General features: G+C 49.0%; 4 protein-coding genes, 1 long non-coding RNA gene, 1 other non-coding gene and 1 pseudogene across 8 annotated transcripts in view; 4 read left to right on the top strand and 3 right to left on the bottom strand.

Annotated features, from left to right (window-relative positions):
- Positions 1–15,001, top strand: part of LOC105480694 (kelch like family member 22) — a 54,699-nt gene extending 39,698 nt beyond the window's left edge. The window contains exons 6-7 of the mRNA XM_011739801.2: positions 9,571–9,804; positions 14,078–15,001. Of these exons, the coding sequence (XP_011738103.1) occupies positions 9,571–9,804; positions 14,078–14,443 (600 nt within the window). The 3' untranslated portion in view covers positions 14,444–15,001. The remainder of the gene's footprint in view (positions 1–9,570; positions 9,805–14,077) is intronic.
- On the bottom strand, positions 4,264–6,178 carry LOC105480691 (kelch-like protein 12 pseudogene; annotated as a pseudogene).
- An 874-nt stretch (positions 15,002–15,875) lies between the features above and the next one.
- LOC105480695 (scavenger receptor class F member 2) lies at positions 15,876–32,524 on the top strand. Of its 2 annotated transcripts, XM_011739802.3 has the most exons (11): positions 18,708–18,962; positions 24,912–24,970; positions 25,053–25,154; positions 25,361–25,880; positions 25,990–26,208; positions 26,340–26,468; positions 27,078–27,181; positions 27,258–27,375; positions 27,551–27,666; positions 29,221–29,373; positions 30,821–32,524. In XM_011739802.3, the coding sequence occupies exons 1-11, from the start codon at positions 18,790–18,792 to the stop codon at positions 31,726–31,728; spliced, it is 2,601 nt and encodes an 866-aa protein (XP_011738104.1). In that variant the 5' UTR covers positions 18,708–18,789; the 3' UTR covers positions 31,729–32,524. The 2 variants fall into 2 exon arrangements, with proteins under 2 accessions (XP_070936130.1, XP_011738104.1); XM_071080029.1 differs by lacking the exon at positions 25,361–25,880 and having other exon boundaries at positions 15,876–18,962.
- A 7,570-nt stretch (positions 32,525–40,094) lies between these two features.
- On the top strand, positions 40,095–40,197 carry LOC139358999 (U6 spliceosomal RNA). The gene has a single exon (XR_011614502.1). It is a non-coding gene; the product is annotated as a U6 spliceosomal RNA (small nuclear RNA).
- A 15,468-nt stretch (positions 40,198–55,665) lies between these two features.
- LOC105480696 (zinc finger protein 74) lies at positions 55,666–70,257 on the bottom strand. Of its 2 annotated transcripts, none has more exons than XM_011739806.3 (5): positions 69,745–70,257; positions 68,986–69,071; positions 63,054–63,180; positions 62,440–62,535; positions 55,666–57,972 (listed from the first exon to the last, which is right to left on the bottom strand). In XM_011739806.3, exons 1-5 carry the CDS (start codon positions 69,776–69,778, stop codon positions 56,381–56,383), a joined length of 1,935 nt encoding a protein of 644 aa, XP_011738108.2. In that variant the 5' UTR covers positions 69,779–70,257; the 3' UTR covers positions 55,666–56,380. The 2 variants fall into 2 exon arrangements, with proteins under 2 accessions (XP_011738108.2, XP_011738107.2); XM_011739805.3 differs by having other exon boundaries at positions 62,440–62,538; positions 69,745–70,232.
- On the top strand, positions 69,777–99,931 carry LOC105480780 (breakpoint cluster region protein-like). The gene is made up of 9 exons (XM_071078925.1): positions 69,777–69,818; positions 70,148–70,380; positions 76,294–76,433; positions 77,489–77,623; positions 78,549–78,654; positions 79,135–79,303; positions 88,343–88,367; positions 89,364–99,390; positions 99,854–99,931. Exons 1-6 carry the CDS (start codon positions 69,777–69,779, stop codon positions 79,271–79,273), a joined length of 795 nt encoding a protein of 264 aa, XP_070935026.1. The 3' UTR covers positions 79,274–79,303; positions 88,343–88,367; positions 89,364–99,390; positions 99,854–99,931.
- Positions 99,932–101,179: 1,248 nt separating this feature from the next.
- Positions 101,180–135,159, bottom strand: LOC105480698 (uncharacterized). Its single transcript, XR_011613892.1, has 4 exons — positions 135,019–135,159; positions 131,780–131,883; positions 104,036–104,308; positions 101,180–101,318 (listed from the first exon to the last, which is right to left on the bottom strand). It is a non-coding gene; the product is annotated as an uncharacterized lncRNA (long non-coding RNA).
- Between the last annotated feature and the right edge of the window lie 6,085 nt (positions 135,160–141,244).

Raw genomic sequence — 141,244 nt, 5'->3', positions numbered from 1 at the left:
ACAAGAAATGAGAAAGACTCCCCACTCCATGGTGTTTACAGCCTTGTAGGAGAAACCACTCTTAACCAGCAAACAAATCAATAAAGTGGTTACAATTATGGTAAGTGAAATGAAGAGGGGGCTGAACTGAAGCATTTCCAGGGAGGGGGCTCTGGTAGGATAAATCTAGAGGGACTTTTTGGGGAATGTCCACCTGAGGAGATGTCAATTAGACCTACCATTTACAGGGGAGGAAATGTTACTGGGAATGTGTCCTCAGTCCTTATCTTTTTGGTTGAAAGACTTTAAGCAAGAGACATGCATTAACAAAGATAAGTGTAAGGCAGTTTATTGCAAAAGCAAGAGTACATTCTGAAGGCTGAGGCAGAGCACGCTGCTTCAGAATAAGATCGCCCCAACTGGCACTGGGAAACCTCCCTTACGGGAGGTTTAATGATTATGCATAAATGGGCGGGAAGAGGTGTTACTCATAAGCATGTTTTGTTTGGGTGGTCTAGCAGCGCATGCACTGTGGCTCTACATGCTAGTGTATTTATCGCATGTCTCATTAGCATCTTAAATCTTCACTGAGGAGGTGTGTTTTTTACCGTTACAATGAGCAAAAGTTACTTTCGAAGCAAGCAAAACTGGGGCAAAATATACAACACAGGCTCCTTGGGGTGGAAAGTCCCTTGTGGGGTTAGTTCCTATTTGAGCTGGATAAGCTCAACTGAAAGAGGGGTTGGGGCTTTTGAAACCCCAGGTGTGGTTAACATGTCTCAGAGGTCATAGTCCCTTCCGGGCATGCTAGGGGCTGAGGCCGACCTGGAATCCACTTCCCTGCTCATATCTAACCATCTGCCTAGTCTAACAGAAGGACCTTCCAGGGCAGGAGACGGGCTCACAGCTTTTCCTGAGCAGAGGAAGAAACATGGGGCATGCTTGTAGGAAAAGAAAGCCCAAGGATCAAGAGCAGAGCAAGTGAGGCTGGCCCTGGGTCATCGCGTGGTCTGGGTTGAAGGCAGCAGTAACCTGTGCTGACACATAGCTGTGGAGCTGGAGGGAGATGGGAGGGTTCAGAGTGTAGTGTGGAGGTAAACTGATCAGGCTTGCTGATGGATCAGATGTTGGGGAATGAAAAAGGATAGGTCATGTTGGCAGGGCACGGTGGCTCACGCCTGTAATCTCAGCACTTTGGGAGGCCCAGGCGGGCAGATCACCTGAGGTCAGGAGTTAAAGACCAGCCTGGCCAACATGGTGAAACCCCATCTCTATTAAAAATATAAAAATTAGCTGGGCGTGGTGGCGGGCGCCTGTAGTCCCAGCTACTCTGGAGGTTGAAGCAGGAGAATGGCGTGAACCCGGGAGGCAAAGGTTGCAGTGAGCCGAGATCACACCACTGCATTCCAGCCTGGGCAACAGAGCAAGACTCTGTCTGAAAACAAACAAAAAACCTCACAGGATTGGTACACTGAATATTACAAAAAACCGATGAAAGAAATAAAAGAAGATGTGAATAGATGGAGAGACATACCAAGTCCATGGATTGGAAGAGTCAAATAGTAAGAATGTCAGTTCTTTCCCAACCCAATTAATAATACATATATTAATACAGTATTCCTTATATTGGTATAGTATTAATACAGGAATACTAGTATTTCTATCAAAACTTCAGGAATGTTTTTTGTACTATTAAGGGAAAATGAAAATGGAAGCTGAGGTTTGGATATGCCCCTAGGCCAACTGTCTCTAGCCATGTAACTGAAAGTTAAGCTGTCCTCCCTCAGTGTGATAGCATTACAAAGAAAGCTTATGCACAGTAGGGAACAATATACTTCCTCATTCATGCTTTATAAACTGTGCTGTAACTGCTGTGAATTGGGGCTTCATACCACTTCCAGTTTGGGGTTTCTTGGTTCATGAAATCTTTTACAGGCACAATAAGCTTTTTAAAATATTTTTATTTGTTTATTTTTTGAGACAGAGTCTCACTCTGTCACCCAGGCTGGAGTGAAGTGGCATGACCCTGGCTCACTGCAACCTCTGCCTCACTGGTTCAAGTGAGTCTCCTGCCTCAGCCTCCTGAGTAGCTGGGATTACAGGTGAGCACCACCATGCCCAGCTAGTATTTATATTTTTAGTATCATGAGGGTTTCACCATATTTATAGCCCAGGCTGTTCTTGAACCCCTGGTCTCAAGTGATCTGCCTGCCTCGGCCGAAGTGCAGGGATTAGAGAACTGAGCCATTACACCCAGCCTAAAATTTTTTTTTATTGCCGGGTGCAGTGGCTCATGTCTGTAATCCTGGCACTTTGGAAGGCCGAGGATGGTGTATCACTTGAGGTCAGGAGTTAAAGACCAGCCTCACCAACATGGTGAAACCCCGTCTCTACTAAAAATACAAATATTAGCTGGGTGTGGTGCCACACACCTGTAATCCCAGCTACTCGGGAGGCTGAGGCACAAGAATCGCTTGAAGCCAGGAGGCAGAGGTTGCAATGAGCCAAGTTTGTGCCACTGCACTCCAGCTTGGGTGACAGAGTGAGACTCTGTCTCAAAAAATAATAATAAAATAAATTTTAAAATAAGTAATTTTTAAATTTTGATTTGATTTTACTTGTGACAGTAGATGTAAATGAGATTATTCTGAAATTTATATATAAAGGCAAAGGAACTAGAATAGCTCAAATAATTTTGAAAAAGAACAATAAAATGGGAGGAATCTGCCCAATTTCAAGATTACTACATAGCTACAGTAATCAAAGCTGTGGTGTGGATAGAGTGTTAGACACATAGATCAGTGAAACAGAATGGAAAACCCACAGAGCCGGGTAAACATGCCCAGTTGTGTTACACATGATTTTGGACAAAGGTGCAGAAGCAATAGAGTGGAGGAAAGATATCTTTCAGCAAATAGTGTTGGAGCAATTAGATATCCATCGGCAAAAAAATGGACATCAACCCAAGTCCCATACCATACACCAAAATTAATTCAAAATGGCTTATGGAGTTAAATGTAAAACCATAAAACTTCTAGGAAAAAAAAGAAAATCTTTTTTTTTTTGAGACTGTTGATTTTTAATATTTTCTTTAAAAAATACAAAGGAAATTAACTCTGTGGGTTAATACAATTCAGGGAAAGAGGGAAAAATTGAATTTCAGAGCAAAGGTTGTTTAGGTTATCACATTCCCACACTCCCAATACCTATAAAACAAGAATTTCACTCCATGACACAGAGGAATATTGAATGATAGCCCAGAAATGTTGATAGTTGAGGTACTGAAACTAACAAAAGGATTTTGGTTGTCCTTGGTTATTCTGTCCTGTGATGAATAAAATATACACTAAAGGACAGGTAAGGAAAACTTATAGCAGAAAAAAGACTAAATGTACCAAACACAGCAGTACAAACCACTCCTTGGCAGAAGTGTGCTTCTGAAAGAATGGGGCAGTAATCAGGTAGCTGAAATAGTAGGCTACTGTCACTCCCAGCCCATCCCCAAATAAATAGTGTGGAAGTGTAATAGTGTAGTAGTAGTTGATTCAACAAAGAAAGTCTTTCACCCCCATTCAAGGCAAACATTGCCATGGCTAGATGAGCCCTGGCAGGTAATAAGACAACTGTAAAATCACAGGTACTTCTAGTTTATCCCCAGTTATACCGAACTCCCACATTGATGTCATCTTCTCTCATCCCAATATTTGTTCACTCTTTTATTTCCCCAAGGTGTGAAAGACCTTGGGGAAATAAAAAGATCTTTCAAATAATATGCCCTTCTCCATCTTCCAAGCTATGTAATACTTCAGTGCTGTTCTAAGTTCACTGACATTCCATCCAGTTCAGTTTACTTCACTTATTCTAACTTCAATTGTGATATATAAATCTTGACCTCCAAAAGAAGTGTCAGATGAGTCTCTCCCCCTTGGCCCCAAAGTTTTGTGGGGTTTTCCCTTTTGTTTCTCTCTAGAATGGAACTGTGTTGCCCCTAGCTACCTGGAGATTAGAAAATGTATTTGTTCTTGGAAAAAAAAAAAAAAGACTTGAATTTTACCAAGTTTACCTAAATTGGTATCCTTCCAATCATCTAGGCTGGATATTACCCACATCTAGTAGGCAATACTCACCTTAGTTCTTTGCAACGTATGAGGCACAACATACATATAGTATACCAAGCACGTGGTAAGTTAGAAATGACAGGAAAGTGCTCCCCAAAGCAGTGGGAGAGGTCATGTGGTCTCTTACATCCATTCAATGTACATTCTTTTCCCTGGAGTATGTTACCCACCCTTCTCAGGAACAACAACCAGGACGAGGGGGAGTATGTGTCAAATAAGTACAATCATCACTGCACTGGTGCCTGTAATCACCCTGTGCACACAGTGAGAAACAGACATTCTGGAAAGGATTCTTGATTCTCCCACTAACTGTCCGCTGGACTGGTCACTAGCTCTGGATGGTGCTCCAACAATGGTCACTTCTTGTGGAGAACACACACCAGCATCACAGCACTGGGTTCCCATGGATGTCACGACTTCCCAGCTGTCGATGATAGGGTCATAACATTCAATGCTACTTAGCAGGGAATTACCATCATATCCTGAAGTTGCATAGTCTCCCCCAAAGCACTGTGGCCCCTACATTGCATCGTAGAGTGGTCATATTGGTGACAGTTGTCCAGGAATCAGTGAGAATGTTGTATGCTTCATTGGAAGAAAGGTGGGCTGTACCATCAAATCCCCCCACCACATAAATATGGTCATTCATCAGGGCTACTCCCACACCAGAACACTCGATGGCCATTGATGTAACATTAGTCCGATGTCCTGTATGAGGGTATATTTCTCAACTGAATTTAAGATATTCAAGCCGTCATACCCTCCTAGACAGTGGATCACTCCACTGGCCACTACGGGTCCAGCACCTTCCTGGGCTGCCTGCATATCTCCCAGCATGCTCCACTGGTCAATGTTTGGATCATACCACTCCATACTGGTGTGACACCTGCTTCCATCAAAGTCTCCAGAGACACAGATCATATCTCCCCGGGTGGTGGCTCCAGCAAGACCTTGTCAGACATTAATCGGGGTCACAGAATACCAGACCCCATCCTCATCTGCTATGTAGTCTAGACATTCCACTGAACTAAGGCAGGAACAGCTATCATAGCCACCAATAATGTAGATTCGGTCATGTAGGGACACTGAGGCCACATAATGTCTGTTACGAGTGATGTTTGGCAAAAATCTCCACTCCTGAGTCTTAGGGTCATATTTCTCTACCACGTCAGTGGGAGACTGCTGGCTTCCGAAGCCCCCAGCCACCAAAAGCACTTCATTGGCTCCTAGGTGAGCCCTTGTCCTGGGTCCCTGCATCTGACACTGAAGTTCAGGCCTCAGATGAAACTTCTTTGCTTCATCCACCAGATCCCTGCATTGTAAACTACAGCGGAAGAAAGGCTCAGCATCTGTTACATCTGTGATATACCTGGGGGTTAGCAGGGGCATCCGCACATACTGTAGCAGGTTAGGCAAGGGTTTTTCCCGCTGTTTCTTGACGTGCTTCAGGCAGTTGATGACAGCCTCAAAGACTGGCTCTTCAGAATCCACCTGAATTTCATCGCACTTGATTAGCTTTTCCACCCCTCCTTGACTCAGAAGAATGAACTCTTCATGCTACACCACTTCAGGAAAATGCTTCTGGCTGCTTGCATCAGGTCAACACAATTGGGGTTTTAGCAAAATCCCTAATAACCCAGGCAATTAGAAGGGTCCAACTGACTAAGAACTCACAACAGGCTTGTTTCACACCTTTCAACTGAAGCAGACAGGTTGCAGGAAGCAGTTCTTGTGCATTCTCCACTGTCACATGTACTGTTTCTGTGTGCACAAAGTCCGATAAAATGTCCATGGTAGAGGCAGTCAAACTTTGGATGTCAACATAAGGTTTCCCCTTCTGTGAAAGCTCACTAGTGAACATGGCACAGAAGTAATCACTACAGGCAACCAGCACAATCCAATGGGCAGGGAAGTCTTTCTGCTCTACTCTCAATGTCACATCATAGGGTATTGCTTTTCCTGAGGGAGTTCATTGAATTGAGGATGGATTTAGCATGAGTATTTGTCATTATGTCTTTGGGGGCCATAATGCCTCCCATAAAGCAGTGTAGAGAAAGAACAAAATGGGTCCTTGGATTCTGCAACTCTGCTCCTGAAACCACACAGCCGCGCCAGGGCCCATCCCCAGCCTGTGAGGATGGAGTGGGGCATGGGGCCAGCAGGCAGCTCAGGAGGAGCCGAAGCATTGCCACCGTCGCCCACCCTCCCACCCCCTGGGCGCAGTGGCTCTGGAGCCGTCTGGGTCTGGTCCCTGCGGCGGCCGTGTGATGTGATGACCAGAAGAAAATCTTGAGGATCTAGCTAGAGCAAGGAATTCTTAGACTTGACCCCAAAAGTATGAGCCATAAAAAGAAAAATTGATAAGCTGGACTCCATCAAAATTAAAAAATATTTGCAAACCACCTATCTGACAAAGGACTAGTATTAAATAAATACATATATAAACAACTCTTAAAACTCAATGAAAGGCCAGACGCGGTGACTCACACCTGTGATCCCAACATTTTGAAAGGCCAAAGTGGGCGGATCACGAGGTCAGGAGTTCGAGACCAGCCTGGCCAACATGGTGAAACCCCGTGTCTACTAAATATACAAAAATTAGTCGGGCACAGTGGCACACGCCTGTAATCCCAGCTACTTGGGAGGCCGAGGCAGGAGAATCGCTTGAACCTGGGAGGTGGAGGTTGCAGTGAGCGGAGACAGTGCACTCCAACCTGGGCGACAGAGTGAGTGTCCATCTCAAAACAAAACAAAACCTTGGCAAAATACTGCAAATAACCCCATTAGAAAGAGGGCAAAAGAAGTTGGGCACGGTGACTCACACCTGTAATCCCAGCGCTTTGAGAGGCCGAGGCGGGTAGATCACGAGGTCAGGAGATTGAGACCATCCTGGCTAACAGTGAAACCCCGTCTCTACTAAAAATAGAAAACATTAGCTGGGTGTGGTGGTAGATGCCTTGTAGTCCCAGCCACTCGGGAGGCTGAGGCAGGAGAATGGTGTGAACCTGGGAGACAGAGCTTGCAGTGAGCCGAGATCATGCCGCTGCATTCCAGCCTGGGCGACAGAGCGAGACTCTGTCTCAAAAAAAAAAAAAAAAAGAAGGCAAAAGAGTTGAAGAAGCATTTCACTGAAGAGGATATACAGATGGCAAATAAGCATATAAGGAGATGTGTAACATTATTAGCTATTAGGGAGATGCAGATTAAAGCCACAGTGAGAGAACTACCTCAGGATGACTAAAATAAAAAGTAGTGACAGTACAAAATACTGGTGACTGTGCAGGGAAACTATGCTCATGCATTGCTGATAGGAATGTGAAATGGTACAGCCACTCTGGAAAACAGATCTGGCAGTTCTTCCAACTATCATGTGACCCAGCAGTTACCATCCTGGGTGTTTATCCTAGAGAAATGAAAACTACTCTGTATACGTTAGCCAGGCATGGTGATGCGTGCCTGTAATCCCAGCTACTCGGGAGGCTGAGGCATGAGAATTGCTTGAACCCAGGAGGCAGAAGTTGCAGTGAGCCAAGATTTTGCCACTATACTCCAGCATGGGCAATAGACCAAGATCCTGTCTCAAAAAATAAAAAATTTTTAAAAACTTACCTGTACATGAAGATTAATAGTAGCTTTATTGGTAATAGCCAGAAACTGGAAACAAATCAGATGTTTTCAACAGTGAATGGTTAAACAAGCTGTGGTGGATACACATGGAATACTACTCAGCAATAGAAAAGGAACTAACTATTGGTACATGTTGAATACCCCTTATCTGAAATGGTGGGGACCAGAAGTGTTTTGGATTTCAGATTTTTTCAGATTTTGGAATCTTTGCATTATAGTTACTGCTTTAGCATTTCTTGTCCAAAAGTCTGAAATGCATTTCGTTTGAGTGCCATGTATGTACTCAAAAAGTCTCAGATTTTGAATGTACTCAACGTGTACATGCAATAACTTGGTAGAACCTGGGTTGGGGTAGAAAGCCAATGTCAGAAGGTTGTATACTGATTTAATTCAGACAACACTCTTGAAGTTACAAAATGGTAGAAATAGAGAAGAGATTGGTGGTTTCCAGGGCTTAAGGAAGGGATTAGAGTAAGGGAGGTGAGTGGGTGTCACCCTAAAGGGCAGCCCCTTGGGATCCTGGTGGCTGTGTCCGCGTCAGCATCCTGGTGACACTGTGATATAGTGACACAGGCTCTTACCATTGCGGAAGGAAGGCACGTGGGACCTCTGTATTGTTACTTCCAACTATACGTTACTCTACACTTATCTCAAAATTAAAAGTTTAATTCAAAAGAAAAACCTCAGCTGGGTGTGGTGGCTGATGCCTATAATCCTAGCACTTTGGGAGGCTGAGGCAGGCAGGTCACAAGGTCAGGAAATCGAGACCATCCCGGCCAACATGGTGAAACCCTGTCTCTACTAAAAATACAAAAATTCGCTGGGCTTAGTGGTGCATGCCTGTAATCCCAGCTACTTGGGAGGCTGAGGCAGGAGAATCATTTGAACCAGGGAGTCGGAGGTTGCAGTGAGCCGAGATCACGCCATAGCACTCCAGCCTGGTGACAGAGCGAGACTCCGTCTAAAAAAAAAAAGAAAACCCCCCCCCAGACCCTTACTGGTGATAGGAGAAGACCTAAACCAAACCCTTGGTGTGTTTTCGTCCTCCCCACTGCTTTGTCCACCTCTCTAGACTCTTGTTTTGTCGCCCGCATGGCCTCAGTGTTAGTGACTTGCCCGGTGACATAGCTCTGGAGGCTTCACACCCTGAGGGGCTCCTCTACCCTCAAAACACCCAGGGCCTTGCCTTGGGGCCTTCTGTTGGCCTGCTCGGTGTGAGGGGTGGGTTCTCTTACCTTGGGGCCAAGGTAAGAGGTTCCCGTGATGGGGGCAGGCTGGGCCTGTAGAGATAGCCCACCAGAGGGAAGGTAAAAAGCCCACAAAAGATTCAGGACCAGGATCCAGAGCCATGTGTATTTTTCTCCCCACATAATAAGTTTGATGTCAGATATTATTTACAAACAGATTTTGAAAGCAGGGTCAGCAGGCCCGGAGGATTGCATGTCCAGTGGGAGTGGGAGAGGGGTGCAGGCCACTGAGGGCAGGTCAGCAGTCCCCAGGGTTCTGTGGCTTCTCCCAGACTGGCTTGAAAAAAATGTTTTTATTTTCTTGGAGTTCCCCCATGCAGATGTTAACTTTAGGGGCAAAGGAAAGACAAAGGTTACATTTCATCTCTGAGTCTATAGATGTATCCCCTATTGGGAAGAGGTTAGAAGTCAGTGACAAAGACAGTATGTCCCATGAGAATCGAGGGAGGATTCTTGTCTGTATGTGAGGAGTAAGTGGGAAGTGGTGCAGCCTCACAGTGTTGTCAGGCAGATGTGGGGTGGTGATTGGCCTTGACAGAGTACCCAGCCACCCTTCCTTACTGCCCTCTCACGCCATTTCTCCTGGTGGCTCCACACAGGTGTATGCCCACGCAGGCGCGACGCTGGAGGGGAAGATGTATATCACCTGCGGCCGCAGAGGGGAGGATTACCTGAAAGAGACACACTGCTACGACCCAGGCAGCAACACTTGGCACACACTGGCTGATGGGCCTGTGCGGCGCGCCTGGCACGGCATGGCGACCCTCCTCAACAAGCTGTATGTGATCGGGGGCAGCAACAACGATGCCGGATACAGGAGGGATGTGCACCAGGTGAGTGGGGCCAGGGGCTGTCCACACCCGTCATCATTCCCAACCCTCTCAGTTGTTGTTGATGGAAAATGTAATTGAAACATGTGCCTTTTAAAAATAGACTATTTTTCAAAGCAGTTTTAGGTTCACAGCAAAATTAAGTGGAAGGTACAGTTTCCATACACCCCTTTTTCCCTGCATACACATACAGCCTCCCCACTGCAGACCTCTCGCTCCACAGGGGTGGATATGTCACAGTTGTAGAAACTGCATTGATGCGTCACCATCAACCAGAGTCCACAGTGTTCACTCTTGGTACATTCTGTAGGTTTGGACAAATGTCACCATGACAGTATCATACACATACACATCTACCTTTGCTTATTATTCTTAAAAACTTTTAGGCCGGATGTGGTGGCACATGCCTGTAATCCAAGCAGTTTGGGAAGCCAAGGTGAGAGGATCGCTTGAGCTCAGGAGATTGAGACCAGCCTGGGCAACATGTTGAAACCCCATCTGTACAAAAATACAAAAATTAGCCAGGTGTGGTGGTGCATGCCTGTAATCTCAGCTACTTGGGAGGCTGAGGTGGGGGGATGGTTTGAGCCCAGGAGGCAGAGGTGGGGGTAAGCTGAGACCACGCCACTGCACTCCAGCCTGGGTGACAGAGCCAGGCCTTGTCTCAAAAAAAAAACTTTTAGAGTCAGGCTGGCGGCACATACCTGTAGTCCTAGCTACTCAGGAGGCTGAGGTGGGAGGATCGTTTCAGCCCAGCAGTTGGAGGCTTCATTGAGCTATGATCACACTGCTGTTCCCCAGCCTCGGTGACAGAATGAGACCCTGTCTCTATTAAAAACAAAACAAAACAAACAAAAGAACAAAACTTTTATTATAAAGTTAATATAACCACATTGCAGGAACTTTAAAAAATAGAGATGGGTGGCCAGGCATGGTGGCTCACGCCTGTAATTGCAGCACTTTGGGAGGCCGAGGTGGGTGGATCTCTAGGTCAGGCGTTCAAGACCAGCTTGGCCAAGATGATGAAACCCCATCTCTATTAAAAATACAAAAATTAGCCAGGTGCGCTGGTGGGCGCCTATAATCCCAGTTACTTGGGAAGGCTGAGGCAGGAGAATCGCTGGAACCCGGGGGGCGGAGGTTGCAGTGAGCCGAGATCGCACGACTGCACTCCAGCCTGGGCAACAGAGCAAGACTCCGTCTCAAAAAAAGAAAAAAAAATAGAGATGGGTGAGGAAAAGCATTTATAATCAGGCCCCTGCAGCACTGTTTTTCCATATGACCATCTTCAGTATTGACTGTGTATGTTTTCTGCCTGAAAGCATCCCGTTCTGAGCTGGGCACAGTGGCTCACGCCTGTAATCCCTGCACTTCGGGAAGCCAAGGCAGGTGGATGGCTTGAGTCCAGGAATTCATACCAGCCTGGGCAACAGGGTGAAACCCCATCTCTGCTAAAAATACAAAAAAAAATTAGTCGGGCATGGTGGCTTGCACCTGTAGTCCCAGCTACTTGGGAGGCTGAGAGAGAATCACCTGAGCCCAGGAGGTTGAGGCTGCAGTGAACCTCAGTGATGGTGCCACCGCACTCCAGCCTGAGTTTGTTTGTCTCAAACAAACAAACAAACAAAAAAGAGCATCCTATATCCCATTCTGCTTCTCTCAGTGACTTTTGTCCTGGGCATTTTCCAGTTTAACACTCAATCTTCATAATCCCCTCTTGTGTCTGAGTTTTAACTATTCCAAATAACATGACAAGTAACAGTTGCTTTGTTGGACTTTTCAAGTATTTTGGATTATTTCCTTAGGTTCATGCCACAGTTCTCAAAGTGTGATTCTCAGACTAACAGAGTCTGCATCACCTGGGAACGCTGTGTGATGAAGCACCTCAGACCCACTGATTCAGAAGCCCTGAGGGTGGGGCTTGGCAATCTGGGTTTTAACAGGCCCTCTGCTTGTGAGATCCTCCGGACCAGCACATTCATTTTCTATTGCTGCAGTAACCTATCTCCACAAACTTAGCAACTTAAGATAAATGTATTCTGCATTCACAAGTCCTCTGACAGGGCCTTGCCAGGCTAAAACCAGGGTGTGGTCAGGGCATCTTTCCTTTGTGGAGACCCTAGTGGGGATCTGCCTCCTTGCTCACCCAGGTGGTTAGAAGAATTCAGTCCCTGGCAGTTGCAGTCCCATTTCCTTGCTAGCTGTCAGCTGAGGGCCTTCTTGGCTTCTAAAGGTCCCCACTTTTCCTGGCTTCGGGGTGCTTCATCTTCAAAGCCAGCAATGGCAGGTTGAGTCCTCCTCACTTCTCAGCTCTCTCGTCTGGCTTTACCCTTCCTTTCTTTTGAGATGGAGTCTTGGTCTGTCACCCAGGCTGGGGGGTAGTGGTGCAATCTCAGCTAACTGCAACCTCTGCCTCCTGGGTTTAGGCGATTCTCCTGCCTTAGCCTCCTGAGTAGCCGGGAGGACTGCAGGTATTCGCCACCACACCTAGCTAATCTTTGTGTTTTTAGTAGATGGAGTTTTGCCATGTTGGCCAGGCTGGTCTCAAACTCCTGACCTCAGGTGATCCATGCACCTCAGCCTCCCAAAGTGCTGGGATTACAGGTGTGAGCCACCACCCCCAGCCTCCCCTTCCACTTTTTTTTTTTTTTTGAGATGGAGTCTCGCTCTGTCACCAGGCTGGAGTGCAGTGGTGCTCTTGGCTTAGTGCACCCTTCGCCTCCCGGGTTCAAGCGATTCTCCTGCCTCAGTCTCCCGAGTAGCTGAGGTTACAGGGATGTGCCACCATGCCCAGCTGATTTTTGTATTTTTAGTAGAGACGGGGCTTCATCGTGTTGGCCAGGATGATCTCGATCTCTTGACCTTGTGATCCGCCCGCTTTGGCCTCCCAAAGTGCTGGGATTACAGGTGTGAGCCACTGCGCCCAGCCTCTCCCCTTCCACTTTTAAGGGCTCATGCAATTGGATGGGTCACCTGGAAAATCCAGGAAAACTGCCTCATCTCAGGGTTTGCACCCTTAATTCTTTTTTTTTTTTTTTCTGTATTCTCGCACCCTCGATCCTATCTGCAAAGCCCCTTTGGCCACTTAAGGTAGCATATTCTGGAGATTAGGAACTAGACATCTTTGGGGGCCACTATTCTGCCACCATAGCTAGAGAACCAAAAACGGCTTATCAGTTAAGAAGATAAGATTTTCATGGCCGGGCGCGGTGGCTCAAGCCTGTAATCCCAGCACTTTGGGAGGCCGAGACGGGCGGATCACGAGGTCAGGAGATCGAGACCATCCTGGCTAACACAATGAAACCCCATCTCCACTAAAAATACAAAAAAAATTAGCCGGGCGTGGTGGCGGCGCCTGTAGTCCCAGCTACTCGGGAGGCTGAGGCAGGAGAATGGCGGGAACCCGGGAGGCGGAGCTTGCAGTGAGCCGAGATCGCACCACTGCACTCCAGCCTGGGCGACAGAGCGAGACTCTGCCTCAAAAAAAAAAAAAAAAAAAAAAAGATTTTCATGGCTCTTAATACTTATTGCCAAATTCCTTTTCTGGCATGTCAGACAGATACATAGTAGTATGGCTTTACCACACCCTCACCAGCATTGGGTTTTGTGATTTTTCTTCTCTGCAGTTGTTGCTAGTTAATAGTTGGAAAATTTGTCTCTGATGTTTTGATTTTGTATTTCTTGAATTACTAGTAGGTTGAACATTTTTCCATGTCTTTGTTTACTGTTTTGGACAATTTTGAAGACAAGAGAATGTTGATGTTGATTACTCCGCAAGGAATTACTTCCACTTTCTGTCTCCTCCCCCTGTCCTGCTGCCTGTGTTGAGTGCTGCCGGTGAGGTTGAAGACATTTCAGTGGAGTCCCTGTTTCTCAGGCAGCTTCCGTTTCCTGGAGGGGAGAGAAGCAGTGCCCTCAGACATGGGGAACAACCACATGCTGATGGGGGCATAGCCACACACTTGAGGGCAGAGACTGGCTTAGGGCCAGGTGGCCTGAAGGAAGGGCTAGGCTCGAGCAAAGCCAGAGGGAATCGGATCATTCTAGGGGAGGGCCCAAAAGACAGGCTCCTGCAGACTCAGCCATCCCTGAGTGAGAGAGCAGCAGCCTAGCCCATGGGCAGGATGTTTCAACACTGGCCCTGTGCCATCCTTCCAGGGGGTCTGACCTGTCGGAATGGTGGGTAGCTGTGGCCACCTTGGTCAGTGGGCTTGTAGGGGAGCTGGTAGCCTTGTCCCAGCAGGTGCTGGGCTTTATTCTGGCCTTGGCTTTGCAGGTGGCCTGCTACAGCTGCACGTCTGGACAGTGGTCTTCCGTCTGCCCACTCCCTGCTGGGCACGGTGAGCCTGGCATTGCCGTGCTGGACAACAGGATCTATGTGCTAGGTGGCCGCTCACACAACCGTGGCAGCCGCACGGGCTATGTGCACATTTACGATGTGGAGAAGGACTGCTGGGAGGAGGGGCCCCAGCTGGACAACTCCATCTCAGGCCTGGCGGCCTGTGTGCTCACCTTGCCTCGCTCCCTGCTCCTCGAGCCGCCCCGCGGTACCCCTGACCGCAGCCAGGCCGACCCGGACTTTGCCTCTGAGGTGATGAGTGTGTCTGACTGGGAGGAGTTTGACAACTCCAGTGAGGACTAGGCTTCCCGTGCCTGGTGTCAGAGGGAAGGGCGGCTGGGGCTGCAGGGCAGTGAAACCCACGCAGCCTAGGCCACAGCACTTTACTCCAGGGCAGGGCCCCCTGCCCCTGCTGGCCACAGCTTGGGGGCCCTGCCCTCTTTCTTCACACCAGCCCCTTGGCCAGCCTGCCGCAGGCATCTCAGGGCCGTGCAGATCCCGGCCTGTGGATTACATCACAGCAGGAAATGCTTCTGAAAGGCTTTGGTCTTCCTCAGTGAGCCCTGGAGGGGTTGGCCTTCTCTTTCCTCCCTGCCTAGATCAGTCCTTATCCAAAGGGACCTGGGAGCTGACAGCCTGGGCAGGGGGGCTGAGGTACGTGGCAGCCCTCTTTCTGTGAATGGGGTGGGCCTGTGGGAGTAGCTGGGGTTGGAGGATGAGAGCTCCTGAGGGGCAGAGGAGCAGAGATGCATCAGCTCTCCTGGGACTGGCTCTGTGATAAAAAGACCCCTCCCGCTGGGTTTTCAGACCCCATGTTGTTGATCAATGAAATAAAGCATCTTACAGAAGGTGTTAACTGTTTTTCTGTAGCCACAGCCTCAGTTCCTTTCCACAGTGCATCCAAGCTGCATCCCTGGGAAGTGTGGCTTCTGGGGTCAGAGCTGCCATCTGGGAGGCTGTGGAAGCCCAGGCCAGAAGCCAAGTTGCACTAGGAAGACCCTGCCTGAGAGGGAAGCACAGTCAACTCCACAGGCTAACAGGGCAGTCAGTGGGAAAGCTGGAACTTGCCCTGGTCTGGTGACAGGTGGTTGTGTAGCCCACTTGAGTGTCTTTTCTGGTGTGGAACTTGTCTCCCAACCAGGGCAGCACGCAGAATTTCAGTTCAGCTCCAGTTAGGAGTCTCTCAGCCTGAGAAGGTCAGGGAGCCAGAGCCTCAGCACCTGGGAGCGGGGCAGCATCACAGGGGCATGGAGGGTGGCCCCTCTGGCCTGTGCCCGGCTCTTCCCAACCTCCTAAAGCTGAGTGTGCTGGGGAGGGGATCTGCATGTGCTACAGGTTTTCCAGGTAACCCTTAGACACCCAGTCTCAAGGACCACACTGGCACAGCATCTGGGACCCTCCCCTTTTCACCTGTCCCGGTGCTTTTCTTGCCCTCTTGAGACCACCAGGCTTAGCCTGCACCCTGCATGGATGGGCTGTGAGTCCACACCAGCGTGACCACAGGGCTGCACCACCTGAAGCTTTCTTCCATCTAGATGCCCTCACAGGGTCTGCACCTGCAGACTCCTACTATGGGCCTTGTGCCCAGAGCCATCCTGCAGACAGGGCTGTAACTGGCCAAGGCCCCATCCTCTCCCAGTTGACTGGGCAGAGCATGGGGACAGCCATGTGTTTTTGCTGGCATCCTGTCCCAGAAGAGAAGGGGGCAGTGTGCTGCTTGATGGGAGGAGAGGGGATGGGGAGGGGGGATCATCAGTCACTCTGGGCTCTCCTAAATGGATACCCCAAGGATTCTTGAGAGTAGAGGCAAATCCCTCGGAGTTGGCCTGTGCCTCCAGGGCTGTGGTATGTGGGTGTGTGTGAGACCTGAAGACCTTCCTCACTGTCCTGGGCCCTGAGTACCCCTGAGGAAACATGACATCGCCTTAGGGCAGCAGACCCGGTGTTGAGCCCCGGTGGGGCAGGATGGCTACACACTCCAGTGTCATCTCCCTTCTCCCGAGGGTGGGGTTCAGAGTAGGAACCCCACTCTGTGGGTCTCAGATCCAGCACTTCCTGTATCTCTGCTACCACCTGGCAGGCCAGGGCAGTAGCTCCTGCAGACCTCAGAGGTTTCTGGAAAGGAGCACCAGACATGCCCCACCACTCTCCAGTGTGTTCTGACACCATGCTGGCTGGCACCATCTCACCTGAGCCACCAGCCACAGCCACAGGTTTGCAGGAGGCCTCTGGTCTGCAGGAGCAGGAAGGGCTCACTGAGGTCCTGCACAGCCTGGGGAGGAGTGGAGAGTGCCTTGGAATTGGGCGCAGCCTGGCCCTGCCAATGTCGGCCTTGGGGCGCAGCTGGGTTTCTAAGGGCTACATCTCATACCCCTGAGCTGAGGCAACCCAACTTGTGCTCTCCAGTGTGGCTAGGCTCCTGGTCCCCGCTTTCACGCAAAACCCTCCTCAGCCTTCAAGGTCCACTTCCTTCTGGCAGCCATCCTGGCCAAAGCCAGCAGGCCAGGGCTCCAGGCTCCAGCAGTTTGCCTGTGTGGTGGTCAATTGTCTGTGGGTTCCTTCTACATCCTGGTGCCACGTGGATGATCCTTCATTCCTCCCATACTTCTCAGTCTTCCCCCAGGGGTGCAGTGGTGGCTGGGACAAATGAGGGCTCTGCCCATGACACCCAAAGTTGCCATCCACTGCAAGGGATGTATGCACCAGGTCATGAGGTGAGGCTGGGGACGATGCTTGTCCTGAGAGCATTGGTGGATAGCCACATGCGAGATTAAGAAGACTACTCTGGGTGACAAACAGGGGTGGGCAGAGATCTGAGACATTTAGGAGGTCCTGAGGGATTGGGGGGCACCATCCAGGTGGTGCCCTTCCTGTACAGAGGTGGCACATGGGGGTGGGAACAGGTCTGGGGGAAGGAGAAAGGTGATGGAATTTGATATGCCTGTTCATGACCTCCATCCAGCTGAGGTGAGTGTCCCCTCCAGCCCAGGGGGTCAGTGCCTCTAAAGCCGGGAGCTGGGCTGGGATAGACCCTGCAGCCACTGGGACCTCTGCTGGCCTTTATTGGGAGCAGTAATCTGGATCCTCCGTGGGAGGGGCCCCAGCACTGGGAGGGCACTGCTGAGGTCAGGGCTGTGCCCAGGCTGAGCTGCCCAGAAGTGGTTGGCCTGTTTATTTGTCCCCAAGTTGTTGCATTTGTGTCCACACTGGTTCCACTTCTCTTTCAGCCCACCCCACCTCCCTCGTGCACCAACATGGCTGAGTGAGGAGCCTGCTCTTCCCCATCCCACTCTGCCTGTACCAGCCTGGTGATGCCTGTGGCCTTGGGCCTTTCAGTGGCTCCTCCTCCAAGCCCCCTTCTCCAGCCCCACCTTTCATGGCTATCTGGCCACACCTGGAGAGAGTCTGCCTGCCCTCCTTCAGTGAGCCTGTGGGCCGCATGTGGCCTGCTCCCCAAAGAACACAGGTGCCCTCTCCCTGCTCAGGCCTTCTGCCAGCTCCCAAGTCCCCAAAAGACATCCTCACTAGGACCTGGCTACACACGGGACATTTGTGCTCCCTGCCCAAGCTCTCAACTCCTTGGACCTGAGAGTGGGTCTGCCCCAGTTGCCCCCGCCCGGGGACCTGCACCCTGCTGCTTCCCAGTCCAAGTCCAGCTTCCCTGCTGGCTCCCTAGGGCCTGTCCCTCTGTCTTGCTCCCTTCCCACACCTTCCCTCTGCTTTGTGTTGTTACCCACCTTGCCTGATGCAGGAGTTCCCACTCCAGCCCCAACCTCTCCTGGAAATCCGACAGCCAGCAGAACCCACTGCCCAGACTCCCCGAGCCCCCTTCACTCCTCAACTAGGATTGCAGGGTTTCCATCCCGGGGGTCTCCTTCTGTCTACTTCTTCCTACCGCAGTCCACAGCCGGGCCATTCTACCTCCTCTGCATCTCTCCCATCCGTCCCTACGGAGACCCCTTCCCCCAGGCCTCGGGTCCGGACCCAGTCTACCACAGGCCTCAAGCATCCTGCTCGGTCCGCCCCTTGCGAGTTTTGAGTGCGCAGGAGTGCGCAGGGGGAGCTGACCGCACATCTCAGCACTACAAGGACTTCGCGGTGGGGTGCTGTGGAGTTGGCTTTCGGCCTCGACCTGGGCTGTCTGAGGGCCTCACTCCCTTAGCCGGTTCCGAGGCGCTGGGGGCGGGGGTGGGCTTGCGGAGTCGCGGCCGTGTCCCCCATCCGCCTTCCTGTCCCGGGCCTGGCTACGCAGTGGGCGCGCGGGGGCGGCTGCTTGGGTAGATGTTTCGGGAGCGGACGGAAAGGCGCGGGAACCGGGGATTCCTCGGGCGGCCCCTCCTTCCCGCAGCGCTCGGCGGGCCTCCTCCAAGTTCGCCCCCAAGTTTGCGAGCGGCCGAATGGGGGCGGGGGCTGCGCGGAGGGGCGGTGGCTAGGCCGGAGGGTGGGGTCTGGCGCGCGGGGCGGGCGCTGCCGCCTGGCCGGCCGCGGCTGGCCCGGGATCAGGGAGCCGATGTGGAATTTCCTGCCCGGCCCGGCGCCCCTCCTGCCGCCCCCCGCCCGGCCTCGCACTCCGCTTCCGGCCGCTCTCGCTGCGGCCGCACCCGCGCCCGTGCCCGCCCCGCGCCTGCCCCGCGCCTGCCCCGCGCCTCATGGAGGGCGCAGGGCCCCGGGGGGCCGGGCCGGCGCGGCGCCGGGGAGCCGGGGGGCCGCCGTCACCGCTGCTGCCGTCGCTGCTGCTGCTACTGCTGCTCTGGATACTGCCGGACCCCGTGGCGCCCCAGGAACTGAACCCTCGCGGCCGCAACGTGTGCCGTGCTCCCGGGTAGGAGCCGGCCTGGCTGGGGGAGGGGGCCGAGAGGGACGCCCGGGGCAGTGGGGTGGCGGCACCCGGCATTGGAAGGGGGCTCCCGGAACTTCCCTACGCCAAATGTGGGCCCCTTCGTTTCCCTCGCCAACACGACTCCGTTCCAGGCCCAGCCTCGGCCATGGGCCACGACCGTGCATCCGAGGGTACCCTGGACGAGAAGTCACCTGAGGGGAGGACGGAGTGCCGTGGGCACCTAGGGGATGACACGCATTATCCGGGATGTCAGGAAAGACCTGAAAAAAGGGATCCTTGGCCGAGTTGTGAAGTCCACGGGGAAATGCCGGGGAAGGGCATTCAAGCAAAAGGAACTGCATGTGCTAAAGCCCCGCACTGGTCCGACTGGAGCCGGGAGTGGGAGTGAGGAGGAAGGTCAGGGGAGGAGGAGCGGTGCTAGCCCAGGAGGTCCTGGAGCAAGCCAGACTTGGAAAGGCAGACTCGTGTCTTAGAGCGGGCGCGGGTGGGAGGGTTGTGACCCAGGCGAGCGTCGGGGAACCGGCGCTCGAAGTGTACCAGAAGCGGGAGGTGGAAGGGCTGTGACAGGCACAGGGGACGGGAGGATGTGGAAACCCTGGCGACAACCAGGGTGCAAGAAGTGGCCACGCAAAGGTGGGGCACCGGCTGGGGAAGCCAATGTGGGACAGGCAGGGGACAGGCCCGGCCGGTGGCGAGTGGGGGGTGAGCCAGGGAGCTTGCACGGAGGACAGACAGCCGAGCCCCGGACGCCAGGAGTTGGGAGCTGGGGTCGGGGGAGCCGGTGGGCTGGCCAAAGGCCACAGCAAGGTCAAGGGCATCTCCACGCAGGGGTGAGGATCGGGCGTGTGGGGGCGCCTTGGCGCGGACTGTGGACGCCGCACAGGCTGGCAGCCGCAGAGGCGGCCGCCGGGCTCCGAGCTGGGTCGCGTCGGGGCGCCTGGGCCACGGAGCCCGGGCAAGCCGAGTCCAGGGACTCGGCGCCGCAGACAAGGGGCTGTGAGGGGGCCGCGCGGGGTTTCCGAACTCTGGTCCCGAGGCGCGCAGACCCCTCCCCGCTGCGAGCCCCGCCTCCGGGGCGGGGGCCGGCCTGGCCCGCCATCTGCTTCGCATCGATGCCGCCGCCGCCGACTCCCGGGCCTCCCCGGCCCCAGGAATGCAGCGGCGGCGGCAGGCGGGGCTGTGCCTGGAGAGGGGGAGGGCGCGATCGCCGTGGGCTCTGTCTACTCACTCCAGTCCTCTTTCCCCCGCAGGCCCGGGACCAGGGATGGGGGTCCAGTGCCAGGCTCTAACTGTCCGGAGCCTGAGAGCCCTTTGCTCCCGCTCCCCTTGTCTGCAGACCTCCCAGGAAGCTCCTGCTCCAGGAACCGAGAGCCCGGGTTTGGGTTCCGATCCTGGTGCCACCCCTACCCAGCTGTGTGGACCTGGGCAAGTCGTTTGACCTCTCTGGGCCTGTCTCCACCTCTGTAAAATGGGATTAGGGATCACAACCCCCTCATGGGGCTAAGTGGGGATCGCTATGGTCAATGAGTGGCAAGCGTCGATGGGAAGGGCAGCCACTCTGGGCCCTGCCCACCTGGGGTCTGGGACATGCCTTTGTTGTCCTCCCACGTCTTGCAAGGCTTCCATCAGCCCTTCCCTTTCCTGGGAGGCAGGAGAATGGGGAGAGGAGAGTGCAGAGCCAGTAAAATCCTAAGCACCTACAGTGTGCCAAGCCTGTATTGGTGTAAGGAAGCTGTGGTGGAGATCCTGACCCTGTAGCAGAGGAGACCTACAGTCCAGAAAAGCAAGTGTGTCTAGACATCTAGCAAGAGCTGGAGGTGTTGAGTTGGGGAGTGCTGTTTCCTTTAGGGTGGTCTGGGGAGACCCGCTGAGAAGGTGGTGAGTGAGCACAGGCCTGCAGGAGAGCATAGAGGCCCTGTGGGTGTCTGGGGCAAGGTTCCCAAGGCAGAGGGCCTGTGGAAGTACAGGAAAGATCCAGGGGGCTGGGCAGAGTCCAGGAGGGACTGGCGGAGGAGCTGTCAGAGAGTGAGGGTGGGCAGGCCACTGTGGGCTGCCACTGCTCAGAAGACTTGGACTTTTCCTCTGAGGGCCATGGGACCCCCTGGGGCTTTGCACAGAGAAAGGGTGGGATCTGACCAGGATTGGCTGCCAGGTGGCAAACACTTCACACCCTGAGGGGCAGGGGGTGGAAGCTGGGGCCAGTTACAAAAAGCCAGGGAGATGGAGGGTGGCTCTCACAAGGCTGGGACAGGGAAGGGGAAGTGATCCCATTTTAGATGTCCTTTAGAAGCTAGAGCTCAGCATCTTTTTTCTCAATGGATCTTGTGTAGACAAGAAAGAGAAGCCAGAGATGCTTCTCCAGGTCTCAGCCTCCCAGCCTGAAAGGACAGGCAGGGGTTATCTGAGACAAGGAAGACTCAGGGTGCAAGGAGGTCAAGAATTCAGGTTTGGGCTGGTTGAGCATGAGGCCCATGAGGCCTCCCTCTGGTGACGTCATCTATTGGGCAGTTGGATTTGCAAGTCTAGCATTGACGGGCGAGCCCTGCTGGAGGGTCCAAGGTGTTGTCAGGGTTCAGTGAGCTTCCCGAGGGAGCTAGTGTGGGCAAAAGAGAGATCTGAGGATGGGGACAGAAACCAGAGGAGAAGTGTCCAGGCAGGGCAGGAGGAGGGCCAGGCAGGTGTGGGGTCTCAAGGGTGTGGCAGGCAGAGAAACCTTTCTGCCTGGATTTGGGGGAGAACATGGATAGGTATGGATACCATGAGCCAACTTGAAGGTGTGAGAACTCACAGTGGGTTTGAATCACAGAAGAAATAATGCTCTATGAGGGAGAAACCTACAGCATGTCTTTTTTTTTTTTTTTTTTTTTGAGAACGAGTCTCACTCTCTCGCCCAGGCTGGAGTGCAGTGGCCGGATCTCAGCTTACTGCAAGCTCCGCCTCCCGGGTTTACACCATTCTCCTGCCTCAGCCTCCTGAGCAGCTGGGACTACAGGCACCCGCCACCTCACCCAGCTAGCTTTTTTGTATTTTTTAGTAGAGACGGGGTTTCACCATGTTAGCCAGGATGGTCTCGATCTCCTGACCTCGTGATCCGCCCATCTCGGCCTCCCAAAGTGCTGGGATTACAGGCTTGAGCCATGGCACTGGGCCTCCCTACACAGCATGTCTTGCTTGCTGAGGGGCCTGGGCCCAGCCTATGGCTTGGCTCCTCAGGGTCTTACCGACTTACAGAGCAAGCATGGGAGTGGCCCTGCAGCAGGCCATCTTTCCCCACCCATCTTTGTAAGATCTTCAGAGAGTCGGCTTGCCACCACCACCTGGCCTTTTCTGCCAGCCCTTCCAAGAAGGAAAGCATCTTGTCCTCAGTGAACCCAAATGGACTCTGTCCTGCTGGTGGGTATTAGCTCTGCTGGGGTTAGGCCTGGGTGCCCACTAAGCCAGGGATGACCAAGTGCACTCAGAGGCACTGCAGCCTGCCCTCAGGATCCTTTGTGCTTAGTATGTGCCAAACCACTTCATAGGTCTGGGTTCCCTCTCTCTCTCTCTCTTTCTCTCCCCTATCTCTATCTCTCTTTTTGAGACAGGGTTTCACTCTTGCCCAGGCTGGAGAGCAGTGGTGCTATCATAGCTCACTACAGCCTCAAACTCTTTGGGCTCAAGTGATCCTCTTGCCTCAGCTTCCTGAGTAGCTGGGACTACAGGTACATGCCACCATGCCTGGCTAAAAACATCTTGGCTCTCTTAATCTTCCTACAGTAGGACCAAACCCATGAGCCCTACTATATAGCTAAGGAGCCTGAAGCTCAAAGAGCTTAAGCTCCATGCCTGAGGTCACACCGCAAGTGGCAAACCCAGACATCAAACCCAGCTGAGTGTGGCCCTAAAACTGGGCTCCTAGCCACAGAACCGCATGTCCAGGGCAGAAGGGGGTTAGTGCTTCCGGGGCAATTCCAGCAGGCCACCTGGCAAAGCTCCTCACAGGAGGGACACCTGCAGAGGCTCTCCATCCAGTGGCCACGGTTCAGAAGCAGACACAAGTGGGTGGGTGATGGCCAGCAGACCTGGGTCTCCCTGCATTTGGGCACCTTGGTGCTCCCTGGGTCAGGGCTGGGTGGGTGGAGACGTGGGGGCAGGGGCCAGGAAAAGCCAGGCCTTCGTATTCCTGTCTCTGGTTTTCAGTTTTAGTCGTGGAAAATACACTGAACCGATTCCCCAAAGTTTGGGATTTTATGGTCCTGTTCGCCAGGTCCCATCTTTGACCTGAAGGAGAGCCAAGCCTTGTTCGGGAGGAGGGGCCTCGAGGCCCAGGTGCTCTGTGCAGGGGGTGGAATTCTGTCTAGCTGGGGAATGGTTGGGGCATCTTCTGCAGCCTGGGCAGGAGCGTGCCAGGCACGTACTATCCTTAAATGCATGGTGTGGAGGAGCCAGTCTGTCCCATCCCACTGGGGTCTTCAGGCTTCCTTCCAAACTCCCCCCACCACCACATCCTGGTTCTGAATTCAGATACTGAATCCGAGCCTGCTTGTGAAGAAGCACGCTTCTTTTCTCTAAAGTGCGAATGGCTGTTAGTGCCTTTAGGATTGAGGCGAAGTTCTGGGTTGGCTGGGACCCTAGGATCCTGCAGCTTTGGTGGTGGTTCCTTCTCAGCCTCCTCTGCCCCCGAATGTGGGCTAACCCCAGCTCATCTCCTATGAATCCTCTCTAGCCATCATGGCTTCACTCAGGCAGGGCCTCCAAACCTTTGTGCTCACATACCCCATCTACCCGGGGTTTTAGAGGTTGTGATCTCCTGAAGTGCTGCGGTTAGAAAGGACCTACTGAGGTAGCATTGTGTACTCTATAAAGCATTGTGTACTCTATAAAGCCAAATCAAATGGAACAAGAGGAAGACCATCAGCATAAACAAGCCTGGCATGCTGGCTCATGCCTGCAATACCAGCACTTTGGGAGGCCGAGGCAGATGGATCACCTGAGGTCAGAAGTTCAAGACCAGCCTGGCCAACATGGCGAAACCCCGTCTCTAGTAAAAAATACAAAAATTAGCCATGTGTGGTGGCATGCGCCTGTAATCCCAGCTACTAGGGAGGTTGAGGCAGGAGAATTGCTTGAACCTGGGAGGCAGAAGTTGCAGTTAGCTGAGATCGTGCCACTGCACTCCAGCCTGGGCAACAGAGCGAGACTCTGTTTCAAAAACAACAACAAAGGCATAAACAGATGCTCTAGTAGCTCCTTCCTCCACCCTGGTCCCTGAGCCCTTTTGCCACAGTTTGACCTTCCTCCTGCACATGGAGGACTCCCCATGTGCCTGCTCTTTCCCTAGTGGCTGGGTGGGCCTCACCCCACCTCCCTCCAGAAGCCCCTCTGCCAAGTGGTCACCTCACTGTGTCTACATGCCACCCCCCACCCAGAGACTGCCCCTCCCCAGTGGAGCTCAGCCCCAGGGTTGGGGCATCTAGGTGTGTCCCTGTGGCCCAGCCAGTCCTAGTTCTGTCCTTGTCATGCCATATCATATCACATCTGGATCCATGACACCCATTAGGCCGGGCCCTCCACTTGGAGGGATGCCCTAGACCCTCACGTTTGAGCAGGTCCTGAGGCCCATGGTCCTCTTCCTGGCTGCTACCTCACTGCGGTCCTTCCTGGGACTCCAAGGCCACTTTTCTCAGGCCTAGTGGCTGTGGGAGGAAGACACAAAGGAGTTAGGTGAGATGGGGTGGCGGTTCTGGGCTGGAAAGTTCTTGGCGGTCAGGTCTGTTTGTAGCAATCCTCCACTGCCAGACACATTGCCTGGCAGGACCTCAGTAACCACCCCCCTAGGACAGGAGCACAAATGCAGAGGCAGGGAGTCTGTGAGGAGGCTGCAGAGGAGCCCTGAGCAGATGGGGGCTGGGGGAGGGGCATTGCGCTCAGATGTCCTCCCTCTGCTCGCAGCTCCCAGGTGCCCACGTGCTGCGCTGGCTGGAGGCAGCAAGGGGACGAGTGTGGGATTGGTGAGTGGTCATCCCGGGTACCTGGGGCGGGGTCGGGGGCGGGGCTAGGACGCGCAGCAGCTCTGGCCTGTCTGGTCCACAGCGGTGTGCGAAGGCAACTCGACGTGCTCGGAGAACGAGGTGTGCGTGAGGCCTGGCGAGTGCCGCTGCCGCCACGGCTACTTCGGTGCCAACTGCGACACCAGTGAGCGTGGGGTCGGGCCGGTATTGGTCGGTGGGGCGGAATCCTGGAGAGATGGGGCGGGGTCCAGGGTGGGGCGGGGTCGGATCGTCTTCGGGGTGGGTCCCCAAAGGTGGCGGCTGGAGTGCGGGACGCGGGCAGGTTCTGGCTGGCTGGGGGCACCTACTCAAGCACCGGGGCCTTCCACCCCCTCCGCTCCTCCCCCGCAGAGTGCCCGCGCCAGTTCTGGGGCCCCGACTGCAAGGAGCTGTGTAGCTGCCACCCACACGGGCAGTGCGAGGACGTGACAGGCCAGTGTACTTGTCACGCGCGGCGCTGGGGCGCGCGCTGCGAGCATGCGTGCCAGTGCCAGCATGGCACGTGCCACCCGCGGAGCGGCGCGTGCCGCTGTGAGCCCGGCTGGTGGGGCGCGCAGTGCGCCAGCGCGTGCTACTGCAGCGCCACGTCGCGCTGCGACCCACAGACCGGCGCCTGCCTGTGCCACGCAGGCTGGTGGGGCCGCAGCTGCAACAACCAGTGCGCCTGCAACTCGTCTCCCTGCGAGCAGCAGAGCGGCCGCTGTCAGTGCCGCGAGCGTACGTTCGGCGCGCGCTGCGATCGCTACTGCCAGTGCTTCCGCGGCCGCTGCCACCCTGTGGACGGCACGTGTGCCTGCGAGCCGGGCTACCGCGGCAAGTACTGTCGCGAGCCGTGCCCCGCCGGCTTCTACGGCTTGGGCTGTCGCCGCCGGTAAGCGCGGTCTCTCGGCCAGGGAGGGAGGAGGTGGAAGGGCGGGCCGCCGATGGGGGCAGGGGTGAGGCGGGTCCCAGCCTTCCCTAGCCTCCGACCCCTCCCCCAGGTGTGGCCAGTGTAAGGGCCAGCAGCCGTGCACGGTAGCCGAGGGCCGCTGCTTGACGTGCGAGCCCGGCTGGAACGGAACCAAGTGCGACCAGCCTTGCGCCACCGGTTTCTATGGCGAGGGCTGCAGCCACCGCTGTCCGCCGTGCCGCGACGGGCATGCCTGTAACCATGTCACCGGCAAGTGTACGCGCTGCAACGCGGGCTGGATCGGCGACCGGTGAGCAGCCCTGCTTCCGTCGGCCCAGACACGCAGCCCCCTGCCCTGCCTCCCCCATGAAGGCCCTCTGTCGAGGGCACTGTGGTCCGTTTGCTTCCATTTCTGCTGACGCCTCCTCCCATCTTTCCAAGGTGCGAGACCAAGTGTAGCAATGGCACCTACGGCGAGGACTGCGCCTTCGTATGCGCCGACTGCGGCAGCGGCCACTGCGACTTTCAGTCGGGGCGCTGCCTGTGCAGTCCTGGCGTCCACGGGCCCCAGTGAGTGCCCTGGGACCGGGAGGGGGTGGAGGGCTTGTATTTGCCACAAAGGAGGGTCCAGCCAGACCCCAGGGGCCGACGAGGTGGCCTTTCCACCCTGGGCTGGGTTATCACCTCAGCCTTGGTCCCTTACCCCAGATAGGGGGTGACAGTAGGCTCTTTGAGGGCAGTTTCCTGCCCTTATGTCGGGAAGCCCACGTTCAGCGCCGGATCTGGTGACCAGTCCAGCTTGCGTCAGTGGGCTCTTGAGGTGACCCCGAGTTGGTATAGAAGGAGCAGGGACCTCCACTTACAGCCAAGGGTCTGGTTCAGCAGCCCCTCTTCCCACCCACCCAAGTCAGCCCCAGCAGTGGGCGCTGCTGCGCGGCCACCACGGGTCCTATCCCCCAGGTCCCCCCAACTGGTTGTGCAACATTCCTTTCCAAAACATCCACCACCCCAATATGTGCCACGGGCAGGGCTGGGCTTCAAACCCTAGACGATGAATGGAGCGCGAGAGAGCCGGGTTCTGGGACCCTGGACCCTGGGCCCTGGCCGCGGGTGAGGGGTGAGGGTAGGGGGTATCCTAGGGGGGCGGCTGTGGCCTGCCTTGACCCTATGTCCCGGCAGCTGTAACGTGACATGCCCGCCCGGACTCCACGGCGCGGACTGTGCTCAGGCCTGCAGCTGCCACGAGGATTCGTGCGACCCGGTCACTGGTGCCTGCCACCTAGGTAAGTGGATGAGGGGCGTCCCGTTAAGGAATGCAGGGGGGGCCAGAAACCGTGCTGACCCCATAATCCCCTACAGAGACCAACCAGCGCAAGGGTGTGATGGGCGCGGGCGCGCTGCTCGTCCTTCTCGTCTGCCTGCTGCTCTCGCTGCTCGGCTGCTGCTGCGCTTGCCGGGGCAAGGACCCTGCGCGCCGGTAAGCCCAGATACTGCCCCGCTTTCGCCTGGGTTCAGGCCGCACCCTCTCGGTGCCACCGGACCCAGATCCAGCTCTTCCCCGCCCCCGCCCCCGCCCCGGACGTGGCCCCGCCCCTTCTGTGCTCCGCACTAGCCGAGATCTATCACCCCTGGGTCCCGCCCCGCCCCCGCAGGGAGCTGTCGCTTGGGAGGAAGAAGGCTCCGCACCGACTATGCGGACGCTTCAGTCGCATCAGCATGAAGCTGCCCCGGATCCCGCTCCGCAGGCAGAAACTACCCAAAGTCGTAGGTAAGGATGACAGCGCGGGATCTCTGGAAGAAACACCTCTGGACGCAGGACGCTGCTGGGAAATGGGTGTGGGGGCCCCAGATCTCAGTGAGGAAATGGGGGACCTTGAGTGTTGATGTGCGTGGGCGCGAGGAGGTGCGACCAGAGGGAAGGTAAGAGGTGTGGCAGCTGAGGGCGAGGCCGGGTAGGAAGGCAGGAGTCGAGGTGCGCGGGCTGATGTGGGTGTGCGTCAGAAGCGTTGGCCCCGAGAGTGATCGCATCAGGGGTGTGTGGACAGCGGGGTGCTGCAGGCTCCCCCAGTCTGTAGGAGAATGCTGTATATCCCGGCCAGAGCTGCTGGGGGAATGCGTGGGCACGGGAGTGCCCTGCCCCAAGGAGAGGACCCGCCCTCCTGCCTACATCCCCAGCAGTACCCAGAGATCCTCCTGGAAAGTGGGCAGGCTGGTCCCCACCCACCAACAGGGTGGGGGTGGGGTGGGGTGTGCCGCTTCTCTCCGTGCTGACTCCCACCTGGGTGGACCCTCTTTTCCTCTCTTTCCCACTTATTTCTAAAGATGGAGGGGAAGGGGGCTCAGACCCTTGGGAGATGAAGGAAACAGCTGAGAAAACCCCTTGGCCAAGCCGGGCGCAGTGGTTCACGCCTGTAATCCCAGCACTTTGGGAGGCCGAGGATGGTGGATCACCTGAGGTCGGGAGTTCAAGACCAGCCTGACCAACATGGAGAAACCCCGTCTCTACTAAAAATAGAAAATTAGGCGGGTGTGGTGGTGCATGCCTATAATCCCAGCTGCTCCGGACGCTGAGGCAAGAGAATTGCTTGAACCTGAGAGGCAGAGGTTGCAGTGAGCTGAGATCGTGCCATTGCACTCCAGCCTGGGCAACAAGAGCAAAACTCTGTTTAAAAAAAAAAAGAAAGAAAGAAAAAGAAAAGAAAAAAGAAAAAGAAAACGGAGGGAGAAAAAAAAGAAAAGCCCTTGGCCCACCTAGCACCATGGCATCTGGGGACATAGGTGTGGGAGTGGACCCCACATCCCTCTGTGGAATGGAGGCCAGGCTAGCCAGCTTCTGGGGCTCCCTGTTGTGGGGTCTGCATCTCTGAAGGCCAGGCCTAGGGTGCAGCTTGCTGAGATGGGCTGAACCAAAAATGCAGCCCTGTCACTGCGCATTTGGGCTCAGAAGTGCTCCAAGGCTCCCCTGAGTCCCACAAGGCAGGGCCTAAAACAGAGCTTGGAGGCCTTGGTGGCCTGTCTCAGCCCTGTCTCCCACCTTTCTGGCCTTTTCCCAACATGTCAGCCCAACCTTTTCCAGCTCCCTGGCTGCACACACTTGCCTTGCACCTTAACACGTTTTGCTCGTTTCTTTTCTGGGTTCACCTCTACCCATTCTCCAGTCCTGGTCCAGTGTCACCCTACCTGTTGAGTTGCCTGTGCCCCCTGCAGTCTGAGAGTAGGGCTGGTCTTGGTCACTCCATCAACATTTGTGACAGCAGGGGCTAATGAGGGCACTGGCTGGGGCAGAGTGGACCCTTAGCAGCTCTGCCTCATCCTTCCCCAGTGGCCCACCACGACCTGGATAACACACTCAACTGCAGCTTCCTGGAGCCACCCTCAGGGCTGGAGCAGCCCTCACCATCCTGGTCCTCTCGGGCCTCCTTCTCCTCGTTTGACACCACTGACGAAGGCCCTGTGTACTGTGTACCCCATGAGGGTGAGTAAGGCGCTGCTTGGGCATCACTCCAGCCCAGCAAAATGGTCCCATGGAAAAGCTGTGTTCTGGGCGGGCCACAGGAGAGGGGCAGGCAGCATGGAGAGGAAGGGCTTGGTCATGCTGGTACCTGAGGGTTGGCCACAGAGCTGAGGCCATAGAGCTGGACTCTGCTGTTCAGTGCTGGAGACAGGTGTGGGGAGATGGGTAGGCCACAGCCCAGGTTGCTTCTGGGGGAAAGTAGGCAGAGAGAAGTTTCCGGGCTTAGGTAGGGGGTGGCAGAGGAGACAGGAGGAAGGGATCCACAGAGTATGTGGGTGCACCTTCAACCTTCACCTGCAGCCTTGGGTCCACAGATAGCAGAAAGGAGCCTGCCGGGCTGGGATTCTGCCCTGTCTCCTCCCTTGCCCGTGCCCCCAGATGCCCTGGGCAGGTGACCAACTCAGAACCTCAGAAGCCTTATCACTTGGTCTTTTTTTTTTTTTTTTTTTTTGAGACGGAGTCTCGCTGTGTCGCCCAGGCTGGAGTGCAGTGGCACGATCTTGGCTCACTGCAAGCTCTGCCTCCCTGGTTCACGCCATTCTCCTGCTTCAGCCTCCCAAGTAGCTGGGACTACAGGTGCCCGCCACCACGCCCGGCTAATTTTTTTTTTGTATTTTAGTAGAGACAGGGTTTCACCGTGTTAGCCAGGATGGTCTCGATCTCCTGACCTCGTGATCCGCCCGTCTTGGCCTCCCAAAGTGTTGGGATTACAGGCTTGAGCCACCGTGCCCGGCCTTTTTTTTTTTTTTTTTTTTTTTGAGACGGAGTCTGGCTCTGTCACCCAGACTGGAGTGTAGAGGCGAGATCTCCACTCACTGCAACCTCCGCCTGCTGGGTTCAAGCAATTCTCTTGCCTCAGCCTCCCGAGCAGCTGGGATTACAGGAGCCCACCACCACGCCCAGCTAATTGTCGTATTTTTAGTAGAGACGGGGTTTCACCATGTTGGCCAGTCTGGTCTCGAACTCCTGACCTCAGGTGATCCACCCGCCTCAGCCTCCCAGAGTGCTGGGATTACAGGCGTGAGCCACTGCGCCCGACTAGAAGACTTATCTCTAAAAGAAGGATAATGGAACCCCCGTGGGGACGTTCCAGCATCAAATTCGATGATGCAGGCTCCCAAGGCTGGAGAGGTGTCGGGGCAGGGCTGCCAGGCCAGGCCAAGGTTGGGCTTCAGTCGAATGAATGCACCCATCACTCCCGGCACAGCCTGAGTTCAGAGTCAGCCGCACAGACTGAGGCTCTGAACTACGTGTGTGGTTGGTGCTCTGTGCCAGGCACGTCTGGATGCCAGGGTGACACAGCGCCAAGGGCATGGGTAGAGGAGGGAAGGTGAAGGTTTGTGCCTGGAGGTTGGAACCCCTAAAGCTATTCCTGAAGGCTGTGAGCACCCTGCTCTTCCCTTGCCAGAGGCACCAGAGGAGAGCCGGGACCCCGAAGTCCCCACTGTTCCTGTCGAGGCGCCGGCGCCGTCCCCCGTGCCCTTGACCACGCCAGCGTCCGCCGAGGAGGCGATGCCCCTCCCCGCGTCCTCCGACAGCGAGCGGTCAGCGTCCAGCGTGGAGGGGCCCGGCGGGGCTCTGTACGCGCGCGTGGCCCGACGCGAGGCCCGGCCGGCCCGGGCCCGGGGCGAGATTGGGGGCCTGTCGCTGTCGCCATCGCCCGAGCGCAGGAAACCGCCGCCACCTGACCCCGCCACCAAGCCTAAGGTGTCCTGGATCCACGGCAGGCACAGCGCCGTTGCAGCTGGCCGTGCGCCGTCACCACCGCCGCCAGGCCCCGAGGCCGCGCCCAGCCCCAGCAAGAGAAAACGGACGCCCAGCGACAACTCGGCGCAGCCGGTCGAGCACGGCAGCCCCGGGACCCGCGACCCAACGCCGCGGCCCCCCAGGCTGCCCGAGGAGGCGACGGCCCTCGCTGCGCCCTCGCCGCCCAGGGCCCGAGCGCGGGGCCGCGGCCCGAGCCTCTTGGAGCCCACGGACGCCGGCGGTCCCCCGCGAAGCGCGCCCGAGGCTGCCTCCATGTTGGCCGCGGAGCTGCGCGGCAAGACTCGCAGCCTGGGCCGCGCCGAGGGGGCCTTGGGCGCGCAGGGCCCCAGGGAGAAGCCGGCGCCCCCACAGAAAGCCAAGCGCTCGGTGCCGCCAGCCTCGCCCGCCCGCGCGCCCCCAGCAACCGAAACCCCGGGGCTTGAGAAGGCGGCGACCGACGTGCCCGCGCCTGAGACGCCCCGGAAGAAGACCCCTATCCAGAAGCCTCCGCGCAAGAAGAGCAGGGAGGCGGCGGGCGAGGGGGGCAGGGCGAGCGCGCCCACCCTGTAGCAGGCTGTGGCTCCTCCGCGCGCAGCTCCCTCAGCTTCGCAGCGCCGCCTGCCACCCTACGCCTCCCACGCGCTTGGGCACGGGCGGCCTCCTATTGGCCGAGCGCCGCGTGGCTAGCGGAGGCGTCTCATTGGCTCAGGTCCTGCAGCGGCTCCTGGATTGGAGCAGTGTGCTCTGTCGGGAAGGGCCCATCCTGTTGGTCGAGGCCTGACGGGCGCTTAGCGGGCGACTCCCTCCCCATTGGCCAAGTTATGGAGCGCTCCGACCAGGCTGCGTCTCATTGGCCAAAGATGGGAGGGTTCCGCCTAAAGACCGCCTCTTACTGGCCACGAGTGGACTTGGTTGCGGCTACCTTCTCATTGGTTGAGGCCAGAAGCACTTCTGCCTAGGCTGCCTCTCCCCGGCTAGGGCCTGGTGCTTCTGGCTGGAGGGTCCCTCCTTTGGCCTTACCAACAGAACCCGGGGCTACCTCCACTGGCTGGGCTCCCGGGCATCTGGTTGACCCCAGCCTGGGGAGGAGGGCTGGTCTCCGCTCCTCAGGGGCTTAGTCCGTCCCACCCCTTCCCTTCCCTGGCAACCGGAGCCCCGGCCCCTCAGCTGTCAGCTGGTTTTGATGGCCTCCCACTGCCCCACACACCGCGGGACCTCCAGGGGCGACTCTAGTGGCCTGAGGAGATGTATTTATAGGCCCCCAGCAGGGCTGCTCCCACCCTGGCCGGTGCCCCAGGATGGGCTCCTCCCGGCGGGGGCTTGGCCAAAGCTTTCTTAATAAAGTGCCTTTCCCCTCGTGCTCTGATCACTTCCTGTTTGCAGGCTTCGGCCAATGATGCCCCCCCAGAAGTAACTTTATGTGACGACCTGTCCTGCACTCTCCCCCACCCCTTATCTCAGCGGGGAGCCCTGGAGCCCTGGCGTGGGTCTCCCGGGACCATGGTGGAAGTGGGCTGCGTCAACCCACATGCCTCGTTTGTTTATCAAGTTTATGCGGCCCCATCCGGCCTGCCCCATCCTGGACTGGTCACGGGGAGGAAAGCTGGGTGGGGGCAGATCAGGCGGAGTCCCTGACTGAAAGGGACAGGCGATGGGTCTGCCTCGGATCTGGGCATTTCCTCTGGCCGCTGCTGTTAAACTTGGGCCTCAGAGCTGTTGGTAGCAGCTTGCGGGGGGTGCAGAGGCTGAGGCCAGGGGGCCGCGGGCGCTGACTCCAGCCGGGCCTCCTCCAGCACAAACAAGCCGGTCTCCTGCTGCACAGAGCCCTGCTGTCTGCCTCAACGGGTTCCTTGTCCTCAGCCGGAAACTCTCCTGACTGCCAGCCCCGCCTGCTCCTGCGGGAGGTTGAGGGAGACGGAGGGAGCGCCCCGCGCAGATCCCCCGCCCCCAAGCCAGACCCTGCTGCCTGGCCCTCGATGTGTGACCATCTGTGCCCCAAGGCCTCCCTGCTCTTGACCCGCCTACCCTGAGCGGGTTCATCCTCCCGGGCAGGCCTCCTAAGTGACCCTCCTAAGCCACAGACCCTCACCTTCCATGGCCCCTGCTGTCCCCACACTAAGTTCCCCCAGCTCCTGCCTGTCCGGTCTCCTCCGGCCTCCTGCCTCTGCCCCACGGGCCTCTTCCTGTTCTCCTGCATCTCATCATTTGATGCCCAGCTCAAAGTCTTGCCCTGCTGCCAGGATCTTCCGATCACCCTGCAGCCGCCGCATAGTGCTCATCGGTCTCACGCTGGCAACTTGGGGCTCTCGTCCTGGCCACACTCTAATCCTCTGGCCAGATGCCCCACTGAGGTCAACTTTGGTCACCCATTTCAGAGGGCTCAGCCATCTGAGCGGAGGCTGTGTCCTGCCCTGGGTCGACCGTCCAGAGCAGCTGGCAGGACACAGTCAGGCAGCACGTGGAATGTGGGATCCCTGCCTCTGGGCCACACTGCCTCCCTGGAGCCAGCTGGGCACCCTCCCAGCCATGGCCCTGTGGCTGGAAAGCCTCTGCTCTGTTCCGGCACAGCGCCATGCGGGCTGCTGGGGTTGAGGCCAAGAAGGCAGATGCCCAGCCGGGCTCGGCGAGGGCAGGGCAGTGCCTGCGTGTGGATGAGGGGTGGGCAGTGCGGGGGCTCAGACCACATTCTTGCCTAGGCGGTGCCCACGCCCCAGAACCATCAAGATGCCACACCGCTGTTTCCTGAAACCCCCCAAGCCCTCAGCTCTTGCTATTCCTCCTCCCCCAGCCTGGACCAGCATGATTTGGAGAGAACAGGGATGTCCCAGTGACCAGGCCTTTCTGGGGACCTCTCCTTGCCCTTCCCTGGGAACCCCCCTAGGTGTCGAAGACTCTACCTGTGGGTGCCTCACAAAACAGGGGACCCCTCTCCACCCACCACCAGCCATCCCCTGCCCCCAGGAGGGTCCCAGTGGCTGCTGGGAAGGGAGATGCTGGGACCCCTCCAGCCTCCTGCCTCCCACTACCGGCTTCTCCCCACCCCCTCGGGGCTCACAGCAGTGCCAGCTCCCAGGGCAGGCGCCACAAAAGGGAACCGCGGCTGCTGGAACCTCCGTTGCCATGGGGATGGGGACCACAGGACCCACATCTGGTAGCGATTGAGGAGGAAAAATTATGAGTCGTGGAAAACGCAAATATTTTTTGTAGCACAGAGCACAAAGGAGTGGGAGGAATGTGGGGACCAGGCCCAGCCTGGTTTCAAGCAGACGCGGCCCACGGCACACAGAGGCCTGCAGACACTAACCTTGCGCCACACGCGCTCTCCTCTAGACTCAGAAACGCCAACACAGACACACAGCCCGAAATGCAGACATGCACACACAAAGCCAGCAGAACCCCAGAAACACAGAGACAGCACACACACTGCAACACACACCCACACAGCACTGGGCCCAGAGGAACACAGCCACTCACCTGCCAACACACGCACACGACACTCCACTAGACCGAAACACTCACCCTCCAACACACACATACAATCCACTGCTCACAGAGATAGACGCGCTGCAACACACACACAGCCAGCCCACACTACTATGGAGGACACTTACCCCACAACACGCACATAACAATGGAAAAAAAGACTGACTCTGCAACATACAACATGTATCACCAGACACAGAAACACTGAGACAGAGACTCGTTGCAGCACACACACCATAGGCCACAAAGAAACCACGAGAGAGACAACCCTGCAACATACACACTTCACCAAAGTCAGAAGCGTATATATCTCATACAAAATACACACTCATCCTGCACACATACATCTTCCACCAGATACACAGAAACATGACAGAAATACATTAAACACACTCGCCAAACACACCACCTGCAGCACATAGCTCACCACCAGACAGAAATGCAGATAGGCCGGGGGCAGTGGCTCACGCCTGTCGTCCCAGCACTTTGGGAGGCCGAGGCAGGCAGATCACTTGAGGTCAGGAGTTTGAGACCAGCCTGGCCAACATGGTGAGACCCTGTCTCTACTAAAAATACAAAAAATTAGCCAGGCGTGGTGGCGCACACCTGTAATCTCAGCTACTTGGGAGGCTGAGGTGGGAGAATTGCTTGAATCCAGGAGGCAGAGTTTTCAGTGAGTGGAGATCACATCACTGCGCTCTAGCCTGGGCGACAGACTGAGACTCCGTCTCAAAAAAAAAAAAAAAAAAAAAGAAAATGTAGACACAGACATGCACCCTGCACCCACCACACCACACTCACAGAACACACCTCATCCTGCAAAACACACACACACACACACACACACACCCTTTGACACACAGAAACTCCAAGAGACCCTCACTCTGCAACCATAGACACCTTCTGCCAGACACATAGAAACAGCAACTTACACAACCTGCAACACGCACATGTGCTGCCAGAGCCGACTAAATACTAAGACACACATGTCAGCCGACACACAGAAGTGTACCCATCCTACGGACAGACGGCATACACAGCATCCACGCCCTACTAGGCATGGAGGCGGGCACCCACCCTAAAATGCACTCACTGCGCTAGAAACAGATCATGAGGCCTGGCGTGGTGGCTCACGCCTGTCATCCCCACACTCTGGAAAGCCAAGGCAGGAGGCGCACTTGAGTACAGGAGTTCGGCTCGTATCTGTGGTCTTTCACCCTGCAAATACACACACAAACATGCCACCAGGCACACAGAAACACCAAGACACAATGGGAACACACACTGGGAACATGCAAACTCCTCCACACACCAGAACACGGAGGCTGCTTGCAGTACTGAAATTCATCTCAGCCCTGGGCTCCGGGGAAATGGTGCTGCTGAGAAATTGCCCCTTCCTTTGTGTTCTGAGAAATAGTGAGCCCAGAAGAAGCACTTTGCTCTTGTCCATTCCAAGACCCCGCCTCCAGCCTTCAGCATGAGTCTCTTATTTATCAGGTTGCTCCTTCCTCATCAGTGAATTTTCTTCCCATAGCAGTAGCCTGAATAAAGTCATCTCCTTATGTGTCTGGTACATTCCCCCAACAGTCGTTGTGCCTTGATGTGGCACGGGTTGGACTTACCTTTCCGTCCCCAATGACTGCAACCAGGTGGTGAGCCCTCTCTGAGACCCACAAGCCGCCCCTGACTGGCAATCAGGGTGGGGGACCTTCAGTGAGTGTGACCCCTGGTCGTGTGCTCCCGGCTTTTGTCCGTTGGTAGCATAGTGACAATTTTATTTTGATTCTTTCAGTTTCATGGTCTGACCATTTGGTGATCTTTTTAAACAGATTGGTGGTTTATAGACATCTTGTCTCTGTTGGGTGAGAGAGGACAGTGTGTGGTTTGAGAGTCTTTTCTGTTTGTTCATTTGTTTAGTTTAGTTAAAAATTTTGGGTGAGATTGGTGGCTCACACCTATAATCCCAGTGCTTTGGGAGGTGGAAGTGGGAGGATCACTTGAGGATAGGAGTTCAAAACCAGCGACCCCCATCTCTAATAAATAAATAAATAAATAAATAATTTAGCCACGCATGGTGGTGGTGTGCACCTGCAGTCCCAGCTACTCCGGAGGTTGAGGTGGGAGGATCCCTCAATCCCAGGAGTTTGAGGCGCACCACTGTACTCCAGCCTGGGCAACAGAGTGAGAACCTGTCTCTAAAAACTCCAAGAATTTGTCCCCAGTGGGAAGATGGTTTGGAGATGTGGTCAGCCACATACATGGATGGAGTTGTGTTGTCATGAATGCTTCATTTAGGTGGATTGGCTGTCATACGCACAGGTAAGCGACACACCCAACAGTTAGTATGCTTGAAAATAGGCCTGTAGCTGGGCGCGGTGGCTCCCACCTGTAATCCCAGCACTTTGGGAGGCCGAGACGGGTGGATCACAAGGTCAGGAGATCGAGACCATCCTGGCTAACACGGTGAAACTCCATCTCTACTAAACATACAAACAAAAAAATAGCCGGGTGAGGTGGCGGGCGCCTGTAGTCCCAGTTACTCAGGAGGCTGAGGCAGGAGAATGGCATGAACCCAGGAGGCGGAGCTTGCAGTGAGCCGAGATTGAGCCACTGCATTCCAGCCTGGGTGGCGAGACTCCACCTAAAAAAAAAAAAAAAAAAAGAAAATAGGCCTGTTCCTTGGGTGGAGCTAACATGCAGATGATTGGCAAAGCCTCCTGAGAAGCAGTGGGGTCAGGGCTGGGGTTAGGAGGGCAGAGGTCAGGGCTAGGGTTAGGAGGGCAGCCTACAAGAGTTGAAAACCACCTAGTGAATCTATGGTGGTTGGGCTGCTAGGGAGGAAAAGGAGGAGTGGGAAGGTGGGAGAAAGGCCTTTGACAGGGTTACAGTTGGAAGCAGGGTGTGGAGGAGTCGACCTGGGGCCAGCTCAGTTGTGTGGACGGTGGTCAGGTGTCATCCATCTTCGGGTGAGGTCATGGTCTGGATGAGTCCAGCTGCAGGGCTGAGGTCACTCACCTGGTAAAGAAGCTGGTTGGGGTGAGCTCCTGGGCCTCCCTGAGTTTGCAGTGACCTTCGCCCAATAATGGACCTCGAGACATCTATGAGGGAGTCCTAGAACCACAGGACTGTGGTTGGACAGAGCTAGTGAAGAAGCCATTGTCCTGGCATCACACTGGGGATACAGTGATTCCAAAGCTGCCTGCTGCATACACCCCACAGGAGGTATTCCAGCGGGGCTTCCTATTAATAGTCTGACATGCATTGTGAGGGGCAAAATGTGCACACGTGACACTCATTGGAGAGCCTCAGCAGTGGGCATTCCATTTACACTGCTGCTTCCCGTGTGTGTGTCGGGGGGCCTCCCTTATGAGTTTATTTTTTTCTGAAATAAAAAACAAATTGTTTAAATTACTTATTTGGCCGGGCGCAGTGGCTCACGCCTGTAATCCCAGCACTTTGGGAGGCCGAGGAGGGGGGATCACTTGAGGCTGTGAGTTCAAGACCAGCCTGGCCAACATGGTGAAACCCCGTCTCTACCAATAATACAAAAATAATACAAAAAGGCGTGGTGGCGCCTGCCTGTAATCCCAGCTACTCACTGCAACCTCCGCCTCCCGGGGTCCAGCGATCCTCGTCCCTCAGCCTCCTGGTATTTGCTGGTTTTAGAGGCGAAGTCTCGGCAGGTCAACCTGGCTGGAGCGCAGAGGCTATTCCTAGGCGCGGTGCCACTACCGACGCGCTCCGTTTTCCACCGGGGCTGCCTCCCTATTCCCTAGGCGGCCTGGTGGCAGAGGCCACCATACCGATGCCGGCCTCAGTGCGGACCTGGATCGGCACAGCGCACTACAGCACAGAACTCCCCGTCACGCGATTATCCTGCCTCATCCTCCTGAGCAGCTGGAACCTCAGGCACGCGCGGCGCCGGCCCCTGGAGCTCAGAACCGCCGTTAGGACTGCATCCGGCACCAGGCAGCCAGCGGCGAGGGGGACATGGGATCGTGCTGCCATCTGGTGGCTGGATGGGTAGCTGCTGCTTTTTTTTTTTTTTCTTTTTGAGGCACGGCCTCGCTCTGTGGCCCAGGCTGGACGCAGTCACTCAACAACCGCTCACTGCAGCCTCCATCCCCCACTCCCCCCCGCCCCGGCCCAATACATCCTCCCATCTCAGCCTCCCAAAGTGCTGAGATTACAGGTGTGAGCCACCGCACCGGGCCGGTACCACTTTTTTTTTTTTTTCTTTTGAGACGGAGTATCACCCTATCGCCCAGGCTGGAGTTTAGTGGCTCTATCTCGGTTTACCGCAACCTCTGCCTCCCGGAATCAAGCGAGTCTCCCGCCTTAGCCTCCTGAGTAGCTGGGATTACTGGCGCACGCCATCACGCCCGATTAATTTTTGTATTTTTAGTAGAGATGGAGTTTCACCATGTTGGCCAGGCTGGTCTCGAACTCCTGACTTCAAGTGATCTGACCACCTCCGCCCACCAAAGTGCTGGGATTACAGGCACGAGCCACCGCGCCCGGCGGTAGCATCTCTGAAGAGCTTAAACAAGTGTGGGTAACAGTCTGGGGGAACTTCCGCGCAGTTCTGATTGTGCAGCCCAGTCGGGCCTGCTACAGGGATTTGGTGTCCCAGGCCCAGATTATCCCCCAAAGTAGGCATAGCCAGGTGAGGAAAGCCAGAAGTCAGCGACAAATACTGTGCAGTTCCACGTATGTGGAGTATCTAGAGGAGTCAAATTTGTAGAGAGAGGCAGGGCCTGGTGACTAACGTCTGTTATCCCAGGACTTTGGGAGGCTAAGGTGAGTGGATCACTCCTGAGGTCAGGAGTTCGAGACCAGCTTGGCCAACATGCTACTAAAAATACAAAAATACAAAAAATACAAAATTTACTAAAGATACAAAAATTAGCCAGACGTGGTCGTGCGTGCCTGTAATCCCAGCTACTTGTGAGGCTGAGGAAGGAGAATCACTTGGACCCAGGAGACAGAGGTTGCAGTGAACCGAGACTGCACCACTGCCTTGGCACTGCACTCCAGCCTGGGTGGCTAGCAAAACTTTATCTCAAAGAAAACAAATGAACAACAACAACAACAACAACAACAAATTAGCAGGGCATGGTGGTATGCGCCTGTAGTCCCAGCTTCTCGGGAGGCTGAGGCAGGAGAATCACTTGAACCCGGGAGGCAGAGGTTGCAGTGAGCTGAGATTGCACCACTGCACTCCAGCTTGGGCGACAGAGCTGGACTCCATCTCAAAAAAAGAAAAAAGAAAAAAGACAAAAAAATTCGTAGAAACAGAAGGTGGAACCGTGGTTACCAGGGGCTGGGAGGGGTGGGAATTAGTGTTTAATGGGTGCAGAGTTTCAGTTTCAGATGATGAAAAGATTCTAGAAATAGATGGCTGTGAATGTACTTAGTGTCACTAAACTGTACACTGAAAAATGATTAAATTAGTGCTCGCTTTGGCAACACATATACTAAAATCAGAATGATAGAAGATTCGCATTGCCCCTGCCCGAGGACGACACGCGAATTTGTGAAGCGTTCCATGATTTTATTTTATTTTATTTTATTTTATTTTATTTTTTGAGACGGAGTCTCGCTCTGTCGCCCAGGTTGGAGTGCAGTGGCGCCATCTCGGCTCACTGCAAGCTCTGTCTCCTGGGTTCACACCATTCTCCTGCCTCAGCCTCCCGAGTAGCTGGGACTACAGGCGCCCGCCACCAAACCCGGCTAATTTTTTGTATTTTTAGTAGAGATGGGGTTTCACGGTGGTCTCGATCTCCTGACCTTGCGATCCGCCCACCTCGACCTCCCAAAGTGATGAGATTACAGGTGTGAGCCACCATGCCCGACCAAAGCATTCCATATTTTTAAACAGAGATATAGACCAATGGAACAGAACAGGAGCCTCAGAAATAACACCACACATCTACAACCATCTGATCTTTGACACACCTGACAAAAACAAGAAATGGAAAAAGGATTCCTTATTTAATAATGCTGCTGGGAAAACTGGCTAGCCACATGCAGAAAACAGAAACTGGACCCCTTTCTTATACCTTATACAAAAATTAACTCAAAATAGATTAAAGACTTAAATGTAAAACCCAAAAACCATAAAAACCCTAGAAGAAAACTTAGTTAATACCATTCAGGATATCGGCATGGGCAAAGACTTCATGACAAAACGCCAAAAGCAATGGCAACAAAAGCCAGAATTGACACATAGAATGTAATCAAACTAAAGAGCTTCTGCACAGCAAACAAAACTATCCTCAGAGTGAACAGGCAACCTACAGAATGGGAGAAAACTTTTGCAAGCTACCCATCTGACAAAGGGCTCATATCCAGAATCTAGAAGGAACTTAAATAAATTTACAGGAAAAAAACAACCCCATCAAAAAGTGGGTAAAGGATATGAACAGACACTTCTCAAAAGAAGACATTTATGTGGCCAACAAACATATGAAAAAAAGCTCATCATCACTGGTCATTAGAGAAATGCAAATCAAAACCACAATGAGATACCATCTCATGCCAGTTAGAATGGCGATTATTAGGGTCCGGGTGCGGTGGCTCATGACTGTAATCCCAGCACTTTGGGAGGCCGAGGCGAGTGGATCATGAGGTCAGAAGACCGAGACCATCCTGGTTAACACGGTGAAACCCCATCTCTACTAAAAATACAAAAAATTAGCTGGGCATGTGGCAGGCGCCTGTAGTCCCAGCTACTCGGGAGGCTGAGGCAGGAGAATGGCGTGAACCTGGGAGGCAGAGCTTGCAGTGAGCCGAGATCGCGCCACTGCACTCCAGCCTGGGTGACAGAGCAAGACTCCGTCTCAAAAAACAAAAAAAACAAAAAAAAAACAAAAAACAAAACAAAACAAAAACAGAATGGCGATTATTAAAAAGTCAGAAAACAACATGCTGGCGAGGCTGTGGAGAAATAGGAACACTTTGACACTGTTGGTGGGAGTATAAATTAGTTCAGCCATTGTGGAAGACATTGTGGCGATTCCTTAAGGATCTAGAACCAGAAATACCATTTGACCCAGCAGTCCCATTACTGGGTATATACCCAAAGCATTATAAATCCTTCTACTATAAAGACACATGCACACGTATGTTGATTGCAGCACTATTTACAATAGCAAAGACTTGGAACCAACCAACCCAAATGTCCATCAATGATAGACTGGATAAAGAAAATGTGGCATATATACAACATGGAATACTAAGCAGCCATAAAAAAGAATGAGCTCATGTCTTTTGCAGAGACGTGGATGAAGCTGGAAGCCATCATTTTCAGCAAACTAACACAGGAACAGAAAACCAAACACTGCATGTTCTCACTCATAAGTGGGAGGTGAACAAGAGAACACATGGACACAGGGAGGGGAAGATCACACACTGGGGCCTGGCTAGGGGTGGGGGGCAAGGGGAGGGACAGCATTAGGAGAAATGCCTAAGGCATGCAGGGCCTAAAACCTAGATGACGGGTTGATAGGTGCAGCAAACCATTATGGCATGTGTATACCTGTGTAAGAAACCTGCACGTTCTGCACATGAATCTCAGAACTTAAAGTAAAATTTTAAAAAATAAATAAAATTAAAATTTAAAAAATTATTAAAATAGGCTGGGCATGGTGGCTTAAGCCTGTAATCCTAATTACTCAGGAGGCCGAGGTGGGAGGATCCCTTGAGCCCAGGAGGTTGAGGCTGCGGTGATCTGCGAGGGCACCACTGTACTCCAGCCTGGGTGACAGAGTGAGATCATGTCCCAAAAAAAAAAAAAAGAAAAAAGAAAAAACAAAAAGGTTAAATTGGTAAATTTTGTTATATATTTTACCACAATAAATAGAATGGAAGTAGAGGCTGAGAGGCTGTTGAATTAGGTACTGTGGAACACTTCAAGGAAGCAAAAATAGCAAATATTGGACAGCAAAAGACTGAATGGGCTCCATCCTTTCAGCCTGCTGGGGCTGGGGCCTCCACGGTCCCCTGGGTTAAGGTTTCAGCATCCACCGTGAGATGCCATTTGTTCTTTTCCATTGGAAGAACATGTCAAATCGGGCTGTTAAACGGAGAAACAGAGGGGATAGTCACCCCTTCTCTCAATCCTTGAAGTCCCTGTTTTAATGTATTTTGGGTCATATTAACAATTTTAATGGCTTGGGCAGGTCTTCAGGGTCTCGTCTGCCAAGACCAACAGTAAGGGACAAAGTGTGGGTTTTATTCCAATTGGAGCATCCATCCCAGTGATGGAAATTCAAGAGCAGAAAGAACTGAGACCACTGGAATATTCTGCAAAGCTATTACACCAGTGATCAGAGTGAGGCGGACTTGTTTGACTTCAATCTTATGCCCCAGGGAACAGAGGGAGTTCATCCCTTACATTTAGTGGGGTCTTTGCGGAAACAGTGTCAATTAAGGCCATAAAAGTTTGCTTAGTGCGTGGGAACCAGTGGACATTTGTGAATGCAATTGTCCTCTGTAGTGGCGAGGGTCAAGGAGTGTGCTGTGTCCTTAGCAAGGCTGGAGTGGTCACGGATGCTCCATTTTGGGGGATGTGATGTGGGCTCACATCTTGAGGATTTGGGTTTGGATTCTCCGTATAACTTATTTTAGAAGCGCCTGGACCTCTTTGGGGGTCTTACCGTAAATCTGATTATCGGGGAAGCCCAGGTTGCAAAGTTACCAATCCCAGGGCTGTGTGTGGGGTGGCCGTGGAAGTTCTGAAACGGGGGCCCTTTCCTTATCAGTAGGGTTTGGTGCTTTGGGATGAGAAGACAGAGTCCTGGAATCAATCATTCCAGGCCATCGAGGGCCTCTGTAGGAGTAGTCACACGGGGCCGGGCATGGTGGTTCACACCTGTAATCCCAGCACTTTGGGAGGCCAAGGTGGCAGGATTACTTAAGGCGAGGAGTTCAAGACCAGTCTGGGCAACACAAGGAGACCCCATCTCTACAAAAACTAAAAGCAATTACCCAGGCATGGTGGAGTGTGTCTGTAGTCCCACTACTCAGGAAACCGAGGCAGGATCACTTGAGCCCACAAGTTCGAGGCTACAGTGAGCTGTGACTGCAGCACCACACTCCAGCCTGGGTGAGAGAGGGAGATCCTGTCTCTAAAAAAAAATAAAACAAAAGTGTAGTCACTTGACTAGTAAGGGGAGCTGTACAGCCTTCTAATTTGTAGGTCCTCCCCTGAAAAATAACTGCCAGATGCCTGTGTCAAAAGCCTTTCTCCTAGAACACCACGGGGTTGGGCCTCACTCCAGTTCTTCTGCCATACTTCTCCAACTCTTCCTTAAACTCTAATCCATGAATCCAGAGTAGGAGTTGGCAAGCTACAGCCTCCAGGCCAAATCTAGCTCACTGTGCATTTTCTTTTCTTTTCTTTTTTCTTTCTTTTATTTTCTTCCTTTCTTTTCCTCCCTCCTCCCTTTCCCCTTCCCTTCCCCTTTCCTATCCTTTCCTTTCCTTTTTGACAGGGTCTCACCCTGTTGCCCAGGCTGGAGTGCAGTGGTGCACTAAACCTCGACAGATCGCTTTAATGATTGGCATCAGTAGTAAAGGGTCTGTCTGCGGCAGGAGGGGGCTTTTGGGTTTTTGCTTTTGGGTCGCTTGGTTTTTAATTTTTTTTCTTCTCCTTTTTCTGTGAAGCTTAAGGGCCACCGTAGCTGAAAGCCTTGCCGCTGAATGCCGAAACGTAACCTTCCCTGGCTGCTGTATAGATAACATGCGTAAGCCACCATGGTCACAGCTTCTTCGGTCGTTTTTCAGGAACTTAGACCAGCTCCTGTCCAGTTCAAACTGGTTGAGACCACTAACCCTTCAACTGGGCCTGCGCAAGTGCCCAAAACGTGGCCTTTTGACATTGGAGGGCCAAAAACTCTGCCTTCAGCTCATGCTAATGCTACCCTTTTCTGTACACGTGTCCTGTGAAATGCCATGAACTCCAGCCATGCTCACACAGAACGAAGCTGTCACTTATCTTCGGGGGACGTGGATTTGAGACATGTTGTCCCACCTCCCCGCTCAGTGCCCTTGCGAATAAATCTTTTCTCTTTTGCAAAACCGTGTCATAGTGGTTGATTTACTGCGCCAGCAGAAATGCACACGAACCTGGATGGCAACAAAAGGCTGGAGGTCATGCCCAAGTATGCTGTGGGGGTGGGCAGAGGACTACCATGCCCAGCCAATTTTTTTTTTTTTTTTTTTGGTAGAGACAGGGTTTCACCATGTGGGCCAGATGGTCTCTATCTCTTGACCTCGTGATCCGCCTGCCTCAGCCTCCCAAAGTGCTGGGATTACAGGCGTGAGCCACCACGCCCAGCCAGTATGTAGGCTTTTCATATTTGATTCTTCCACTTAGTATTATAATATGCACTAAAGGCTTTCCCGTGTCTTTTCATGGGTTGATAGCTTATTTCTTTTCAGCATTGAATAATACTCCATTGTCTGGATATACCAGAGTTCAGTTCAACAACTTGGTTTGTGAACTTCCAAGTTTCTTGGTTCCTTCCAAGCTTTGGCAGTTATGAATAAAGGTGCTATAAGCATCCATGTGCAGGTTTTTGTGTGGACATAAGTTTCCAACTCATTTGACTAAATACCAGGGAGTGTGATTGCTGGGTCACATGGTAAGAGTATGCTTAGTTTTATAATAAACTGCCAAACTGTCTTCCAAAGTGGCTGCACCACTTTATAATCCCATTGGCAATGAGTGCTGTTGTCAACGTTTTGAATTTTGGCCGTCCTAATATGCGTGTTGTGGAATCTCATTGTTTTAATTTGTAATTCCCTAAATGACATAAAACGTGAAGCATTTTTTCCATATGTTTATATCTGTTTATCTTTTTTGGTGAGGTATCTGTTCAGATATTTTGCCCACTTCTAAGTCAGGTTGTTCATTTCCTCCCTCCCTCCCTCCGTCCCTCCCTCTTTTTTCTTTTCTTTTTCTTCTTTTCTTTCTTTTCTTTTCTTTTCTTTTTTGAGACAGAGTCTCACTCTGTCACCCAGGCTGGAGTGCAGTGGCTCGATCTCAGCTCACTGCAACCTCTGCCTCCCCGGTTCAAGCGATTCTCCTGCCTCAGCCTGCTGAGTAGCTGGAATTACAGGCATGTGCCACCATGCCTGGCTAACTTTTTGTATTTTTAGTAGAGACGGGGTTTCACCGTGTTAGCCAGGATGGTCTCGATCTCCTGACCTCGTGATCGACCTGCCTCAGCCTCCCAAAGTACTGGGATTACAGGTGTGAGCCACTGCACCAGGCCTTTTTTTTTTTTTTTTTTTTTGAGATAAAGTTTCATTCTTGTCACCCAGGTTGGAGTGCAATGGCACGATCTTGGCTCGATGGAACCTCTGCCTCCTGGGTGCAGGCGATTCTCCTGCCTAAGCCTCCCAAGTAGCTGGGAATACAGGCGCGTGCCACCACACCTGATTAATTTTTGTATTTTTAGTAGAGACGGGGTTTCACCATGTTGGCCAGGATGGTCTTGAACTCCTAACCTCAGGTGATCCGTCCACCTTGGCCTCCCAAAATGTTGGGATTACAGGTATGAGCCACCGTGCCCAGTCATTCATGTTCTTATTGTTGAGTTTTAAGAGTCCTTTTTGGCCAGGCACGGTGGCTCACACCTGTAATCCCAGCACTTTGGGAGGCCGAGGCAGGCGGATCACAAGGTCAAGAGATCAAGACCATCGTGGCTAACAGGGCGAAACTCTGTCTCTACTAAAAACACAAAAAAATTATTCGGGCGTGGTGGCAGGTACCTGTAGTCCCAGCTACTTGGGAGGCTGAGGCAGGAGAATGGCATGAACCTGGGAGGTAGAGGTTGCAGTGAGCCGAGATCACGCCTCTGCATTCCAGCCTGGGTGACAGAGCGAGACTCCGTCTCAAAAAAAAAAAAAAAAAGTTCTTTTTAAGATAACAGTCCTGTATCAGACTGTCAGATACGTCTTTTTTCCACTTCATGAGAAGTACAAGTATCTTATAATAAAACAGTTCTAATTTCTCTCTCCTATCCCTTGAATCATTGCTGCATTTCACTTATACATAGCTGTAATGATTGAAAACATTGTTGCTGGCCGGGCGCGGTGGCTCAAGCCTGTAATCCCAGCACTTTGGGAGGCCGAGGCGGGTGGATCACGAGGTCAGGAGATCGAGACTATCCTGGCTAACATGGTGAAACCCCGTCTCTACTAAAAATACAAAAAACTAGCCGGGCGTGGTGGCGGGCGCCTGTAGTCTCAGCTACTTGGGAGGCTGAGGCGGGAGAAAGCGTGAACCCGGGAGGCGGAGCTTGCAGTGAGCCGAGATCACGCCACTGCACTCCAGCCTGGGAGACACAGCGAGACTCCGTCTCAAAAAAAAAAAAAAAAAAAAAAAAAAAAGAAAACATTGTTGCTATTATTATTTTGAACAATATGGTTCAAAATAAAGTTGTATATTAAGCCTTATTGTATAGATCAATTAAGAATAAGAAAAATATAAATTTTAAATTTTAGTTACACTTATTTTTTCTCTCCTGCGCTTCCATTCTTCATGTAGATTTGAATTTCTGATCTATATTTTCTTTTTATAGTATATCTTATATTAAATATAGATAACATATAAAAATATATATAACATTATATGTATTTTATTAAACATGTATATATACATATATAAATATATATAACATATGTATTTTATTAAACACGTATATATACATATATAAATATATATAACATACATGTATTTTATTAAATATTATATTATTTCTCTGAAGAACTTCTTTTAACATTTCTTGCAGGGCTGGTCTACTGACAACAAATTTCTTCAATTTTTTTTTTTTTTTTTTTTTGAGGCGGAGTCTCGCTCTGTCGCCCAGGCTGGAGTGCAGTGGCACGATCTCGGCTCACTGCAAGCTCCGCCTCCCGGGTTCCCGCCATTCTCCTGCCTCAGCCTCCCGAGTAGCTGGGACTACAGGCGCTGCCACCACGCCCGGCTAATTTTTTTGTATTTTTAGTGGAGACGGGGTTTCATTGTGTTAGCCAGGATGGTCTCGATCTCCTGACCTCGTGATCCGCCCGTCTCGGCCTCCCAAAGTGCTGGGATTACAGGCTTCAGCCACCGCGCCCGGCCAATTTCTTCAATTTTTATTTGTCTGAGAACATATTTATTGCGACTTCCTTTTTGAAGGATAATCTCATAGGGTTCAGAATTCTAGGTCGGTGGGTTTTTTCTCTCAAGACTGTAAATATTTCACTCCACTCTTTTTGTTTTGATGGTTTCTGTGAAGAAGTCTAATGCAAGTCTTATCTTTGCCTTTTCCTCCTTGGCTTCTTTCAAGATTTTTTTCTTCATCTTGATTTTTTTTTTTTTTAGTTTGAAAATATGCCTAGGTATAGGCTTTTTGGCATTTATCCTTCTTGGCGTTCTCTGAGCTTCCTGGATTTGTGGTTTCATGTCTTTCATACCTGAAATTAATTTTGGAAAATTCTCACTCATTGTTGCTTCAAATGGCATTTTATACTTTGCCTTTAAGTACAGCTTGTAATTTTTTTTTTTTTTTTTTTTTTTTTTTTTAGACGGAGTCTCGCTCTGTCGCCCAGGCTGGAGTGCAGTGGCCGGATCTCAGCTCACTGCAAGCTCCGCCTCCCGGGTTCACGCCATTCTCCTGCCTCAGCCTCCCAAGTAGCTGGGACTACAGGCGCCCGCCACCTCGCCCGGCTAGTTTTTTGTATTTTTTAGTAGAGACGGGGTTTCACCGTGTCAGCCAGGATGGTCTCGATCTCCTGACCTCGTGATCCGCCCGTCTCGGCCTCCCAAAGTGCTGGGATTACAGGCTTGAGCCACCGCGCCCGGCCCAGCTTGTAATTTTTAATTGAATGCCGAATATGTGGTGTCTTGTGGTGTGGTGATAAGGTGTGTGGGAGGACAAGGATACTACAGTCCTATGACGAGGTCTCTGTCTTTTAGGCACCCTGGGCTGTGACCTTCACAAGGATTTCCCAGTTTTTTTTCCACCTTAAGTGTGACAGGACAGTTAGAGAGGGCTGGAGTTGGGCATTTTCCTTTCCCCGGGTTGCTAGGCTCTGATAAAATTCCAGTAGGTCAAGGTTTGACAAAAGAGTTTATACTGAGGGGCGGCCATGTCAAGAGCAGAATGCTCTGGGTATGCTTCCTTTTTTTTTTCTTTTTGTCGTTTGCCATACCTTCAGATGGCGTGGGTATATTTCAAAATGGCTTCTCTTCTCCTTTTGCTAGAAGCACGAAGGGATTTTTCTCCAATCTTCATTGTGAAAACCTGGTAGAGCTCATGGAGGTAAGATCACAAAAGTGTGGGCTTGCCTAACAGGCGTGCACTACCACACCCAGCTAATTTTTACATTTTTAGTAGAGACAGGGTTTCACCATGTTGGCCAGGCTGGTCTCGAACTCCTGACCTCAAGTGATCCCCCAGCCTCGGCCTCCCAAAGTGCTGGGATTACAGGCATAAGCCACCATACCCGGCCTCCTTGGGGTTATTTTCCTATTTATTTATTTATTTATTTATTTTTTGAGATGGAGTCTTGCTCTGTGGCCCGGGCTGGAGTGCAGTGGCCGGATCTCAGCTCACTGCAAGCTCCGCCTCCCGGGTTCACACCATTCTCCTGCCTCAGCCTCCCGAGTAGCTGGGACTACAGGCGCCCGCCACCTCGCCCGGCTAGTTTTTTGTATTTTTAGTAGAGACGGGATTTCACCGTGTTAGCCAGGATGGTCTCGATCTCCTGACCTCGTGATCCACCCGTCTCGGCCTCCCAAAGTGCTAGGATTACAGGCTTGAGCCACCGCGCCTGGCCCCTATTTATTTATTTATTGAGATGGAGTTTTGCTCTTGTTGCCCAGGCTGGAGTGCAATGGCACCATCTAGGCTCACTGCAACTTCCGCCTCCTGGGTTCAAGCGATTCTCCTGCCTCAGCCTCCTGAGTAGCTGGGATTACCATCATGCGCAGCTAATTTTGTATTTTTAGTAGAGATGGAGTTTCTCCATGTTGGTCTAGCTGGTCTCAAACTCCCGACCTCAGGTGATCCTTCCGCCTTCACCTCCCAAAGTGCTGGGATTACAGGCATGTGTCACTGCACCCAGCTCCTTGGGGTTTTTAATCTCAAACCTGGCCACGCTGAGTCTCCAGCAAGTATAATGACAGGGTAGGTTTCTTGCCCCAGCACTGGTTCCTCTGCAGGTTCCTGCTCATGGGTCTGTACTCCAGGAATTTGTGGTTCTGTCCGTATCCTCTTCTCTGTATCTTCAACTTCAGATGTGACACTGTTCCCTGTGGCCTCAATTCTCTGAGAGATCTAAGAGGAGTTGTTGATTTTCAATTTGTTCAGATTTTTGCCTGTTGTTAGGATGGAGTAATGACTTTCAAGCTCCTTCAATGCCAGCCCAGGGCCACTTTTCACATGTGCCATGCCACTGAACACCAGGGGTGTTTTTCTCCAACCCTGAGGAGCAGGATATTTGTTCTGACAGAGGCATGGGAGGCAGCAGCTATAGAAGCATTTAAGCCTCATGGGGTGAGCCATCTACTTTTAGGAGTATAGATCTAGGCATGTCACATGGCTTTCCTTTTAAAACACTAATCCCAGCTGTTCAGAATGGTCTCCTGTTATGTCCTGACCAAAATGCTTGCTGGAAACATTACGTTTTGCTTCCCCGGCAAAATACTAAGTCTAGGGTGATAGCCCCCAAGAGTCTTTTGGTTTACGTCCCTAAGCTCCCACTCTGCATGCCTGTGCAACCCACCCTCCATCGAAACCCTGGACACTACAGCTTGGGTGAGCTTCTCTAGTTAGCAGCACTTTGCTTGTGTTGTCACACATTGTTGCTGAAAGAATTAACTGTGTCCCCACGCAGCTCCATGGGGAGGGGACACTTGGAAGCTTGTGCCTGGTTTCCTCTGGAAAAGACTCTGCTGATTTTAGTCTGTATCCTTTCGTTGTAACAAACCATAACTGTTCTGAGCCCTATGAGTCCCTCTAGCAAATTGTCAAGCTTGAAGGTGATCTTGCGGACCCTGACACAACATCATAACTCCATGGGGATAAGCGTGAGCCGCAGCAGCCGATGGGGATAAGCGTGAGCCGCAGCAGCCAATGGGGATAAGCGTGAGCCGCAGCAGCCGATGGGGATAAGCGTGAGCTGCAGCAGTCGTTCTCATGAATCCTCTTAAACGCTGCCGCAGAGCAACACGTGAAAGGGTACCTCTGCTCCCAGCGGTGGTGTGGGACTGCCAAAGTCACAAACGTAGGAATCACCATGAGGCTGTGCCCTCATACTATTAAGAAACAGACAGGATCTCTGAGTAGGTCCCATAACCACCCCAAAAGCAATTCTTGGCTGGGCACAGTGGCTCACACCTGTAATCCCAGCAATTTGGGAGGCCAAGGTGGGTGGGGTGGATCACGAGGTCAGGAGATCGAGACCATTCTGGCTAACATGGTGAAACCCCGTCTCTACTAAAAACACAAAAATTAGCAGGGCGTGGTGGTGCACGACTGTAGTCCCAGCTACTTGGGAGGCTGAGGCGGGAGAATCGCTTGAACCCAGGAGGTGGAGCTTGCAGTGAGCTGAGATGGCACCACTGCACTCTGGGCGAGAGAGAGAGACTCCATCTCAAAAAAAAAAAAAAAAAAAAGTAATTCTTTTCAAAAAATTAATTAGTTTTTGTTTTGTTTTGTTTTTTGTTTTTTGGAGATGAAGTCTAGCTCTGTCGCCCAGGATGGAGTGCAGTGGTTTGCTCTTGGCTCACTGCAACCTCCACCTCCTGTTCAAGCGATTCTCCTGCCTCAGCCTCCTGAGAAGCTGGGACTACAGGCGTGTACCACCATGCCCTGCTAATTTTTGTATTTTTAGTAGAGACGGGGTTTCACCACGTTGAGCAGGCTAGTCTTGAACTCCCGACCGCTTTATCTGCCCGCCTTAGTCTCCCAAAGTGCTGGGATTACAGGCAGGTGTGAGCCACTGCGCCTGGCCAAAAAAAAAAAAAAAAAATTAATTAGTTTTTAAAGACAGGTCTTGCTCTGTTACCTAGGCTGGAGTGCAGCAGCGTAATAAAAGCTCACTGCAGCCTTGAACTCCTGGGCTTAGAGTCAATTAAGAAGCTACAGGGGGCCGGGTGCGGTGGCTCAAGCCTGTAATCCCAGCACTTTGGGAGGCCGAGACGGGCGGATCACGAGGTCAGGAGATCGAGACCATCCTGGCGAACACGGTGAAACCCCGTCTCTACTAAAAACTACAAAAAACTAGCCGGGCGAGGTGGCGGGCGCCTGTAGTCCCAGCTACTTGGGAGGCTGAGGCAGGAGAATGGTGTGAACCCGGGAGGCGGAGCTTGCAGTGAGCCGAGATTGCGCCACTGCACTCCAGCCTGGGCGACAGAGCGAGACTCCGTCTCAAAAAAAAAAAAAAAAAAAAAAAAAAAAGAAGCTACAGGGCTGGGTGCAGTGGCTCAGGCCTGTAATCCCAGAACTCTGGGAGGCCGAGGTGGGTGGATCTTGTGATCAAGACCACCTGGCCAACATGGTGAAATCCCCTCTCTACTAAAAACACAAAAATTAGCTGGATGTGGTGGTGCGCACCTGTAGTCTCAGTTACCCGGGAGGCAGAGGTTGCAGTGGGCCAAGACTGCAACCCTGCACTCCAGCCTGGTGACAGAGGGAGAGTCCATCTCAAAAAATAAAAAAAAAGAAGCTACAATAATATAATAGACAATTCTAAAGGAATAGTGAGGAATACAATTCAAGAGTAATTTAAAAGTTAAATGTAATATATAGAACCAAAAAAGGAGTTAAGGGGCTAAGTGCCAATGAAAAGTATAAAGAAACAAAATCTAATAGACCTTATTATACAGAATTAGAAAATCTCTGTGCATTGGCTGGGCGCGGTGGCTCACACCTGTAATCCCAGCACTTTGGGAGGCTGAGGAGGGCAGATCACGAGGTCAGGAGATCGAGACAATCCTGGCTAACATGGTGAAACTCCATCTCTACTAAAAAAAATACAAACAAAATTAGCCAGGCATGGTGGCGGGTGCCTGTAGTCCCAGCTACTTGGGAGGCTGAGGCAGGAGAATGGCGTGAACCCAAGAGGCAGAGCCTGAAGTGAGCCGAGATCGCACCACTGCACTCCAGCCTGGGCAACTGAGCAAGACTCCATCTCATAAAAAGAAAAAAAAAAAAAAAAGAAAAAGAAAACCTCTGTGCTTAAAAATGTTATAACAAAGACAGAAAAATGTAGATGCCAAGGGTATATGTGTGTGTGTGTGTCTGTGCTTATGTGTCTATTTATGTGTGTATGTGTGTGTTTATGTGTCTGTGTGTCTGTGTGTGTGTGTATGTGTGTGGGTGTGAAATAAACCAAAGAGAACAGTGGACAAAAGACAGGAACAGACCACACATATGAAGAGAAAAACAAACGGCCAACAAGCAGGGACAAATAATAGTCTTAAAGCCTCAAAATGGCAAATATAAAAATCAAGGCAGGAACGACCCCATGCTGGCCAGGGAGTGGTGACAGTGGCATGTCAGAGCCGCTGGGAACAGCTCACAGCAGGCCCACCAGATCAGATTCCACCCAGGAACAGCGATGAGCTTGTGTTCATAACCTTCACCAGGTAACCGCATTTCTCAGAACGTACTCAGAGGAAATGATCAAAGATAGGCACAGAGGCCTATGTTAAATAATTATTTATAGGCAACATCTTGATGTTCAATAGTAAGGGAATAGATAAATTAAGATACAACTGTAACATAGAAAATGATGTGGCCAATTATGCCTGAAAATATTTTATAACATGGAAAATACTTATCATAAAATGTTAAATGGAAAAGGATAAAAATAATACGTAGAATATGAATCTAATTTTCCTTTTTTTTTTCTTTCTGAGATGGAGTTTTGCTCTTGTTTGTCGCCCAGGTTGGAGTGCAGTGGCACAATCTGGGCTCACTGCAACCTCCACTTCCCGCGTTCAAGTGATTCTCCTGCCTGAGGCTCCCGAGTAGCTGGGATTACAGGCGCCTGCCACCACGCCCAGCTAATTTTGTATTTTTAGTAGAGACAGGGTTTCACCATGTTGGCCAGACTGGTCTCGAACTCCTGACCTCAGGTGATCCGCCCACCTCAGCTTCCCAAAGTGCTGGGATTACAGGCATGAGCCACCGCACCCAGCCTAATTTTCTTTTAAATGAAAAACGATATGTATACATGCATAGAAAACAACTGGAAGACAATGTATCTAAATGTTACTAGTACTTATCTCCAGGTAATGATCCATGAACTGATTCTGAAGGTCTTTGTTTTGAGAGTTTTGCTCTATCACCCAGGCTGGAGTGCAGTGGTGCCATTATGATTCACTACAGCCTTGACCTCCTGGCTTCAAGCGATCCTCCCACCATAGCCTCCAGAGTAGCTGCGACTATAGGCACGCACCACCATGCTCAGCTAATTTTTTTTGTATTTTTTGTAGAGATGGGATCTCCCTATGTTGCCCAGGCTGGTCTTGAACTCCTGGGCTCAAGTGATCTTGCCTTGCCCTCTCAAAGTACAGGCATGGGCCACTGAGCTGAAACCTGAGGGTCATTTTTATTATGATTTTGTGATTTTTAAAAATTTTTTCCAATATACATATAAAATTCATAATCAGGGAAAAGTTTTTACATACATAAAAGAAAAACATCAAGACTCCAATATAAAGAGGGACAAAGGGCATATTCAAATATTTTTCAAAAAGAAAGCTCAATAGGCTGGGTGCAGTGGCTCATGCCTGTAACCCCAACACTTTGAGAGGCTGAGGTGGGAGGATCGCTTGAGACCAGGAGTTTAATACCAGCCTGAGCAACACAGTGAGATCCCTCTGTTCCCCAAAAAATTTAGCTGGGCATGGTGGTGCACACCTGTAGGCTCAAAGTCCCAACCATTCAGGAGGCTGAGGTGGGAGGATCACCTGAGCCAGGGAGGTTGGGGTTTCAGTGAGCTGTGATCACACCACTGCACCATGGAAATAACTTCAACATCCAACAAAAGAGTATCTAAGAGACCAGAGAGAACACTGTGCCTCTGTTTAGAAGTATAACAAGGAGAGTTTAGATGCTTGAAAAAAAAAAAAAAATTTGCTACAAAGCTAAATGGGGAAACAAGATAAAAACTATAGATATGCTATGTTTAAAATAATGCAAAGTTCTATATGAGCAAAGCACAGGGTAATGTATCAAAGTGCAAAATGCAGTTTTATTAAGAATTATGGGGATTTTATTTTTCATAAGTCCACATTTTCTGAACTGTGGTTATTTTGCCAGCATAACTTAAAAAGCATACCGAAAGAATTTCATAAATGATAGCACTCCATACAAACGTAAAGTATTATCACCAAGAGGGCAGCTTATTCTTGCTTAGGACTGAGTAGAAATAACATTCATTCAAGATTAACTCTGTCTTCCTATCTCTGAAGAGTGTCGGGACAGGGGACAGGGAGAGCCACCTTTTCCAGGGTTTGTACAACACCTCCATGTGGGACCACCATGGAGCCCGTCTCCCTGGGCTTCAGCTCCCTGCCTCCAGTGGATGCTGGGAGGGGCTTCTTCTGTGACCTGGGCTGGTGACTGGTGCTACATAGTGAGAAGCCCTGCAGGGCAGCCTCACCAGCCCAGGGTGGCCTTGCCCAGCCCCAATCAGTGAAGGGGAGCCTCCAGACACATCTATCTTGATGTCGTGCCCATCTTCCCTGGATGCACTGGGCACTGCCTGGGAGTTCCCAATTTCTCACCAGGGGCTAAATGGCAAGAGGTGATGTTGGCATGTTAGGATCTGGCTACAACGCTGCTGGGCCATGCTGTGACAGCTGTGGGAACACCCCTGACTGCACTGTCACTAATACACAGCTCTGCAGTAGAGCTATTTACATGAGGTAAGTCCAGGAAATTCACTTTTTCCAAATGCCCACCGCCCAAGATTATTCTCCTCTCTAGCAATATAATAATGTTCACTGGAAAGTAATGCTATTCATAATTCTCGTTTTATTATTATTCTGAAAATAATAGTTTATGGAGGAAACTCCTGATGGAAGCCATGTCAGGAGTCCGTCCGAGGATACAACAGTTGATATACCTCCTTTTTATTTCACACAGGGTCTTGCTTTGCCACCCAGGCTGCAGTGCAGTGCTGTGAATCATGACTCACTGCAGCCTTGACCTCCCAGGCTCAAATAATCCTCCCACCTCAGCCTCCTGAGTAGCTGGGACCACAGGGACACGCCACCACATCTGGCTAATTTTTGCATTTTTTGTAGAGATGAGGTCTCACCATGTTGTCCAGGCTGGTCCTAGACTTCTGGGCTCAAGCGATCCCCTTGCCTTGGCCTCCCAAAGTGTTGAGATTACAGGTGTGAGCCATGGCACCCAACAAGATCCCTTCTTTTTATTGGCAAGAAAGATCTTTCCCCTTGTCAACAACTTCCAGGTCCATCAAGGAAAACAGGTGACAGGACTACCTCAAATGGCTCTCAACTTTCCTCCCGGCGTGTGGCCCTTCTGGGGAGGTGACTGACTTTAACTAAGAGAGGCACCCTGGCATGCAGACCTGATTGGGGTGATAAGGCAAGGCTCCCACACCTGGAGAAAGGTGGTCTGGATTTAGGAGCCAGGGAGGATCAGGTGCTTTCCTCGTTGAGTAGCTCAGAAGGCGGCTACTGACACCAAAGCACATCATGTTAGTTTCGAGGTTTGCTTCCCAGGGAGAAATTTCTGCCAGCCCGGGGCGGAACGACGCACAAGAGCTTTGCCACATCCAGCGCGTCGATGGGGTCCACGTCCCTCAGCCCAGCATCCCCTGCACCCAGCAGGCTGCCAGGCACGTAGTATGTGCTGAGCAAGTGTTTGTTGAACTGGATGGCCAACGGCTTCCCCTGGCTGTGCAGCCTCTGGTGCTCAGTGAGGTGCGAGCTCCAGTTGAACATCTCCCCACATTGCTCACACTTAAACGACTTCTCCCCGGAGTGGATTTTCTGATGTTTAATGAGACAGTGGTTCTGACTGAAGGCTCTGCCACACTCGCCGCACTTGTAGGGCTTCTCACCAGTGTGGATGCGCTGGTGCACGATGAGGGACGAGTGGCAGCTGAAGGCCTTCCAACACTGGCTGCAGTCGAAGGGCTTCTCGCCTGTGTGGATGCGCCGGTGCACGATGAGGTAGGCGTGGGAGCTGAAGGCTTTGCCGCACTCGTTGCACTTGAAGGGCTTCTCGCCGCTGTGGATGCGCCTGTGCACGAGCAGGTACGCGTGGCAGCTGAAGCCCTTTCCGCAGTCGGCGCACTTGAAGGGCTTCTCGCCCGTGTGCGTCCTCTGGTGGAGGGTGAGGCGCGAGCGGCTGTTGAAGGCCTTCTCGCAGTCGCTGCACTTGAAAGGCTTGTCCCCACTGTGGATCTTCTCGTGCACGGTGAGGGACGAGTGGCAGGTGAAGGCCTTGCCGCAGGAGCCGCACTGGTAGGGCTTCTCGCCCGTGTGTATGCGGTGGTGGCGTGTGAGGTGCGTACGCTGGTTGAAGGCCTTGCCGCACTCGCCGCACCGGTAGGGCTTCTCGCCGGTGTGCACCCGCAGGTGCATGCTGAGCAGCGAGCTGCAGCTGAAGGCCTTCTCGCAGGCGCTGCACTTGTAGGGCCGCTCGCCCGTGTGGATGCGCTGATGCACGTTGAGGGACGAGTGGCAGCTGAAGGCCTTCCCGCACTCGCCGCAGAAGAAAGGCTTCTCGCCCGTGTGGATGCGCCGGTGCTCCAGGAGGTTGGTGCTCCAGGTGAAGGCCTTGCCGCACTCATCGCACTTGTAAGCCTTCTCCCGGCTGTGCCAGCGCCGGTGCAGCGTGAGGGAGGAGCTCTGGCGGAACGCCTTCCCGCATTCGCCGCACACGAACTCGCCCTCCCCGGCGCCCGCCCCGCGCTGCCGGCGCGCCTGGGGGAACTTGTGCGGCTCACTTGGCGTAGGGGCGTTTTCTCCCGCACACAGTCTAGCAGGAGCCTTGGTTCTGCCCTCAGTAGCCTGGACGTTCTTGCGTGTGTCCAGCAAGCGTCCCCCCTCGGGAACGCGTTGCTGGGCGAAGAGGGGACACCTAAGGGGGAATTTCTCTACAGGGACGTCCCAGACGATAGCATGTGCAGGCGCCCAGGGCGCAGCCTGACTCCTCTGCAGAGCACCGGCCTGGCGCCCCCACGCCTGCGCCCCGCCCAGGGGCCGCTCCGTGATGGGCTCCTGGGCGGGTTCTTCTTTGCAAATACCCTGCTGTTGAGAGGGTACCGCCTTCAGCTGCCATTCTGTAAGATATTGAAAGTGATTTTCTGTGAGCAAGCGGAAACCTGGCCTAGAATTCAGATTTGAGAACTGACCTGGAGATGCAGATAAGCCCAGAAAAGAGAGGAGAGGACACCAGAGCCAAGGCTGGAAGGCGCAGGCAGAGAGAAGGGAGAGCCCAGGATGAGATGTGCAAGCAAGAGCAGGAAGAAGGGAGAGGAAGAAAACGCAAGGAGCTACCAGAGAGCAAAGACTGGGAGAGGTGGAGAGGCCAAGGGAATCCCCGGAGGAGCAGCTACAAGCACCAAGGGGGCTGAGAAAGGGGCAAGCTGGGGAGCTGGTGATCAGGATTACACTCATTCACAGACACATCGGCTGACCGACTGCTGTGTCAATACCATGGCAGGTGATCGTAATACACAGGGCAAATACAAGTTTTTTGTGTGTTTGTGTTTTTTGAGACGGAGTCTCGCTGTCGCCCAGGCTGGAGTGCAGTGGCGTGATCTCGGCTCACTGCAAGCTCCGCCTCCCTGGTTCACGCCATTCTCCGGCCTCAGCCTCCCGAGTAGCTGGGACTAATAAATGAATTAAAAATTGTCTGTGGTGCCAAAAGGAAAAAAGGTCCTCCCACACCCCAGCGCTTCCCTTTAGAACACTGGGAACTGCAAACGCTTTCTCTGAGACGCATGCAAACCTCTTCAGAAGCGAAATGACCCTAGTCCAAGAGTCCAGTCCAAGATGTAACTTCCTGCTTGTCAAAAAGGTACAAGAGGCTGGGCGCGGTGGTTCATGCCTGTAATCCCAGCACTTTGGGAGGTCAAAGTGGGCGGGTCACTTGAGCCCAGATCAAGACCAGCCTGGGCAACACAGACCCCACTACAAAAAATACAAAATTAACCAGGAATGGTGGCACATGTCTGTAGTCCCAGCTACTCAGGAGGCTGGGGTGGGAGGATCACCTGAGCCTGGGGAGATTGAGGATGCGAGCTATGATCACGCAACTGCACCCCAGCCTGGGCAATAGAGACCCTATCTCAAAATAAATAAAATAAATAAATAAATAATAAAAACCCAAAAAGCTGTACTCTTCCTTTAGGTGAAGACAGTTGCCCTGTGTGCTGGGTTGGATCTGTCTCCTCTGTCAAAGGGGGATGTGTTTTTCTATCCTGCACACCACATCTGGTTAAACACTTATTCGATAAGAAGGCTTGCTTTCTTTTCTATCTCTACAGCAAGGTTTTCTGAGCTGGCAGGAGATTTTATTTCTAATTCTGTCCTTCCCAGGCTTAAAAAGGGGCATCTAGTGCAGTGGGCAGAGCTGCACGGTGGTGCTGCCCGTGGCCCCAACCCATCCAGAAGGGCAGGGCAAGTGGAACTGGCCATGGCACACATGGCAGGTAGCCAGGTGGAAAGCGAACAGCATGTGCAGAGGCTCAGAGGTGAGACAGTAAGATGAAGACAAGATACGCAGAGGCAGGAAGGCTGAGAGGTGACCCTGGCAAGGTGGATGGGTTTGAGGTGACCAGATGCCTGACTCAGAGGGCAGTGGGGGAGGAAAGGCCTTTTGCACAGAGGGTGACCCTTGATCATGTGGTATCTTGGTTGGGGGGCGGGGAGCAGGGGAAGCAGGGGGCGGGGACAGAGTCTCGCTCTGTTGTCCAGGCTGCAGTGCAGGGGTGCAATCATGGCTCAAGGCAGCCTCCAACTCCTGGGCTCAAGCGATCCTCCCGCCTTGGCCTCCCAAAGCGCTGGGATTAGATGTGTGAGCCCCTGTGCCTGGTATAATGGTTTGTCTTGAAGGTGGCTTTGGTGGTGTGTAAGGAGGTGGGAGCGAGCAGTTAGGGAGGCCAGTTAGGGAGGCCATCTGAATAATTCAGGTGAAAAATGGCAACTTCAGACTGGTACCAAGGCTGTGAAAATGAACAGGAAGCAGCCGATCTGAGAGCCATCGAGGAGCTAAAACTGATGGCTCTAGCTGTTGACTGAAGGTGGCAAGAGAGGAAATGGGGGAGAGGATGAGACCTCAGCAAACACCCAAGCCAAGGATGGACGATGGAAGCTTTTGCAAAGACAGGGACGGGAGGAGGAAGGTCCAGTTCCAAGTCTGGTTTTAGACATGCAGGCAGAGGCCCACGAGGTGGTCAGTGACAAAGGGCTGCAGCTCAGCTGGTGTTGCTATAGTGTAGACCACGCCCACACCAAGTGAGAGGTGAGTCTAGGGAAGGTGCACAGAGCAGAGAGAAGAGGCCCAGGCCAGAAAAAAAGTCGTTTTGGCAGCAATAGGGCCAGCAACACAGCAGGGCACATACATTTAAGGGATAATGTGCAATCAGTAAACATCACGTGAGGATGCTCACTATGTCACGGCCAGTGTGGTAGCCAGACTCCGGTGTGCGTGCTGTGCTTCCAAGGGTGCGTAAGGCTTTATTTATTTATGTTTTTGAGACGGGGTTTAGCTCTGTCTCCCAGGCTGGAGTGCAATGGTGCGGTCATGGCTCACTGCAACCTCTGCCTCCCAGGTTCAAGCGATTCTCCTGCCTAAGCCTCCAGAGTAGCTGGGATTACAGGCGCCTACCACCACGCCTGGCTAATTTTTTTTTTTTTTTTTTTGAGATGGAGTTTCACTCTTGTTATCTGGAGTTACCTCCCGGGTTCAAGCAATTCTCCTGCCTCAGCCTCCCGAGTAGCTGGGATGACAGGCATGCGCTACCATGCCTGGCTAATTTTGTAATTTTAGTAGAGATGGGGTTTCTCTATGTTGGTCAGGCTCGTCTCGAACTCCTGACCTCAGGTTATTTGCCTGCCTTGGCCTCCCAGAGTGTTGAGATTACAGGCGTGAGCCATTGCACCCGGCCACGTGTCGCTTTAGAAAAGTCTATCCGCACACAGAGGAACGGCCTAGAGGAATCAGTGACGTGGTTAGTTATTAGAGAACAGTTATCTCTGGGTGGAAAGATTATGCAGGATTTTAATAACCTTTCAGCCTCATTTTCAGTGTATTCATATATGAATCAAACAAAAATATGAATTTTTTAAAACCTGTAATTTTGTCAAAGAGGACAAAGCAAGCATCAGAGGCTGGGGTGAGAAATAAAGACCAGAAAGCGGGGGCTGCAGCTGCTGCTGCAGGTTGGGGCTGGGTGGTGTGTGGCAGCAGAGCGGGTATGGAGAAGGGACTGCCTTCCCCGACCCCTGTGCTCTGTGCTCCACAGCTTATTGGCTGCCTTTCCCACAGAAAGGTGTTTCTTAAGCTTTCTAGACACCTAACATGCTCAGCAGTCACTGTCCAATAAATTAAGCTGAAATTATTTAATTCACTTATTCATCAACCAACTCAGTAGAGAAGTCTACAAAAAGAATGTTGGAGAAGAAAAACAGACCACCTTCTGCTCAAGACCCACCCTGGTCCCCTTTCCCTCATGGAGGGCTGCCATCTTGGCCACAACCTAGAAGTCCTCACTGATGTTGACCCTGACCCTAATGCTGGCCCTGACCCTGATGCTGATGCTGACCCTGATGCTGATGCTGACCCTGACCCTGATGCTGGCCCTGACCCTGATGCTGATGCTGATGCTGACACTGATGCTGACCCTGACACTGATGCTGACTCTGATGCTGATGCTGGCCCTGACCCTGATGCTGATGCTGACCCTGATGCTGACTCTGACACTGATGCTGGCCCTGACCCTGACACTGATGCTGACCCTGATGCTGATGCTGACTCTGATGCTGATGTTGTCCTTGACCCTGATGCTGATGCTGACCCTGATGCTGATGCTGACTCTGACAATGATGCTGGCCCTGACCCTGATGCTGATGCTGACTCTGACGCTAATGCTGGCCCTGACCCTGACGCTGATGCTGACCCTGATGCTGATGCTGACTCTGATGCTGATGCTGGCCCTGACCCTGACACTGATGCTGATGCTGACTCTGACGCTGATGCTGGCCCTGACCTGACACTGATGCTGACCCTGATGCTGATGCTGACTCTGACACTGATGCTGGCCCTGACCCTGACGCTGATGCTCATGCTGGCTCTGACACTGATGCTGGCCCTGGCCCTGACACTGGCCCTGAACCTGACGCTGATGCTGGCTCTGATGCTGATGCTGATGCTGACCCTGACGCTGACACTGACCAATGCCAGTTGCCCCTCCCCTGGTGGCCCCCTGACCCCAATCCCACACCCCCGGCTGCCCAGCCAACACCACTGGCTCAATATTTCTATTCCTGCCTCCCCACCCCCATCAGCAGGTGGCCATTTGGTCCCAATGGCCCGGTTTGCTCCCTGTTGTATCCCAGAACAGGTTTCAGCACACAGGCAGTGCTCAATATGTGCTGAAGGGAGACAGGCGGGAGGGTCTGGTGGAGGACCTGAGAAGGTGACATGGAACCAGAGCAAATGGAGGGAGGAAAATAGGGGCCATAGGAGGAGGTGCCGCTGGAGGTGCTGGGGCCGGCACCCTTCCACCTGTGCCTCTGCTCACCTGGACGGGGCCCTCCAGGGACTTCCCTCTGCATGCTCCATGGCTCCTCGCCTCGTTCCAGATGGGAGATCACGTCTGGCTTGTGCAGTGGAGGTCCTGCTTGTGGGGAGAAAGTGGGGCTGGGCATGCTGTGGCTCTCCAGGCCCAGCTGACCTCAGGCGCCGCCCCTAACAAGGACAATGCCTATGAAGTGGACACCCTCTCTGGGAACAGGAGGTCCTCTGGGCCAAAAGCGGTGAGGGTCTCAGACTGGAACCCAAATCCCAGTGCACACTCTGAAGACCCCACGTGTGCTGACGTCCTTACTTTATTGCTCGAGGACCGTTTCAGAGCCAGCTGGGCTCCAGGGTCCCACCTTCCTCTCTTCTCTCCCTGCCCCCACCCCAGGACCAGGGGAAATGCCAAGCAAGGATGCTACCAGCTCCTACGCTGTCCCCTGGGGACTTCTGGCGTGGCCAAGGCCCCTGGCCATGAGTGCCCCAAGGCACAGGTCTTGCTTCCCACCCCATGACATATCTGGCACCAGGGCTGGCACTGAAGGGATCGTCCTTAATATCTACCATGCAGAAGAAGGCTGACAGCAGATGCCCAGCCTGGGGCTGGGGGGATCTTACCTAGGGCAAGAAGGTTCTGGTAGTTCTCCAACATCACATCCCGGTACAAGGCCCTCTGAGGGGAGTCTAGCTGACCCCACTCCTCCTGGGTGAAGTCCACAGCCACATCCTTGAAACTCACCGATTCCTGAAATGACATATAGGTTTCTCACTCACCCAGGAATGATTCTGTGTCCATGGTTCCAAAGGAGCCAGAGATTGATTAACGACCCTACAAGTAAAGGGTTAACCTCAGGTGACCTTCTCCCATGCACAGAAGGTTGTGCTGTAGACACTGACCATGACTGAATTTGGGGACCAGGGGCAGGGAGAGGGGCTGGGAATTGGCATGCATTCCCACACCACCTTCTAGACTGGGAAAGCAGGTCTGAATAGACACTGCGGGGTCTTGGCAACTTGAGGTGGGACCCACATGGCTGTTGTATCACGCTCTAAGTCCTGGGTGAGATGCTATGCTTCATGGGGTCAAGAATTTCAAACTTAAAAATTTGAGAGAATATTAATAGTACAAAAACCCCAGCAACTCTATTCAAAGCTCACTAATGCAAAAGGATCCGAACCCAGACTAGATACCGTTATTACACTCTAAAGAAGGAAACCTTGTATATATATCAGCAAGTTCTGTGCCCCAAGGGATCAAGAGAGGCTACCTGCAGTCCTCACCTGACTGCCTGCCAATCCTTCCCGCCTGCTCCCCCTGGGCCTGGGCATCCTGGCCACCACCCAACTCCAGACTTGCTGTGATCCTTGAAAGGATCAAACAGATGCCAAGGAATTTCACTGCATCCCAGAACAAATCCCAGAAACACTTAAGAAATTCCAAAAACCTACTCAACAAAGTAAAATTCACAATGTCCAGCATCCAATCAAATAACTAAAAGGTGAAAAACATTAACGAAATCAGAGGAATTAAGAGTACATTAGAACAGTATGTGTTTACCTCAAAAGAAGTCATTAAGGGAGGAAAAGAGAAACAAAAAAGACATAAGACATAGAAAACTAATAGCAAGGCTGGGTGGGTGGCTTATGCATGTAATCCCAGCACGTTGGGAGGCCAAGGTGGCAGATCACCTGAGGTCAGGAGAATTTCTTGAACCCAGGAGGTGGAGGTTGCAGTGAGCCAAGATTGCGCCACTGCACTCCAGCCTGGGTGACAAGAGCGAAACTCTGTCAAAAAAAAAAAAAAAAAAAAGGGGGAAAAAAGAGACATGTAAATCCAACTATATTAATAATTACACTAAATGCGAATAGTTTAAACACTCCAATTAAAAGGTGGAGACTGTCAAACTGAATTAAAAAAGCAAGCTACAGAAACCTACTTTACATACAAAGATAGGTTAAAACTGAAAGGATAGAAAAAGATAAACCCTGCAAATACTAATTAAAAAAAAAAGCTGAACTGCCTATAGTAATAGCAAAGTAGATTTCAGAGAGACGACTATCAGAGATAAAGAGAATATTACATAATGATAAAAGGCTTAATTCGTTAAGAACTCATGGCAATCCTAAATATAAATGTATCTACTAAAAGAGCTTCAAAATACATAATGCAAAAACTGACAGAACAATTGAAAACACCATCATTCAACTTGACTTAACAGATATTTACATAACACTCTAGCCAACAAAGGCAGAATACATATTTTTCAAGGGCATGTGGAACATTTACCAAGATAAATCACACTCTGGGAAATAAAATAAATCTTGGCAGATTTGAAAGGCTTTAAATCATACAAAGTTCATTCTCTGACGACAATAGAATTAAATCAGAAATCCATAATAGAAAGTTATCTGGAAAATGCCCTAAATATTAGGAAATGAAACAACACATTCTGAAATAACATACGGTTGAAGAAGAAATCACTAGGGAAATTAGAAACTATTTTCAGCTGAATAAAAATGTAACATAACAAAAGTTGTAGGATATAGATGAGGCAGTGCTTAGAAATTTACAGCGCTGAATGCTATGCAAGGAAAAAAAAGTGTCAAATCAATATCTATGTTTCAATCTTAAGACACTAAAGTAGGCCGGGCGCGGTGGCTCAAGCCTGTAATCCCAGCACTTTGGGAGGCCGAGGCGGGTGGATCACGAGGTCAGGAGATCGAGACCATCCTGGCTAACATGGTGAAACCCCGTCTCTACTAAAAATACAAAAAACTAGCTGGGCGTGGTGGCGGGCGCCTGTAGTCCCAGCTACTCGGAGGCTGAGGCGGGAGAATGGCGTGAACCCGGGAGGTAGAGCTTGCAGTGAGCCGAGATCGCGCCACTGCACTCCAGCCTGGGCGACAGAGCGAGACTCCGTCTCAAAAAAAAAAAAAAAAAAAAGACACTAAAGTAAGTAAAATAAGTTTCAATCTTAAGACACCAAGGAGATAATAAGGATCAGAAATCTATGAAATGGAAAACAGAAAATAGAGAAAATCAATAAAACAAAAAAATGGGTTTTTGAAAAGATCAATAAAATTGATAAACTACATGGCTCAGCAATTTCACACCTAGGTATTTATGCAAGAGAAATTAAAATGCACAGCCATACGTGTACTCAAATATTTATAGCGGATTTATTTGTAATAGCAAAAGCCTATGAGCGACTAAATATCCATCAGCTGGTGAATGGATAAGCAGACTATGGAATATCCATCCAATGGAGTAATGGGCTGAATTGTATATCCTTCACCTCAAATTCCTATGTCTCAACCCTCAGTAACTCCGAGAGAGGTTTTTTTTTTTTTTGAGACATAGTCTCACTCTGTCACCCAGGCTGGAGTGCAGTGGTGCAATATCAGCTCACTGCAACCTCTGCCTCCTGGGTTCAAGAGATTCTCCTGCCTCAGCCTCCTGAGTAGCTAGGACTATAGGCACATGCCACTACACCCAGCTAAATGTTTGTATTTCTAGTAGAGACAGGGTTTCACCATGTTGACCAGGCTGGTCTTGAATTCCTGACCTCAAGTGATCCACCCAACTTAGCCTCCCAAAATGCTGGGATTACAGTCATGAGCCACTGCATCTGGCCTGGAGAGAGGTTCTTTGAAGAAGTAATTAAGTTGAAATGAATTCAATACAGTGGGCCCTAATCCAATATAACTGGTGTCCTCATAAGAAGAGGAAATTTGGACACAGACATAGAGGAGGTAAGACCATGTGAAGATGTAGGGAAAAGGTGGCCATCTACAAGCCAAGAAAAGAGGCCTCGGAAGAAACCAACCCTGCTGACACCTTGATCTCAGACTTCTTCTTTTTTTCTTCTTTGAGACAGAGTCTCACTCTATCACCCAGGCTGGAGTGCAGTGGCGCGATCTAGGCTCACCGCAAGTTCTACCTCCTGGGTTCACGCCATTCTCCTGCCTCAGCAGCCCATGTAGCTGGGACTACAGGCGCCCGCCACCATGCCTGGCTAATTTTTTTGTATTTTTAGTAGAGATGGGGTTTCACCATGTTAGGTAGGATGGTCTTGATCTCCGGACCTCGTAGTCTGCCCGCCTCAGCCTCCCAAAGTGCTGGGATTACGGGCGTGAGCCATCATGCCTGTCCTTGATCTCAGACTTCTTGCCTCCTGAATTGTAATAAAATTAATTTCTGTTAAGTCTCAGCCTAGCAGACTAATACAAATGGAATATTACTCACCAATGAAAAGGAACAAACTACCGATTCACACAACAACATGGATAAACTGAAAAGCATATGCTAAGCGAAGTAAAGCAGAGACAAAAGACCACATAGTATAAATTCCATATGAAATCCTTAAAGAGGAAAATCTATAGCAAAACTATAGTGGTTACCAAGGGGAGAGGGGAGAGGACTGAATGCACAGGGGCATGAGGACATTTTTGGGTCATGGAAATGTCCCATATCATGATTGTGGTGCTGGTTACACAACTGTATATGTTTGCTCAACCTCATCAAATTGTATACTTAAAATTGCACAGTTGTGCTGTATATAAATTACACCTAAATAAAACCTTACCCCGCAAAACACTGGATTTCAGATGAGGAGGTAGAGATGAGGACAAATGCTGAGAACACACCCCTAACTGAGGCATGCAGGCATGAAGGACGATGATAGTCGAGGGAAGGAGAAAATGGGCTGAAACAAAGCTCCAACCTGGGTGTGGGGGTGCACACCTTGGTCCCAACTACTCAGAAGGCTGAGGTGGGTGATTTGCTTGAGCCCAGGAGTTGAAGGCTGCAGTGAGCTATGATCATGCCACTGCACCCCAGCCTGGGCGACAGAGCGAGACTCTGTCTCAAAGAAAAAAAAAAAAAGAAAGAAAGAAAAACAAAAAATAGCCCCAAAGGTATCAGAATATGGTGCTGGCCAGTGAGGCTGTCAGAGGCTACATGGCTTCAGTGTGGGGAGCATCAACCAGCAAGAGTAGGGTAGGGTCTGAGGCCCGCACAGGCCTTTTTGGTGGGTATTTCTGGTCCACTGGGAGAAGCCTATGTCTAATCTGTCTTCATTCTGCAGGAAAGGGAATAAAAAGCCCAGAGAGTATGTGTTGGAATCAGATGCCGATGTGGTAATGACACTAGCAGAGAAGTCAGAACAGACCACACAAGATGTCCCAGGAGACAGAACAACTTGAACTGTGAGTGTGAATGAGACTGTCAAGAGAAAATGCCAAAGGCGATGTGTACTCAGGACAGTCAACTGGTTATTCAAGGATCTAACAAGCAAATATTTTACAAATAGGAATAACACATGCACAAGGGCCCTACCACCTAGAGGGAGCTGCACAGACACATACAGACATACATACATGCACGCACATTTTTTTTTTTTACTGAACCATTTGAACGTAAGTTGCAGACATCATGACGTCTCACTCTACAGTCTTCAACTTGTATCTCCTGTGGATATTCTCTTACATAGTCACAGTACTATTATCACACGCAATAAATTTACTATTGATATAATATGACCCAAGATACAGCCCATTTTCAAATTTCCTCAATTGTCCCAAACTGCCCTTTTTCAATTTTTTTGGATCTATACCCTAATCAAGGAACATGCATTGCATTTGACTGTCAAGTTTCTTGAGAACTATAAAGCATCGTGACACACTACAGAAGTGAGGCACATCTCACAATACACGTTTTACAGCTGTTTCTAGCTGTCAATAATCAGCTGTCACCTCTTTTGAGTGGCAGACTGACAAAATCACAAAATGCTAAAAACCAACCAACCAAACAAAAAAACCCATAGACCCCTCATCCCTCCAGATCTTTCACTCTACTGTGCTCTTTGTCAACTGCACCCTTCTAAATACTACCATGGGGTAGGGCGGTTGCCGTAGAGAAACAAAATGAGGAACAGAGTCCACAGTCTGTAAAAGGAGGGATCTGGGTCCCACGTGGCTGCAGAAGTGCCCAGGGCCAATTCCTTGCTGATCCATCAGATTCTATAAATCTCCAGGACTCTCCATGAAGGCCCCACACCAGGGGCCAGGCACAGAGGAAAGCACACAGGGATGCCTCCCCTACCACTACTCTTAACCCAGTGCTGCAATCCAGGTCTTTCTCAGCTGCTGCACGTGCCCCTGTCCGATTCCGTCCCAGTAAATCAACGGTGCAAACATCCTGCACCAATCCCTGGCCAGCATGTGGACAGACCCCATGTGAGCCATCACCTACTTTCTCAGGTTCCACTAAAACCACTCCTCAGAGCTCCCAGGACAGCGCTGGGCAGAGAGATCCCCAGGAACTGACCCACTGAATCGGGTTGGAGGAGACACTCCATAGAGTACATCTCCAGGCACACCTCGGGCAACATGTGGACTCTTCAACTGGAGCTGTTTCCACTGCCCAGAGCTTCCTCAGGACTGGCCAGCAGGTACCCAGGTGAAGGTCTGTGGAAGGCTGATGATCCAGGGCTGGGGAGGAAATGTGCCAACGCTCTTCATAAAGAAGGAAGAACACTCAGCCACTCACCTTGGACCTGGCTTCGGGAAGACCCCAACCCGATATATCCTCGGGATTCTCTTTCAGGGAAACAGCAGGATCCTGAGAGGAAATTGCTGGGGAAGGAGAAATGAGTCAAGGCCACGGCTACCAGGCTCACAGCTGAGCTTAAAGCCCACCTGTCGTGGCACAAGTGAGAATCAGAGAGGAGGCCAAACCTGCCGGCAAGGCCGGGTGGGGAACAAGCCCCAACAGCTAGCACCAACTGATATAGCATCGAGGGATAATTCTGCCTGTGTCTCAGACACTCCAATTCATGAAGAAAAGAGCTGCTATCCCCCAATCAAGCACGTCTGAGTGGGAACAAATGGTTGGGCACGGGGAAGAAAGAAGCAGGAGGCCAGGCGCGGTGGCTCACTCCTGTAATCCCAGCACTTTGGAGACCGAGTCGGGCGGATCGCTTGAGCTCAAGACCAGTCTGGGCAACATGGCGAAACCCCGTCTCTACTAAAAATACAAAAATTAGCCGGGCGTGGTGGCGCGCGCCTGCAATCCCAGCTACTTGGGAGGCTGAGGCGGGAGAATCGCTTGAACTCGGGAGGCAGAGGTTGCAGTGAGCGTAGATCAAGCCATTGCACTCCCGCCTAGGTGAGAGGGTGAGACTCCATTAAAAAAAAAAAAAAAAAAAAAGATGCTGGATGCTTCTGGGAAACTGGCCTGATCTCTCTGAGTGTCAATATCCTCAAGTGCAAATCCACAGACACGCTGACTACAAGAGCGAAGCTGTACCTGTCTTCTCGGGCTCCGGGGCAGGGATCTCCATGGCCTCCACGGCAGCCTCCCCGGGAGGAGTGGGCAGCTCTGTACCTTCCAGGACCCAGGGCAGGCCCAGAGGAGCGATTCCTGCTCCTGGGGCTCAGGGGCCTGCAGCGGAGCCTCGCGGGGCGGCCACGCGCTCACAGCTGCACGATCACACGCACGGAGCCCCCTCCCCGCGCCCGGCTGAGGCGGGGCTCAGGCCGGCTCCGCAGATACCCACTCCCCACACCGGGCTCAGCCCCATGCCCGGCGCACGCACGCCCCGGCACACCCCCGCCACACGCTCCTCCGGGCGAACCCGCGCTCGGAGACCAGGGCCAGGCCTAAGGTTCCGCGGCCCGGAGCCATCGGACGCCGAGCGACCAGCAGATAGGTCCCGAGGCGGACAGAGACCGCTGACGGTCTGAGGGACCGGCAAGTGGACAAACCGAACTCCCACAAAAGGACGGCGACTGCCACAAAGAGCAGCAGGCGGCCGCCGCTGGAAAGTGCGCCTGCGCAGAACCGGCGCAAACTACACCTCCCGGGAGCCTTTGCGCCGCGCAGGCGTCAGACTCCATTTCCTAGAGGGAGTCCGGGCCGGTGCTTGAGTCAGGACGCCAACGAGTATGTAACCTACCCTTCTAGGAAATGTAGTTCCTGGGCCAACAGCCGGGAGCTCGGGCAACCGCCACGCTCTTGCGGGCGAATGTAGCCGTGAATCTAGATGTGCAGATCAGTGCAGTGCCGCTGAATGGGTGTCTAATTGCGAGGATATTGGGAGGGCGGTGCCCAGGAACTGGGATTTGTCCTGTTAGTTCGGCCACGTCCCCAAGTGGAGTCGAGTGGGTTCCTGCCCACATCCGTCTGCAGGAAAGACTCAAGCCCCTAGTCTTAGGGATCTTGGGAGTGGTGGGCCTGGCCTCGAGGGGTTTTCCAGGGGCCCTGCCCCCACTCTCCTTTCTCAAGCCACATATCTGAAGCCCACGGGCGGAGGTACCCAGAGTTGGGAGAGCTCTGGCCTAGCCCCTCCCAGGGGGCTCTGTCCACAGTTCACCCTTGGGGTGGGAAAGGAAGGTCTGGGTGGCGGCCCAGTCGTGGCGGCACAGGGCTGTGCCATGAACACAGTGATGATGTCGGCGTCAGGAACACTGAATACGTACTGAGCACCAATCACATGCCAGACCTACTTCAAGAGCTTGGAGTACATTTTTCTGGCAGAATGCTCACAGCAACCCAAGGAGGTTTGCTAACCATTATTATTCCATTTGGAAGATGAGGAAGTTGTGGTACAGGTGCGTGGGGTAACGTGTCCCAAGTCACACAGCCAGAAGTAGGAGTCCAGCACCGAAGTGCAGTGCCACGTTCCTACTGAGAGGTGGTCTGGCGTGGGGCAGGGTGGTGCACATTCCAAACCCTTCAGCCTCCCACCTTAACCGCAGCTTAGGCTTGGCCACAGGCTCTCGCTTGACATCTGTGTCCACTGCCCACATCAGCACAGCTGTGCCCAGACCTCCCTTGCCCAGTGCAGCGCCCGTGTTTGATTTTGTTTTGAGACTGGGTCTCACTCTGTGGCCCAGGCTGGAGTGCAGTTGCACAATCACAGCTCACCGTAGCCTCAACCTCTCCAGCTCAAGCTATTCTCCCACCTCAGCCTACCGAGTAGCTGGGACTACAGACATGTACCACCACGCCCAGTTAATTTTTGTATTCAGCACCCAATTTTAATAGCAACCCAGGACAAGAGCCTTGGTGGGGTGTTGAACTGTTGATTATAGAGTGTATGAGTCTTTTTCTATGTGTGTAAGTTTGTGTATGTGTTTGTTTCTCTGTGTATCTTACAGATGTAGGTGTTTGCTCTTGCCTCACGTTTCTTTCTTTCTTTCTTTTTTTTTGAGACAGTGTCTTGCTGTGTCGCCCAGGCTGGAGTGCATTGGCGTGATCTCGGCTCACTGCAAGCTCCGCCACACCATTCTCCTGCCTCAGCCTCCCGAGTATCTGGGACTACAGGTGCCCGCCACCACGCCCTGCTAATTTTTGTATTTTTAGTAGAGACGGGGTTTCACCGTGTTAGCCAGGATGGTCTCGATCTCCTGACCTCGTGATCCACCCGCCTTGGCCTCCCAAAGTGCTGGGATTACAGGCCTGAGCCACCGCGCTCAACTGGGTCTGCATCTTTCTGTGTAAGTGCGCATGTGTACATGTGTGCCTCACTGTGTCTACACAGATCTGAATGTATGACTGGTGTATCTGTGCATGTAGCTCTGCAGTTCATCGCTATAGACTGGATGGTTGGGAGTATCATCTATGTCTGCTTGCCTGTGTTCTGTGTGATAGTGCATAGATGCTTTGTGCCGGTGACTATGGATGGCGTCTTGTTCAGGTGAATCTGTAGACCTGTGTGTGTGTGTTTCTCTCAGAGTTGGAGTTTGTGTGAGATGGTATCCACCTCTCTTCATTTGTGGGGTTGTAGACCTCGCAGGTCGAGTTGTGGCTGTGTGTGTGCCTGCGTGTGTTCTTCTGTGTTGACTTCCCGGGCTCGTCAGCGTCAGCGTGTGCATCCTTGTGTACATGTGTATGTCACTGTGGGCCTCATGGACCCCCTGTGTCTGTAGGAAAGCCAGTGTGAGCCCAGGGATTCTAAATTGAGTGCTCTGTCTCCTGCGTCTGTGCCCGAGTACAAAGGCTATAGGGACAGGGATGTGTCCAGCCTGAAGGGAAGAGTGGAAGGGAGGATGCTGTTATTGCTTTCTGCTGACTATAGACTTCTGAGGCTGGGGAAGGCATTTACCGCTAGGCCGTTTAGCTTAAGATTCTCACTTACATAAGCAGTTCCAGGTCGATTCCTAAGTTCTCTGATTCTTCAATTCTTGAGGGTTGACCAGCAGGGCTTTGTGAAGGCCCAGTGAAATATGGATATATATGCCTTTTTTTTTTTTTTTTTTCCTGAGATGGAGTCTCACTCTGTTGCCCAGGCTGGAGTGCAGTGGTGCCATCTCGGCTCACTGCAACCTCCGTCTCCTAGGTCCAAGAGATTCTCCTGCCTCATCCTCCCTAGTAGCTGGGACTGTAGGCACCTGTCACCACACCTGGCTAATTTTTGTGTTTTTGGTAGAGATGGGGTTTCACTATGTTGGCCAGGCTGGTCTCGAACTCCTGACCTCAGGTGATCTGCCCACCTTGGCCTCCCAAAGTGCTGGGATTACAGGCATGAGCCACCATGCCCAGCCTATATATGCCATTTTAAAAGCAAAAAGCATTTTTAAAGTGGAAGATTTTATCTTTGTGTGGGGTTTGTTTGTTTGTTTTTGAGACAAATTTTCACTCTTGTTGCCCAGGCTGGAGTGCAATGGCATGATCTCGGCTCACCGCAACATCTGCCTCCCAGGTCCCAGTTCAAGCAGTTCTCCTGCCTCAGCCTCCTGAGTAGCTGGGATTACAGGCACACGCCACCACACCCAGCTAATTTTTGTATTTTTAGTAAAGATGGGGTTTCCCCATGTTGGCCAGGCTGGTCTCAAACTCCTGACCTCATCACCCACCCGCCTTGGCCTCCCAAAGTGCTGGAATTACAGGTGTGAGCCACCGCACCCAGCGTGTGGGGTTTTTTTTTTGAGATGGAGTCTCACTCTGTCACCCACGCTGGAGTGCAGTGGTGCGATCTTGGCTCACTGCAACCTCTGCCTCCTGGGTTCAAGCGATTCTCCTGCCTCAGCCTCCCGAGTAGCTGGGACTACAGGTATACGCCACCATGCCCAGATAGTTTTGTTTGTTTGTTTGCTTTTGTATTTTTAGTAGAGATGGGGTTTCACCATGTTGGCCAGGCTGGTCTCAAACTCCTGAGCTCATGTGATCTGCCTGCCTTGGCCTCCCAAAGTGCTGGGATTACAGGCATGAGCCACTGTGCCCATCCTAAAGTGGAAGATGTTAAAGACCAAAACACAGCAATGTCTTACTACATTAAATACTTGGTGTCACAACTGAAAAAATATTTTATTTATTTATTTATTTACTTACTTACTTACTTACTTACTTAGAGATAGTGTTTGGCTCTGTGGCCCAGGCTGGAGTACAGTGGTGCGATCTTGGCTCACTGCAACCTTGGCCTCCTTGGCTCAAGCGATCTTCCCACCCCAGCCTTCAGAGTAGCTGGGACCACAGGGGCATGCCACCATGCCCAGCTACTTTTGTTATTTTTTGTAGAGACGGGGTTTCCCCATGTTAGCCAGGCTGGCGTCAAACTCCTGATGAGTTCAAGGGATCTGTCTGCCTTGGCTTTCCAAAGTACTGGGATTACAGGCGTGAGCCACAGCATCCCGCCTGAAAAAAATATTTTAAATAACTGTTCCAGCCCTGGCATGGTGGCTTACGCCTGTAATCCCAACACTTTGGGAGCCTGAGGCAGATGGATTGCCTGAGCGCAGGAGCTTGAGACCAGCCTGGGCAACATGGAGAAACCCCGTCTCTACTAAAAATACAAAATTAGCCAGGCATGGTGTTGTGTACCTGTAATCTCAGCTACTGAGGAGACTGAGGTGGGAGGATGGCTTGAACCTGGGAGTTGAGGCTGCGGTGAACCATGATTGTGCCACTGCATTCCAGCCTGGGGAACAGAGCAAGACCCTGTCTCAAACAAACAAACAAACAAACAAAAACCTGTTCCAGTAATCACCAATTAGTTTGTATCAGACAAACTCTCTTGCCAATAACAATTCAAACCTTGCACAGAGAAATAGATCTCAGGAAGAAAACAGTAGTCTTAATAGGCTGATGATACAGAGGTTAGAGTTTGGGGCCTCCAGAGTTTTTCTAAGTTGAGAGGCAAAATCCAGGAACAGAGACAGTCAAATCGGGGTAAGCCTCAGATTTTGCATAAAAATTTATTTCAAATCCTTGGATGCCTCCTAATTGTATAAGACTCCAAGAAAGGGTGGGCACTGGGGCTCACACCTGTAATCCCAGCACTTTGGGAGGCTGAGGTGGGCCTTCAAAATCCTTGCTCTTTCTGAAGTAGACTAGGGGCTTCCCTGAGGGGTGGTCTCACCTCACGCTGAGACCTCTGCATGCCTTTTGCATAGAAATATTTGATGAGGCTCCCAGGGGCCCTTAGGACCTTGGGTTATGAGGACCAGGAGCATTAGCGGACTGTGCCCCTTCTCCCCACTATAGATTGAAGTAAAGTTCTCAGTCAAGTTCACCAGCAGGGAGTTCAGCTTGAAGAAGATGCTGTCCCCAAAACAGACGGGTCTTCGGAGTCAAGATTGCTGTGGTCACCAAGTGAGTGTGGAGGGGCTTGGGCTCATGCACTGAGGGCGCCTGTCCCTTCAGCTGTTTCTGCAGAAAAAAGCATGTGTGGGTCTCCTCTCTGTGCGTGGTTGCTGCACAGTGAGATCAGGCCCCAGAGAACACTTGGTGTGTTCAGCTACCTCCTGTGTTTCCTGCAAACCAGCTCAGGAGTGTCCTTGCTGCCTTGCTTGGAAGCAGTAGGCTGGCTCCAGGAACTGCCCAAGTGCAGGGTTTTCTGTCCTCGCTTGGAATTTGTCATGGTCCCAGGTTCCTGTTGAATGGTTGTAACTAACTCCTGCCCTTTTGTCACGAGTCAGTTGCCAAGAGAAGCCTGTTTGTTGGTTTGAGAGCAGTTCTTGCAGACACAGACCATTTCCTTAGAGAATTCATTTGCTTCTCCAGGATGGAATCTGGCTGGGCCCCTGAACTTGCTGGTCATGTGGGCCGGGGCCTCCATCAGTTGTACCCTGGACTCCTATCTGTGTCTAAACACCACTCCCCACCCCCAACTACACAGGAACCACTTGCGTAGCACTCTGGGAGGGCTCTGGGCATGAGCAGCGAGGACTCCAGCAGCAGCTCCCCCAAATAACCACTGCTAATGAGGGTGGCTTGAGAAGCAGCTTTGATGTGCTCCCAAATCCAGTTGCAAAACAGAACTAAAGTTAAGACCTCAGCAGAGCACAGTGTTGTAACTTTGAAGGATTCTTACTCTAGTGTCCTGTGTGGCAGTATTGAAATTGTTCATTGTTAAGACTCAGAGGAGAAAAGCACTTAGCATTGGTGCTGAGGCACCGCTTCATTCATTCGTCGGATGTTTATTTAGGCCTGGGCCCGGGGCAGGGGTCAGGGGATTGTCCTCCCGCACAGCACATGGATGGCAGGACCAACACCGGGCCTGATCTCCCAGCTGGGGGCACAGGCTGCTAACCCCAGATCTGGAATCTTTCAGATGCCCTTCCTGTGCTGACTTTACTAAGCAGGGCTCTGACTTTCCCACAGAGATCATGTGTGACTTGCAGAGGGTCTGTCTGCTTCAGCCTCTTAGAAAGGTCTTGAGAAAGTACATGCAATGAGGACCGAGCTTGCAGAGGGAGGGCAGGCATGCAGAAGGCTCGTGTGCAGCCCCAGACCTGGGTGCCTTCATCACCATCCTCACCCCACCTCCGGGTGTGCAGAGAGGGGGCAGGTCTCCTGTGCTGTGGACCAATAGCAGGGCTGTCAGGACACTGAGAACATTTCCTCCTCCTGCAGGAGAGAGAGGTCCAAGGTGCTCTACATCGTGTGCCAGTGCGTGGAGGAGATCAAGCGCCGAGGCATGGAGGAGGTGGGCATCTACTGTGTGTCCGGAGTGGCCACGGACATCCAGGCACTGAAGGCAGCCTTCGACATCAGTGAGTGTCAGCCTGTGCAGGATGGATAGAGGTGTGGGTGCCGGTGTCCGTGATGAGATCTTAGAGCACTCCATGACCCGGGCATGTCACATCCTTCTCTGTGTCTTTTCTTCATTTACTGTTTTATTATTTTTAAGAAAGAGAAGACAAGAGTTGTAGAAGGAGCTTCTGTAGAAGCCAGTTTTTAAACCATCCTAGCTACAGATGCTGCTTGCTGGGGTGCACCAGGGGCTTCCTCTGGGTCTTGGCCTTCCTGCCTTGGGGGTGGACAGGAGGTATGGAAGCCCAGGACTCAGTGCAGTCTGTCCACTGCCCTGCTTGAGGATGTGGAGGGCAGAAGGCACTGATGGGACCCAGCTCAGACCGGGGCTTCAACATCTCTACCTCCATCTCACCAACCCTCAGAAGCTATGAAGGACCTGGAGCTGCCCCAAATGCCAGGGGAGGGCACCGAGACCCCAGAGGGTCCTTGCCCAGCATCTTCAAAGCAACAGGACTTTGTGCCTGCAGACCCTTTTTGGGGGCACGCACCACCCACCCTGACCAGGATCCCTAGAATGCCCAGCACCCCTAGGTGGGCCCTGTGGTAGTTTTAGCTCCCTCTGGGAGTCCAAAATGGACCTGGCCTGTGGTGGGGAGGTAAGTCCCAGTGGCCAATTTGGTCCAAAGGAAGACACCAGTTCAAACACTGAAACCAATCAGATTCTTCCACAGCCTTCCTGCTATCAGAAGACACTGGTGCAGGGGTCGTTGCTATGTACAGGGCAGAGCCACCTGATTCCCACCCAGGCTGTGTCCTGCCATGCTGGCCTCCTCCTGGACATCACATCGGAACAAGCAGGGGAGAGGAATGGGAATGCCCACGCACCCCCATCAACTCTGCAGACACAGAACCACACACAGCTCTTGGGAGGAGTCAGATGAGCTGCTCAAAGCCTGGGAGGGACCCACATAGTGGTCAGTGTGGCAGGGATGGTGCTTTAGCCAAGGCAGGTGTGGTGGGAGACCCATTCAGGGTCCTGAAGGAGGCCGCTGCATTTCCGTGCTCTTTCCAGATAACAAGGATGTGTCAGTGATGATGAGCGAGATGGACGTGAACGCCATCGCAGGCACGCTGAAGCTGTGCTTCCATGAGCTGCCCGAGCCCCTCTTCACTGATGAGTTCTACCCCAACTTCACTGAGGGCATCGGTGAGCACTGGAGGCCTTGTCCTTGTGGGAAACGTCTCCTCCACATGCACTGCTGCCCTTGGAGGCTGTGAAAAGTGAGGTGTGGGAACCTGAGCTATGCCCTCTCTGCCATGATCAGTGTTTTAACACAACCTTGGAAAGCAGGGGACCAGAACTGAACCTGTCCTGGAAGGCCTTGCCCATCCCCAGAGGGCTCCCTATCCCTATTCCTCGAGGAGACCAAGAGGGTGAAATGGTCAGCACTGTCGTGCTGTGGGGTCCTGAAGTCTGCTCTCCTCCTTCCTTCAGACCAGGGCTAAACAAGGGCACCCAGGTGCTCTAGCCATGGGTCCTGGCCCCGTCAAGCATGGGTTCAAACCTGCCCTGACCCTTAGTCAACCTGGAGGCTGATGTCTAAAGTGGGCACTGGTGCATGTGGCACCTGTAGCCTCCACATCACCCTTAGGGCAGGTCTGCCTCCCGGTCCCATGCACAGAGGACCTGCTCTCCCAGCCAGAAGGTGCCCCAGTGGTGTCCAGGGTGTCAAAGGGGGTCTCTGCGTATTTGGTGGGGCTGGGGCCCTTTCCCCTCCTTATGTCCCTCAGTCTCCTGTTTCATTCCACACCAAGCCTCCCCTGCCGTGGGCTCCCCTGGGGAGGAAGCGGCAGCGAGGGAAGCTCTGACCAGGAGCAGCTGCTTTCGTGGCACCTCCTGCTGCTGTTTGCTGGGTGCTACTGACCCCTGTGAGGTAGAGAAAAGGTGTTCGGGTGGCTCACACCCCACACAGGCGCCCCTCACAGGGTCTTCACTGGGGGCGAGCACTGTGGGAGTGAGGATGATGACGGGCCCGGCCTTTCTAGTGACATGAACCCTGGGTGCTCCATAGACCACCCTGGGAGAGGTCTCTGGCTTGTGACCCTGAGGAGTAACCCACCGCCTTCTGCAGCTCTTTCAGACCCCATTGCAAAGGAGAGCTGCCTGCTCAACCTGCTGCTGTCCCTGCCGGAGGCCAACCTGCTCACCTTCCTTTTCCTTCTGGACCACCTGAAAAGGTAGCCCACCTCTCCTGTGGCTGCCCAGGGCTCCACATCCCCAGGCCATGGGGTGCCCTTCTGCTCCCAGCAGACCCCCAGCACTGAGGACCTTTCCCCCTGACCCCTGTCTGCAGTCCCTCACTGCTTCTAGAGACTAGCGCCACTGCCATCCCTGCCCCAGCCTCTCCTCTTTGCTACCCTCTTTTCTCTGCACTGTGGCCTTAACAAAGAGTTCAGAGCTTTGGCCATGGCCAGTAGTGTACTTGTACCCCTCTCTTTCCTCCCACCCAGATCATAGAGGAGACCTCCCCATCAGCCCAGAGCTGGCCCCTTGTCCTGGGCCACTGAGACCCAGAAGTACCAGGGCTGGAGTCAGTTTGCAGGGTCAAGATCAAGGTCAAGGTCTCTTCCTCCCTGAGGACTCCAACATGGCCCAGCCCCTCTACTTCTCTCCTGGTGGTGGCATTGAAACAGCACCTCTGCTTTGGTCCTCTACAGGGTGGCAGAGAAGGAAGCAGTCAATAAGAAGTCCCTGCACAACCTTGCCATGATCTTTGGCCCCACACTGCTCCGGCCCTCCGAGAAGGAGAGCAAGCTCCCTGCCAACCCCAGCCAGCCCATCACCATGACTGACTGACCAGGCTGGTCCTTGGAGGTCATGTCCCAGGTATGGGAAGACAGGCTTCAGCCCATGCAGCCCTGACCTGACAGAGGTGGCCTCTGCCTGCCCCACCCCCAGTCCTCCCATCTTCCTACTTGCATGGTATATGGTGGTAGCTGAGATTCAGAGAGAGGGACTTGCCTAGGCCTGCATGGATGGGAGTGATGCGGGGGGCCCACGCCACTTGTGGGTCCTGTTGGTGCACCTCGCTGAGGGCTTAAAACCACCCCAAGTGTTTGAGTGTGGTGGCTCATGCCTGTAATCCCAGCACTTTGGGAGGCTGAGGCAGGATAACCAAACCCAGGTGTTTGAGACCAGCCTGGGCAATGTAGCAAGCCCCATCTCTAGAAAAAATAAAAATAAAAATTAGCCAGGCATTGTGGCACACACCTGTAGTCCTAGCTACCTGGGAGACTGACACTGGAGGATCACTTGAGCCCAGGAGTTAGAGGCTGCAGTGATCCATGATGGAGCCACTGTACTCCAGCCTGGAGGACAGAGCAAAAAAAAAAAGTTGAGTGAGTCTGCTGAGCTGAGAGAACAGAAGTGAAGCCACCTGTGCTGGGGACACTTGGGGCAGGGAGAGTGTGGGCAGAGAGAAGCCAGAGAAGTCCAGGCCTGTGGAAGTCAAACAGGAGATTGTGCACCAGGAGGGTGGTCAGGATCAGAAGACGAGGCTGCTCTCCCGGGAGGACAAACCCTAAAGTGCGTAGCCTGGGACTCCTTCCCCAGGGCTCTGTTGCCCCTACTGGAGCTGCCTTCCAAAGAGGACAAACACGGCAACAAAAGACCCGTTTCTGCATAAAAATCCTTCTGGAAAGAAAAAGAAGAAAGCCATGAATGGAGTAAAAACGCTACCCCGTGTCGACTTAGCGTCTCAAACCCTGTTCTAAATAGAGTGTGGTTTCTAAGTCAGGGAAATGGAAGAGGCCCCACCCACACAGGGACAGGGCCATTGCCTCACAGGATGAAGCAGCAGTGTTTATTCAAGGTACAACAGCGAGGGAATCCAGTCACATTCCCTTCTCCCCGAAGAGGGCACATCTTGACAAGTGATCCAGTAGAAATGTTTTAAACTCTGATAAGTTAAAAAAAACCATTCCCTTCACCCTGTCTCCCAGGGCCTGACCTGGACTCTAAGATGCACTGGCTTGGGGAGCCCTTGGGTGGCTGCATGGAAAAACCACAGTCTGAGGCCAGCCTGGGGCTCCCAGCCCTGGCTGGGATCTGCCCAGGCCACCTGTCCTTCCGCTTTGGGTTGCTGTCTCTTGGCAGATGACCCGACACTTGGGGGTGGCCCAAGGACATCTCAGGAGGGTTTAGTTCCTACTCTACGGATGGCCCGATTAGTCAGAGGTCTCCAGGCCCTCTGTCTGCCTCCTCGAGATGGACTGGGGCCTTTAGACTTCGGTGGAGAACAGGATGCTCTGTCTCTTGCTGTCCGGGGCAGGGATGGCCTCCAGCTGCAGGAAGTACAGCAGCACCTGGACCTGCCCATCAGAGTGGGGAAGAAGAGAGTGGCTTAGAGGGGGGCTCACGGCTGCTGGTGGGGAGGTCTTTGGGCCCCAAGCCCTCAAGTCCAGCTCAGGTGCTGGGGACCCCTGCTGGTGTCATGAACCCCTTACAGTGAGGCGGGGGTGGGATGGGGTCCTGACAAGGCATGACTTAGGGGGGTTATTCGTTTATTTTAGGGATACACAGTGCCCCCCTCTGAGCTGCTCTCCTGGGCCACTGTGCCCAGCCAATTTTTATGACTGTGAGTGGGGACAGATTTCTTAAGCAATTCACAAACAGCCATAGTTTTAAGGGAAGAAATTGATAAATTAGACTATATTCAAATTAAGAATTTCTGTTTATTAAGAGACACCACTAAGAAAGTGACAAGGCAAGTTGCAGAGTGGGAACAGATCTATGAACACATATAATGACAAAGAGGGCTCACATTCAGAATATGTAAAGAGCTCTTAAAAATCACTAAGAGAAAGAAAAATGGGTAAAAGATATAAGCCTGTAATTTATAAAAGCAAATACTTGAATGTGTTCAACTTTCTTAATATTCATGTAAATGCAAATTAACATCACAACAAGATAACACATCCTCCAAAACGCCTGAAATTTAAAAGACAGAACACCAAGTGTTGGAGAGAATCTGGAGCAACAAGAACTCTCATCTGCTGGAGGGGATACTGTGTTTGGCATTGAATACTAGTTCTAGAAAGTAGCACATTTAGGACTTAGGTATTTCACTCTTAGGATAACAGAAACACATGCACAGCTGCATCAAAAGACATGTATGGAAATGTGTGTGGCATCATTCTTTCTAATTGGAAAAATATCTTGAAACAAAACCCAGATGTGGCTTCTGTTTTCCAGCTTGGATGCTGTCACTCCTGTCCTCACAACAACAACAAAAAACACCTTGAAGAAGCTGAAAATTAACAACTTTTCTTAGATCCACCAGAGACTTGAGGCTAATAGGGCAAACCGTTATCCCCCCATTGGAGAGGCAGTGAGTCCCAGCCTAACAGGATCGGAGACTGGCCGCGGGGCCAGAACCACAGTGGGAAGACTGAAATGTAAGTGACAAATTGCTGGAGGCTCCGTGTACAGAAACTTGAGAATTAAGATTTAAGGGAGCCCAGCCTTAGGGGGCCCTATGCTTTCATGAACTTCCAAGAGCTCTGCCAGAGGCTCTTGTGAACATCAGAGAAAAATTCCCTCCCGCTCCCCACAGAGAAGGGGAAAGTAACTACTTTGAAATATGCCCAGGGCGTTCTGTTCTCCTTAGCAAAAGCCTGCCCCAGGGAAACTGTTTCACCAGAGTCTAACCACCTTGGGCTTTAGTAGGGCCTAACACATGTTAGTAAAAGAATAAAAATCACATCAAACTTTTCTTCAGAACCCATGCAAGCAAGCAAGAAAACTAACCAACCTAAAATTCTGTATCCAGCAAAATTATCTTTCCAAAGTGAAGAGAAATAAAAACTGTCTCATACAAACACAAATTTGCTGTCAGTAGATCTGTCAAAATGTTAAAAGAAGTTATCCAGAGAGAAGAAAATGATCTAGGCTAGACACTTGGATCTACGTAAAGAAAAGGTTTTAGGGAAGGAAGAAAGGGGCTTCCTGGCTTCCTCCTCCATGGGGCACTGGTGCCATGCCCAGCACCAAAATGCCCCTACCCAATGCTGAATAGGAACACAGAGCACCGTGAATTGCTGGCTCTAAAAGGAAGAGTGGAAGACTTGTATTCTCAACCCACAGCTGCTACTGCTACATTTAAAGACACTGCCGTGAACATTGTAAGTTCTCTGGCTCATGGAAGGAGGAATCTATTCCAAAGACTCTGGGAAAAACTGTAAATTAAATAAAAATATGATGAGAGCTCTCTTCCCTGAGCTTTTTAGATGTTAATAATGCACCTTGTTGGCCGGGCACGGTGGCTCACTCCTATAATTCCAGCACTTTGGGAGGCCAAAATGGGCAGATCATGAGGTCAGGAGATGGAGACCAGCCTGGCCAACATGATGAAATTCTGTCTCCACTAAAAATTTGCTGGGCATGGTGGCAGGTGCCTGTAATCCCAGCTACTCAGGAAGCTGAGGCAGGAGAATTGCTTGAACCTGGGAGGCAGAGGGTTGCCATGAGCCGAGATGGTGCACCACACTCCAACCTGGTGACAGGGCAAGACTCCCTCTCAAAACAACAACAACAACAACAACAACAACAAACTGGACACATATTTTTCACTGTATACAAAAATTAACTCAGATTGGATTAAAGATTTAAATTTAAGATCTCAAACTACAATAATCCTAGAAGAAAAACTTGAAAAGTACCATTCTGGATATGGGCTATGGGAAATAATTCATGGCTAAGTCTTCAAAAGAAATTGCAACAAAGCAAAAGTTGACAAGTGAGACCTAATTAAACTAAAGAGCTGCCACACAGCAAAAGAAACCAACAGAGTAAACAGACAACCTACAGAATGGGGGGAATTACTCACAAAGCATCATACAACAAAGGGCTAATATCCAGAATCTATAAGGAACTTAATTCCACAAGCAAAAAATGAATAACCCCATTTAAAAATGGGCAAAAGCCATAAATAGACACTTCTCAAAAGAAGACATAGGGCCGGGTGCGGTGGCTCAAGCCTGTAATCCCAGCACTTTGGGAGGCCGAGATGGGTGGATCACGAGGTCAGGAGATCGAGACTATCCTGGCTAACATGGTGAAACCCTGTCTCTACTAAAAAATAAAAATAAATAAAAAAAACTAGCCGGGCGAGGTGGCAGGCGCCTGTAGTCCCAGCTGCTCGGGAGGCTGAGGCAGAAGAATGGTGTGAACCCGGGAGGCGGAGCTTGCAGTAAGCTGAGATCCAGCCACTGCACTCCAGCCTGGGTGACAGAGCGAGACTCTGTCTCAGAAAAAAAAAAAAAAAAAAAAAAAAGAAGACATAGATGCAGTCAACAAACATATGAAAAATGCTCATCATCACTAATCACGAGAGATATGCAAATCAAAATGACAATGAGATATTATCTCACACCAGTCAGAATGACTATTTTTTTTTTTTTTTTTTTGAGACAGAGTCTTGCTCTGTCGCCCAGGCTGGGGTGCAGTGGCCGGATCTCAGCTCACTGCAAGCTCCGCCTCCCGGGTTTAGACCATTCTCCTGCCTCAGCCTCCCGAGTAGCTGGGACTACAGGCGCCCGCCACCTCGCCCGGCTAGTTTTTTGTATTTTTTAGTAGAGACGGGGTTTCACCGTGTTAGCCAGGATGGTCTCGATCTCCTGACCTCGTGATCCGCCCGCCTCGGCCTCCCAAAGTGCTGGGATTACAGGCTTGAGCCACCGCGCCCGGCCAGAATGACTATTTTTAAAAAGTCAGGCTGGGTGCGGTGGCTCATGCCTGTAATCCCAGCACTTTGGGAGGCCGAGGTGAGCGGGTCGTGAGGTCAGGAAATCAAGACCATCCTGGCTAACACAGTGAAACTCCATCTCTACTAAAAATACAAAAAATTAGCCGGGCGTGGTGGTGGGTGCCTGTAGTCCCAGCTACTTGGGAGGGTGAGGTAGGAGAATGGCGTGAACCCGGGAGGCAGAGCTTGCAGTGAGCTGAGATCATGCCACAGCACTCCAGCCTGGGCAACAGAGCGAGACTCTGTCTCAAAAAAGAAAAAAGAAAAAAGAAAAAAAGAAAGTCAAAAAAATAGCAGATACTGGCAACTTTAAGGCCAAAAGGGAATGCTTATACACTGTTGGTGGGAATGTAAGTTAGTTCAGCCGCTGTGGAAAGCAGTTTGGAGATTTCTCAAAGAACATAAAACAGAACTAACATTCAACCCAGCAATCCCATTACTGAACATGTATCCAAAAGAAAACAAGTCATTCTACCAAAGACATATGCACTCGTATGTTTATTGAACACTATTCACAATAGCAAAGACATGGGATCAACCTAGGTGCCCATCAACAGTGGACTGGATAAAAATGTGGTACATATAGACCATGGAATACTATGCAGCCACAATAGAATGAAATTATGTTCTTTGAGGGAAAATGGCTAGAGCTGGAAGCCACTAAGTGAACTAACATAGTAACAGAAAACAAATGCCTTATATTCTTATAAGTAGGAGCTAAACTCTCAGTACCCATGGACATGAAGGCGGTAACAATAGACACTAGGGACTGCTAGGAGTGGGAGGGAGGAAGGAAAAGGCTGAAAAACTGCTGAGTACTGTGTTCAGTACCTGGGGGTTGGAATCATTAATACCCCAATCCTCAGCAGCACACAATATACCCAGGGAAAAAAGCTGCACGTGCACACCCTGAATCTAACATAAAAGTTGAAAAAGAAAAAAACAGAATGGAATCTCTGTCTGTTCTCAACATATCAGTCGTGCCCCTCTTCAATTTGAAATTCTCACTATTGGCTATATTTGGGGATACCCTATTTCCCTTCTCATAACTTATTTTAAGAAGCACAGAATAATAACATGTGGGCTTGGGATTCAGTTTTTGAAATAAAACACTGAGCCTTCAATGACCTTCCTGTACATGTAAAAGCACAGCTGTCTGCATGGCAGCAGCTGGACCCCACACTGTGGATTGTGCCTTCACCCTGGAATGTCTGTGATGCCCTCTCACCACAGTGGTGGGATTGGAGATCTCTTGCCCTCAGTCCTAAGTGCCACTGTCTGTGCCAGCCAGGCCACTGGGCCATTGTGGCAGACAGTGGTGCCCTTTGTGTGGAGGGCACTGAGTGTGAGCTGAGGCAGACACAGCACTTTTGACAACTTTATCTGCTTCTTTCAAAACTGAGTCTGAATTGTGATAAAGTGGTTGGTTTTGGCCAAGCAGGTGTATGTCATAGAACAATGGCTTGGGAGTTCAGAATCCTGGGTTTGAATGAGCCTCTGAGCCTTATTAAGCTGTGAAATCTAAAGCAAGTCATTTCACTGATAATTAAGCCTCATGAGCACTTACACTGTACACTTTACCTACATCAAATCATTTGGCCATCACCACAGACATATGGCATGATTGATTTACTATCACCTTTCGCTGGGCAGAAAAAGACAGAGATGAATGTGCCCAAGCTTATGAGCCCCTCAGCAAAAGAGCCGAGATGGGAACCCAAGCATATGGCCCCAGTGCTGCGGCTCTGAACTACTGACCTGCCTTCAGCACTCAGCCGTGGGATCATAAGTCACTGTGCAAGGGAGTTCCAACATCTGCGTGTATGTGTGGAATGATCTGAGCCTGCAGAGTTCCTACACGCTAGCCACATTATGGGGTGGTGTCCGTGGTCACATAGCTCAGGGCAGGTATTAGTACATGAATAGCTTAGCTGTGTCATAGTCTTTATGTGAAAGGCATGTAAAAGCCCAAATGCTTTTGAACTGGTTGAGGATTTTGAGTTGGAGGACAACACTTGGGACAACCAGTCACATTCTTTCAGTGCTCGGCCACTGCTCAGCACATATCCCAAAGCTGGTAAATAATGGAAAGACCCTTGATTGATATTTGATGGCATTATGAACTTCAAATGACCCCTATAGAAATGTTAAAAAAACAAAAAAAAAGTCTGTGAGCTACACAACCTGGGGACAAGACAAGTAAGAACACAAACTACCACTAAATAATTAGCCTCCTGTATCACCCTGGTTGCAACTCCCTTGGCAGCTGGTTTGAAGAGCCTCAGCGCTCACCAGGGCCATCTCCCTGCTATGCCCTCTCTCGCTGTGGGTTGCCTAGGCTGAACATAGGCAGCCCCTCACATGATGACTGCTGACACAAGGCAAAGGAAGACTAAATGGAAAATGTATGTTTATAGTGATTATTTTAAAATATAAGTATTTCAGTATTTTCTAATCTTTAATAATTGATTATTTTTAGGGGACTTTTTTTTTTTGAGACGGAGTCTTGCTCTGTTGCCCAGGCTGGATTGCAGTGGCACAATCTCAGCTCACTGCAACATCTGCCTCCTGGGTTCAAGCAATTCTCCTCCCTCAGCCTCCTGAGTAGCTGGGATTACAACTGTGTGCCACCACACCCAGCTAATTTTTTGTGTTTTTAGTAGAGACGGGATTTCACTGTGTTAGCCAAGATGGTCTCCATCTTCTGACCTCATGATCTGCCTGCCTCAGCCTCCCAAAGTGCTGGGATTACATGCGTGAGCCACCGTGCCCAGCCTGTTTTGTTTTTGTTTTTGTTTTTGAGGAGTCTCACTCTGTCACCCAGGCTGGAGTGCAGTGGCATGATCTTGGCTCACTGCAACCCCTGCCTCCCAGTTCAAGGGATTCTCCTGCCTCAGCCTCCCAAGTAGCTGGGACTACAGGCACATGCCACCATGCCTGGCTAATTTTTTTTTTTTTTTTTTTTAAGTAGAGATGGGTTTTCACCATGTTTGTCAGGCTGGACTCAAACTCCTGACCTCAAATGATCTGCTCACCTCGGCCTCCCAAAGTGCTGGGATTACAGGTGTGAGCCACCATGCCTGGCCAATTATTTTTATAACTGAGACAATAAATAAATAAATAAAATTAATGCTGGTGCATGGTATTAAATCTAGTTTTAAAAAACTTCACACATAAACAAGGGCAGAACACTATACCCTCCAAGATAAATTCAGTAGCAGTGTATATGGGTCTGTGGAGGTTGAAAGGGACTTGGTAGAAGTCAAGAAGGTAGTGGCTGTCCTGCTGGGCTTTTAAAGGGTCTGAAGAAGTGACAGGATGCTATGGTTGAATCCTAGCATGTATTTTAGTATTTTTTCATTTTGAGCTTGATTATTTCTTGTTGTTTTCATTTGCCACTACCTGGAAAGCCAAGGGCTCTACTCTCATTTCCTTTCTGCTTTCTTTGCCTTCCTTGGTCCATGAAGAGGATGGTCCAGGAGAAGCTTATTCCATGCTTGTTAACCAGGCACATCCCTAAGTTCTAGTCCCTGAGTCATTTATGAGTAGCACCACCATGAACTGACAGCCATGCTGTGTCCTTCCACATCCCCAGGTGACTCCTTCGAGCCTTCCAGAAAGTGGGCGAGAAGGAAGCCCTACTCTACCACCACGGTAAAGTAGCCTGTCTTTGCCTAAGATGTAAATGTTGTTTTCTTGGTTCCCTTATTTTTCAGTTGATATCAGCTATGGGAAAATTATCCAGTACATTATAGATGTTAGATAATATTTCCTTGGGAATGGAGGAGGTGTATCTTACCAACTGACACCTGATTCCAGAGGACGTACAACATTGGCAGTGTCAGAAACTACACTGCATGTTAAGGGATGTTTTCTTCAGGAACAAGCTTTCCACTTTAGATAAGAATTCTGCAATTGCCACCCAAAAATTATCTAGACAGAAACATTCTTCAAGAAAACTCCTGTGCTTTCCTACGGGAACTCTACTCTAGAGTTGGGGCTTTTGATTTGAATGTTCTTTCCAATCTTGGTTACCCAGAGTTTCCAAGTGAGCAAAAGACCTGTGCGAGCCATCCATAGCATGGCCTGATTCTCAGAGTGTTTTCCTTCTCTAATTACAGGTGACTTCAGGGAGCACATTCAATGGTACGTATTCTGGAATCGCTCACTGGCTGTGAGAAAAAGATTCTGTAGGAAATGTGGAGCCTAACTGCTGGCTTTTGTCTGGAGAGCCTCCATGATCTAAGACGCTTGGTGGGAATGAGGATGGGGGGGGTATAGTAAAAGAAACTGGTTTCCCAGGTGACAAACACTTTTTATCTATGTATAGTTCCTGGGAACATGTTCACATTAGGTGGTATTCACATTAGGTGACGTTCACATTAGGTCGTGTGGGAGTGTGTGTATTAGTGTGGGGGGGTGGGGTGGTCTATGTGCAAGTCTGCATGATTTGCTTGTGAATGTGTGTCTATGTGTGTTTCCCCTAGGAAAAAAATGTTGTGTTTACCCAACACAACTCTCAGTGCCATTTTTCTTAATTTAACAAATCAGACCACACATTTTACTTACATTAGTTCAAACCTCCCCATGCCCATATGCTGTGAGCTTGTTTATTGAATCCACATACCAGATGGAGAAATTAAGCCACATAAATAAATGTGCCCTGGCTCACTTGCTATGAAGTGAGGAGCCAAGATGTTTACTCATACGGTGCTAATGTTGAAAGGATCACTATTCACCATGCAAGGGAGTTCCAGCACCCTCTATGCCTGGAATTACCCAAGCCTGCAGAGATCCCAAACACCATCCCTCACATAAGAGAGCCTCAGTGATCTCAGAATCCAGGTAGCTATGTAGGCATCTCCCTGCAGGTGTCACATAGTCCTTAGTGTGAAACAGACATAGAAAGCCCATGTTTCTGATCAAGTCACAGGTTCTGCAACACTAAGGGAGGCACTAAGTAGGACAATATGGTGCCTGTGTGTCATAGCTGGTCTCTCCTCAAGACATGGCTCAAGTCCAATAAGAATTGGGGAAATGCTTTAGAGTCTTGGACAGAGTTATCACCACAAGCCCTCTGAGCTACATAATTTAGGGATCATGACTATTAAGTACTCAAATTACCACTTGGCTATTATCCAGGTATCCGTCATCCTTGTGGCAACTCTCTTATGAAGCTGGCGGGGAGAGCGTCAGTGCTGGAGCTGAGCCTCCCTTCTGGATGGGCCCTCCCTGTGTTAGCAGGTGGGTGCAGGCGTGGGGGTCAGCACGCTCAGTGGATTTACACACACAGCATTGAAGAATAAGGCTGGGCCTCATTATTTACACATTTTCAATAACTGACGATCTTCGTAACATAAAATCAATGATTTACTACATTAGAATATTGTCCCTAGTATTGAATCTTGTCTCTCAATAAAGGGTTGCTTAAAGTCACATGAGAGATTCAACTGATGATACATGGGACAGGCGGTAGCAGCAGTTAAAGCAGTCATTTGAAAAGGCTTTTACTATAAACTTACTTGTGAGCCTGAAGGGGAGGATAAAAGAGATGATTAACTCCCCTGTGCTGTGTTCCTATTATGTGCGTTGTGGAGGACAATTACACAGGAAGGTGATGGAGGGAACAGAGCAAAGGATTGCACAGGTCCATTGAACCCATAAGACAATGGTGAGGTTAGTGAGTGAGACTGCTCATTCTAGGTTGAATTTTACCTCATGCATTCTTTCCATGCTTTCTTCCAGTAGTTCCTTCTCTTTTTTATTAACTCGGTCACGGTTGCTAAAATCCTCACTAAAAGAGGACAAAGCTTTGTAATAACATAAAAGCTTGTAAAGTTGTGATAGCTCAAATTTTACAAAATACTGGGGGCTTTTGCCTGAGACCTGGATAAACTAGTTGTGTAAGAATGGGGGGTCCTCTGAAGACTACTGGACTTCTGGGAAGAAAGATCTAAGTTGCCTCTCTGTGATATGGAGTTAGTCTTAAAGCCAGGGACATGGTAGTCTCTAAGTCACATAGAAGGCTCTGAGAAAGGAAAATGAGGTCTCCATTTTCTGGATTTAGGATGTCTCTGAGAGCAAGCAGGGGATCACAGAAGTATACAGAGAAATAGATAATGTGGGTAATACATATATTTATAGTATCTAGAAGAAAACATCAAGCTGTACATTAAAAAATACCTAGAGTTTTGAAAAAGACAACTAAAATATAAGAATCTTTAAAACTCACAATGCAAATCAGGACCACGTGGCTTCCTTTTATTTCTACTGAACAGTAAAATAAACATAGCACCAATCTTGCGAACACACTTCCAGAGAACACACAGAGTAAATGCAGCCTTGCTGCCTGATTATTTCCAGAGAATCTTGATTGCACTCCTGCAATAACAGACATTACAGAAAAGGGGAAGGACAGAAACATTTTTCTGAAGGTAGAAGTCAAACCCTGAAGACAAACATTAGCAATCTAGCATCAGACTTTTTCTCAGAAAGGAAGAAAAACAGGATTTTTTGGGGGGATTTCACTGGGGTTCATGGGGAGAGAATCAGTGGCTTTCTGAGATCATTGTTGAAGGGTTGGGAGAAGAGAGGGCCATTGGGTTAATGCAAGGGACATTTGGTGACAGAGGAAAACAGAACTTGGGGTGAACATCAGAGAAGGTCCTGTGGCTATGGAGAGGTCTCCCTAAGAAGAGACAGGACTCTGTCCCCTGCCACAGCAAGGTCTAGGGATGGATGTGCAGTGTATAAATCAGAAACTGAATTTGGATGTGGAAAGAATGAGTGGAGAAGGCACACCCAGAGCTGGCGCAGCCACTGCCCATTCTCAGCCCGACCTTATTGCAGGCAGCTCTGATCAATAGTGAAGGAGGCAGTGGGGGTGGCAGACTTAATTCATTAAACCACCAAAGCATCAGCCACATGGCCACTTTTCCAGTTAATTCAAAGTAGCTTGCATATTCAGGTTTGATCCGTGGAAGGGAAGTTACTCTTTGCAGACCCATCTTTTGACAATCATTTTGCAATGTCAGAAGGTCTGAACAGCCTTGGGAGGCAAGCAGACCCTGGTCCCTCAGTGTAGTCACTGGAGGAGACAGTCACTGAGAGGCAGCTGACAGGGTGAAGGGAGAGGGGAGGAAGGCCACAAAGATGACAGCCTTTAAAATAAACTGTCATCTTGGGGAGGTCAAGGATCTGAAAGAGGAAGGAGAATTCTTTATCATTAAGGACCGGTCCTTGTCTCAGGCATCTCCTCCAGAGCATCACCTTTGTCCACCCACACACCTCGGGCTAGGAGGACTGGAGAAAGACAGTGAGGGGGTCTCTTGGGTCTCTGGCAGAGGGCGTGATGTAGAGGTGTCAGTTGTTCAGGAATCTCTGTCTCTAGGGAACCAAATACATTTCCCATCTCAGATCCTTCACTCATTGGGGTTGGGATTCTACTCGTCACTTTTCATCTCTGAATGTCAGCACCCTCAAGTGTAAAATCTCAGCCACAGCCCCTCCTCTGCCCTCCCTGCAGGGCTGATGTTCTCCATAAGCCATAAGGCATCAGGCCCACGGAAAAGCCGAATAGGAAACCATGCGCCACTGCCCCGGACCCATCCAAGCATCCTCTCCACATTCAGCCACTAAGTGTCCAACTTATTCCTCCTGGCATGTAGTAAACACTTAGAGAACACTACTGAAGTACCAGTCCTCTCTTAAGGTTTTCCTGTATTTAGTGATTTTTTTAACCCTGTACTGGGATACTAAGAAGTAGGGCCTAAAAACTATTGCTAAAATTTCATTATGAGAGCGCAGAAGACTGACGGCAAAGGGACGACATGAGCTTGCCAGGTCCACATGGCTTAGTGGAATTTGAATCCGGGTCCCCACTCTGCACCAGCCCTGCACTTGCAGTCATCCTGCTGTGTTCTCCTCTCCGTGAAGGCACTGCCTACAGTCTGTCTGATAGAGGTGTTGAGTGCTCACTGAATCACTTTGATTCAGCAGGCTCTGCTTGGAAGCCTGTAAAGAACAGGATCATAAGTTTAAACTTAAAACAGATTATAACTATTTTCCCTCTGGTCTTCTGTCAGCAAGATGTCAACAGCCCTCTCTATTGTAAATGCATTAACCAGCATCTTCTCTGATAGAGATTATAAGAAGATACGCCGTGTCCACCACTCAGCTTCAGAGACCTCATGGTTTCTGGGTAAAGAAGGAGGTATACCCTGTAGAAGGTACTGTGGAAGTTCATTAAGTTGATTCAAGAATCGCAATTGTGGGGAGTATTCAGTGTCCCATATGTAAAAAGGAAACTATGAAGAGATTAAGCCACATTTTTTAATGTGTCAGAATTCTAATTTACGTAATCAGTAAGTATTACTACAACCGCAAAAGTAAATATCCACTTAAAAGTCAATTTTTGTTCATGTTTAATGACAGACAATGTTTCAAGCTAGTGTCTAGAACTTACCTGGTTGTTAAACATTAGCATAGATCTCCGTGAAAGAGTGGTGCTATATTATTATTTTTAAATTAATATAAATTAAATACATATAAATTAATTGACATAAAAATTGAGCATATGGCCAGGTGTGGTGGCTCATGATTATAATTCCAGCATTTTAGGAGGCCAAGGTGGGTGGATCACCTGAGGTTGGGAGTTGGAGACCAGCCTGGCCAACATGGTGAAACCCCATCTCTACTAAAAATACAAAAAATTGGCCCTGTGTGATGGCGGTGCCTGTAATCTCAGCTACTCAGGAGGCTGAGGCAGGAGAATCACTTGAACCTGGGAAGTGGAGGTTGCAGCGAGCCAAGATCACGCCATTGCACTCCAGCCTGGGCAACAAGAGTGAAACTCCATCTCAAAAAAAAAAGGGCACATAATAAAGTTCCCATATTATTCTGTCTTCTCGCCCTCACTTCCTGATTTTACCTATTACTAACATCTTACATTATTGTGGTACATTTGCTAAAATCATGATAAAATATTGACACATTATTATCTGAAATCTATCATTTGCATAATGTTCTTTCTGTTACACATTTATATGAAGTTGGAAATATGTATAACATGTGTTCACTATTATGGTTTCATAAAGAATATGTTCACCTCCCTAAAAATCCCCTCTTCTCATTAATCTCTGTCCTCTTTCTCCAGAAACCTTGGCAACTATTAATATTTTTACTGTTTCTTCAGTTTTGCCTTTTCCAGAATGTCATATAGTTGGAATCATATATTATGTAGCTTTTTCAGATGAATTTATTTCACTAAATTGATGTATATTTGTTTCCTTCATGTCTTTTTTATGTCTTAATGGTATAAATTGGCACATTAAATCACCAAATAATATTGCATTAAATGGATTTTTGTCTTTGTATTCACCTGTTGAAGAATTAGGTAGATTTCATTAGAACTCATCTGGGTCTGGTGTTTTCTTTTTCAGAATGCTCTTAATGTGAATTCAACTTATTTAATAGACATAAGTTTATTCAAATTATCTAGGATTCTAGTATGACCTTGGGAAGATTGTCTTTCAAGGACTTGAGACATTGCACTGAGGTTATCAAACTGCGGTCATAGAATTGTTTATAATATTCCTTGATTATCCTTTTAATGCCCAACAGTTCAGTGGAGATGGCTCCTGTTTCATTTCTGAAATTGGTCCTTTGTGTTATCTTCTTTTTCTTGGTTAGCCTGCATAGAAGTTCATTCATTGTAATGAGCATCTCAAAGAACCAGCTTTTGTTTTTATTGATTTTCTGATGACTTCAGTGTTTTAACTTTATTGACTTCTGTGATGTTGCCTCTTACTTCTTCTACTTGCTTTACGTTGCATTCCTTTATTTTCTACAGTTTCCTAATTGAAACATGATATTACTGATTTTAGATCTTGTGATTTTTAATATATTGCATCCAATGCTATAAATTTCCCTCTAAGGACTGCTTTTGCTACATCCAGAAATCTTGTCAAGTCACATTTTCATTTAATGTAGTTAAAGGTATTTTTAATTTTCTATTGAGACTTCTTTAACCCATGAGTTATTTAAAGGTGCATTGCTAATTTGTAAATATTTGGGGATTTTCTGGCTCTTTTACAGTTGTTGATTTTTTGTTGTCGGGTATGTGTTGCAAAAGCGGTGGTCTATCTCATCTTGCCACCTCCCAAGATGGCCCAGGATGTGGGCTTTCCCTGAGTGAATCTTTGGCAATCTGCCAACCTGATGTGTTCTGCCTCCCTCTTTAGTCTGAGTTTGCTTTCTGCTTAGAAAGGGCCATTCTCAGTTCTGGCAGGGAGTTTTCCTAACATTGAGAGGTGACATTCTCACTCCCCAGTGCAGCCTGCACCTCTGACCTGTGGTCAGCAGACAGGACAGAGGCCCTCAGTAGGCAGAGTTCAGCAGAGTCTCTGACCGAAGTGCATCTTCAGAGTCTGCACCTACCCCCTGTGACCTCAGGCAGACTCTGTGTCCTACAGCAGGAGGAACTGTGCAACCATCCTGTGGAAATTTGTGAGGATCACTGTGTTACTCAAGTAAGGTCTTTGGAAAGTGTCGTATTACTACTGTTTGTTAACTGCTTGTTGGTGGCCTGGCTGGGCCACACCCTTTATGAAAACCGGGATCCCTCAGCCAGCGTAGGTATCTGTGCAGCCCGAGACCCTCATGTGAACAGCCTCATGGCAGCTGTCTTTTCCCCTTGCCACCATCAGTGCCTCCTTGTTCCTGGGCACTGCTTTCTCTGATGGGTGCTCCACTGTTTTCCTACACCTCAGTGACTACAGCTGGATGTCTTTTCTGGAATCTAGGTGAGGGGCATCAATAGCAGCTCTGCTGTGGCACTGCCCTCTTTCTTAGCTTGTCTTGCTGTGTCTCAGGCTCCCTCTAAAGATCCCACCCTTCAGGTTCTTCCACAAGTTTCTTATTGAAATCTGAGCAGAAAAATATGACCAATATGACCAATCTTATGCCCACTGAAGATATGAATGAAGAATTAAAACAATTCTCCATGGACTCTACCACATAAATCCCTAGAAGTACTTTCTAAAAATAAAAATCAAGGAAGATGTAATAGTTTTCCATAAATTAGAATACCCTACACATACAATTAAATGAAATGGCTGGTATAGTCTTGAAACCAAAACCAGATAAGGTAAATTAAATTCTGTGATATTTTAAAATACTGTAAATTCTGACTAATGTGAGTTAATCTCAAAATGTGAAATGGTGGATTAATGTTGAAAATGCAATAAATAAACTTAGCTACCTCAAGAGGTTAATGGAGAAAAAATGTGACTATTGCAATAGATTCAGGAAATTCATGGATAACATTTACCATGTATTTATAGGACAACTATCTCATAAACTTTAAGTGACCTGTGACAACCATTTGAATTAATACTGCTTTAACAGCATATCTCTTGACTTGATAAAAACCAGACAAGAATTTCCATAACATTAATTTATTTTTAGCACCTATATTGGGTGTGAACCCATCATAAAGTTTGCCCACTGTAAAGGTATACAATTTGATGCTTTATTAAAATGATACTGTGTGCACCCATCACCATGATCTAATTTAAAAATGTTTCCCTCACCCAAATTCTCTCTTGCCCACTAGCAGTCAATCCCCACTCCCATCTCCAGCCCTAAGCAATACTGCTATGATATTCCATCTCCATTAATTTTCTGCTTGTTTAATATAAATGGACATATATATATTTGGAATCTGACTTCTTTGATTTAGCATACTATGTTTGAAGTTAATTGATGCTTTAGCACATGCTGGTCATCTGTTTTCCTTCATAGTCTGATGTGTTTATTCATACAGATAGTGTTTATTCATTTTTCAGTTAATGGACATTTAATTATTTTTGTTTTTTTCTATGATGAGTAATGTAGCTTTGAGCATTCATATACAGTCATGTAATGCATAATGACATTTTGGTCAATATATATGTATATTTTTTGAGATCCAGGCTGGAGTGCAGAGGCACAATCTCGGCTCACTGGAACCTCTGCCTCCCCGGTTTAAGCAATTCTCATGCCTCAACCTCCCGAATAGCTGGGACAACCAGCACATGCCACCACATCCGGATAATTTTTGTGTTTTCAGTAGAGACAGGGTTTTGCTGTGTTGGTCAGGCTAGTCTCAAACTCCTACCCTCTGGTGATCCACCCACCTCTGCCTCCCAAAGTGCTGAGATTTTAGGTATGAGCCACTGTGCCTGGCCTAATTTTTTTAAGAAACAAGAGAGCTATTTTCTAAATTAGCTTTGCCAATTTATATTCCTACTATGATGCATAGCACTAATTTCACTGCACAATGTGTGGTAGGCCCCAATATGTAAGAAATGATGAAAGTAACACATACAAATTAGTATAAAACAAATGAGATTATCATTGTTGCTATCATCTTTGTCAAATTCTCAAAACAATCTAAGTATATTTTTATATAAATGTGCTTGGCAACATAGCTGAAAAAAGCATTATCAGTAACAAAGACATACATTTGAAGGGGAAAAACACTTGTACTAACAACACAATGTCAGAATTAACATACAAATTCTGCTGGTCACTTTGGAATATTTAATTGCTTGGGGCAGTGTTTTGTAGACAAATGAACATCTATGGAGCACCCGAGGTAGGGGGAATCAACAAGACTTGGGTTTCAAAAGTTATCTGGGGTTACAGCATGAAACTGTTGGAGGACACACACCTTGTGTGAGTGAGGTGCCTCAGTGTGTGTGGACGTGTTGGAGGTAGAGCATAATGGTGCTTCCTCCAGAAAGGGACATTTGGGGTAGATTCATTCCATTTGAACAACACAGCCTGATGTGGCATGGACATGAATGGAGGTGAAATGGACAGTAGCTGACAGGAGCAGTCCTGACAAGGCCAAGGTGAAAAACCTGGGAAGTCCTTCAGGTGCAGAGCCTTCAGTTGAAAAAGGAGGTGGTCACAGGAAATACTGAGATGGATCAGCAATGCACGGGAGACAGAGTTCTTGGCCCTGTGGAGTGAGTAGTGTGGATTCTCAAGTTTTCTCCTCTCTCCATTAATTTCTCTTCCAATGCAGATGACTTTGAATGTCCAATGGATCATGAGATTATAGACAAGCCTCAGCCCGCTTTTGAAGGTAAAGGAAGGCTGCTAGCAAGACTAGCATCTGGGCTTGGCTGTGCGTGTTTTCTATTGTGGGGAAATATATATAACACAATATTTATCATTTTAACCTTTTAACCAAAGTATGCACGCAGTGGCATTCAAAATATTCACAGTGTTGCATAACCAACACCACTATCTACACCCACAATTTCGATAATTTCTTACAAAACCTTGTCCACAGTAAGCAATATAGCACCTTCCCCCTATTTCCAGCCCACGGTGATTCCTATCCTGCTTTCTCTTGTATGAATTTGATTATTCTAGGCACTTCATACAAGTACAGTTATACACTATATTCCTTTTGTGTCTGGCTTATTTCACTAAGCATAATGTTCTCAATGTCCACCCACATTGTATCATCTATCAAAATTGTGTTCCTTTTTTACAGATGGATGATGTACCACTGCATGTAGACCACCTTGCTTTTATTACATTCATTTGTTCATTGATGGTTAGACTTTTCCACCTTTTGGCTCCTGTGAAAAGTGATACTACAAACATTATATACAAATATCTCTTTGATTTCTGTTTTCTATTCTTTGGGGTATATACTTAAGAGTAGAGTTCCTGGGTCCAACAAGAGTTCTGTATTTAACCACTGTTTTTCACAGTGGCTGCAATTTTATCCATTTCTACCAGCAATGTATCAGGGTTGCAATTTCTTTACATCCTTGTTCACACTTATTTTCCTTTAAATCATTCTAGTAGGTGTATATTGGTGTCTACTTGTGTTTTTCATTTGCATTTCTCTAATGACTAATGGTCCTAAGCAGCTTTTCCTGTGTTACTATCCTTGGGTGTATCTTCTTTAGGGAAATATATATTCAAGTCTTTTACCCATTTTTGAAGAGTTGTCTGATTTTTATTGTGTTAGCTTGCTGTTGTAGATTTTTGGAAGGTTTAAAATATATTCTAAATTTTAGTCTCTTACCAGATAAATGATTTGCAAATATTTCCCCCTTTGTGTAGAACTTTAGATTCATAAACTTCATTAATTTGTATGAAATTCTCAGCAGTTGACCTCAGATAAGACTGAAGCAATATTTTGGAAATAGTTGAAAGTATTATCACAACAAAACAAAGGCATAATCAAATCCTGCAAGCTCCACGTAAGGCACAATGACAAAGAAAGCAGCAAAGGGCCATCTGGTGATTCGTTCACCACACTTGTTGCAACGGTTTGTGCTGCAGTTAAAACATACCAGCATTCAACCCATGTCTCCTCTCTTGAAGTAAACTGTCCTACGTTGGCTGGCCTGAACAAGCATAGATAGTCTCCAGCCTCAATTAATATGCATGCATGACAAAGAAAAGGAGGTCTGGATGAAAAAATATTGTATGATTAATAATTATGCTTTAATTAATCTTAAAGGATATAATTTCAGTGTTTGTAATTCTCCCGTCGGCAGTTATAACAAAGGATTAGTGAATAAATACAGTAGACTGTTTTGCCTAGAATTGAATCCTGTCTGTCTATTAAGCTTTTCTTTTATTCAAGTGCAAAATGCTAAAACACATAATAACTGCAGTGACAGCCACTGTGGATCCTCAGAGGATTCCACAAAAATGGTCTTGGGACATAAATCCTACAAGTTAATATTGTTTTAAGGGGTTTAGAAAACCATTTAACTGGGTTTCAAACCTCACAGTGTGAGCAGTGGGACTCTCATTAAACTATAGCGTGTGCTTCAGTACCATTTGTAGACTGACTCATTCCTGTTGCCTTAAGTTGCCATCAGCAAAATGCCAGGGACTCCATTTCTTGCTCCTCAACTCCTCATTCTTGCCTGTCTTTCCACAAGGGAAGATTTTTAGCAGGAGCTCAAGCTGTGCTTTTAATGAAACACATCCACACACACTGTCCTGTTGTCCACATTAAGCAGAGCTCCCTGAATAACTCATGAACAAAAGCATCTATGACTAACTGTTGCTCTGTGTCCTCCTAGCCTCTGAGGAGTCTCTAATTCACAAGGACAGAGGAGATGGAGAGAGGCCGGTCAACACAAGGGTAAGGTTGCTTTGCTTTCTCTGAAATAGAAATGTTCCTTTCTTGGCATCTTTATTTTTCAACTGACTTTACACGTGAAAAAATGACAATGTACATTACAGGTATTAAATGCAGTTTTCTGAGGGGGTGGAAGAAGTGACTCTTAGCAACTGATACGTAATCCAAAATGGCATATACCTGTGACAGCTTCAGGTTGTAGACTGTATCCTTGGGGCCCTTGTCCTTGGAAGCAATGTCTTCTCCTTGGATTCAGTATTTTGCACTTGCCAACCTACGTGGATCTGAGAGATCCACCACCCAGAAGCTGATGTCTTTTCCAGTGTGTATCCTACCCTTGTATGGGGGGCCTTGAGGTTGACTACACTTTCTGATCAAGTCTTCAATATTCACTGAGAGAAACAGCCTTGTGCAAACAATCCACAACACGACATACCCTTCATAAAGCTTTGTTTCTGTATTGCAGGTGGTGCAGGCGGCCCCTCTGGGGTGTGACTCTAGTAAGTATTCTGGAATTATTTACTGAGAAAACAATCTGGATGGCAAGAAAGGTGTGGCATCCTTGCAGGTTTCAATGTGAAGAGCCACCCTGATCCTGGGATTGGGATAGGAATAAGCACAGTGGAAATGTTTTTTAAAAACCTGAATTCCCCAGGGAAATATTATGGCCAATTTTTGAGGAAGCAGCTGTGCTCCCTTTTGGGTGGTGCTGACTTGGGTGCTTGAGGATTCGTGGTGTCTCATGTGAGGCTGCATCACGTGGTGTGAGTGTGTGCGTTTCTGTACAGATGAGGCTGTGTGTTTCCTCAGGAGAGATTTCCCATTTATACAACCCAATCGCAGGTGTCCACTTCTAAAAATAAAATCCACCCCCTGCCCACTGTCTCTGTACAGTGACTCCTCCACCCTCACCAGAGCCATCCCTGGGTCTGGCTTATTATCCCCACTGCTCAGGTGGAGAACCTGAAGGGCCAAGGGGGTGGCCCCAGCTCCCGAGTTCCTGAATGAAAAATTGAAAACATGAACCCAGGAGTGTGGGCCTGTGCTGACGCTGACATGCAGTTAGTCATGGGGTGTTTGCCACCATGCAGGGAGTCCAGCATTCATGTATAAGCCCTAAAGCACAGAGCCCAAAAGGCCCCAGACACTGCCCATCATCATAAAGTGGCCTCCGTGTCACACAACCCAGGGCGGTTCTAGGCACATCTCCCCACAGGCCGGCCAAAAGCACAAAGATCCCCGGGGGTTTGGGTCAGCTCACAGATCCTTTTTTTTTTTTTTTTAGCTTTTATTTTAAGGTCAGGGGTACATGTGCAGGATGTGCAGGTTTGCTACATATGTAAATGTGTATCATGAGAGTTTATTGTACAGATTATTTCATCATCCATATATCGAGTCTAATATCAGTTATTTTTCCTGATCCTCCCCCTCCTCCCACCTCCCATCCTCCAGTAGGCCCCAAGCTCACAAATTCTAAGAGGAGTGGGGGACCACGCAGGCCAGTGCGGCCCACTTCAGTATTGAAGTTAATTTGCTCAGCAACTGGACAAAGCCCATAAGGAAGGGTGATGTATTTTAGTAGATTTAGTAATACTATCTTCCCAAGCCCTAAAATGCTCAAATCCTGCCAGCTGAAAATGGTGAGGAGGGACAGATGGGAACTCTGTGCAGCACTTGGTTATTAGCCTGGCTTCCGTCCCCTCGTGGCAACTCTCTTATGCATGTGGGTAAAAGACCCTCAGCCTCAAGTCAAGCCGCCTCCATGAGGAGCCATCTCACTATTGACTGGCTAGTGCGGTGTATGGCCACCAGCCCAACTGAAACAAAATGTGGCTTTAAAACAAGTGTAAATCTCATACAACAGGCAAATGCAGAAGCAGCATGTCTTGCAAGTTGTAAAGAAGACAGTCGCAATGTCGCTGGACTTCAACCTGGGTAGAAGACATGAGGGAACTCTGTCACTGAATCACAGCAGAGTTCAAAGCCACTTGTAGACTATTTCATGTTACAGAAGGTGGCCTTTAGCTACTAAGCAAAGGCCTCTGTTTCTCATTTCTTTCCTGTTCATCTTCTTGATCATCCTTCTTCCTCAAGGTAAAAGAGCCCAAGCAAAAGGCAGTTTCAATATTAATCTGACCAAAGTTTTGTGCAGTTTATTATCATCCAGGTAATCAGGTGCCTACCAGCCCCCCATCCCTGCTCTGTGTTTTCATTTAATAAATATTTTGGTCTACTTACTATGTGCTAGATTTTCCGGAGACCACAGAGTAAATAAGATAGAATCTTTATGTTAACAGCTAAGTTAGATTTAATATAACTGACAAAAATTAAAATTTCTGATTTCTTGTAAAAATATTTTGTACGTGTGAATGCATACTGAATGTAAAGTGGTTAACCAAAAAATCACACTTGCACTCATGGAAGGCTTTTCATGAATTTGTCAATTTCTTTTTTTTTTTTATATTTCCCCACTTCTCTGGATAATGCATATCTGAACCTGGAAACTGATTCCCACTGCAGAAAGTGTTCTGAGCCACATCCCTTAGCTTCACTGGTGCAGGACCACCCGGGAGGATGGCCCAGCATCAGCTCAGCCCATGCTGTGATCAGCCACCTCCATGCACCACACCAAGCAAGCTCCCTGGGTGATTCAGTCTCCACCACCAGGGCACCGACCTTTACTCTGTGTTCTCCTAGCTCCCTGTGGGGATGCTGTGCAAGACATCTCTATTGAGGATGCTGAATATGACATCTGTAATGAGGACACTGTACAAGACATCTCTAATGAGGATGCTGTAGAAGACATCTCCAATGAGGATGCTGTATACGAGATCGCTAATGAGGACACTGTATACGAGATCGCTAATGAGGACACTGTATACGACATCGCTAATGAGAACGCTGTATATGACATCGCTAACGAGGATGCTGTATATGACATCGCTAATGAGGATGCTGTAGAAGATATTGCTAATGAGGACGCTGTATACGACATCGCTAATGAGGACACTGTATAAGACATCTCTAATGAGGATGCTGTAGAAGTCATCTCTAATGAGAATGCTGTATACGACATCGCTAATGAGAATGCTGTATATGACATCGCTAACGAGGATGCTGTAGAAGACATTGCTAATGAGGATGCTGTATACGACATCGCTAATGAGGACACTGTATAAGACATCTCTAATGAGGATGCTGTAGAAGACATTGCTAATGAGGATGCTGTAGAAGACATCTCTAATGAGAATGCTGTATACGACATCGCTAATGAGGATGCTGTATACGACATCGCTAATGAGGATGCTGTATACGACATCGCTAATGAGGATGCTGTATACGACATCGCTAAAGAGGATGCTCTACAAGACATCTCTAAAAAAGAAGATGCTGCCACTGTAAGATACTTTCTTTGTCTTGAACAGAAATGTTACTTTCCTGGCTTCTTTTGAGTCAGATGTAGACATGAACATCTGCCAATGTGCATTATCGATGTCATCTGCATTTTAATCAAAGGTAGACATGAACATCTGTCAATGTGCATTATTTATGACATCTGCAATTCCCTTGGTGTGGTGCTATTGATTGGCAGCCTCTCACCAACCCATGCCGGGCACACTGGGGCGTGGTAGATGGCAGCGTCCACGATCCACTGCAATGCAGAGGTGTTTCCCTCCACAGCAGTTTTCCCCCGTGGATTAAGGTTGTGAAACTGCCAATCTAAATATACTTTAAAGGTAAATTCTGTGGGAAAAGCTCTTTTCTTTTCCATAGGTGTCCTCCATGTTAGTTTTGGGGGACTCCGACCTCTGACTCAGTCACTATACCCCTTCTTATTTTCTCCAGTTGTTGAGAGAATATCAGATCTGTGTGACATGCATGGCATCATTTCACCCTCCTAATGTTTTCTTTTCTATAATTGCAGGATCCATTTGTACTGGAGAATGGTACGTACCCTGAAATAACTCATTTCCTGAGGGAAAAATCCTGTCTCTAGGGTACAGAAACCTGATTCTGGGCTCCTTTTGGGAAGGAGGATTCCCAAATCATTGCTCTGATGAGAGCAAATGATTTTGCAAGTATAAAACAATGTTCAGAGAGGCTGGAGGGATATCTGTGAGCCCAGAGGAAACACCAGGGGATCCTGTGTGAAGCACCAGAGCTTCAGCTGGGGTCAGAGGAGTGGGTGGGCCTCTCTCTAATGACTTATCCTGATGTTTGTGTTTTAAAGATCTGTTTTTGGAGAGCATATCCAATGATGAGGATTTGTAGGATAGGTAACTACTTTCCATGTAAGATCCAATGGGAGAGAGTTCCCAGGGGCCTTCAGTGTATCCATCTGCTTGGGAGGTTGAGGGCATGAAATAAAAAAGAAAAAGGAAATATGTGTCAAATTGGATTTGGTCTTTTCCAAGTTTCTTGCCATAATGTAAGAACTGTCTCTGTGGGCTGGGAGGGTGCTGTGTGATTTAAAGGTGATCTTTCCCAAAACACCTGGCCTTTTCTCTTCTGCCTCTGCCAAACATCACAGCCTTTGGGTTGGACTGGTCAGCACTGCTTGGGATTGTGCAGAAGAGGTTTGGGGTTGCATCCAGTGGCACCTGTGGCGAACAGAATCTGAGGACACAACTCCCTCACAGGCACTTACTTGAACCTGGAGACAAAGTTCTCTTGGTGTGTGCCCAGGGGTGCAGGAGAAATTGATGGTCGTCCTCTGAACTTTTAGGACTTTAAAAAGCAGTCATGTTTCCATCCTCGCTGTTGACTCCTGGCTTAAAAGGATCTCCCAGGGTGAGTGAGGAGGCGGGATCGGACCCTGGCAGTCTGATGGCAACACCTGTGTTCCTCTGCGCTGGGCCATGGATGACGTTACACACCTTGGTGAGAATCAGGAATTACACACCTTTGTGAGAATCTGCATCTGGAATTGAGATGGGCCTTGAGTCATATAATTAGGTTGGAAAAGGTGCATTTTACTACCCTATTGAAAGAAACCATATTTTTCTCAATCCAGCAGGATAAATGGTTTTCAGTATCCCCTTAACTGCTCATTGACTCTTATTGTAGATCAGGAGGTGGCAAGAAGCCCCTGCCCTCCCCCCGTTGTAGGCCCAAGATAACCAGCAATTGACTGCATATAATGGAAGAGTGGTGCATTTGGAGGTGTCTGTATTAATGGGACCCACATGATATGGGTCAGAGCTAGGGTGAGAAAAAACCTGGGAGCACAATGAAATATTTGAATATCAAACAAAACAGTATTGAAATCTCCATTGTACTTTAGTAGTTGAAGTCATTCTTGTGGTCATCACTGCCTTTCCCAAGCATAACAAGCTACTTAATATCACATGGACCCATGCCATGAGGAATGATGATCAGTTTGTAAAATGCCAATAAAGCCATTGCCTATATAAGCCACAATATTTCATCCATATATTTCAATGTCCATGTGTAAATATAGTTCAAATGTCAGAAATTTATTATTATCTAGTAGACTATGCATGGTATATCAATGAGCGATAACCCTCATACTCTTTCTATTAATAATTATTTGCATGATGAAAAAAGCAGAGTCCCATTCTTAGATTTTTCTCAGTTTGCACACATTAGCATGACCACCCCATGTCCACCTGACATGTGCCAGCAGGAGGCCAGGAACAGAGGCTTTTCTTATTAACCAAGATTTCTAAATATATTACATATTCAAGGTTACAAATAACTCTAAATATCATAAAAGGTTAGCAAGGAAGTTTCCCTTCCACTCTGAGCTTCCAAACACCAAGTCAACATTTTTGTTTGCATGTCATCCCTACAACCTATGTGCAAATAGAAACATGCACCTGGCATGCATGCTGATGCGTGATTGTGCTTATACAAAGTCCTCTGCACCTCTGCATATATCACTGGGCAATGCACCTTAGTTATCATTCCACTTTTCAAATGTAAATCCATTGTATTGTTTCAGAGCTATAAAGTACTGCACCCTAAGTACCTTAAGCAGTACTTTCAGAGCTATAAAGTACTGCTTAAGTATTCCCAAAATTACTTAAGCACCCCCCTCTGGGTATCCATTTGTTCTGTTTCCAGTCTTGCTCTTATAACCAATGCTGTAGTGAACAGCACTGTGTTGAGTAGAAGTGGTGAACGTGGCATCTTTGTCTTGTTCCAGTCCTCAGGGGGGATGGTTTCAACTTTTCCCCATTCAGGATAATGTTGGCTGTGGGTTTGTCATAGATGGCTTTTATTACCTTAAGGTATGTCCCTTCTATGCTGATTTTGCTGAAGGGTTTTAATCATAAAGAAATGCTGGATTTTGTCAATGCTTTTTCTGCATCTATTCAGATTATCATATGATTTTTGTTTTTAATTTTATTTATGTGATACATCACATTTATTGACTTGCATATGTTAAACCATCCTTGCATCCCTGGTATGAAACCCACTTGATCGTGGTGGATTATCTTTTTGATATGCTGATGGATCCAGTTAGCTTGGATGTAGCATTTCTTATTATTCCTTCTGTGGAATATATTGGTTTAAATAATGAAAACATGTTCTATCTTCACTGCTTAGCACTTTGTGTTTCTTTAACAGCCTTTGCAACAGGGCAACATAAAAGAAGGAGCCCCACTATTCTCCCCTTAACCTGGAATCCCCCCTTCTCCACAGCTCTCTCATTGGACAGGATAGACTGGGCACCCAGACCTCAGGGTAAGGATATGCTCCATCACCTAGAGGTGCAGTGCCTGGGAAGGCCAACCTTGGAGGGGTGCTGCCAGCTTTACAGTGACGGAGGTGTTGGGAGGGACTGACCACCCATTTTTTTTTATTATTATACTTTATGATCTAGGGTACATGTGCACAATGTGCAGGTTTGTTACATATGTATACACGTGCCATGTTGGTGTGCTGCACCCATTAACTTGTCATTTACATTAGGTATATCTCCTAATGCTATCCCTCCTCCCTCCCCCCACCCCACAATAGGCCCCGGTGTGTGATGTTCCCCTTCCTGTGTCCAAGTGATCTCATTGTTCAGTTCCCACCTATGAGTGAGAACATGCGATATTTGGTTTTCTGTTCTTGCAATACTTTGCTGAGAATGATGGTTTCCAGCTGCATCCATGTCCCTACAAAGGACACGATCTCATCCTTTTTTTATGGCTGCATAGGATTCCATGGTGTATATGTGCCACATTTTCCTAATCCAGTCTGTCATTGATGGACATTTGGGTTGATTCCAAGTCTTTGCTATTGTGAATAGTGCTGCAATAAACATACGTGTGCATGTGTCTTTATAGCAGCATGATTTATAATCCTTTGGATATATACCCAGTAATGGGATGACTGGGTCAACTGGTATTTCTAGTTCTAGATCCTTGAGGAATTGCCACAGTTTTCCACAATGGTTGAACTAGTTTACAGTTCCACCAATAGTGTAAAAGTATTCCTATTTCTCCACATCCTCTCCAGCACCTGTTGTTTCTTGACTTTTTAATGATTGCCATTCTAACTGGTGTGAGATGGTATCTCATTGTGGTTTTGATTTGCATTTCTCTGATGGCGAGTGATGATGAGCATTTTTTCATGTGTCTGTTGTCTGCATAAATATCTTCTTTTGAGAAGTGTCTGTTCATATCCTTTGCCCACTTTTTGATGGGGTTGTTTGTTTTTTTCTTGTAAATTTGTTTGTGTTCTTTGTAGGTGCTGGAAAATAGCGCTTTGTCAGATGAGTAGATTGCAAAAATTTTCTCCCATTCTGTAGGTTGCCGATTCACTCTGATGGTAGTTTCTTTTGCTGTGCAGAAGCTCTTTAGTTTAATTAGATCCCATTTGTCAATTTTGGCTTTTGTTGCCATTGCTTTTGGTGTTTTAGACATGAAGTCCTTGCCCATGCCTATGTCCTGAATGGTATTGCCTAGGTTTTCTTCTAGGGTTTTTATGGTTTTAGGTCTAACATTTAAGTCTCTAATCCATATTGAATTAATTTTTGTATAAGGAGTAAGGAAGGGATCAAGTTTCAGCTTCCTACTTATGGCTAGCCAGTTTTCCCAGCACCGTTTATTAAATAGGGAATCCTTTCCCCATTTCTTGTTTTTGTCAGGTTTGTCAAAGGTCAGATGGTTGTAGATGTGAGGTATTATTTCTGAGGGCTCTGTTCTGTTCCATTGGTCTATATCTCTGTTTTGTTACCAGTACCATGCTGTTTTGGTTACTGTAGCCTTATAGTATAGTTTGAAGTCAGGTAGCGTGATGCCTCCAGCTTTGTTCTTTTGACTTAGGATTGTCTTGGCAACGTGGGCTCTTTTTTGGTTCCATATGAACTTTAAAGTAGTTTTTTCCAATTCTATGAAGAAAGTCATTGGTAGCTTAATGGGGATGGCATTGAATCTATAAATTACCTTGGGCAGTATGGCCATTTTCATGATATTGATTCTTCCTATCCATGAGCATGGAATGTTCTTCCATTTGTTTGTGTCATCTTTTGTTTCATTGAGCAATGGTTTGTAGTTCTCCTTGAAGAGGTCCTTCACATCCCTTGTAAGTTGGATTCCTAGGTATTTTATTCTCTTTGAAGCAATTGTGAATGGGAGTTCATTCATGATTTGGCTCTCTGATTGTCTGTTACTGGTGTATAAGAATGCTTGTGATTTTTGCACATTGATTTTGTATCCTGAGACTTTGCCGAAGTTGCTTATCAGCTTAAGGAGATTTTGGGCTGAGACGATGAAGTTTTCTAAATATACAATCATGTTATATAGAAACAGGGACAGTTTGACTTCTTATTTTCCTAACTGAATGCCCTTTATTTCTTTCTCTTACCTGATTGCCCTGGCCAGAGCTTCCAACACTATGTTGAATAGGACTGGTGAGAGAGGGCATCCCTGTCTTGTGCCAGTTTTCAAAGGGAATGCTTCCAGTTTTTGCCCATTCAGTATGATATTAGCTGTGGGTTTGTCATAAATAGCTCTTATTTTGAGATACGTTCCATCAATACTGAATTTATTGAGAGTTTTTAGCATGAAGGGCTGTTGAATTTTGTCAAAGGCCTTTTCTGCATCCATTGAGATAATCATGTGGTTTTTGTCTTTGGTTCTGTTTATATGCTGGATTACGTTTATTGATTTGTGTATGTTGAACCAGTCTTGCATCCCAGGGATGAAGCCCACTTGATCACAGTGGATAAGTTTTTGATGTGCTGCTGGATTCGGTTTGCCAGTATTTTATTGAGGATTTTTGCATCGATGTTCATCAGGGATACTGGTCTAAAATTCTCTTTTTTTATTGTGTCTCTGCCAGGCTTTGGTTTCAGGATGATGATGGCCTCATAAAATGAGTTAGGAAGGATTCCCTCTTTTTCTATTGATTGGAATAGTTTCAGAAGAAATGGTACCAGCTCTTCCTTGTACCTCTGGTAGAATTCAGCTGTGAATCCATCTGGTCCTGGCCTTTTTTTTGTTGGTAGACTATTAATTATTGCCTCAATTTCAGAGCCTGCTATTGGTCTATTCAGGGATTCAACTTCTTCCTGGTTTAGTCTTGGGAGAGTGTATGTGTCCAGGAATTTATCCATTTCTTCTAGGTTTTCTAGTTTATTTGCATAGAGGTGTTTATAGTATTCTCTGATGGTAGTTTGTATTTCTGTGGGGTCGGTGGTGATATCCCGTTTATCATTTTTTATTGCATCTATTTGATTCTTCTCTCTTTTCTTCTTTGTTTGTCTTGCTAGCCTGACCACCAGTTTATAAGGCTGTGCTTTGTTGGTGACATAAAGGATTGTTTCACAGATTGCTGGGGAGGGACAATCCCAAGGCCTCACCTGGCCCTGGTCCTGGCTCTGCACAAAGGCAATAAGAGAGGGATGCTGGTAAGGGCTGACCTGTTCCTGTGCTGGGGAGGAAGGTGCTGGGCTGAAATTCAGGAGGCTGAGGATGCAGCAGTCCCATAGGAGGTACATGACCTTCAGGATACATTTTCTTAATTGATGATAAATGGAAATGAGAAATTGTTGATTATTTTTTCTGCCATTGGATATCTACTCTCTACTGCTCATGCTGTTCTTGTCTTTTGCGGAAGATGGAGGATCAATCAGTGGGTGCTGCACTGAGTGGAAGGAAGGAGAACTGTGACAAAAATTAAGGGGATATGAGGGATGAGAGGTCCTTCATCCAAGTGCTCGCAGAGCCCTCCTGAGGAGGAAAGCCCTGTGGCTGCCTGGGGAAGGAGCAGTGAGGGCTGCATGACTCCCACAGTCAAGTGTGTGGTATGTCTAAGGACACCCGGGCTGGTCTGTGAGGAGCCAGTGGCAGAGTGAGAAGCAGCAAGGCCAGGAGGGTGGCTGGAGGCCAGTCTCTGGGTCATTCTCCATGTGATGGAAACAGCCAGACCCCAGTGGGCTGGGAGGTGCAGGACTCAGTGACTGATGACAGAACAATGTGGAGAGAGGCGCCATGTGTCAAATCTTTACTTTGTTCTGGGCATTGTGCTAAAACTTCCCATGGCTCATCCCATTTAGGGGCTGAAAGTTGCAGAGGTTTAGGAAGCTCACCCATGATACTGGAGCCCCCATCTCCTGCCCTAGTGTTGTCCCCCTTCTCACCCAGCCACCACCTGTTTCAGGGCAACACGCAGAAGTGGTAACCTCTTATGGACAGGCAAGTAAATTCTGCTGTTTTTGTTATTCACAGAAAAAAACACTGGCTCGTGTGGGTTGGGAAGGTGAAATACCAGAAGGATTTCATCTGGTTATTTCTACCTATGTGAATCCTATAATATTGAAATGCATAGGTTAGCATTTTTGGCCAATTTACTCAGCATTCTGGGTTAAAGGCTCTTATTTTATTTATTTATTTATTTATTCATTTATTTGTTTATTTTTGAGACGGAGTTTTGCTCTTGTTGACCAAGCTGGAGTGCAGCGGCATGATCGTGGCTCACTGCAACCTTTGCCTCCTGGGTTCAAGTGATTCTCCTGCTTCAACCTCCCATGTAGCTGGGATTATAGGTGCTTGCTACTATGCCTGGCTAATTTTTTGTATTTTTAGTAGAAATGAGGCTTCACCATGTTGGTCAGGCTGGTCTCGAACTCCTGACCTCAGGTGATCTACTTGCCTTGGCCTCCCAAAGTACTGGGATTATAGGCATGAGCCACCATGCCTGGCCTAAAGGCTTTTAAAATTCACTTGCATAAGCTGACTTAGTTTTCTTTAACCTTATAGAAAAATGCAAAATTGGCAATCTCTTTTATCACACAAATAATGTCTTTTTAATAGAGTTATTTTTTCTAATTGATGTATTATGTACTTTTCATTCACTAATAAATTGCTTACATTTGAAGTGTTTTATGAATTAATATTTAATTGCATAGATGAAGATTACTAGTCATAGGCATTTTACTAACCAGTACTCATTAAGCATAGCATGGATTGATGTGATGTTGTAGGCTGAAAGAGTGAGGGTCGTGATCAACTCAGTGTGCCACTGGAGGCTATATGAGTAAACAGCAAACTGTTCTCATGAATGCAGAATGTTGGCAAAATGACAAACTGTGTCTGCCACCCAGAGGGAATGCTGAGGGCAGTCACACCCCAGGCGCAGCATTTCTTGAGATTAGGCACATCTGAAGCCTGTTAGCAATAATGTGAACCTGTGATCAATTGAGAAGCTGACCAATCATTACCTCCTGCTCTCTGCTCTTTCTACTCAATAAATACGAAGGGCTGTAGAAGCTTAGGGCGGCCACCCTTGCCCACTGGAAGCTGGGAGCCCTCTTCTTCTTCCCTGGCCCCTTCTTTAAACAGTTTCTTTTTTCCTTGGTTTTCATTTCTTCATTCATCCTCCTTTGTTCAGTCCCACAGTAACTGTGGCAAACCATGGGGACTGTCACAATGTGATGTCAAGGAGCTATTTTATCTGGTAAAAGGAAAAAGATACTACAGGAATTAATGCAAGAGCTGGGCCAGTGGAGACACCGACAGTGATTTGTCTAAGATCCAAATCATTTCGTTGTCTTTCCGGCCTACCATTGTCATCAGCATTGTTGGGGTCCTTTTAGCACAGATTTCTCAAAATGGGCAACCCATAACACTTGGAAGCTTATGAATTCATAGAATTTGAAAGAGGGCAATTTGGGAGCACCCATCTATTTTAAAATTCCAGTAACCTGGGAATTTCATCCCATGTCTAGAGTCTTTTATGTAAATGATTTCCACTATTAGAAATATGTGCATGGGGATTTTCTATGAAGCAGTGTTTTGATAGAATAGAAAGTTGGGACAAACCAAATTTCTATCATGAAGGAAATAGTAATACACTGAATAATAATACAGTGAATATTATGCAGGCTTTAAACATCAAAAAAGAGCTCCACTTCTGACTTCCGATGATCACATTGAAGTAGGTCACAGCTGGTTTACATTTGATTTTCATGCGGGAATTCTGGGTGTCTGCCTTAGTGATTTTGTATGTGGCTAAATTTAGCCAATGAAAAGCTATTTGAAGTATGGCAAAATGGAACTTTAAAACACTATCTTGTCAACAACCAAGTGGACCCGTTTCACATAAAACCCTCACATTCATCTGCCTGCCCCTCCTTCTCTCTGTCCACACGGGCATCATTTGTTAGTGGAACTGAGTGTTCACTGTCGAGCTAACAATCCCATAACCTTCCTCTTCCTAGTCACATGTTAATTCTTCAACAAATCCCTTTTGATAGATTGTGATTAAGCTTAGCTGCTAGTTCCAGTTGCTTTCCCAAACATACTTCTCACTGTTCTCCCATCACACCCTTCAGCCCATCCATGCGGGGTTCCTTTGCTTTTCCCACCTTACACCAAACTCCCTATTTTCACTCCCACTTTTACCTCCTCTCCAAGACAAAACAAACAAACACCACTAGTATTTTAAAACTTAGTTGTAATCTTTCTTCCTTCATGAAAATTTCTCCAACAGCCACTCCCATGGCCCTGTGTGTTCCAGATATTTTAAAATATTGGCTATAAGGTTGAGCACGTCAGGATTTGCTGTTTCGGGCTGCACACTGTTTTGTTTGTATTGATTCTTCCTATTGGAGGCGTGGTCATTGCCTTCTCCTCCTCTGGGGAGTTTATGCCAGTGCTCTTGAATAAGATTGGCAGACAATTTTTCTTTTTATACTTAATATTTTTTTTGTTTGGTCTTAAGATCATCCATGACTGGGGACTTCATCCACAACTGCGGACTTCATTCACAGCTGGCAGCTTCATCCACAGCTGGGGGCTGCATCCACAGCTGGGAATTCATCCATAGCTGGGACTTCATCCATAGCTGGGGACTTCATCCATGGCTGGGGACTTAATTCAGAGCTGGCAGCCTCATCCACAGCTAGGGGCTGCATCCACAACTGAAGCATCATTTACAGTTGGGGGCTTCCTCCACGGCTGGGACTTCATCCACAACTGGGTCATCATCCGTGGCTGGGACTTAATCCATATTTGGGGGCTTCATCCATGTCTGGGGGCATCATCCATGGCTGGGGAGTTCATCCACAGCTTGTTTGCCTGATCTGTATCTGAGTCACAGATACAGATGATTAAACCTAGTAATTTCATTGAGTTCCACTTCTATAGTTTTTGTTTCAAAAGTTGTTTGTTGATAATTTAATGAAATAAACTAAATCAGAATTACCCCCTTTTAATTATGTCCTTGTGTCAATATAGAAAGAGTGGATTTAAGGAAACACTGAGATCCCCCTGTCTGTGTTTGTGAACAGGACTGTTGGGTCTAAAGCCTTTCTCTGGTAGCTCTCCAGAAGATTGCCCCACCTTACACTTGCTTTCTGCAGGTTCCAGAGGCTTCCATTTGAAAGGAGCCTCTCTCCCCACTCTGCCTCACCCCACACCAGCTCTCCTGTAACCCACTGACTTTGTAAATGCTTTCTTCCACCTGCACCTCATTGAATTCAAAACTTGGAAAATAGTCAAAAATTCTAAAAAGGTGGGAGTGGGTGTGATCTGGAAATCCCTGCTGTAATGTTTTTAAGGGAATCTACTGGAAACTGTGTTTTAAATAAAACCAACCATCCCTTAGCACTAGAATATCAAGCCATTCATTTTTTAACAGAACTTTGAGATATAATTCAAATACCATAAATTTCACCCCCACACAGGGTACACAAAATTCAATGGTTTCTAATATATTCCCAGAGGTCTGCAAAAATTACCACAATTGAATTTTAGACAGTATCATTTATTGACATCCTTACATGCATATAGATGTAGATATATATAATTTTAATATCATCTTGAATATTGTAGTATTTAATATTGTACTATAATAATATCTATTTGTGTCTTTATATTGCTGTTTCATTTTGTTATTCTGAATGACAATCTCCATGTACCTTTATACAGTTTAAAATACACCTTTTTACGACTCGAGAAATGAAATTGTTTCTAGTAAATCATGTAAGAAACACACATGCTATTGTTATAAAAATTCAAATACTGCTCAGATCTGTAGAATGAAATGTATCACTGCCAGCACCCCGCCCACTCAGTCATCCACATCCACTTACACACAGATAGACTTGCCCATGTTTTTACATAATGTAATCCTGCTTTGTGTGTTGTTCCCTGACTGGCTTTTCCATATAAAGTAGAATTTGGTGATCATTGCTTATCAGTACATGTAGGTCTCTCTCATTCTTATTTATAGTTGCATCATTATTCAACAGGGTATTTTACCATAATTTGGTCACTTTTTCACTATGGAATTCTTATGTTGGATTCAGTTATTTATTACAATTACCTATACTATCCTGGGCATACCTGTATATTCATCTTTTTGGTAACTTAATTAAGTGGGATTTTTCTTTCATGGTTGATTTCTAAAAATAAAATACTGAGGCAAAGTATAAATCTTTAGTTATTATTATTATTATTTTTTGAGACGGAGTCTCGCTCTGTTGCCCAGGCTGGAGTGCAGTGGCATGATCTTGGCTCACTGCAAGCTCGGCTTCCCAGGTTCACACCATTCTCCTGCCTTAGCCTCCCAAGTAGCTGGGACTACGGGCGCCTGCCACCATGCCCAGCTAATTTTGTTTTTGTATTTTTACAAATAACACAGGGTTTCACCATGTTAGCCAGGATGGCCTTGATATCCTGACCTTGTGATCTGCCTGCATTGGCCTCTCAAAGTGCTGGGATTACAGGTGTGAGATACTGCGCCTGGCCATATTTTGATAAAAAATTAAAAATCGTGTTTCAAAAAAATTTAATGATCTTATATTCTCACTATCAGTACATGAGAGTTCCTATTTCCACACACCCTTAATTACAGAGGAAATGACCAATGCTAATCTTGGCCAATTTTATGATTAAGAAATATTTCCACTTTTAATTTGGATTTCTCCACTTATTAGAGAGATTGTGCATTTTTTGCATATGTTTACTGGCCATTTATATTAACTTGCTGATAATTTCATAATGATATGTTTTACTAGTTTTCTAATTCATTTAATGATATTCTTTATATATTCTGCACATTTATTCCATATAATTAGCAAGTTTGTTTCTTAAGATCTGTGTCATAACTTTTATTTTGTTTATATTATCTTTGTTTTAAAGAAACTTTCATTTTTAGATAATCAAATTGTTGATTATTTTCCCTACCATTTCTGGATTTTGTGACTTGCTTTCAATAGCATGTCCTTTTAGGGCTTTATTGATTTGTTTTGTTTAAAGAATGTGCTCAAATCTTACATTATTTAGTAATTTACTTTCTCCCATTACAGTATGTGGACATCACTAATTCCAACTAACGTAGATCAAATGTATCATTTGAATTTCTGTGTAGTAATGCGCATTGTAGATAAGTTCTGATTTCTTTAACTATTCCCTATTATATGGATATTAAGGTTGTTTTTAAAAATTCCCACCACTAATATCCTATGTAGGCTAAATGACACTAAAAGATTTTTGTAAATAAAAATGCTAATTTGGCTGGTGAAAAATCCCATAGATGTTTTAATTAATCAATTTTTTTCTATTTCAATTAGTTGCCTATTCAGAGCCTGTGTGTATGTATTTCTATTTGGCAGTTTATAGTTGGAAACACTCCTAAAAAAGGAAATCTAAAAACCACACAAAATACAAAAACATATTTGATTAGTAAGAATTAAATTTCTGCATATCCAAAAAATTGCTAAAAATATTAAAATTGTAGTCAAAATACCAGCTTATGAAACAAAGCAAACAAAAATACTAAACAGAAGAAACAGGCTAGGTGCAGTTGCTCACTCTTGTAATCCCAGCACTTTGGGAGGCCAAGGCAGGAGGACTGTTTGTGTCCAGGTGTTCGAGACCAACCTAGGCAACATAGCAAGACCCCATCTCTACAAAAAAAAATTAAAAATTAGCCGAGCATGGTGATGCATGCCTGTAGCCCTAGCTCCTCAGGAGACTGAGGTGGGAGGATCACTTGAGCTCAAGAGATCAAGGCTGTAGCGAAGCCATGTTAATGCCACTGCACTGCAGTCTGGGTGACACAGTGAGAGCTGTCTCAAAAAAGGAAGAGGAAAAGAATACTCTAGCTCCACTTCCCCACCACAGAAATCTAACTGGCAACTATCCACAGATGGGAATACCCTCAAGAATATATACTCCAGAAACAAGAGGAATGCTGCCCAGGCTGGAGTGCAGTGGAGTGATCTCGGCTCACTACAACCTCTGCCTCCTGGGTTCATGCGATTCTCCTGCCTCAGCCTGCCGAGTAGCTGAGATTACAGGTGCCTACCACCACACCTGGCTAATTTTTTGTATTTTTATTAGAGATAGGGTTTCACCATGTTGGCCAGGCTGGTCTCGAACTCCTGACCTCATGTGATCCACCTGCCTTGGCCTCCCAAAGTGCAGAATTACAGGTGTGAGCCGCCGTGCCCAGCCTACTGTCTATTGACTTTTGATAAAGGCACAAAGAATACACCAAGGGGAAAGAACAGTCTATTCAATAAATAGTGCTGGGAAAAGTGACTATTCATATGCAGAGAATAAAATTAGACACTTATCTTGCACCATGCCTAAAAATCAACCCAAAATGGATCAAAGACTTAAACATTAGGCTGAAAACTGTAAAACTACTATAAGAAAGCACAGAGGAAAAGCTTCATGACACTGATCTGGGCAATGATTTTTTGGGTATGTCCCCAAAAGCACAGCAATAAAAGCAAAGATAGAAACAGAATGGCATCAGACTAAAAAGCTTCTGCACAGCAAAAGGAACAAGTAACAAAGTAAAGAGACAACCCACATCATGAGAAAAAATATCTGCAAACCATACATTAGATAAGGGGCTAATATCCAAAATATATAAGGAACTCAATCAACTCAACAGCAAAATAACAAATAAGCCAATATAAGAATGAAAAAAGGAACCAAACATATTTTTCAAAAGTAGACATGCAAACAGCCAACAGGTTCACGAAAAAATGCTACCTCAAAGGCAGGTCCTGGGACCAGTAACATCAATATTATCTGGGAATTTGTTCAAAAGACAAAATATCAGGCCCCACTGCAGACCCACTTACCTGGAAGTTGCATTTGACAAGATTCCCAGGTGATCCATATGCATGTTAAAGTTTGAGACGCTTACTATAGACAGCAGGTACTGAAGAAGCTCTGGGGCCCAGAACTGACTGGTGGCAACCTAAATCTTTAGGAAAATGCAAATTAAAACCACAGTGACATAACACCTCCCTCTCATGAGAACGAGTTTTATGAAAAAGACGGAAGGTAAGTGTTGGCCAGGATGTGGAGAAAGGGGAACCCTAGTACACTGCCAGTGTACAGTACAGCTGCGATGGAAAATGGCATGGACGTTCCTCAAAACACTAAACATAGAACTATCCTGTGAGCCAGCAATCCCACTTCTGAGAACATATCCAAGAGAATTGAAATCAGTGTGTTCACGGATATCTGCACTCCCTTGTTCACTGCGGCCCCATTTACAGTAGGTAAGATGTGGAATCTGCCTAAGTGAATCAGCCTAAGATGAATGCATACAGAAAAGGCAGTGCACATGTACAATGACGTACTATTCAGCCTTAAAAAGAACAAAACTCAGCTGGGCGTGGCGCCTCACACCTGTAATCCCAGCACTTTGGGAGGCTGAGGTGGGCAGATCACCTGAGGTTGGCAATTTGAGACCAGCCTGGCCAACATGGTGAAACCCCATCTCTATTAAAAAAAATTTTTGTATATATACACACACACAAAATTAGCCTGGTATGGTGGCGCATGGCTGTAATCCCAGCTACTTGGGAGGCTGAAGCAGGAGAATCACTTGAACCTGGGAGGTGGAAGTTGTGATGAGCAGAGATCATGCCATTGCATTCCAGCCTGGGCAACAAGAGTGAAACTCCATCTCAAAAAAAAAAAAAAAGAAAAAAAGAACTAAACTCTGTTATTGGGAAGACACAAATAAATCTAGAGGACATACTGCCAAGTGAAATACAAACACCACAGAAAGACAAATATCACATAATCTCAACATGCACGTGGAATCTTTTAAAAGTTGATTTGGGCCAGGCGCCCTGGCTCATGCTGGTAATCCCAGCACTTTTGGAAACTGAGGCAGGTGGATCATTTGAGGTCAGGAGTTTGAGACCAGCCTGGTGAACATGGTGAAACCCTGTCTCTACTAAAAATACAAACATTAGCCAGGCATAGAGGCAGGTGCCTGTAATCCCAGCTACTTGGTAGGCTGAGGCAGGAGAATCACTTGAACCCAGGAGACGGAGGTTGCAGTGAGCTGAGATTGTGCCATTGCACTCCAGCCTGGGTGACAGAGTGACACAACATCTCAAAAAAAAAAAAGTTGAATTCATTCAGTAGAAGAATGATGGTTACCAAAGCTGGCAAGGTGGCAGAACAAGGGAATGGAGACCTCCTCTTCAAAAGGTACAAAGTTTCAGCCAAGCAGGAGAAAAAAGTTTTGAGGTCTGTTGCAAGCAGGAGACTATAGTCAATAATAATGAATATTTCAAAATAACTAAGAGAGGAAATTTCTTTTTTTTTTTTTTTAGACGGAGTCTCACTCTGTCACCCAGGCTGGAATGCAGTGGCGTGATCTCAGCTCACTGCAAGCTCCACTTCCTGGGTTCATGCCATTCTCCTGCCTCAGCCTCCCAAGTAGCTGGGACTACACGCGCCCGCCACCACGCCCGGCTAATTTTTTGTATTTTTAGGAGAGGCGGGGTTTCACTGTGTTAGCCAGAATGGTCTCAATCTTCTGACCTCATGGTCTGCCCGCCTTGGCCTCCCAAAGTGCTGGGATTACAGGCGTGAGCCACTGTGTCCGGCCTAAGAGAGGAAACTTCAAGTGTATCAACCATAAAAGAATGCCAAGTAAGTGAGGTAACAGGGATGTTCATTAGCTTCTCTTAATCACTCCATATTGTATTAAGTTAAATTTGGTCTAAAACTTCAGATCGGGGGTTGCATGGGGCAGAGTGGGGGAACTGCCAGCAAAGGGCCGCAGGGATTTCCAGGTTATGGGATGTTCCATATCATGATTGTGGAGGTGGTCATGAGGGTGCACACATTTCTGAAAATTCATCCAGCTGGACACTTAAAATGGGCGTATTTTCTTGAACGTAAATTTTTCTCCATAAAGTTGATTTTATTTATTTATTTATTTATTTTTGAGATAGAGTCTCACTCTGTCACCCAGGCTGGAGTGCAGTGGTGCAATCTCAGCTCAATGCAAACTCTGCCTCCTGGATTCAAGTGATTCTCCTGCCTCAGCTTCCCGAGTAGCTGGAATTTCGTTTTGTTTTTTTTGTTTTTGTTTTGAGACGGAGTCTCGCTCTGTCGCCCAGGCTGGAGTGCAGTGGCCGGATCTCAGGTCACTGCAAGCTCCGCCTCCTGGGTTTACGCCATTCTCCTGCCTCAGCCTCCCGAGTAGCTGGGACTACAGGCGCCCGCCACCTCGCCCGGCTAGTTTCTTGTATTTTTTTTAGTAGAGACGGGGTTTCACCGTGTTAGCCAGGATGGTCTTGATCTCCTGACCTCGTGATCCGCCCGTCTTGGCCTCCCAAACTGCTGGGATTACAGGCTTGAGCCACCGCGCCCGGCCATCTTTGTGTATTTTAGTAGAGATAGGGTTTTGCCAAGTTGGCCATGCTGGTCTTGAACTTCTGACCTCAAGTGATCCACCCACCTCGGCCTTCCAAAGTGCAGGGATTACAGGTATGAGCCACCAGGCCCAGCCTATAAAGTTGATTTTAAAACAAGAGAAATCAACATCACCAACAAATAAATTAATTAATTAAAATAAAATAAAGCTGCCTCCATAAAGCACACTGTAACCTAACTTAATAGGTGTGAAAGGACAATAAATCTTGGGACCCCAAGAGGCTAAAGGGAAAAGTCAAGCTGGGAACTGCTTTGAGCAAACCTGCCTCCCATTCTATTGAAAAGTCTCCCCTCTGCTCACTGAGATAAATGTGTATCTAATTGCCTCCTTTGGAGAGGCTCGTCAGAAATTCAGAAGAATGCAGCCATTTGTCTCTTATCTATCTAAGACCTGGAAGCCCCCTCCCCACCTCGTGTTGTCCCACCTTCGCTTCGAGCTGTCCTGCCTTTCCGGACCGAACCAATGTTCATCTTACATACGTTCATTGATGTCTCATGTCTCCTTAACATGTACAAAACCAAACTGTGCTCTGACCACCTTGGGCACAAGTCAGGACCTATGGAGGCTGTTATGGGTGCGCGTCCCCACTCTTGGCAAATAAACTTTCTAAATTAACTGAGACCTGTCTCAGGATTTGGGGTTCACATAAGTAAACAAAACAGGCTGCAACCTAACCTGAGAGTATGCCCTTGTAATAAGTAGCCCAGTCTCAGCCAATCACAGCAGCGGAACTCTCGGCCCTTCACAGGCGGCCAGCTGCCAAAACATGTTCAAACAAGGCAACTGCAGAGCTGTAACCAACAGGCTATTTCTGCATGAAACTTACGTTTTCTGGCTATAAACATTCCCAGCCCACTTGTGGAGCAGAGATCTGCGAACCGCTTTTGGTTCTCAGCACCACCTGGTTCACAAATCTTTTTTCTGTTCAACTAAACTCTGTCAAATTTAGTCTAAGGCTTTTCTCTTTAACAGTATACATTTATCACACATCACATTGTACTACATAAATGTAATTCAATTGTGATTTATAAACTTAAAATAGTATAAATTTTTTGAGACAGAGTCTCACTCTCTCACCCAGGCTGGAGTGCAGTGGCACCATCATAGCTCACTGTGACCTCAAACTCCTGGGCTCAAGCAATCCTCTCACCTCAGCTTCCTAAGTAGCTGGGACTGAAAGTGCATGCCACCATGCCCAGCTAATTTTTTTTTAATTACTGTAGAGATGGGGGGTCTCACTGTGTTGCCCAGGCTGGTCTCAAACTCCTGGTCTCAGTGGATCCTCCTGTGTGATCCTCCCACCTCAACCTCCGAAAGAACTGGGATTACAGGTGTGAGCCACCACGCTTGGTCCAAAAATAATATATAATTTCTTTTAAAACACTAGATTTTGTTTCAACTTTTATTTTAGAATTGGGGGTACTGTGCAGGTTAGTTACAAAGGTATATTGCATGATACTGAGGTGTGGGGTATGCCAGAACATGTCAAGGGGATATTTTGGTTGTCAGCTACCTGAAAAAGTACGCTTTCAAGTCAACAGCTGCAGCACTATTTTAAAAAATGGAAATGTAACAATGAGGGTTAAATAAATTTCGACAAATTTATAAAATGGAATACTATAGTGATATGAAAACCATTTTAGACTGTTTAATCAAGATAGGGAAAACTATAATATCTTACTGAATAAAAAAAGAAATTATAGAGAAATCTTTTTTGGGTTTTTTGAGACAGGGTCTCGCTCTGTCACCCAGGCTGGAGTACAGTAGCACAATCTAGGCTCACTGCAGCCTCTGCCTCCTGCTCAAGTGATCCTCTGGCCTCAGCCTCCCAAGTAGCTGGGACTACAGGCAAGTGCCACCATACCCACCTAATTTTTTACTTTTTGTAGAGATGGGGTCTCACTGTGTTGCCTAGGATGGTCTGGAACTCCTGGGCTCAAGCAATACTCCTGCCTCAGCCTCCCAAAGTGCTGGAATTACAGGCGTGAGCCACCACACCAGCCAGGAAATCATATTGCATGAACCCAACTTTATAAAACATAAACTACTCACACATATTGGTGGTGGCAGGGGAAAGAACCGAGAGGAAATATACCAAAAATGCCATTAATGGGTAACTCTCAGAGGGATTACAAATCATTTTTACCTTTTTTTAATATGTCTCTTACTTTCCAAATGTCCTGTGATTAATTAATATGTAATTTTAAAATAAGCAATAATTCATTTAGAGAATAGATTTAACATCTATATTCTCTAATTACTTTTGTTGGTAATAGTGTTCCTATTCCAAGTTCAAAAAAATTAATAAATTAGGGATAAAAAGAAGTGTTCAAATATTTTTTCTTAATTCTTTTTTTTTTTTTTTTTGATAGAATTTCATTCTTTTCACCCAGGCTGGAGTGCAATGGCACTATCTCAGCTCACTGCAACCTCTGCCTCCCGGGTTCAAGCAATTCTCCTGCCTCAGCCTCCCAAGTAGCTGAGATTACAGGCGTGCGCCACCACACCCAGCTAATTTTGTATTTTTAGTAGAGATGGGGTTTCTCCATGTTGGTCAGGTTGGTCTTGAACTCCCAATTTCAGGTGATCTGCCCACCTCAGCCTCCCAAAGTGCTGGGATGACACACCCTAGGTCATGTGCTTTCCTACGCATCACCTATCCATCCTCAACAGCTCTGTGGCTTTGGCATTACTACACCCGTTGTGCATTTGTATGTGGGAAGTGGGGATTTGAAGTCATTTTGCTCTCCCAAGAAAACCCATGCTCTTGTCATGACTCCGCATCAGACAGACTTGGGTTCAGATTCTGACTGTGGCACTCATTAGCTGTGTGACCTTGGGCACATCTTTTAACTTCTCTGAAGCTCAGCTGCCTGTACTAAAACAGGGGTAATGACGGAAAATGAGGTTATTAAGAGAATTAGAGAGTACACCTCTAGGGCTTTTTGATTGTAAACAACAGCAATATACTCTAGGGCTAACTTTGGAGAAGGATGGAAGAAATTTATGAGAAGGCTATGAATTAGCTAATATAACTGAATGCAAAGCAAACAGCCAGGTCTTGGAAAGGACGAGAGCCAGGCCAGCTGAAAAGATGTCGAGAACAGGGAGGTAACTGCCTTCCTTCTTCAGGGGATTCTTGACTGCATGAAGCAGCTCCGGTTTTCAGTTCTGTGGTTCTCTGCTTGACACTCAACTTGCAGGAAGAGAGGTCAGACTGGACAAGGCTGGGCCATGTGCTGCCTTCCTCATGGATGGAGAGCAAGGTGCCTCCATCCCCATGCCCACCGGGCCTGCATGCAGTGGGGGAAAGGTAGTTTCCACAATAGAAGCTAAGATGTAGGCACTGTTACCAAGCAGGGGGGTCTGAATGCCAGGCAGGCAAAAGCCACAGTTATCCACCGTGGAGCTGACGCAGTCAGACGTCCCAGCCCAGGACCTGGCATAAGGGAGTGGCTCCATAAATGCTTGGTTTTGCTGGTGGTGTTTTCACATGACCTCCTGCGAGGCAGCAGTTCCAGACCAGTAAATCACCATGTAACAGTGCATCTAGAAATCCTGGCTCAGCGTTCTTTGTAGGCGTGTCATGTTGTGATACACACAGAAGATGGTATTTGAGCAGCGAATATCTGAGGTAAACTGACAAGGTGCTCCTGCAGGAGGAGACTGGCTGGGAGGCTCTGGCCACCCCGGCCCTATCTGGCAGTGCTGGGAGCTGAGGGAATCAATACGGCACTTATGGGCGATGCACTGGTGAAGAAGCCCAATTAGATGATAGAACTTCAGGCCCCCCGCCCACCGCCATTGCCTTGGTCTCAGCTCTGCCTGGCCCTCCCTTACCCCTCCAAAAGTTTGAAAGAGGGTCCCTCCCCATGAGGGAGGAGGGCTGAGGCCCAGTAGAGTCAGCAGTGGTACCTCTGTCTTTGCCCCACCGATGACTGCCAGCTATCTTCTGCCACTCGCTCCTTAGGGCTTTCATTGTCAGGAAGTTAAGCTTTCTAGGAAACAAAGAGTAACCTTTTTCTTTTTTTTTTTTTTTTTTGAGACAGAGTCTTGCTCTGTCATCCAGGATTGAGTGCAGTGGCATGATCTTGTCATGACCCCATATTCCAAGCTCAAAAAAAAAAAAATCAATAAATTAGGTCCAAATGATTCTCCTGCCTTAGCCTCCCGAGAAGCTGGGATTATAGGCACCTGCCACCATACCTGGCTAATTTTTGTATTTTTAGTAGAGACAGGGTTTCACCCTGTTGCCCAGGCTGGTCTTGAACTGCTGACCTCAGGAGATCTGCCCACCTTGGCCTTTCAAAGTGCTAGGATTACAGGTGTGAGCCACCACATCCTGCTGTAAGTTTTCTTCTTCTTCCTCCTCCTCCTCTTCCTCCTCTTCTTCTTCTTCTTCTTCTTTTCTTCTTTCTTCTTCTTCTTCTTCTTTCTTCCTCTTCTTCCTCTTCTCCTCCTACTCCTCCTCCTTTTCTTCTTTTTCTTCTTCCTCTTTCTCTTGCTCTTCTTCTTTTTCACGGAGTTTCACTCTTGTCGCCCAGGCTGGAGTGCAATGGCGTGATCTTCTCAGCTCCCTGCAACCTCCACCTCCTGGGTTCAAGCGATTCTCTCACCTCAGCCTCCTGAGTAGCTGAGATTACAGGCATGCGCCACCATGCCCAGCTAGTTTTGTATGTTGGTCAGGCTGGTCTCGAACTCCTGACCTCAGGTGATCTGCCTGCTTTGGCCTCCCAAAGTGCTGGGATTACAGGCATCAGTCACTGTGCCTAGTTAACTTCTCTTCTTGATAAGTCTAGGAACATCTGGCCCAAGGGGCCTAGACGATTTTGGAGCATTTATCTCTCTGCCTACTTGTCAGTGACGGCATTGATTATGAAAATTAATGCCTGTGCTGTGATACACTCCCTGGAGGCCGAGCTGCAATTGCTGGTGCTCACATGGGGGTTTCCAAGCAGGGCCAAAAGCAGCAGTGCAGGCCTGTGATCGCTGAGGCTGCCAGAGCACAGAGGAGACATTCAGTCTCAAAGAGATATGCATGTTCTTCTCAATCACTTTTCTTTTCTTACTGTTTGTTTTTTCTTTTGGTTGCTGGGGGAGGGGCGCTGCTGTTTCAAACTTGTGTTTATTTTTTCCTTGTATTAGAGTATGTTCCGTGCTCCATTCTCTTCCCAAATGAAAAAGCACAAATAAGCAAAAAGAAGATAATTTCAAAACACCCAGCTACCCACCCATCCCTCTATTCACCTGGTTGTGAACATGTTAGTATTTATCCTTCTAAATTCTCCTTCTTTCTAACCCTCCAAGCCTCCACCTCCCGGCAGTGAGGTGCTTTGCCTGAAAAACCCTGGCTCAAGGTGGAAGGAACTCTGCTCCTTTTCTGCCAGTGGGAGCTGAGATAAGAAAAAAGGAAGCTCACCTCTCAGAATACCTTTTTCATCTCCCCATGAAATCCTACCATTCTTTTGAGTGACCTCTCAAATACCCGCTCCTCCATGGAACGTTCCCTGCTCTCTTAGATAGAAGCCTTCTCAGTCTGAGACGGCACTTTCCACCTGACAAAGACTCTCTCTACCCAAGTCTCACTTTCCCTGCACTATTGTTAGCTCCTTAAGGTCAGACCCTATGTCTAATTGTCCTTGGTACAGCTCTCAGCAACCAGACAAGTGCCTTGCCCATCACAGACACCAAGGGATGAATGAAAGAAAAATAATCAGATGCTTAAATCAAACAGGAGTTCACATGATCTCAAATGCGAGTGAAGAGAAGGATTTGGAGTCTGTCCTGTGCACAGGACAAAGGAAGGCTTGACATCTTTCCCTTCCCTACGAGAGGCTCCTCCCCTCAGGTGCGTCTTCTCTGAAATCTGAAAATGCCGATGTGTATACTGGCGGTTTCAAGCTCATTAGTTCCATTCTGAGGCTTTATCAGGGCATCTTCTACCACTATTCCACTTCCTAAATGGGAAGTATCGTATGCTTTCTCCCCGCTTCCCTCCCTCCCCTCCCTTCCTTTCCCTCAGTCCTTTCCTTCTGTCGTTTTCTCTTTCACAGTTGAAAACAGACCTGTGTAAAATAAGTCATAATCAGATAGAACCCAATTTGACTACAGGCAGTTTTGAAGCCAAAGTTTTTATTTTTTATTTTTATTTTTAAAGACAGGGTCCCACTCTGTTACCCAGACTAGAGTGCAGCAGTGGCATCATCATAGCTCACTGTAGCCTCCACCTCCTGGGCTCAGGTGATCCTCCTGCCTCAGCCTCCTGAGTATCTGGGACTACAGGTGTGCACAACCAGGCCCAGCTAAATTTTGTGTTTTTTATAGAGACAGGGTCTTGCTTTGTTGCCCAGGCTGGTCTCGAACTCCTGGCTTCAACTGATCCTCGTGCTGCAGTCTCCCAAAATTATGGGATTACAGGCGTGAGCCACTATGTCTAGCCTGCTGTTTTTATCTTTAACAGCAACGTGTCTGAGCAGTGGAGGAAGGAACCAATGACAAGGGCAAGTTTACTTGTTTTAGTTCTGCAGAGGTATAGCATTTACTCCTGTCTAGTGCAGAGCACAGAGCCCTAAAGTCAGTGTTCAAAGAATCAAGTCCCGGCCGGGCGCAGTGGCTCAAGCCTGTAATCCCAGCACTTTGGGAGGCCGAGACGGGCGGATCACGAGGTCAGGAGATCGAGAGACCATCCCGGCTAACACGGTGAAACCCCGTCTCTACTAAAAAATACAAAAAAACTAGCCGGGCGAGGTGGCGGGCGCCTGTAGTCCCAGCTACTCGGGAGGCTGAGGCAGGAGAATGGCGTAAACCCGGGAGGCGGAGCTTGCAGTGAGCTGAGATCCGGCCACTGCACTCCAGCCTGGGTGACAGAGCAAGACTCCGTCTCAAAAAAAAAAAAAAAAAAAAAAAAAAAAAAAAAAAAAAAAAAAAACAGAATCAAGTCCCACAGAATGTGTGTGTGTATTTTAATATATATTTATATATATTATATATATATTTTATAAATTTTTCTTAGATGTAGTGCATATGAGAATGTAAGTTCAGAAAAAAACCCTGTTTATAAAATTTGCTGTGTTTCCCAGAGACTTTCAAGAATCCAGCCCGAATTGGCTTAGGGAAGGAGTCTTCCTGCGAGTTACAGAAGGACTCTAGAAATCCCTGTTTTGGTGATGATTGTGATGTGCAATTGCAGACTTTATTTTGCAGTGCCTTGGTAACTAGAGATTTCTTCTGCATATTCCCATCTTGGTTTTGTCTGTTTTCACTACATAGAATTTCTGGCTACAGCTGAACATACACATGCCAATCAGTTAGGGGAAAAACCACCCGATTTTTAGCCATTGTATTGTGAGAAACTGATGCAGAAGTGATTTGCAACTGTGTCAAGTTGCATTTCAATTTCCTTTTTTTGTAGAGACAGCCTCTCGCTGTGTCGCCCAGGCTGGAGTGTAGTGGTGCTCACTGCAGCCTCAAACTCCTCAGCTCAAGTGATCCTCCCACCTTGGCCTCCCAAAGTGCTGGGACTACGGGTGGAGCCACCACACCCAATCTTAATTTCCTTCTTCCTGACAGGGTGAAAACATGCAAATCAGTCTGGAATTAGTTAAAAAGTAAAAGACATATAATTCTCTTAAACCTCGCTATGAGATATTAGCCTAGAAATAAACCCCAGAACCTAGGATGATATCTTCCAGCTCTAGGACATCCCAATCCATGGATCTCCTTAGCTATTCTCCAGAACACTGGGTTGGTTCCAAACCAGTCCCTTAGGATAGAAGAGAGGCAGGAACATTGAACCTTTCATGTCCTCAGTAGGTCCACATGACTGTGAATGCAGCCCAGGAATCACATTTGTTCTAAACCACTCTGTTCTTCCTTCTTGACTCTCTTATCCAACAGATAGATGGGATGGGCTTTTGAGCCAGTCCAGGCATCCTGGGAGCCGTTAGGCTACACATGGCTTGGGATTTCCCTGGAGATTGCTTAAAGCTGAATATCCTTGGGGGTCATGATAAACTGAACTGGTGGCAGTCACTGGTGTGTTATTTGGAATGCTTGGAAGGGATGGACTGAGCTCCTATTGCACCATGCTTTTTTTGTTTGTTTGTTTGTTTGAGATGGATTTCTGCTCTTTTTGCTCAGGCTGGAGTGCAATGACGAGACCTCTGCTCGCTGCAACCTCCGCCTCCTGGGTTAAAGTGAATTCTCCTGCCTCAGCCCCCTGAGTAGCTGGGATTACAGGTGCCTGCCACCATGTCAGGCTAATTTTGTATCTTTAGTTGAGACAGGGTTTCACCATATTGGCCAGGCTGGTCTCAAACTCCTGACCTCGAGTGATCCACCTGCCTCAGCCTACCAAAGTGCTGGGATTACAGGTGTGAGTTACCGCACACAGCCGCATTTTTTTGAGACGGGGTCTCACTCTGTTATGCAGGCTGGAGTGCAGTGGTGTGATATCCGCTCCCTACAACCTCTGCCTCCCAGGTTCAAGCAATTCTCCTGCCTCAGCCTCCCAAGTGGTTGGGATTATAGGTGTGTGCCACCACACCAGGCTAACTTTTGTATTTTTCTTTTTTTTAGGTAGAGTCTCGCTCTGTCATCCAGGCTGGAGTGCAATGGCACAATCTCAGCTCACTGCAACCTCTGCCTCCTGGGTTCAAGCCATTCTCCTGCCTCAGCCTCCTGAGTAGTTGGGATTACAGAAACCCACCACCATGCCCAATTTTTGTAGTTTTAGTAGAGACAGGGTTTTGCCATGTTGGTCAGGCTGGTCTCGAACTCCTGACCTCAGGTGATCTGCCTGCCTTGGCCTCCCAAAGTGCTGGGATTACAGACATGAGCCACTGCACCTGGACTTAACTTTTGTATTTTTTGGTAGAGACAGGGTTTCACCATGTTGGCCAGGCTGGTCTTGAACTCCTGACCTCAAGTGACCTGCCTGCCATGGCCTCCCAAACTGCTGGGATTATAGGTGTGAGCCACCACACCTGGCCGACCATGCTTTTTTTTTTAATTTTATTTTGAGACAGAGTCTCACTCTATCACCCAGGCTGGAGTGTAATGGTGCAATCTCTGCTCACTGCAACCTCTGCCTCAAGTGATTCTCCTGCCTCAGCCTCCTGACTAGCTGGTATTACAGGTGCAGACTACCATACCCGGTTAACTTTTATATTTTGTTTTGTAGAGACAGGGTTTTACCACATTGGTCAGGCTGGTCTTGAACTCCTGACCTCAGGTGATCTGCCCACCTCAGCCTCCCAAAGTGCTGGGATTACAGGCATGAGCCACCGTGCCCGGCCCCAACCATGCACTTTTTACTTTGCTAGCTAGAGGCAGATAGCTGATCAAAACTGGTTTAAGTTAAAAACAAAAATAAAAACAAAACTCAGCATAGTGGCTCAGGCCTGGAATCCTAGCACTTTGGGAGGCCTAAGTGGGAGGATCACTTGAGCCCAGGAGTGCAAGGCTGCAGTGAACTACGTTTGTGCCACTGCACTCCAGCCTGGGCAACAGAGCAAGACATTGACTCTAAAAAAGAAAAAAAAAAAAATCATGGTTTAAGTAATATATAATGGCATAGGAAAATTCCTAGCCTATTAAGTAGAAAAGTAGATTGTAAAGCAGTTTGATCAAATTTTGTTAAAAAGATAATACAGAAAAAGAAGATATATGACACATGTACACAGAAAAATACAAGAAAACACATACATCAAAATGGTAACAACGATATGCTGGTGAAGGTAATGGGTATTTTTATTTTTTGTGCTTTTCTCTATTTAACAAATTATTTTACAATGAACATGAATTACTTTTGAAATCAGAAAATTGGCCAGGCGTGGTGGCTTATGCTTGTAATCCTAGCACTTTGGGAGGCCGAGGCAAGCGGATCACCTGAGGTCAAGAGTTCAAGACCAACATGGCCAACATGGTGAAACCTGTCTCTACCAAAATACAAGAATTAGCCAGGCATGATGGCAGGTGCCTGTAATCCCAGCTACTCGGGAGGCTGAGATGGGAGATCACTTGAACCCATAAAATGGTGGTTGTGGTGAGCCAAGATTGCGTCACTGCACTCCAGCTTGGGTTGCTGAGCGAGACTCCATCTCAAAAAAAAAAGAAATCAGAAAATTTTTTCTTTTTTTGAGACAGACTTTCGCTCTTGTTGCCCAGGCTGGAGCAAAATGGCACGAGCACAGCTCACCACAACCTCCGTCTCCTAGGTTCGAGCGATTCTCCTGCCTCAGCCTCCTAAGTAGCTGGGATTACAGGCATGTGCCACCACGCCCGGCTAATTTTATATTGTTAGTAGAGATGGGGTTTCTCCATGTTGGTCAGGCTGGTCTTGAACTCCTGACTTCAGGTGATCCACCTGCCTTGGCCCCCCAACATGCTGGGATTACAGGTGTGAGCCACTGTGCCCAGCCCAGAAAGTATTTTTTAAATTGAAAATAAGACAGCATACTCCACAAATCTTCTACCAGCTACATTGTGGACTGAATTAAATGATTCTCCCTGTTGTTTGTGATGTGTCCAGTTATTTCTGGGCACCCTCCACCTCCCCAGGACACTGCCCATCTCCCCAACCCAGGGCCATTTCTCAACCCAGTGCTCCTTTTCCTACTAGGGGCGTGGATTTTCCAACATGACCACCTACATTTAGCCGTGGATGGGATCCACTTGCACTCTCTGAGGGGCTCAGGCAGATTCCTTCCTTATGGACGGGGATCTGACATTTAATCACCCCATGCACTAAGTACACACTTCATGTGCGATCCGTCAGGATAACCCACACAACCTGCCAGTTCTTTGCTTGTAGTGGGTGCCCAATAAATGTTTGAATGCATAAAGAAAGCACTCAGATAAGCAGACATTTTAGAGCTCTCTGGGGATGAGAAAAGAGAGCACTATGGGAGTGAGAATCAACTTGACTGACTATGGCTGGACCTGGCAAAGAATAACTCAGAAGTACTGGCCTCAGAATTACCTTGTTCAGGCTGCTTAATCCATATTAAAAGTTTGCTGCTCCCACACAATTTTGCTAGGCTCTCCAACCCTGTGAGGATGTCAACAGTTGAAAAAGAAGAAATAATGAGCCCAGCCTGTATTTGCAGGGGAGTGTTAAAACTGCCAGCAGATGTTGGGCGCGGTGGCTTACGCCTGTAATCCCAGCACTTTGGGAGGCCAAGGTGAGTGGATCAGGAGGTCAGGACATCAAGACCATCCTGGCTAACACGGTGAAACTCCATCTCTACTAAAAATACAAAAAATTAGCCGGGCGGGTTGCAGGCGCCTGTAGTCCCAGCTACTCCAGAGGCTGAGGCAGTAGAATGGCATGAACCCGGGAGGCGGAGCTTGCAGTGAGCCGAGATCCCGCCACTGCACTCCAGCCTGGGCAATAGAGCAAGACTCCCTCTCAAAAAAAAAAAAAAAAAAAAAAAAAAAAAAAAGAAAAGGTGGCTCACGCCTGTAATCCCAGCACTTTGGGAGGCTGAGGTGGGCAGATCACAAGATCAGGAGATCAAGACCATCCCGGCTAACATGGTGAAACCCCGTCTCTACTAAAAATGCAAAAAAATTAGCCAGGCCTGGTGGCAGGCGCCTGTAGTCCCAGCTACTCAGGAGGCTGAGGCAGGAGAATGGCGTGAACCTGGGAGGCAGAGCTTGCAGTGAGCCCAGACTATGCCACTGCACAGAGCGACAGAGCCAGACTCCATCTCAGAAAAACAACAACAACAACAACAACAACAACAACAACAACAACAACTGCCAGCAAAGCAGGGTAGTTTGCTAAACAGCCAGTTGAGAACTTTCCCAAACTGGTCAGCAGCAGCATTTCACACAGAAGTCCCTTCTTCATTGACATTGACATGTGGCTAATTCTAGCCACCAGCACGCCACTGCTAAGGGGCAGTTTTGTGGCCTTTTGCTATTGAATTTGCCAGATGTGTCCAAGACACAGTCTCACAGGCAGAATATAAACAACAAACCAATATAAAGAAGTCCACAGTGATTCTCCCCCTTCACTGAAGTCGTCTTTGCTTCTTTTCTGGCCCCCTGTAAGCGCTCCTTGTACCACACTCCCTAACCCCGCAGCTTCAGTTTTGCTATTTTATATTTGTTTCCTCCTTCTCTGGTTGTTACATGCAAAAAGGTTGTGTTCATGCAGGGAGCAGGAATTGTAGTGGAAATAATGCAGTGTGGAAAGCCAGGCTCAGTTACTTACCAGCCTTGCTACCTTAGCCAAACGGTCATGCTCTCTGAGCTGTAGTTTCCTTCCTCATCTGTGAATAGACTTCTACCAACTCTCCTCACATGACTGTTTCGAGACTGAAATGATATTATAGGTATAGAAATAAATGTAAACATAATATAAATGTATAAGGCCTGACACGGTGGCTCCCGCCTGTAATCCCAGCACTTTAGGAGGCTGAGGCAGGTGGATCACCTGAGGTCAGGAGTTCGAGAGCAGCCTGGCCCAGATAGTGAAACCTCATCTCTACTAAAAATACAAAAATTAGCCAGGCATGGTGGCACGAGCCTGTAATCTCAGCAACTTGGGAGGCTGAGGCATGAGAATTGCTTGAACTCAGGAGGTAGAGGTTGCAGTGAGCCAAGATAGAGCCACTGTACTCCAGCCTAGGTGACAGAGTGTGACTGTCTCAAAAAAATAAAATAAATAAAATAAAATAAATAAATGTATGAGACTATCTTTCATCTGGCATACAGTAGATTCTCAAGAAACTCAAGACAGTATTGCGTTGTGGAGTTATGGCGGGGGGCACTAGATGTCAGACCTCTGTGTGCACTCGGGCAGATCAGTTTCACTAAGCTCTTGTGTTTTCCTCAGGAGGGCAAAACGGTACTAATGGGAATAATAATGGAACATCACAGAGTTGATATGAGGGTGAAATGAAATAATGCAGGCAAACACTTCCCAACAGTACCTAGCACATAGTGAGCACTTAATAAATGTAAGCTGTGGCTGCTGCTGCTGCGGCCAGCAGGGAGACAGGAAAATATGTCAATAAGAAATGTACATTGGCCGGGCGTGGTGGCTCCTGCCTATAATCCCAGCACTTTGGGAAGCCGAGGTGGGCAGATCACCTGAGGTCGGCAGTTTGAGACCAGCCTGATCAACATGGAGAAACCCTGTCTCTACTAAAAATACAAAATTAGCCACACGTGGTGGCGCATGCCTGTAATCCCAGCTACTCAGGAGGCTGAGGCAGGAGAATCACTTAAACCTGGGAGGCAGAGGTTGCAGTGAGCCAAGATTTCACCATTGCACTCCAGCCTTGGCAACAAGAGTGAAACTCCGTTTCAAAAATAAAAAAGAAAGAAAGAAATGTATGATGTATATTGGGGCAGAGAGCATGGACAGTTGGGTTATGGCAGGGCACAGAGTAGAAATGGGAGCTCTGTAAGCTAGCAGCTTCTGGCAATCAGTCTGGAAGGTTTCATGGAGGGATGCAGTTTCTGCAGCTCTTTGGATTACAGTTGGAAGATAAGTTGTCTGGAGCTATTAGAAAGGGTATCCCAGATACCCTACACGATTTGGAAGCTGATTGGGTGGGGGTGGGGTGATCAGCTGTTGGGAGTTTGAAAAATTCTGAAATAAAGAAGGTAGAGCTGAAGCTTGGTAGCCAAACTGTAAGCCTATCAGGCTGGTGTAAAACTGTAAGCCTATCAGGCTGGTCTGTTTCCCTAAAAGAGAGCAGACCCCAAGGAATGGTTAGAAAGTCTGAAATTTGGTTTGTAGTGAGGATGAAAGCACAATTGGCCATGTGTGGTTGAATGGCGTGTCACAGACTGAGTTAGGGACAAGCACTTTGGCAGCTCTCGGGAGGGGTGAGCAGTGGGGTTTGTTGCTGAAGGCAGGAATTGTGGACAGCTCATTGGGTGGATGAATTATAATCGAAGCTTTGATTATGAGAAGGAAGGGAGAAGGAAGAGAAAGGGGTGCCTCTTGGAGTAGAAATTATTAAGTACTTGGAGGTGGGGCGCTCCACATATAAGAAGATTCTTCTTAAGAGATGAGGGACCCAGAAAGCAGACTGAATTTGCCTTTACCAAAGGTGGGGTCGATACTGTTGCTGAAAGTAGGTGTCAGAGAGTCTATCCACTTTCAACTAAAGTTCTCTAAGATGGTGGATCTTGCCCAAAATTGAAGAATAGTTGCAGGTATTGCTATTCCCGCGCAAGGGGTGATAGGATCCCACACGAAGTGAGTGAAGGCTGTTAGACACCCACTGCAGTCCAGTATCCTCATTGGACCAGATGATGAAACTGAGGCCGAGGGTTGGACTTACCTGCTCAAGGTCATACAGATATATTTGGTTCAATTCGCTATGTATTTTCTTTGTCTTTCTTTTTTTGAGATGGAGTCTTGCTGTTGCCCAGGCTGAAGTGCAATGGCGTGATCCCGGCTCACTGCAACCTCTGCCTCCAGGTTCAAGCGATTCTCCTGCCTCAGCCTCCTGAGTAGCTGAGATTATAGGCGCACAGCACCATGCCAGGCTAATTTTTGTATTTTTAGTAGAGATGGGGTTTCACCATTTTGGTCAGGCTGGCCTCGAACTCCTGGACTTGTGATCCGCCCGCCTCCGCCTCCCAAAGTGGTAGGATTACAGGCGTGAGCCACCACCTCTGGCCTCTGCTCTATATTTTCTTTTAGCTCCCTTCTCCAAAAATGTGAAATTCCCCCTAATCTCTTTGCTTCCCATCTGGATAGTGTCAGAATGAAAATCCTAGTTTAATTTTGCGGCAGCTAAGAGCAGCAAACAAGTCCCCTTTATTATTATATTTTATTTCTTGAGACAGAGTCTCGGCTCACTGTAACCTCCGCCTCCCAGGTTCAAGTGATTCTCCTGCCTCAGCCTCCTGAGTAGCTGGGACTACAGGCCCGTGCAACCAAGTCCGGCTAATTTTTGTATTTTCAGTAGAGACGGGGTTTCACCATGTTGGACAAGCTGGTCTTGAATTCTTGACCTCAAGTGATCCGCCAGCCTCGGTTCCCCAAAGTGTTGGGATTACAGGAGCGAGCCACCACGCCCAACCAACAAGTGCCCTTTAAATACATCCTCCCTTCTCTCTGCTGGCAGGCTTTGATATGCCCACCATGTGACTTTTCGCCCCTTCCAAGATTTCCAACCAATCCCCTCCTTCCTGTTTCCCGTTGGGCTTTGGGGAATGTACCATATGGACTCTGCGGGCAGACGGAGAGGACGAAAGGCGTGGCGACCGCTTATTTCTTTGGCTTTTGCACGTATCCCATGAGATTCTGGCAAGGCTGAGCGTGCAGGTAGCAGTGGGATCCCTGAGGATGGGAGCCAGTGCACTGAGATCTCTCGCCTCCGAGGCTAGGGTCCTGTGGTCCGCCCGAGGGCCGCAACACCCGCCCTTTCATGTGCCCGCCTCGCCCCCGGCTGCGCCGATGCTCCTGCTGCTGCTGCTGCTGCTTACCGCGCCGGACGCCGGGGCTGCGGGACAGGGCGGCACTGGTCGGCTACTGGGACGCCGGCGCCTAGGGACACCGCAGCATGAGGCAGAGGTAAGGACGAGGCTTTGGGACTCCGACCCGCGCCAACCGCCCCCTGGGAGCCGCATCCTGCTCGCGCCCGAGCTCGGGGTCTCGGGCCTCAGGCTGGCCCTGGCGGGCGACTCTGGAGCGGGTGGCCCCGCGAGCGGACGCGCGCGCCAAGCCTCCCGCCGGGACAGTGCTGAGGCCGTGACCCGCCGCGGCGCGAGCGCCTCCTTCCCGCGGCGCTTATAGCCCTGCGCCCCGCCGGCGGGCCGCCAGGAAGCCCCCGCCCCGTGTCTCCCTGTGGTCACCTGCCGCCGGAGGATGCGCGGCCAGGTGCGCCGGCGAGTCACTAGTTCCGGGGCGGCGGGCGCGGGGAAGCGCGGGGAGGCTGCCTGCTTCAGGCGGGAGGTGGAGGAAGGGGGCTTAGCCCGGCGCTGGGCCGGGGGGCTTTTTTGGAGCGGGGGAGGTCTCTGTCTTTACCAGGGTCCGTCGGGTCCTTCCTCCGCGGCCTGGCCCCCGGGGCCTCCCCGTCCCGCTGCCCCGGCCTGGCACTGGCGTGCGCCAAGGGTGGGCTCCTGCGAACTTGGCAGGTAGGTGGCCGGGAGAACCCTGGCGCGCCTTTCCATTTGTGTGGGCGGGGGTCGTCGGGGGGAAGAGGCAGAGTGCTCACTCCTGGCACCTGCAGCCCCTGGGGGAATGGCAGCTACCCTTTAGCATGGACTGTCCCCAGCCCACAGAAAGTCAGCTTTCAAAGGTTCTAGCATATTCCTCCCTCCTCCACCAACAGAGCTCCTTGCTGTGGCTGAGAATTGTCGGGCTGTGATGGGACAGGGACGGGGTGGGAGAGCAGCACCTGGCGCTTGATGAGCACCGCAGCGATGGCAGCAGCAGAGATGCTTAGAGACCATTGGCCGTGCCACGCTCTGTCCTGAGTGCCCACGTGTCTTAATGCGCTCAGTCCTCACCACAGCGGACAGACTGGGTGCTCTTATGATCCCTGCTTTTCACAGTAGGAAGTGGGGCACAGAAAGCTAAAACAAGTGGTGGCGTCAGGATTTAGATGAAGGCATTGGGTTTTGGACTCGTGCTCTCGCAGACCAGTTGAGGGCAATTGACTTGGGCGTATTCCACAGGGTTACCTCCATCCTGGGGGTCACCCCTTGCTGTCTGTCCTCAGACCCCTCCTCCATATTTCCGTCTCTTCACTCTGGAGTTATCTCTGAAATGCCAGGAGAGGTGCATTGAGGTGAATTGGCGTAGTCCTTGAAGTATTCCTGGCCTGTTTCTCAGGGGGTGGAGTCAGGAGGTAATTCTGAAGCACTGGGAGGAGAGCCTGGGTGCAGTGGGGCTTCCCAGGGGGGCACTTAGGACACTGTGTATTCAGGGACCTGGGGCTGTGCCTTGGGATCCAGAGAGTGCTGAGGGCAGCCTTGCTTCTGGAAAAGGTGAGGAAGCCCTTCCCTTCCTTCTGATTCCCAAGTTGTGGAACCCAAGCAGATCCATTATTGCCCCAACTAAACTCCGTTATGGATGGTTCTTTTAAGAGAATGAGCTGGGCCAGGGGTGGAGTAAGGCAAGGGGAGGGAGCGCATTAGGACAAATACCTAATGCATGTGGGGCTTCAAACCTAGATGACAGGTTGATAGGTGCAGCAAACCACCGTGGCACGTGTATACCTGTGTAACAAACCTGCACGTTCTGCACATGTATCCCGGAACTTAAAGTAAAATTAAAAAAAAAAATTAAAAAAAAGAGAAAGAGCCACCTGGGAATCCTCAACACTGTGTGTAATTGGCACGTGAACTTATGGAACAGAACCTTTTACCCAGTTTGGCCATGACTCGTCAGAGTCATCCATTTCCCTGAGAAAAAGGAAAAAGGAAATATTTTAACTAGTGACATGGGCTTGGGTTAGTTTCTTTCCAAAACAGATAGGCTTTCTCAAAACCACCCTTGCAAGGGTAGGAAAAACAAACTTTCTGCTTTTGGTATTCTAAGCACCTTTAGACAGTGGGGTGTGTGGACAATTATATAAGAGAGTCGTAACAGTGACCACTTCACCTTCCCATGGCCAGACTGCGCACACTTCATTTCTGGTCTTCAGGTAGGGTCCTTTCACCCCGTTTTATGCAGGGAAACTGTTCCAGTGAGGTAAAGGGCCATAAACCCAATAATGTGCATAGCTAATAACTCCAAATTCCGTGAGATAAATGTTGAGGGAGCAAAAGGAAGAGGAATGGGGCAGAAAAAGACAATATGAGGCAGGGAAAAAATTCACAGGTGGCAGCTTGAATTGGCCCTCAGGGTGTAGGAGCATCGTGCTAGGCCCTAGTGGAGGGTGGGAACACAAACAAGCCTCTGGGCCTCAACCACCCTCAGGGAGCCAAGGAGCAGAGAGGATTCCTACTTTAGAAATGCTTTACACACTGACTTTTTTCGGCACATTTATTGAGCACCTGTTGTATGTAAGTGCCACATGGTAAGACAGCCTGTGTCTGCAAGAGGTTGATATTTCTAAGAGGTTAGATGCATTGTCAGCCATGCAAGTGCGGTAACCTGGATTTAACTGGCCAGGAAGCCCTGGACATAGAGTGCTAAGCAAATTTATGCTAACTAGTAAAATATTCTTGATTTGGTTTTGTTTATTTCTTGCACATAAGATTGAGAATTTCTAGAATTTACCTATCCCCTGTGGCTGCTGTTTGTGGAGTGTTTGTGTTTTGCAAACAGGATCATTTTGCAACTCCTTCCTGAGGACCAGCCCTGCACTTGGCTCAGGAAAGGCTGGGACCATTTCCCTTGCCTGCAGGCTGCCCTCGGGCCTGTCACCATTTTGGACCTGGTGCTCTCAATGTGCTTGTCCTTGCCCAGCTACTCATCGAGAGGTGTAGGTGCCCCAAGTGGACCGGGCAGCCCTTCCTAGAGGAGCGTTTTGCGGGCTGTGCCCTTTCCTGGGTGCTGTAGCAGTGGTGGATGGGAGCAGTCCTGGGCATGGAGGCGCTTCATCGATGCTTTGGGCATTAGATTGTCCATGCTGCTTCTAGGGCTCCTTTCTAACCCTAGGACCACGGTGCTGTGTCTACCACGGCCTCGGAGCTGGTTGGAGCCTTGTAATAATGTCATCAGCCAGCATGGTAGCAAGCCCCCCATTCCTCCATCTTCCTGAAGTATTTCTTTGTCATGTGCTGTATTTGGAAGCTGATGTATTGTGGGAAAAGGCCTAATAGGACTTCTTACTACTGGATATGATGAGTGAGATACCGTTTTGCTTGGGTCTTAACTTCTGTTTTCTTAGACCTTTGGTTCCATTTGATCAGGTTCATTCAAATAGAAATTGCGCATATCTTCTAGAAATGAGTTAAACACCTAATCTCTGCTTCCTGCTATATTAATATAGCTGACTGGCTAACATGAAGGACACTTTACATGCTGCTAATGACAGGTTCCCTCTGTGCCTGACCACCAGCCCGGGGGAAGGGTTCATGGCTTAAAGGTATCTCTTACCCTTCAGGCAAAGTTGATGTATGCAAACGTGGATTTATCTTCAAAATAAACTAGTGTGTATCTGTACTTCTTGGCTTGAAATTAAATTTTTCACAGTAAAGGAATTTGGCAACAGAATTCCTTTGGTAGAAATTTAAAAATTTACCTTGCTAGCCGGGCGCCGTGGCTCACGCCTGTAATCCCAGCACTTTGGGAGGCCGAGGCGGGCGGATCACGAGGTCAGGAGATCGAGACCATCCTGGCTAACACAGTGAAATTCCATCTCTACTAAAAATACAAAAAAGTTAGCCCGGCATGGTGGCGGGCACCTGTAGTCCCAGCTACTTGGGAGGCTGAAACAGGAGAATGGCGTGAACCCAGGAGGCGGAGCTTACAGTGAGCCGAGATCGCACCACTGCACTCCAGCCCAGGCAACAGAGCGAGACTCCGTCTCAAAAACAAAAACAAAAACAAAAAAAAATTTACCTTGCTGTAGACAGTATTTTAGACAGTCTGATATCCCACCACTGGTGGGAATGACTGTCACTTTCACCTGCCTGCCCCTCTTTGTCCCCCTACAGCACTTACACACATGCAGGCTCAGAGGCACAGGTGCTCCTGACTCTGCCTGCAGTCTCCCAGGCCTGTCATCTGGGCCTGTTGGTGCGGCACATGGATCTAGGTGCTGTCACAGGCTGTCAGTTGTGGAGTGTCCTGGCAGGGCCCGGCTGGCCTAGTCTCTGCTCATGCAGTATTCATCTGCACGCCAGGGGCCGTCTGGACCATCTCTGCTGCGCTGCCCCACTCAGCTCCGTGTGCAGGTGCTTTCCTTTCTTGCTTGTCTCCAGGCCATTTTTCTAAGCTTTTATGAGGTCCGGATGCTTAGGCACAGGCAGTAGGCAGGAAAATCCAGCAGGGCATATAGATCATTCCCAGTAGTAAAAGAGGTCAAGGGGTTTGGCTAAAAATCTCGCTTATATTGGGATATGGGAAAAGTGAGAGGGAACTGATTTCTCAGGAATCCGCTTCATAATATATGTCATGGCATGTTTGCCTTCAATCCTCATGACAGTCTCACAAAGTTACCCATGTGAGGCCCACTTGAAAGATGAGGCACATTGAGGTTAGATGACTTGCCTGAGATCTGTCACCTGGTAAATGGTGGAGCTAAATCAGAGTAAGACAGTGAAAATGCGTGTGGTTAAGAGCTTGGACTCTGGAAGCAGATTGTGCTGTACTATACCAGTTACTAGAGTGTGTGACCGGGAGTGTGTTCCTTATCCTCCCGAGACTCAGTTTCCTCATCTGTGCAATGAAGGGCGTAACAGTCCTACTCACCTCGTGTGGTCGTAAGCACTTAGAATCCTCCCAGGCACGTGGTAAGCACGCAGCGAGCACCCCAAGCTCAGCTGGTACTGTCACTGACTGGTGCTCCTGAAACTTGGAACGGAATTCTGAGGCCTGGGGCTTCCTCTCCTCCAGAGACAGTCTTCAGGGGAGCGTGCTGGGTCCAGACTATCCAGTGATGAGCACAGGTTTCTCTGCAGTGTTTGGATGGGTGAGAATGAACAGTACCACCTCCAAGGGGGAGTTCTTTCCTGTCTTGCTGGTCCTCTCTTCATCCCACTTGCTCTCGCTCTCTAACTGCCTTTCTCATCAGTGTGAAAGCATCTGCAGAAGCCTGTTCTCTAGCTCACTCCCGATCCCCTGGGGCTTTGCATTTTTTAAATTAGCCATTCTTTAAACCTCCTGAAATAACTTATTTATTAAAGTTGTGTCCGTTGGTCCCTTCCTCCACATGTTGTGTTGTCCTGGGTTTTAGGGCAGGGCGGCTTCATGGAAGTGTACCACGACCTTGTCTCTGCTCATGACAAACCCGCCTGCTTCAGGAGAACCAGGAGTAATATACACAACAGTTATGGGGAAGAAAAGGGACGAAATACCCAGATGGCATAGACAGTGTGGTTCGGGAAAACAAGCGTGCTATTACTTCTTGAAAATCTATTATATGCCAAGCACCGGTTCAGAAGCTTTATATGCATCATCAGCCCTGCAAATTAGGGGATACTGAGTCATTCCCTCTTTACAGATGAGGACCCAGAGGCAGAAGCATCGTGCAGGGGCACCCAGCACATGGGTGAGAGGAGCTGGGGGTTTGAACCTGCAACCATGTTGACTTCTGTGGGCCTATAGAGGAGATGCAATTTGAACTGTGCCCAGGCCATGGTAGGATTGTCTAAGTGAGATGTGGGGGTGCTGGGGTGAGTGCAGGCTCAGGGCTGAGAGTGAGCAGCTTGCGTTCAGGGGCAGCGAGGAGGCCAGCCTGGCCAGGCTCGGTTGCGTTCAGCGTTGGTTCTGTCTGTGTGAGGGGAGGTAAGTAAGATGTGTTCCTTGCCCTCTGGGATCTTGCTGCAGCTGGTGAGACAGACACACAAATAGATGATTTCAGTGCTGTATGGTAAGAGCTGTGATGAGGGTAAGTATGGGGAGCTGTGGGAGCAGAGCAGGGGGAGCCGGGAACGTTCCCAGAGCCTTGCCCTGACTGCGAGGGCGAGGTGAGGTAGCGGCAGGCTTAGCGGTGGAAGGCAGGAAGGGATTCGAAAGACAGAGAACAGCAGGAGCAAAGGCATGGCCTTGAGGGCTTTTCTTGTTTATTCTCATGGTCGAATGGATGTCAGGGTA

This window comes from Macaca nemestrina, chromosome 15 (genome assembly GCF_043159975.1).
Source record: "Macaca nemestrina isolate mMacNem1 chromosome 15, mMacNem.hap1, whole genome shotgun sequence".
In the NCBI taxonomy this organism is placed as follows: Eukaryota; Metazoa; Chordata; class Mammalia; order Primates; family Cercopithecidae; genus Macaca; species Macaca nemestrina.
Note: the sequence above shows the minus strand (reverse complement) of the source record. Positions and strands in the feature narration are given on the sequence as shown.

What these genes read in the sequence shown, in the direction of transcription:
- LOC105480695 (XM_011739802.3), top strand. Translation starts at nt 18,790, where the DNA reads ATGGAGGGCGCAGGGCCCCGGGGGGCCGGGCCGGCGCGGCGCCGGGGA. An exon ending in AACGTGTGCCGTGCTCCCGG is followed by an intron (nt 18,963 to 24,911) that starts GTAGGAGCCGGC and finishes CTCTGCTCGCAG; the next exon opens with CTCCCAGGTGCCCACGTGCT. An exon ending in GGCAAGGACCCTGCGCGCCG is followed by an intron (nt 27,376 to 27,550) that starts GTAAGCCCAGAT and finishes CCGCCCCCGCAG; the next exon opens with GGAGCTGTCGCTTGGGAGGA.
- LOC105480696 (XM_011739805.3), bottom strand. Translation starts at nt 69,778, where the DNA reads ATGGAGATCCCTGCCCCGGAGCCCGAGAAGACAG. An exon ending in TTCCCGAAGCCAGGTCCAAG is followed by an intron (nt 63,181 to 68,985) that starts GTGAGTGGCTGA and finishes ATGTCATTTCAG; the next exon opens with GAATCGGTGAGTTTCAAGGA. An exon ending in CCAGAACCTTCTTGCCCTAG is followed by an intron (nt 62,539 to 63,053) that starts GTAAGATCCCCC and finishes TCTCCCCACAAG; the next exon opens with CAGGACCTCCACTGCACAAG.
- LOC105480780 (XM_071078925.1), top strand. Translation starts at nt 69,777, where the DNA reads ATGGCCTCCACGGCAGCCTCCCCGGGAGGAGTGGGCAGCTCT. An exon ending in CGGGAGGAGTGGGCAGCTCT is followed by an intron (nt 69,819 to 70,147) that starts GTACCTTCCAGG and finishes ACCAGCAGATAG; the next exon opens with GTCCCGAGGCGGACAGAGAC. An exon ending in GAAGGCAGCCTTCGACATCA is followed by an intron (nt 76,434 to 77,488) that starts GTGAGTGTCAGC and finishes TGCTCTTTCCAG; the next exon opens with ATAACAAGGATGTGTCAGTG.